This window comes from Rana temporaria, chromosome 4 (assembly GCF_905171775.1).
Source record: "Rana temporaria chromosome 4, aRanTem1.1, whole genome shotgun sequence".
Lineage (NCBI taxonomy): Eukaryota > Metazoa > Chordata > Amphibia > Anura > Ranidae > Rana > Rana temporaria.
In genome coordinates, this window is record NC_053492.1 from 228,894,605 (window position 1) to 229,038,783 (window position 144,179).

The 144,179-nt window shown below is 43.8% G+C and overlaps 1 protein-coding gene across 1 annotated transcript; it reads right to left on the minus strand.

Annotated features, from left to right (window-relative positions):
- Nucleotides 1-8,663: 8,663 nt before the first annotated feature.
- SLC17A5 (solute carrier family 17 member 5) lies at nt 8,664-110,528 on the minus strand. Its single transcript, XM_040349958.1, has 11 exons — nt 110,089-110,528; nt 75,177-75,373; nt 70,399-70,632; nt 55,948-56,035; nt 51,148-51,234; nt 50,932-51,050; nt 46,722-46,880; nt 44,626-44,758; nt 35,479-35,626; nt 35,175-35,265; nt 8,664-9,610 (listed from the first exon to the last, which is right to left on the minus strand). The coding sequence occupies exons 1-11, from the start codon at nt 110,189-110,191 to the stop codon at nt 9,473-9,475; spliced, it is 1,497 nt and encodes a 498-aa protein (XP_040205892.1). The 5' UTR covers nt 110,192-110,528; the 3' UTR covers nt 8,664-9,472.
- Between the last annotated feature and the right edge of the window lie 33,651 nt (nt 110,529-144,179).

Consider the following 144,179-nt stretch of genomic DNA (forward strand, 5'->3'; position numbering starts at 1 on the left):
AACTAGGCAGTGAGGTCTTGTACATCCACTGCTTTTTTTTTTTAAATACTCGTAGCATTATACACACATCCATCTAAGAAACCCCCAGGAGCCCAGTGGAATGTCACCAGGTTAATGGTGCACTGTACATACACCATTCCATAAAAAACACTGCCGTCCCTGTACTCTGCACAGGGCAACAGGATGTAAGTGTATGGTGCTCAGCCCAGATTTTTGGTTTACACAGTAAAACATTTTTTCCACAAGATATGGTCTAGTTCAGGGCTCAAAATTTCAAGTCCTGAGCTACTAGCCAGGCCTCAAGGGTTACTCGCCACCAGTTGTTCCACCCAGCCCGCCCCTAAACACACTCTCATAAAATGACACTTAAATGTATTATGCAGAATTTAGTTATTAAAATAAATATTAACAACAACTGTATCCGTGCCCACCAATGCAGGCTGCGTGTGTCCACCATGCAGCCTTGTGCCCACCAATGCAGCTGTGGCCACCAATGCAGCCTTGTGCCCACCAATGCAGTCTTGTGTCCACCATGCAGCCGTGTGCCCACCAATGCAGCCATGTGCCCACCAATGCAGTCTTGTGTCCACCATTCAGCCGTGTGCCCAGTGCCCAGCAATACAGCCGTGTGCCCACCAATGCAGTCTTGTGCCCAGTGCCCACCATGGAGCCTTGTGTCCACCTTGCAGCCCTGTACCCACCAATGCAGCCAAGTGCCCACCTTGGAGCCTTGTGTCCACCATGTAACTGTGTGCCCAGTGCCCACCATGGAGCCGTGTGCCCAGTGCCCACCATGGAGCCTTGTGTCCACCTTGCAGCGGTGTGCCCACCATGGAGCCTTGTGTCCACCTTGCAGCCGTGTGCCCAGTGCCCACCATGGAGCCTTGTGTCCACCATGCAGCCGTGTGCCCAGTGCCCACCATGGAGCCTTGTGCCCACCATGGAGCCTTGTGTCCACCTTGCAGCCGCGTGCCCACCATGCAGCCGTGTGCCCATCTTGCAGCTGTGTGCCCAGTGCCCACCTTGGAGCCGTGTGCCCACTATGGAGCCTTGTGTCGACCTTGCAGCTTACCTGTGGAGCTGAGGAACAGGAGAGCAGCCCAGGTGATGAGAGTGCAGCGGGGGAACACAGTGATAACCGCTTTCATTTCAATAGCCGTGTTCCCGCCGCCACCGCATACTAGCTCATTATGAAATACTTACCTAAGAACGAGGCATTGGTCACTCACCTGGTCCACACCGAGGTAGCTGACATGTTGCCTCGGCATGTCTTCCGGGTATCGCAGCTCCAGCGCTGTGAGTGGCTGGAGCCGCGATGTCGTCACTCACGTGCATGCGCATGGGAGACTTCTTTCCGGCAAGGTCCGGTGTCTGCCGGGCCTTTAGCCGAGAATCCCCTGTGCGCATGCGCCTCTGCAGTCAGCAGCACATTGCAAGGGGAATATCTCTTAAACCATAAAGGCTTACCTGTAGGTAAAAGTGTAAAAATTTACTATACAACCACTTTCAGCAACTGGTCTCCTTAGTTCCCAGATGTTTACAGAGTTGTGTTAAAAGAGAGGATGCTATGCTGTGGTAAACCTTGTCCTAACCCAACTTTTTTGGAATTGGGGCTGTACTTTGCCAGCTTTTTGTTGCCATGTCTATTTTGAGGCATATTGTTACCAACAATTTCAACAACCTTTATTTTTATTTATAATGGTACATTTTCTCAGTTTAAACAAACATTCGATATGTTTTCTATTGCGAATAAAGTATGGGTTTGAGATCTGCAAATCATTGTATTTGCGTTTTTACACACCATCCCAACTTTTTTGTAATTGGGGTGGTAGCGGATATTATACAAGGAAAAAAAAACCTCCAGGACTTCATGGTAGCCAAATATGTGACACACGCCTAAGCATTTAATCATGTGAACTCTCCTGAAGGCAAGATCAGAGTTCAGATTGGGTAATACACTTACACTAGTGATTACATGATCAAATGCCTTATACTAAATAAACCAAAGGAAGCCCTTGTCTTAATTAAAAAAAAATATATTTGATCCATTCTTGGTCATCGTTTGAGAGATTGTCTCACTTTCTGTTCTGGGGTAACAATAAAAATGGTGGCAAGTGTTCTAGCATTACCCCCTACTTAACCAAAAAAATAAAAGCATCCCTTCACTTTCTGTCTGTTAAAAATAGGAATAGAAAGGAGCAGAAATCTATGCTATGGAGCCCCGATTAGCAGTAAAAACTGACAGGAGTTCTACCCCCACTCTAATAAGCTAAAAAAAAAATTGTTGATACATTGTATGATATGATACATTGTATGACATCCTTGGACAGCTCTTTGGTCTTGGCCATGGTGGAGAGTTTGGAATCTGATTGATTGCTCCTGTGGACAGGTGTCTTTTACGCAGACCATATTCAAAGACAACACAGTACCCTAGTAACCATCCCCTGATGAAGTCACGTGATGTGACGAACACGCGTCGGGACACTAGAGTACTGATTGGGAGCAACATCTAACGGACGGCAGACGAGCGCGGTGCTCGTAGGAGATGCGACCGTTTTTACATTGCTCAATGTGAGTTTATTTATTCGTTTATTAAAAGTTTTGCTGTGCTGTGCAGTCTTACGCGATGTGCCCCCCCTCCTCCTTCTCCTCTCTGCTCCTTTACCCTGATATGAGCGGCCGCTCTCATGGATACCTGAGGAACAGAGTGCTGACAGTGAGAAGACCAGGATACGAGCTCGGTGCTCGTGGAGACAGGCACCTTTTCCTTGCACACAGTGTGAGTTGCGTAAGTGTACACTTACCCACTGTATTTCTGAGAAACCCTTCCTTCTTCCTTTGAGTGGCAGGAGGCCAAAGCTACAATATATATATATTTTTTTCCCTACATGTATGGTCAAACATTGCGATCTGTTAAGAAGATATTCATCTAACAGGAGGCTGAAGTACTAGCAATTTACTGTGTTTGTGAGTGATAACCAGGAGGTAAGCCGCCTAATTCACCTAATGGTGTGGGTTGCACGGTCCATGGATTGAATTGGGTTACACACCGTCACTTATTGGACTTTGGTACCAAACTTATTGTTCACCCAAGTCACTTCTGCACTTTGATCTGTGAGTTTCCCTTTTCTGGTTTCACTGATTTGGGTCCCCACTCACCGCAATTGTTTGTTTCATAGTTATTTGTAGCACACACTAGTTATTATATATATTTTATACATTTATTGTTTTTTTTGTGTTCACTGTCACTCAGTCCAGCTAGGATTGGATTTATTCACCATTCACCATTTTTTAGGTCACTTCCTTTTGCATCTGACCAGGTTTGATTTCCCTGATTCAAACACCACCTTCCACCCCCCCCTCCCCTCCCTTTTCATCACCACTTTTTTCCCGTTTATCCTTCATTAGTTTAATCACAGCGCAGACACTCACACCTATCGCATTGTATGACCAAGGCCTTATAGAAAAGGCATTGGGGTACATGACGCACAGATTGAGGGAGCCTGCCAGAGTGGGCAATAGGGTAAGCAGGGGTAGACTGGCCATTGGGACTACAGGGAGCTTCCCGGTGGGCTGATGGCTCAGTGGGCCGGCTTCAGTGACAGCAGCCTGCCACCCACCCCCCTCTGCTCCTCTGTCTCTCCCTCCCCGCATCGCTTACCTTGGGGGAGTTTCTCACTTCTACCTAATCTTGTCCCATAAGGGGGCACCAAACTGATTCTTTGCCCCGGGTGAAATAATGTCTAGCTTCCCCACTGGTACTGCCTATAAGAGTACCAGTACCAGCCGTTCTACTCTAATAAAGTAGAACGACTAGTGGCTAGTGAAGGGGGAGAGGGGGCTTGGGTGGCCCGGGGGGGTCCGTCCGCCGTGTGAGAGACCTGTCAAAGTGGGCCAATCTGGATGAAGTCCAGGGCCAAATTTCTGTCCCAGTCCAGCCCTGAGGGTAAGTATTACATTATTTTCCTAATTCCTGCAGTGGGGCTTCACAAATCTCTCAGGTGGTTTAGGCCTAAAGCTGGGTACACAAGGATTGAAAATCTAATGGTCAAAATCCAATCTGTGTGTAGCCCTCCCATATTTACAGGTCCTGTGGAATAAAAGTAAAAGGATCTCCTAGAGGGGGCGACACTCACCGCAACTCTTGGAAAGAGGGGTTTGGTGGATTTTCAACCTTCATAGCAGATTTCCTACAGGCTTGAACCACAAGTATAAAGCGGACCTTTTCCTGAAGTAGTTTCTAGGCATAGTTGTTTTTAAAATTCTGGTTTATTGCAATCTATTGCTTTTGTATAGTTGAGCTTGTATATGCCAAACACGTTCAATTTCAACATGTCCATATTACAAATATATATATATATTTTTTTTATTTGACAGCTGATATATTATTGTAATATATAATGTGTTTACAATATTTTGCAATATCGTGAACTTCACTTTACATCCAGGAGACTTCCTTTGTGAGAGCGCTGCAATCCCTTGTCTACATTCAGGTCCTATTGTGCGGTCCTACTAAAAAGAAAAAAAAAAAAACTTCTTCGATCAGCAACTTGCAGCCAATCGGCTACAGTGCTGATTAGTGTATTCTGGTGGGAAGTACTGTCAGAATACAATAGCACAGCAGGAATGATTCCTCCGTCCACTTCACTTGTGTGGATGCATTAATCCACACAGTTTTTTTTCTTTTTAGCCTGCTGGTTAAAAGAAAAAAGAAATAAAATGGGTTGTGTACCCTGCATTTCTGCTATAAGAAACCTTGTGTAGCAACACTACACTACACATTATTATTAAATCACTGTCTTTTTTGCCAGGTTTCTTAGCGATTGGTTCAAATTCTTTTAAGACACCATGAAAAATGAGTCAACAATTTATCTTAAAAATGTTTATTACATTTTAGTGTCATTCTGTAATTTTCTGCAAACATTTAAACAAATATAATTTGCAACTGTACAAATGAATCTGGAGATTTTTCGGAAACAAAATGACACCATTATGGAGCAGAACAGAAAGGTACTGTATGATTATACTGCCACCTTGTGGCAGAATTGCAGACCATGGCTTGGGTATAATAATTAATCTATAGATATCTTAGCACTTGCCCATATTACTCCACTAAACAAAGGCGCAAGCCCACAGAAAGTATTTAGTATTAGTTTAGTCAGAAAGGTATTATGCAGATAAATGTCATTTGACACACAGTAAAATGTACACTTTGGTTCACTCCTACAATGAAAATAGTATATTGTATTTTTAAACACATATTGCACAAAATAATTTATTTTTACTGGTGCATTATATTTTGTTCCATGTTATGGTATTAGTGTATGTTAGTAAATATTATATTTATATGATGAATTGCTATAAGCCAACAAATACTGAGACATTCTTCCGACAAGCCTTCACACAACAAATGTCAGTGGGAGCGACACATTCATGTACCTGTTGTAGACTGGTGCATGAATCTAAGGCAGGGGTCTTCAAACTACGGCCCTCCAGTTGTTAAGGAACTACAATTCCCATCATGCCTAGTCATGTCTGTGAATGTCAGTGCGTTACAATGCCTCATGGGATGTGTACTTCTACAACAGCTGGAGGGCCGTAGTTTGAGAATCCCTGATCTAAGGCATACACTATGTGCACAGGCGCATTGGAACTGGAGTGTCCATATGGACACTCCAGGCCCCAGGCAACTGCACTTTCTTCCCGCTGCTGCAGCTGTCACATGCAGAGAGCAGCGGCAGGGAGTTTCTGGAGGGGGGGGGGGGGGGGGGATTCAAGAACATTAGTTCCACATGAGGTCTGCTCATTCCGTGATTGACAGCAATCAGTGGGTGGATTCTTAGCCAATAAACAGCCTGCTATTGGCTACATAATCCACCCACTGCCTGCCATCATTTACAAGATGTGAAGGGCTGTGATGGGGATCAAGTGTCTCAGCTTCCCTGTCAGGCTCTGTCTACTGTAGCATTACTGGCTGTCTGGTGTGAAGCTGAAAGTGTCCTTAATGGATAAGTACACCATATCAGGCAGACTTTCTGTGTAGTTGTCTACCTATACATTGAATGCTGTTCTTTTGAATGGCAAGAACGCGGTGACGTCATCGACTACGACGAGCTGGCGCTCGTCACATTCAATGCCGTTGCCGCCATCTTGCTACACCCCACACTAACCTTGTATGCTACCGCACATGCGTCAAAGTCTTATCGAGCATGTGCGGGTTTACTTCGGACAGGTAAGCATACAGACGATCGTTTTTTTCCGGCAGGAAACACTGCCGGGAATCCCGAAGGTAAAATAGAAAGCAGGTTCTCTTTTTTTCCCCGGACAGTTTTCCTGTCGGGAAAACTGCTAGGGAGCATACACATGGCCGGGATTCCTGGCCAAATGCTCTCCTGGCAGTTTCCTGCCAGGAAAACCGGTCGTGTGTACGTGGCTTAAAGCGGGGGTTCTCCCTAAAAATTTTTTTTTTTTTTAGGGAGAACGTTTCAGACTCCCCGCAGGGAATGGGCGTTCCTATGCAGAGGGCTCGTGATTGACGGCCGGCTATGGCACGTCACGCTTCACGAAAATAGCCGAAATAGGAGTTTGCTCTTCACGGCGCCTGCGCAGTCAGCTCCGATGTCTGTGCGCAGGCGCCGTGAAGAGCCGAGACCTACTCCGGCTATTTTCGTGAAGCGTGACGCGCCATAGCCGGCCGTCAATCTTTACTACGCGATTAAACAGTGAGTTTGGCGCCCAAAAAAATATAAAGGCATACTGTAGCTCGCGCTACTATGCTGAATGACATGCTACAAACTTGTTTTTTAGGGTGAAACACCGCTTTAAGAGGTATTTTTTTTACTCATTTTGTTTGTAAATAAAGCACCAAATAAAACTGTTATTTTCACCAAGACTGAACATAACTTGGCCCAAATGGGGTGTCTGTTATTTCAGCGGTACTTCATATGCTTACAGGGTATTTTCCCATAGCCTTCATTGTCTGTTAAAATGTATACTTAAAAGTGTGTTTCAAGTAATGTACATAGTCTGACGAAAAATATTATATATATATATATATATATATATATATATATATATATATATATATATATATATATATATATATATATCTCTGGTATTTATTTAATGTCCTGAAAGAAAACCATATACAAATATCTGCAATACTAGCTAGCATATAAATATATGGATGTAAACCCAAGGTGTGCATTTCTTCCTTACTTTGCACATAACTTGTAGTCACACACACAATTATACAGCGTGTGAAAAAAGATAAAATCCTGTCTTAGCCATAGTTTGTCATGGTTGCTTTTATGGACACGCAACAGTGTTCACAAATGTGTGCGGATTATAAATAAAGCTTCAGCACATGAACAACTGTCGTGATATCAGGTTGCTTTTTATAGATGGTCATGAACTTTAACTACAGATAACGCATTCCCTTCACTCCACATAATGAATCATTCTAGAAGTCACTCATACTGGATGGATTGCACTATGAAAAAAGTCTCTAAGGCACTTAAGTAAGAAGCAAGCATGGCATATTTGGAACTGCTGTGCTTTGTAACAGGAAACTGCGCATGAACTTCCTGTACACATAAATATATAGGAAAATGCTGAGAAAGACAAACACTAGAGTGGAATGCTGATGTCCAGCAGAAATAACACATATTCCCTTATCATAAGTGTTTCCACACCTTTCACTGAAACCTGGTCTTCCTGAGACAGTTGCATTGCACATAGATGTATTAAAGGGAATGTATAGTAATTTCAAGGCTTTCCTAGATAAACATGTAGATTCTGATCATCATTGACTGGCAATTATCAATCAATTCATGTTAAATAACTAAAAGGCAAAACTTTTTTCTTTTGGATAGAGTGGAGAGGGATTAGAACACTTGTCAGTTGTTATTGATGTCCGTGTCCCCATTAAGGAGATTCATTCTCTCTATTTGTCCTGTTTATCATTATCAGTGACAGTAAAAGAAAACCCCACATTTTGGGAAAATAAATAGGGGGTTAATCTTCCACTAGGAACACTAGTTCTGGTGACCTGAGGGTGCCCAAGGCATTCCTTCCCTTAATTTGCAAGTATTTCCTCTCACTTCCTGTTTGGTAACGGGACAGGAAATTAAGGGACATCTCCTAAATGGGACAGAGATGACAAAAAATAAAAATCTGACAGGGGTTATAAACTTTCCTTGCTCTATCCAAAATAGAAAAGGGGGTTTTGCCTATAGTTCTACTTTGAGGCTCCATGCACACTGAAGCTGATAAAAGCTATAAAAAAACGCCAGTAGCTTTGCAGGGAGCCTTTCAACATTTTTAAGCGTTTTTTGCAAAGCTTTAATAAGCGTTTTTGAGTGTAGCTTTTTTTTTTTCTTCAATGGATCAGAAAAACACTGGCGCTAGCGTTTTTTAGCATTTTTTCCCACCGAAAAACGGCACTTTGAACGCAAATTTTGGGCGTTCAGAAAAAAGCCAATAAACTCCAAAGCTCATTAACACTAAAAAACGCCCAGGTGTGCATTGGCACATAGGCCAACATAGAGTTCAGTTTATGGGCTTTAAAAAAAAAAAGCCAAACACGCCAATAAACTGCAGTTTATCAGCTTCAGTGTGCGTGGAGCCTGAGATTTGTGTTTGTTTACATTATATAATATGTACATGAAACAGCCATATTTTCTAGTGACACACAGAGGTCCTGCTTTGAAGTGCTATAAAATGGTTTTGCTTTACTGCTGCTATTCATAAAGCAAATGCACAAGCCAACTCACTCATTGAAAATACATTTTTTGTTACTTTTGTAACAAATATACAAAAGCTAAAAAAAATGTCATAATGAAAAATTACTTCAAAGTGACACAAAAACATATCCTTATTTTTCAAAAAGAATCCATAAACATTCATGTAATCTATTTTTCATGAAATAGTTTCTCACTGTGGTTTTTCCATCTCCTTGTAACTTTCTCCATGAGCTCCTAAACCACTCCTTTTCCCCATTAACTTCCGTATGTTTGAAAAGGAGCCGTGCACATCAGTTGGGGACATGTGCACTGCTCTATGCACACTATAAATCCCATAGTTCAAAGTCCCTAGTCCATCTTGGGACAGTGAGGGTGGCTATGCTCTTACTTACAGTGGGAACATAGCCAGGAAGTCAGATCATGGCAGGAAGCAAAAAAAAAAAAAAAAAGGCATTAGGAAAAGACCGAGCAACAGCAAGTAGCTTTTGGAATTAAGAATACATACTCGAATAGGATATACTTTTAAAAGAAAAACAGATTCAGATTTTAGTGTTACTTAAAAGGTAAAACATGAGCGCCACTGAAAATACGCTATACCTTCCCTTTAATCCCATAAGGCTGCATCCTGAATTTCAAATATAATACAAAATATTGAAAATAAAGTACTAATGTCTATATGGAATGACATTTCAAGGCATCTTGTGTATATAAAGTGTCAGTGCTTGTTTTCAGCTTCTCTGAGCTTTATTAGTCCTCACAGCCCAATCTTGTACTGTACCGCTGGCAAATGCTGCAAAGAACAACGCTCCAAATAGATTAATGGCAGCAGCAATGTAGAAGACGAGCTGCCACTGCTCCACAGTGTTCTGTAGAAGAAAGGGGAAACACAAGCGATTACATTCAAAGAATACTACCAATGCTGACAATACACACACAGCAGTTTACAGGCAGTTTCAAGAAACTCTCAATCACAAAAACCAAGTAAGTCAAGGCAACCTGCCACAACTTTTTGAATGTGTGGATAGACTATTGGTAGTAGGTTGCATTTCTTCAGTTGTATAGAGTAGGTTGGGAAATGTAAATCACTATGTCACGCAATGGGTTTGGGCCTCTTTCCTGTATGTGTTTGCAGAAGGGTTGGTGCTGCATTGCACGTTACCTCCTACGTAATGCATGTAGAGATGCTGAAACTACATCTCTCAGTAGTCCTTCCTCTCACCATATGCGATATTTGCATAAAAAGGGCATGTATGCAGGACATCATTGCTATAGTCAGTGCAATAGAAATTAGATATAACTGTGCTCAAATCCCAATAGATCTACCTTCATATAATCCATTGGGTGCACACTGATATATACCCTTTCTAACAAACTTTGCAAGAAAAATAAATAAAGGATTTCTGGTTCACATACATTGCAATACATATTTAGGTTGGTAAAGTAATGTCTCATTGGCCAGTCCATAATCTAAAAAATGCAAATGCTCCATTTGATATGGTGCCTATATGGGGCAGATAGACAGAAATGTAGGAGAGCTACAATGTTCAGGTCTGGCCATTGACCTTAAATGAAATAGAAAGAAGATGTATACCTGTGGTCAAATCCCAATAGCTTAAAGGGGTTGTAAAGGTACAATTTTTTCCCCTAAATTGCTTCCTTTACCTTAGTACAGTCCTCCTCCACTTACCTCATCCTTCGATTTTGCTTTTAAATGTCCTTATTTCTTCTGAGAAATCCTCACTTCCTGTTCTTCTGTCTGTAACTCCACACAGTAATACGAGGCTTTCTCCCTGGTGTGGAGTGTCATGCTCGCCCCCTCCCTTGGACTACAGGAGAGTCAGGACGCTCTCTTCGTTGCAGATAGATAAAGGAGCTGTGTGTTAGTGGGCATCCTGGCTCTCCTGTAGTCCAAGGGAGGGGGCAAGCACGACACTCCACTCCACACCAGGGAGAAAGCCTCGCATTACAGTGTGGAGTTACAGACAGAAGAACAGGAAGTGAGGGTTTCTCAGAAGAAATAAGGACATTTAAAAGCAAAATGAAAGGATGAGGTAAGTGAAGGAGGACTGCACTAAGGTAAAGAAAGTGATTTAGGAAAAAAAAAATTGTACCTTTACAACCCCTTTAAAACATGTATTACAATATATGTGAACCAAATGTTCCTATTTTTTTTTTTTTTTTTTTACAAAGTTTGCTAGAAAGGGTGTATAGCAGTGTGCAGAGGGTTCATCCAGAACTTCTAGTGTTAACATGTGGTCACACCTTTTTAGCATCTGATGGATTATATACATGTAGAAGCTATTGGGATTTGCAGATCATTTATAGATCTTCTATAAGAAGCCAAGTAAAAACACAGGGTTAATAGAACTGTACATGTATGTCATATGTGCTTTGAACAGGCTATCCAGCGAGTCACTTGTTTTGGCACCACCTGCAGACTCCAGAAAGGAACTGTAAAGCTGCTTGTAGAATATATATATGAGAATAGGTTTTATTTTGGAGCACTGTTTGCATAATCACAAATAAATGTATAATGAAAAAGACACAAACATAAAATGCCAGTTGCTATTTAGAGATACTTATGAAAGGAGTGGTGTGGAATGATATTTATAGTTTCAATATAGTCCGATATTGTATAAGAAGCTAAAGACCGTTTATTCCATAGTGCAACTGTACATGTATTGAAGATTTGATCTTATTATACAACCTAGATATACTTGCCTCTGAAGTTTAATCGGCTTATATTTTGCCTTCACTGGTTAATTTTTCCCATACATCTCTGCTTTTCTATGCAATACAGGCAGATGTATGCATCAAGGCTGATGGAGAGGGACCAGCTCTACATAGTATCCTGAAAATATCACAGCACCCTACCTCAGTACTCTTAAAGAGCCCTCAGCCCTGATTATAGGCAGTGGGCTGGTGCTTGGGAGGAGTTATTCAAATATTCCTTGAGAGGTGGATGTCAGTCTGGGCATTCCTAGGTAGAACACATTTGCATAGACTGCCCTAGTAATGCCCACAAGTGATGCGGAGACCCATTAGTGAAATAAATTCGGTGAAAGTGATAGTATGAGGAGGCTGGGGAAGCAAGACCTAGATGATGTTGGATGTCCTCTGTACAGTGACACAGTAAGCAATTTTAGTACAGGAGAGAAACCTGTACAGCTGTGCAATACTGAAGGTAAAGCACCCCACATGAATGGACCCTTACTCTCCAGCAGGGCCGGTGCAAGGATTTTTGACACCCTAGGCGAAACCTAATTTTGACGCCCCCTCTGGGTCTGCCCCTGACTCCACCCCCATTGCCATTGTTAAAAGGTTTGATTGAACCCTCTAACTGCTACATCTGCAAGACAGTCTGTTCTTTTGAAAAACAATAGACTTACTGGCAGGATCACCAGGTGAATATAAAAGAGAAAACCTAAAAAACAAAACTAATGCAGCCACCCATCTATAATTTGGTAATCTGCAGTATAATAAATATTTTGCTTTGCTTTAATACCACTTAAAGAGGATAAAGTTAATCAAGTAATTATGTTATACATCAATGTATAGGCAGATGATGGTAAGGAAGGAGTTAAAACAAGAGATAAACAGACTGTATTAAAGCTACTTCCAGTGCTGACAAGGAAAGAGAGAGAGGGGGGGGTCAAAGAGAGAGAGAAGAGAGAGAGGGGGGCTGAGAGAGAGAAAAAAGAGAGCGGGCTGTCAGGGAGAGAGAGAGGGGGCTGAGAGAGAAAAGAGGGGGCTGTCAGAGAGAGAGAGAGAACGAGAGAGAGGGGGCTGTCAGGGAGAGAGAGAACGAGAGAGAGTGGGCTGTCAGGGAGAAAGAGAGAACGAGAGAGAGGAGGCTGTCAGGGAGAAAGAGAGAACGAGAGAGAGGGGGCTGTCAGGGAGAAAGAGAGAACGAGAGAGAGGGGGCTGTCAGGGAGAAAGAGAGAACGAGAGAGAGGGGGCTGTCAGGGAGAAAGAGAGAACGAGAGAGAGGGGGCTGTCAGGGAGAAAGAGAACGAGAGAGAGGGGGCTGTCAGGGAGAAAGAGAGAACGAGAGAGAGGAGGCTGTCAGGGAGAAAGAGAGAACGAGAGAGAGGGGGCTGTCAGGGAGAAAGAGAGAACGAGAGAGAGGGGGCTGTCAGGGAGAAAGAGAGAACGAGAGAGAGGGGGCTGTCAGGGAGAAAGAGAACGAGAGAGAGGGGGCTGTCAGGGAGAAGGAGAGAGGGCTGCTGTCAGGGGGAGAGAGTGAGAGAGGGCTGCTGTCAGGGAGAGAGAGAGGAGAGAGGGCTGCTGTCAGGGAGAGAGAGAGGAGAGAGGGCTGCTGTCAGGGAGAGAGAGAGAGAGGAGAGAGGGCTGCTGTCAGGGAGAGAGAGAGAGAGGAGAGAGGGCTGCTGTCAGGGAGAGAGAGGAGAGAGGGGGCTGCTGTCAGGGAGAGAGAGGAGAGAGGGGGCTGCTGTCAGGGAGAGAGAGGAGAGAGGGGGCTGCTGTCAGGGAGAGAGAGGAGAGAGGGGGCTGCTGTCAGGGAGAGAGGGGGCTGCTGTCAGGGAGAGAGGGGGCTGCTGTCAGGGAGAGAGGGGGTTGTCAGGGAGAGAGGGGGTTGTCAGGGAGAGAGGGGGTTGTCAGGGGGGGGAGAGAGAGAGAGAGAGAGAGAGAGAGAGAGAGAGAGGGGGGGCTGTCAGGGAGAAAGAGAGGAGAGAGGGCTGCTGTCAGGGGGAGAGAGAGAGAGAAGAGAGGGCTGCTGTCACGGAGAGAGAGAGGGGGCTGTCAGGGGGAGAGAGAGAGGGGGGGCTGTCAGGGAGAAAGAGAGATGAGAGGGCTGCTGTCAGGGAGAAAGAGAGATGAGAGGGCTGCTGTCAGGGAGAGAGAGAGGAGAGAGGGCTGCTGTCAGGGAGAGAGAGAGAGGAGAGAGGGCTGCTGTCAGGGAGAGAGAGGAGAGAGGGCTGCTGTCAGGGAGAGAGAGAGGAGAGAGGGCTGCTGTCAGGGAGAGAGAGAGGAGAGAGGGCTGCTGTCAGGGAGAGAGAGAGGAGAGAGGGCTGCTGTCAGGGAGAGAGAGAGAGAGGAGAGAGGGCTGCTGTCAGGGAGAGAGAGAGGAGAGAGGGCTGCTGTCAGGGAGAGAGAGAGAGAGAGAGAGGAGAGAGGGCTGCTGTCAGGGAGAGAGAGAGAGAGAGGAGAGAGGGCTGCTGTCAGGGAGAGAGAGAGGAGAGAGGGCTGCTGTCAGGGAGAGAGAGAGAGAGAGAGGAGAGAGGGCTGCTGTCAGGGAGAGAGAGAGAGAGGAGAGAGGGCTGCTGTCAGGGAGAGAGAGAGGAGAGAGGGCTGCTGTCAGGGAGAGAGAGAGAGGAGAGAGGGCTGCTGTCAGGGAGAGAGAGAGAGAGGAGAGAGGGCTGCTGTCAGGGAGAGAGAGAGAGAGAGGAGAGAGGGCTGCTGTCAGGGAGAGAGAGAGAGGAGAGAGGGCTGCTGTCAGGGAGAGAGAGAGGAGAGAGGGCTGCTGTCAGGGAGAGAGAGAGAGAGAGAGAGAGAGGAGAGAGGGCTGCTGTCAGGGAGAGAGAGAGAGGAGAGAGGGCTGCTGTCAGGGAGAGAGAGAGAGGAGAGAGGGCTGCTGTCAGGGAGAGAGAGAGAGAGGAGAGAGGGCTGCTGTCAGGGAGAGAGAGAGGAGAGAGGGCTGCTGTCAGAGAGAGAGAGAGAGAGAGAGAGAGAGGAGAGAGGGCTGCTGTCAGGGAGAGAGAGAGAGGAGAGAGGGCTGCTGTCAGGGAGAGAGAGAGAGGGCTGCTGTCAGGGAGAGAGAGAGAGAGAGAGAGAGAGGAGAGAGGGCTGCTGTCAGGGAGAGAGAGAGAGAGGAGAGAGGGCTGCTGTCAGGGAGAGAGAGAGGAGAGAGGGCTGCTGTCAGGGAGAGAGAGAGGAGAGAGGGCTGCTGTCAGGGAGAGAGAGAGGAGAGAGGGCTGCTGTCAGGGAGAGAGAGGAGAGAGGGCAGCTGTCGGAGAGAGAGAGAGAGAAGAGAGGGCTGCTGTCAGAGAGAGAGAGAGAGAGAGAGAGAGAGAGGAGAGAGGGCTGCTGTCAGAGAGAGGAGAGAGGGCTGCTGTCAGGGAGAGAGGAGAGAGGGCTGCTGTCAGGGAGAGAGAGAGAGAGGAGAGAGGGCTGCTGTCAGGGAGAGAGAGAGGAGAGAGGGCTGCTGTCAGGGAGAGAGAGAGAGGAGAGAGGGCTGCTGTCAGGGAGAGAGAGAGAGGAGAGAGGGCTGCTGTCAGGGAGAGAGAGAGAGAGAGAGAGAGAGGAGAGAGGGCTGCTGTCAGGGAGAGAGAGAGGAGAGAGGGCTGCTGTCAGGGAGAGAGAGAGGAGAGAGGGCTGCTGTCAGGGAGAGAGAGAGGAGAGAGGGCTGCTGTCAGGGAGAGAGGAGAGAGGGCTGCTGTCAGGGAGAGAGGGCTGCTGTCAGGGAGAGAGAGAGAGAGAGAGAGAGAGAGAGAGAGAGAGAGAGAGAGAGAGAGAGAGGGCTGCTGTCAGGGAGAGAGAGAGAGAGAGAGAGAGAGAGAGAGAGAGAGAGAGCGAGAGAGAGAGGAGAGAGGGCTGCTGTCAGGGAGAGAGAGAGGAGAGAGGGCTGCTGTCAGGGAGAGAGAGAGGAGAGAGGGCTGCTGTCAGGGAGAGAGAGAGGAGAGAGGGCTGCTGTCAGGGAGAGAGAGAGAGAGAGAGAGAGAGAGGAGAGAGGGCTGCTGTCAGGGAGAGAGAGAGAGAGGAGAGAGGGCTGCTGTCAGGGAGAGAGAGAGGAGAGAGGGCTGCTGTCAGGGAGAGAGAGAGAGGAGAGAGGGCTGCTGTCAGGGAGAGAGAGAGAGAGAGAGAGAGAGAGAGAGCTGCTGTCAGGGAGAGAGAGAGAGAGGAGAGAGGGCTGCTGTCAGGGAGAGAGAGAGAGAGAGAGAGGAGAGAGGGCTGCTGTCAGGGAGAGAGAGAGGAGAGAGGGCTGCTGTCAGGGAGAGAGAGAGGAGAGAGGGGGGGCTGTCAGGGAGAGAGAGAGGAGAGAGGGCTGCTGTCAGGGAGAGAGAGAGAGGAGAGAGGGCTGCTGTCAGGGAGAGAGAGAGAGGAGAGAGGGCTGCTGTCAGGGAGAGAGAGAGAGGAGAGAGGGCTGCTGTCAGGGAGAGAGAGAGAGAGAGAGCTGCTGTCAGGGAGAGAGAGAGAGAGAGAGAGAGGGCTGCTGTCAGGGAGAGAGAGAGAGAGAGAGAGGAGAGAGGGCTGCTGTCAGGGAGAGAGAGAGAGAGAGAGAGGAGAGAGGGCTGCTGTCAGGGAGAGAGAGAGGAGAGAGGGCTGCTGTCAGGGAGAGAGAGAGGAGAGAGGGCTGCTGTCAGGGAGAGAGAGAGGAGAGAGGGCTGCTGTCAGGGAGAGAGAGAGAGGAGAGAGGGCTGCTGTCAGGGAGAGAGAGAGAGGAGAGAGGGCTGCTGTCAGGGAGAGAGGGCTGCTGTCAGGGAGAGAGAGAGAGAGAGAGGAGAGAGGGCTGCTGTCAGGGAGAGAGAGAGAGGAGAGAGGGCTGCTGTCAGGGAGAGAGAGAGAGAGAGAGAGAGAGAGAGAGAGAGAGAGAGAGAGGGCTGCTGTCAGGGAGAGAGAGAGAGAGAGAGAGAGAGAGAGAGAGAGAGAGAGAGAGAGAGGAGAGAGGGCTGCTGTCAGGGAGAGAGAGAGGAGAGAGGGCTGCTGTCAGGGAGAGAGAGAGGACTGCTGTCAGGGAGAGAGAGAGAGAGAGAGAGAGAGAGAGAGAGAGAGAGAGAGGAGAGAGTATATAAATATATAATTAAAAAATGACATCATTAGTAATCAGTAGCTGGAACATTCAGGGTCTGAACGCTTCAGCCTTCGGATCCAAAGTAAATGATCCAGATTTCAAGCAAAGACTATATGAGACGGACATACAAATCCTCCTGGAAACATGGAGCAGGGCACAGGATGAACCATCAGTACCTACTGGCTATAGGGAATTCTCTGTCCCCGCACAGAAAGATAAAAACATCAAACAGGGCCGATGTTCAGGAGGAATACTAGTCTGGTACAAGGAGGAGCTACATGGGAACATCAATGCAATCAAAAAAGGAGAGAGCCACATCTGGCTAAGAATAAGCAGCTCCATCCTCACCTCCCAGTCTGACATCTACCTATGTGCAGCATACATTGCCCCAGCAGAGTCTCCATATTTCAGACCAGACACCTATGAGATCCTACAAAATGAGGTCATCCACTTCCAATCCCTGGGACAAGTGCTAATCTGCGGAGACCTCAATGCCAGGACAGGAAGGGAAAAGGACTATACAAGTTCTGATGGCAACACATACATACTGGGCCATGCAAATTACGACCAGGAGTCCATACAGAATCAAAGAAACAGCTATGACAGTACAACCAACAAAAACGGAAGAAAATTGCTGAATGTGTGTCGCAGTCTGGGCCTCTACATCCTCAACGGCCGTACCAAGGGAGACTCTCTAGGAAGGTACACATTTAGCTCCCATGTAGGCAGCAGTGTGGTAGACTATGCCATCACAGATATGAACCCCACACTCATCAATGGTTTTACAGTCACCCCACAAACACACCTATCAGACCACAACCAACTACTGCTATACATCAAATCTTCTAGCAAACCATCACCAAAACTCCACCGGGCGTCTCTCCGCAACCTGCCACCATCATTTAAATGGTCCAAACAGTCTACCACAAAATACAGAGAGGTAACTGACAGACCCGACATTAAAAAACAGCTTGAAAACTTCCAAAACGGGGGCGTGGTCTAGCCGGGACTGAAGATGGACGCTTAGCCTGATAGCTCCCGCTGCTACAGACCTAAATCAGCTGACTAACGCTCCGGTAAGCTGAATTTGCTATCACAGAGACTATACCGGGACTCCGGACATACCCGGGCACGTTTTGTGAAATTACCGACGAAAACCGGAGAGAATTGACTAAACGGTAGCCCCTTGTTGTTTTAACGCGGGGACACATAGACCGCAATGATGGAGAACTCGAAGGGATTGGTACATACTCTAAATACCCCCGAGGGTATTACACCACTTGTCGGTGCTGTCAACCCTGGGTCATCCACCGATCTGACACAAAGACCCAATCTGGGAGACCTCCACTTAATTGCAGCGGACATAAAAGCCACACTGACTGCTGCCATTACCGAGTTGAGCTTAGAGGTACGCGCAGTTACAATGCGGGTAGTGGAAGTGGAAAAAACAACTGCGCAACACGGCACAGTGATGCGTCATATAAACCGCAAAGTGGATAACCATACACTCCATCTACGGGACCTACACCGCCAAGTTGAAGACTTGGAGAACCGAAATCGGCGCCATAATTTGAGGGTTAGAGGTCTCCCTGAAACGGTGGACAATGATAACCTTACCCCAATTGTTACTGGTATATTTAACAACCTTTTGGGCCGACCGCCGATAACAGCGATCAAAATGGAGCGCATACATAGAGCCCTGAGACCTAAAGGCAGGGCTACTGACCCACCAAGAGATGTCATTTGTTGCCTATGTGATTTTCAACTCAAGGAAGAAATTTTAAGAAATGCAAAACTCCGATCTAAATGCATGTATGAGGGGACTTTAATTCAGATCTATCAGGATTTGTCATATATAACGCTACAACATAGAAGAGACCTGAGACCCCTGCTAGAAGCACTGCGCAGCAGGAATATCATATATCGTTGGAAGTTTCCTTTCGGTTTATTGGCGACTAATCAGGGTCATTCAGCACTGTTGAGGGTACCTGAAGACCTGCGCCCCTTTTGCAACGCAATGGATATCCCCTACATGGATGTACCAGACTGGTACGCGGACTTTAGATCCCAGTCCAACAGGAAAGAAAATACTCCTGAAGAAGCAATGGAAACAGTTTCAACCAGATTCAGAAGACGTCGCTCATTATCTGCAGACAAAACTTCTGCTTCTTCTAGGGATCAACACACCGATCTACGTTCACCAGGCTCTACGCGCAATAGAAAGTCCAGAAGAGAATACTGAAGACTTGCCGCTTATGATATTACCTTCATGATATGTTTGTCTATCTTTTTATTAATACGGTAGATATTGCTATGTTTTGAGCTCATGTTATCCACTTTTTTTTTAAATTCATTCTGAAGTTCGGATGCATGTTTTGTTACAAGTTTAAGACATGCTTTGTACACCCTGATTGGAAATTCATCCAATCGTAGTGTATTGAGCTCTACAGGATACATTTTTGATTTATATTGTCTATGCTGACATTATCCTGATAGCTTAATTTATTATAGCTATATTGGGAGCAAGTTCCTAGAAAATAGTGAAGTTACATCAGTCTCTCTCGTTCTTATTTTGTCTTTCTAAAGTTACTATATATGAGCATGTTATGTAATGCTCATTGGAATATACATGCAACTCAATAATCCCTGTTTGTTATTTTTGTGGCAAGAATGTATCTTTTCTGCTCCTTACATTCCATGTTTATATTTACTGGTTGAGTCTTTACAATGTAACAAATCTAATCGCTAGTTTCACTGTGCCATACCATTGCTGAATACTGTTATGCTTTATTCATAAAAGTTTAGGCTGGACAGTATTTGTCCCGGTATATTTCTCTATCTTTCTTTTCAAAGTATTTTTTTTTATTAAAGAATGCACGTATGCTGCAATGCAGGTCTGTAGCGGAGGGTAGTTTGACGTTCCTAGGGTCTGTCTTGGTCCAGATTCATTCCAACTCCCTCACAGCAGTACTCCTTGTCATCGCCTTAACCGGGTCTGTGGCAGGAAGAGTCTGCTTTATCTCTCTCATTTACACTTCCCTAAAGGGTAGTGTCTTGTTAGTTTTCTGTTACCCTATCCTGTTACATATTCATAATATTTACATTTTTTTGAATATTCTCAATTGGTGAGCTTCTCCAAGTTTCTTTCCCCCCCCTCCTATTCTTTTTTTTTTTTTTTTTTTTTTTTGGATATTATCATTCAGTGACTATCTGAATACTCTCCCCACTATAGTACTTTATTCTTTATTAACTTTGAACATCTGAGAAGATGGCTCTATCGGATAACATTTCTTCAACCCTAGTGCAGAAGGTTAAATTGTATTCCCTAAATGTGAAAGGCCTTAAGGTGCCCGAAAAAAGATCCAAATTAATGTTATTACTTCATAGATCAAAAGCAGAAATTATACTGCTCCAAGAGACCCATTTTAAGACGGATAACGTGCCAACATTTAAGGATAAAAGGTTCCCTACTATGTTTAACGCTACTAACCCAAACTCCAAAACTGGAGGAGTCTCTATTTTAATTTCTAAGCATTGTCCTTTCAAACTATTGGACTCTAGTGTTGACAGTGAAGGCAGATTTTTATTTCTTAGGGGCTCTCTATTCAATGTACCTATCACAATTGCAAATATTTACGCGCCCAACCAGTCACATGCCCCATTCTTTTTGAAAACATTAGAGACTCTTGAATCTTTTGCAACCGGCATGCTCATTGTTGGGGGGGACTTTAATTTAGCCCTTAACCCCCTACTAGACACTTCATCTGGTACTTCAAGAATCTCATACAGAGCTCTCGGGCTGATTAAAAAATCCTTACATAAATTGACACTACACGATACATGGCGCACTCTGCATCCTAATAGTAAGGATTTTACATTTTTCTCGGCTCCCCATAACTCATATTCCAGATTAGACTATCTTTTGATTGCTCAAAAAGGCTTAGATGCCCTTCTGGATGCCACAATAGAACTGATGATCATCTCGGACAATCCAATCACTATGTCCTTATCTTTCAAAAACAAACCTGCTCTCCCACCAATATGGAGACTTGATAATTCTTTACTTAATGACGCTGATAATGTCAAATTGCTACACTCAAACATAAACCACTACTTCACTGAGAACGATACTCCTGAAGTGCACCCTCTAAATGTGTGGTTAGCTCACAAATGCGTCATTAGGGGGGAATTGATTTCTCTGGCCGCTAGAAGGAATAAACTGAGACAAGCTTGCATTAAAGATCTTACGGATCGGATCAATAGGCTGGAAAAAATACACAAACAATCGCTAGCGAAAGACACTCTATCAGATCTTTTAATAGCCAGGGAAGACCTGCTCTTGTTGCTGGAAAAAAAAATAAAACGCAATTTAAATTTCTCACGAAAGGTGTTTTATGAATTTGGCAACAAAAGCAGTAAACTACTAGCTAACACTATTAATTCGAAAGCCCTGAAAAGACGTAATGATATTTATTCCATCTCTGATTCTGCTGGGAGATCATACAGCAATTCTACTGATATAGCAGACCAATTCCAAAAATTTTATTCAAACCTATATAATCTACCCTCCATAATGCCTCCTAAAAATTCTCCTAGTAGAATAGATCTAATTACTGATTTTCTGAAATCCTATAGTCCTAAACCAATTAGTATGGATGTAGCCAAAGGACTGGAAAAACCTATAGATCTACCTGAAACTTTATCCGCTCTTAAACAACTTAATATGGGGAAATGCCCAGGGCCTGATGGTATTACTGTAAATTACTACAAAACTTTCCAGGACATAATTATTCCCAACTTCTTAAAAGCATTCAATTGCATTCCTGCTACCCCAGATGTAAACAAAAATTTGTTAGAGGCGCATATAACTGTAATCCCCAAACATGATAAAGATGCAACATTGGTATCCAACTACAGGCCCATTTCGCTCCTCAATGTAGATGTAAAGTTATATGCAAAAGTCATTGCCAATCGTTTACTACCCCTGCTTCCTGACCTTATCTCTCTAGACCAGGTGGGATTCGTGCCTGGCAGGGAGGCGAGGGATAATACTACGAAAGCAATACTTATTCAGCATTGGCTACGAAACACTAAATCACCCGGTTTCTTGTTGTCCCTCGACGCAGAGAAAGCCTTCGACAGAATAGCCTGGGACTACATGCACGAAGCGTTGAAGGCTATAGGATTGCAAGAAAAATTACTTCAATTTATTCATTTTCTGTACTCGTCCCCTACGGCCAGAGTTAAGGTTAATGGCGGGCTGTCGGAGGCTTTCTCTGTGTCGAATGGCACGAGACAGGGGTGTCCACTGTCGCCTATTATTTTTGTATTGATATTAGAACCATTCCTGTGTAAATTGAGAGCGAATAGGGATATTAAAGGTATTGCTATTGATGATAAGATATATAAGCTAGCGGCTTTTGCTGATGACATCCTTTTGTTTTTGTCCAACCCTATCATTACGATCCCCAATTTGCTGAAGGACCTTTCCATGTTCCACGACATTTCTAATATGAAAATTAATTTCGCCAAGTCTGTTGCCCTGAATATATCCTTACCTGTCTCTACAATCTCACTTTGCAAACAAAACTTCCCTTTTCGATGGGAAGAGGAGTGCTTGACATATCTAGGAATTAATTTAACACCCGATGTAAAAGACTTATATAACAAAAACTTTTTACCCCTATTCAATACAGTCAAGAATGATCTCCTTAAATGGGGTTCAAATTTTTTTTCATGGTTCGGGAGAGCGGACATTATAAAAATGAACGTGCTCCCGAGGTTTTTGTATCTGTTGCAGACAATACCAGTCAGGATTCCGTGCACTTTTTTTAAGAATTTCAGGCGATTATGCCTGAAATTTATATGGAACGAGAGGCAGCCTAGAATACAGTGGGAAAAACTCATAACCCCTAAGCTATTGGGTGGAATAGGATTACCTGATTTGCAAAAATATTATTGGGCCTGTCATTTGACCCGTATCTCAGATTGGCATTTACATGGTCACATTAAGGACTGGGTAAATCTCGAAAATTCCTCACATACATGCCATATACCTTTAACACACCTACCATGGATTCATCCCGCCAAAATCACTCGAAAGGTCAACTCTCATCCTGTCACTGGTAATACACTGCGTATTTTTAAATGCCTCTGCAAAAAATATAATATTTCTTCTATATATGGCCCCATGACCCCTTTAATCTTTAACCCAGAAATAAAACTGGAGATGTATGATACCGCACTTGCTGATCCACATTTAACAGACTTATTGAGAATCAACACGCTTTTCAAACAAGGTACCATTATCTCCTATGACACATTCATCGCTGACTACCCGGATACTAACATGTCCCGGCCTGACTATGACATTATTACAAGTTTCGTGACTAAACCCAATTCAAGCTATAACTGGCACAGATCAAAAACCCCATTTGAAAACCTATGCTTTAGGAAATCTCCTCAGAAACATCTAATTTCAACGTTACACGCTATGTTTTTCTCTGATTTTGATTTAAAATCAGACTACACGAATCTGAAGTGGGAAAAAGAACTAAATATCTCGCTCTCAAAAGATCAATGGGGAACTGTCTTTCGCAGGTTACACAAGGGTTCCTTAAATGTACTTACCCAGGAAAATGGATACAAGTTATACTCAAGGTGGTACAGGACCCCCCATATTGTTAATAAATTCAACCCAACCGTATCCCCTTTGTGCTGGCGTTGTAAGTCTGCTGAAGGAACGCTACTCCATATATGGTGGGAATGTAGAGATATTACACCCTTCTGGGATAAGGTACATGACCTAATATGTAAAATCACGACTTATACTCCGGACCATTCTGCCCCACAATATTTACTACATCATTCATCCCTGCCAAACTCAGTTTACAAAGATTCAATAATCCTGCATCTCATCAATGCTGCTAAACTATGTATCCCTGCTAAATGGTTACAACCCTCACCCCCATCTATACCTGAGTGGCTACGGAAAGTCCAACATATAGCAAATATGGAAGATTTAATCCATCAATCTTCTGACACCTCAAACAAGTTTTACGGGAAATGGGCATGCTGGTTGCATTTTGCGAAATCTAATGAATTTGGGACTTTACTAAACAACTGATGTTAAATAGTTACCTTATCCATTTCTCTCTATTCAATTGATCTCTTAAGTTGAATGGAGAAGTTTTAATATAGTGATCTACTTCTGCAGGGAATCATCTTCTCAATCATTTAGTTCTTACTCTTCAAACCTTTTATGAAGGCATCATTTGTTATCATCCCCTTAATATCCAATCCCCTTTTTTTTTATTTATTTACTTTTCCAATGTCATCCCGGTTTGTTGTTCCCGATACTGTTGGGATTTTAGTTTTCCTATATGTATACATTGATTAGTAACTCACTGCTCATTGTAACTGTATATGGATGCGAATATAGAAATTGTTATATTGCACTGTATTTGTAAATTATAAAATCCAATAAAAAGATTTGAAAAAAAAGAAAACTTCCAAAACACCACCTATGAGATAAGCCCACCAGGTATGAACCAGGCAGCAAAGGACTTCCATAAAATACTACACACCATTGCAGAAACAGCCCAGCTGAGAAAAAACAACTACAGGAAACCATCCAACAAACAATCCAATAAATGGTTCGACAAAGAATGCAAAGCATTAAGGAACACCTTACGGACCGTCTCCAATAACAAACACAGAGACCCTGACAACGCTGACCTAAGGATAGCCCATAGCACCCTACAGAAAAAGTACAAACAAACCCTCAAAAAGAAAAAGCAAGACCTCATCTCCAAAAACCTGCAACAGCTGGAAGAGGCACATCAGGAAAATTCTTTTTGGGAAACATGGAAGAATATTGGCTCAGCACCCAGGAAAAACAACCTCCACATCCAAAATGGCGACATCTGGCTCAACTACTTTAAGGACCTCTACAAAAATATTCCAGAGGAGGCTCTAACTGTAGAACAAAAAGACATCATCAAAAGACTAAATGACATGGAGGAAAAAATTAAGGACTTCCAGAACCCCCTAGACGTGCCGATTACACCACAAGAAATTGGGGAGAAAATCCAAAACCTGCAAACCAAAAAATCCAGTGGGATGGATGGAATCCTGCCAGAGATGATTAAACACGGCTCCCCAGAGGTACATGCTGCAATGTGTAAACTGTTCAATCTGGTCCTGAGTGCTGGTTACTACCCTACAGTATGGAACCAAGGCCTCATAACACCCATCCATAAGAGTGGAGACCAGTATGATCCATCCAACTACAGGGGGATATGTGTCAGCAGCACACTAGGGAAACTATTCAACAGTATCCTCAACAAACGGATCCTCAACTTCCTGACACAACACAATGTCCTCAGCAGAAGTCAGGCGGGGTTCATGCCAAACCATCGCACTACAGACCACATCTACACCCTGCACAGCCTCATCAAGAACCATGTCCACCATACAAAACATGGGAAGATATTCGCCTGCTTTGTGGACTTTAAGAAGGCATTTGATTCAGTGTGGCACCCAGGCCTGTTCCTCAAACTATTGGAGAGCGGAATAGGAGGGAAAACATACGACGTCATCAAGAGTTCATACACTGAGAACAGCTGCAGCGTAAAGGTGAATGGGAAAAGAACTGAACACTTCCGACAGGCCCGAGGAGTCAGACAGGGCTGCAGCCTAAGTCCAACCCTCTTTAACATCTACATCAATGAACTGGCGGCAGCTCTAGAATCCTCCCCAGCACCAGGACTGACTCTACATGACACCGAGGTGAAGTTCCTATTGTATGCAGATGACCTCCTACTTCTGTCACCAACAGAGAAAGGCCTTCAAGACAGCCTGGAAGTTCTGGAGAAATACAGCGCCACATGGGCACTACCAATCAACTCGGGCAAAACAAAAACCATGGTGTTCCAAAAGAAAAATACAAAACAAACAAAGAGCCCTTCCTTCACAATAAACAACTGCAATGTGGATGAAACTAAGAGCTACACATACCTCGGCCTAGACATTACCCAATCAGGAAGCTTCAAGCCAGCAATAGAGGCACTAAAAGACAAGGCATGCAGAGCCTACTATGCCATCAGGAGACGGCTGTACCACCTAAAACCACCCGTGAGAGTCTGGCTTAGAATATTTGATGGCGTCATCGCCCCAATCCTTCTTTATGGCAGTGAAGTTTGGGGTCCTGTCACCTACCCAGACCAATCCAAATGGGACCCCAGCCCAACAGAAATATTCCATCTGAATTCTGCAAGCACCTCCTCCAAGTCCATCGGAGCACCTCCAACAGTGCTTGCCGGTCCGAGCTGGGCAGATTTCCCTTACTTTTTGCAGTACAGAAGAGGGCGCTATCATACTGGGACCACCTACAAAACAGCAGCCCCAACTCCTACCACCATCAAGCCTTACTGGACAGTAAGAACCAGTCCAAGCCGTGTGGCCTGCAACAACTTATCAACATCCTGTCTCCCCAAAACTCTCAACAATTCGGCCTGACAAAATCTCAAATAAAAATCACAACTTATAACTCCAAAGAAAAACATGTTGGAGAATGGAGACACGAAATAAAAAACTCCAAAAAACTAACAATTTACCAGTCACTGCAGAGAGAATACAAACTGGCCCCGTACCTGGAGGTGCTACAAGACCCCAAAGAAAGACAGACAATGAGCCTGTACAGACTGAGCGCCCACAGCCTGGAAATGGAATTAGGACGGCACAGACAGACCTACAAGCCCAGGGAGAGGAGACTGTGCCAGCAATGTGACCAGGGGGTCCCGGAGGATGAGGAACACTTTCTGCTACATTGCCCTAAGTATTCATCAGTGAGGGACACTCACTTCCAGAGACTCTCCGCTCTCATCCCGGACTTCAACTCTGCAGAAGAGAAGAGGAAACTCCAAATTCTACTGGGAGAAGAGGAGCCAATGGTGAAGATAGCTGCCCAATATGTGACAGCGTGTCACCGACTGAGAGGGACATGAGAAACCTGAGGACTTTCACAGACTTATGTCCATTCCCCTTTATATTACCCCCCTTCCCCTTTATATTACCCCCTTCCCCTTTATATTACCCCCTCCCCCTTTTCCTTGCTTTGGCAATGCTAACATGTATTTGGTCCTGCCAATAAAGCTTATTTGAATTGAATTGAATTGAATTGAGAGAGAGAGAGAGAGAGAGAGAGAGAGAGAGAGAGAGGAGAGAGGGCTGCTGTCAGGGAGAGAGAGAGAGAGGAGAGAGAGAGGAGAGAGGGCTGCTGTCAGGGAGAGAGAGAGAGAGAGAGAGAGGAGAGAGAGAGGAGAGAGGGCTGCTGTCAGGGAGAGAGAGAGAGGAGAGGAGAGAGGGCTGCTGTCAGGGAGAGAGAGAGAGAGGAGAGAGGGCTGCTGTCAGGGAGAGAGAGAGGAGAGAGAGAGAGAGAGAGAGAGAGAGGAGAGAGGGCTGCTGTCAGGGAGAGAGAGGAGAGAGGGCTGCTGTCAGGGAGAGAGAGGAGAGAGGGCTGCTGTCAGGGAGAGAGAGGAGAGAGGGCTGCTGTCAGGGAGAGAGAGGAGAGAGGGCTGCTGTCAGGGAGAGAGAGAGAGGAGAGAGGGCTGCTGTCAGGGAGAGAGAGAGAGGAGAGAGGGCTGCTGTCAGGGAGAGAGAGAGAGGAGAGAGGGCTGCTGTCAGGGAGAGAGAGAGAGGAGAGAGGGCTGCTGTCAGGGAGAGAGAGAGGAGAGAGGGCTGCTGTCAGGGAGAGAGAGAGGAGAGAGGGCTGCTGTCAGGGAGAGAGAGAGAGGAGAGAGGGCTGCTGTCAGGGAGAGAGAGAGAGGAGAGAGGGCTGCTGTCAGGGAGAGAGAGAGGAGAGAGGGCTGCTGTCAGGGAGAGAGAGAGGAGAGAGGGCTGCTGTCAGGGAGAGAGAGAGGAGAGAGGGCTGCTGTCAGGGAGAGAGAGAGAGAGAGAGAGAGAGAGAGAGAGAGAGAGAGAGAGAGGGCTGCTGTCAGGGAGAGAGAGCTGCTGTCAGGGAGAGAGAGAGAGGAGAGAGGGCTGCTGTCAGGGAGAGAGAGAGAGGAGAGAGGGCTGCTGTCAGGGAGAGAGAGAGAGAGGAGAGAGGGCTGCTGTCAGGGAGAGAGAGGGCTGCTGTCAGGGAGAGAGAGAGAGAGAGGAGAGAGGGCTGCTGTCAGGGAGAGAGAGAGAGGAGAGAGGGCTGCTGTCAGGGAGAGAGAGAGAGGAGAGAGGGCTGCTGTCAGGGAGAGAGAGAGAGGAGAGAGGGCTGCTGTCAGGGAGAGAGAGAGAGGAGAGAGGGCTGCTGTCAGGGAGAGAGAGAGAGGAGAGAGGGCTGCTGTCAGGGAGAGAGAGGAGAGGAGAGAGGGCTGCTGTCAGGGAGAGAGAGGAGAGGAGAGAGGGCTGCTGTCAGGGAGAGAGAGAGAGGAGAGAGGGCTGCTGTCAGGGAGAGAGAGAGAGGAGAGAGGGCTGCTGTCAGGGAGAGAGAGGGCTGCTGTCAGGGAGAGAGGGGGCTGTCAGGGAGAGAGGGGGCTGTCAGGGAGAGAGGGGGCTGTCAGGGAGAGAGGGGGCTGTCAGGGAGAGAGGGGGCTGTCAGGGAGAGAGAGAGAGAGAGAGAGAGAGAGAGAGAGAGAGAGAGAGAGAGGGGCTGTCAGGGAGAAAGAGAGGAGAGAGGGCTGCTGTCAGGGGGAGAGAGAGAGAGAGAGAGAGAGAGAGAGAGAGGGGGCTGTCAGGGAGAGAGAGAGAGAGGGGGGGCTGTCAGGGAGAAAGAGAGGAGAGGGGGCTGTCCGGGAGAGAGAGAGGGGTGGCTGTCAGGGAGAGAGAGAGAGGGGTGGCTGTCAGGGAGAGAGAGAGGGGTGGCTGTCAGGGAGAGAGAGAGGGGTGGCTGTCAGGGAGAGAGAGAGAGGGGGCTGTCAGGGAGAGAAAGAAAGAGAGGTCAGGGAGAGAGAGAGAAAGAAAGAGGTCAGGGAGAGAGAGAGAGAAAGAGAGGTCAGGGAGAGAGAGAGAGAGGTCAGGGAGAGAGAGAGAGAGGTCAGGGAGAGAGAGAGAGAAAGAGAGGTCAGGGAGAGAGAGAAAGAGAGGTCAGGGAGAGAGAGAGAGAGAGAGAGAGAGAGAGAGAGATGGGGGTCAGGGAGCGAGAGGGGGGTCAGGGAGAGAGAGGGGGTCAGGGAGAGAGAGCGCGAGAGGGGGGTCAGGGAGAGAGAGGGGGGTCAGGGAGAGAGAGAGCACGAGAGGGGGGTCAGGGAGAGAAAGAGCGCGAGAGGGGGGTCAGGGAGAGAGAGAGCGCGAGAGGGGGGTCAGGGAGAGAGAGAGCGCGAGAGGGGGGTCAGGGAGAGAGAGAGCGCGAGAGGGGGGTCAGGGAGAGAGAGAGCGCGAGGAGGGTCAGGGAGAGAGAGAGCGCGAGGAGGGTCAGGGAGAGAGAGAGCGCGAGGGGGGTCAGGGAGAGAGAGCGAGGGGGGGGGGGGCAGGGAGAGAGAGCGAGGGGGGGTCAAGGAGAGCGAGGGGGGGTCAGGGAGAGCGAGGGGGGATGAGGGAGAGAAATGGGGGTCAGGGAGAGAGAGGCGGGGTCAGGGATAGAGAGGTGGGGTCAGGGATAGAGAGGTGGGGTCAGGGATAGAGAGGTGGGGTCAGGGAGAGAGAGGCGGGGTCAGGGAGAGAGAGGCGGGGTCAGGGAGAGAGGGGGGGTCAGGGAGAGAGAGGGGGGATCAGGGAAAGAGTGGGGGGGCAGGGAAAGAGAGGGGGGAGAGAGAGAGAAGGGGGTCATGGAGAGAGAGAGAAGGGAGCAGAGTCTGGTTAGTGAAAGAGCTCACTCACTTGGAATGGGCTCTGGTTCATTCAGCAGGCAATGTTTCGTGTGGCTGCATGTTTTTAATCTTAGCCACCCACCTCCCCTTCTCAGACGGAGTGCACAGGAAGGACGGGATGGTCATATAGGAGAAGGCTGAAGCTGCTCAGGGCAGACATGGTGGATTGGACGGAGCACACTGCACACAGGAGGGGCGGGACTCGGGAGAAGTGTGTAGATCATGTGACATCGTGATCTCGGAGAGGGGGGATTTCTGCACAGTGCACACACCAGAGCGGAAGGCGCCCTGCTGGGGAAACTACATGATTGCTGGACACATGTTGTCAGAGGCGAGCAGAAAGTCCCGCGCGCGCCGGGGTGGGGGGGTGCGGGGGTGGCTCTGCTTGACACATGTCAGAGCGCCTGTTAGTTGTACAGACAGTGCCGGAGTAGAATAACCAGCAGCAGGGCGCCCTAGGCGGCCGGGCGCCCTAGGCGGTTGCTTAATCTGCCTAGTGGTAGCGCCAGCCCTGCTCTCCAGTAGCTGTCCATTCCGTGTGTACAGGCCCTTACACAAACTGGGGAATTAACCAAGCTTCCAGTGCCATTATAATGTTGCAAGAAACTGTCGGGAGTAGCATGCACCACATTAACTAAGCATACACACCTATTTCAGGTCTATCTGCACCATTTTCTATTTCAGATTTCCTACATAAAAAATTGACGCAGATTCCTGGCATACGGTATGTGTGCTGTCAGTCAGCTTGCAACACCCTCTCTGCCTGTGCAATAATGACACTATATAAGCAGAGCCTGTGGGGACAACAACCCTGCTCTTCCCTCCCACTAGAGGTAGAGGGGGACAAGCAGACAGAAATCAGACCATGCAGCTCCAGCTCTCCCGTTACATAGTGTGGTTAAAAAAAAAACACAAATCCATCTAGCATCAACCAGAATAAGGAAAAAAAAATACACAATCCTATACCCAGGGGCGTTGCTAGGTAGCAAAAAGACCAGGGGCTTCAGCCCGAAGCCCGAACCGGGGGGGGGGGTTACACGGTGCGACTCACCTGACCTACGCGCGCGTGTGTCAGTACACACACTGACGTGTGTATGTATGTCAGTTACACACTCCATGAGATCAGCATGTAAGAAAGCTCTTAGGCACACTAGCATGTCGTTCAGGGTTGTTTCTGACACATGATCTACATACACCACTGACCAGACCTACTGACACTGACCTGACCTGTCCTACATACACTGGCCTGTCCTGTCCTACATACACTGACCTGCCCAACACTAACACTGACCTGTCCTGTCCAACACTAACACTGACCTGTCCTGACCAACACTAACACTGACCTGTCCTGTCCAACACTAACACTGACCTGTCCTGACCAACACTAACACTGACCTGTCCTGTCCTACACTAACACTGACCTGTCCTACACTAACACTGACCTGTCCTGTCCAACACTAACACTGACCTGTCCTGACCATCACTAACACTGACCTGTCCTGACCATCACTAACACTGACCTGTCCTACACTAACACTGACCTGTCCTACACTAACACTGACCTGTCCTACACTAACACTGACCTGTCCTACACTAACACTAACACTAACACTGACCTGTCCTGTCCAACACTAACACTGACCTGTCCTGTCCAACACTAACACTGACCTGTCCTGTCCAACACTAACACCGACCTGTCCTGTCCAACACTAACACTGACCTGTCCTGACCAACACTAACACTGACCTGTCCTGACCAACACTAACACTGACCTGTCCTGTCCTGTCCAACACTAACACTGACCTGTCCTGACCAACACTAACACTGACCTGTCCTGACCAACACTAACACTGACCTGTCCTGACCAACACTAACACTGACCTGTCCTGACCAACACTAACACTGACCTGTCCTGACCAACACTAACACTGACCTGTCCTGACCATCACTAACACTGACCTGTCCTGACCAACACTAACACTGACCTGTCCTGTCCTACACTAACACTGACCTGTCCTACACTAACACTGACCTGTCCTGACCAACACTAACACTGACCTGTCCTGACCAACACTAACACTGACCTGTCCTGACCAACACTAACACTGACCTGTCCTGACCAACACTAACACTGACCTGTCCTGTCCTACACTAACACTGACCTGTCCTGTCCTACACTAACACTGACCTGTCCCACATACACTGACCTGTCCTGTCCCACATACACTGACCTGTCCCACATACACTGACCTGACCTGTCCCACATACACTGACCTGACCCGTCCCACATACACTGACCTGTCCCGTCCCACATACACTGACCTGTCCCGTCCCACATACACTGTCCTGTCCCACATACACTGTCCTGTCCCACATACACTGTCCTGTCCCACATACACTGTCCTGTCCCACATACACTGTCCTGTCCCACATACACTGTCCTGTCCCACATACACTGTCCTGTCCCACATACACTGTCCTGTCCCACATACACTGACCTGTCCTGTCCAACACTAACACTGACCTGTCCTGTCCAACACTAACACTGACCTGTCCTGTCCTACATACACTGACCTGTCCTGTCCTACATACACTGACCTGTCCTGTCCAACACATACACTGACCTGTCCTGTCCTACATACACTGACCTGTCCTGTCCTACATACACTGACCTGTCCTGTCCTACATACACTGACCTGTCCTGTCCTACATACACTGACCTGTCCTGACCATCACTAACACTGACCTGTCCTGACCAACACTAACACTGACCTGTCCTACACTAACACTGACCTGTCCTGACCAACACTAACACTGACCTGTCCTGTCCAACACTAACACTAACACTGACCTGTCCAACACTAACACTGACCTGTCCTGTCCAACACTAACACTGACCTGTCCTGTCCCACATACACTAACCTGTCCTGTCCCACATACACTGACCTGTCCCGTCCCACATACACTGACCTGTCCCGTCCCACATACACTGACCTGTCCCGTCCCACATACACTGACCTGTCCCGTCCCACATACACTGACCTGTCCCGTCCCACATACACTGACCTGTCCCGTCCCACATACACTGACCTGTCCCGTCCCACATACACTGACCTGTCCCGTCCCACATACACTGACCTGTCCCGTCCCACATACACTGACCTGTCCCGTCCCACATACACTGACCTGTCCCGTCCCACATACACTGACCTGTCCCGTCCCACATACACTGACCTGTCCCGTCCCACATACACTGACCTGTCCCGTCCCACATACACTGACCTGTCCCGTCCCACATACACTGACCTGTCCCACATACACTGACCTGTCCCGTCCCACATACACTGACCTGTCCCGTCCCACATACACTGACCTGTCCCACATACACTGACCTGTCCCACATACACTGACCTGTCCCACATACACTGACCTGTCCCACATACACTGACCTGTCCCACATACACTGACCTGTCCCACATACACTGACCTGTCCTGTCCTACATACACTGACCTGTCCCACATACACTGACCTGTCCTGTCCCACATACACCGACCTGTCCCACATACACCGACCTGTCCCACATACACTGACCTGTCCCACATACACTGACCTGTCCCACATACACTGACCTGTCCCACATACACTGACCTGTCCCACATACACTGACCTGTCCCACATACACTGACCTGTCCTACATACACTGACCTGTCCTGTCCAACATACACTGACCTGTCCCACATACACTGACCTGTCCCACATACACTGACCTGTCCCACATACACTGACCTGTCCTACATACACTGACCTGTCCTACATACACTGACCTGTCCTGTCCAACACTAACACTGACCTGGCCTACACTAACACTGACCTGTCCTGACCAACATACACTAACACTGACCTGTCCTGACCAACATACACTGACCTGTCCTGACCTGACCTGCATACACTACACTGACCTGCATACACTACACTGACCTGACCTCACTGACCTGACCTCACTGACCTGCATACACTACACTGACCTGACCACACTACACTGACCTGACTACACTACACCGACTACACTAACCTGACCTGCATTGCATACACTGACCTGACTACACTACACTGGCCTGACTACACTACTTTTGCCGCCCCCCCCCCCCCAGCATGCACACACAGCGCCGCATAGTGCCGCAAAAATGACAGTAAAGTGCTGCTAAAATAGCTGGACCCCTTTTACATTACACAGCACTGCACCTCTGGACCCCTTTTACATTACACAGCACTGCACCTCTGGACCCCTTTTACATTACACAGCACTCTGGACCCCTTTTACATTACACAGCACTCTGGACAACTTTTACATTACACAGACAGCACCGCACCTCTGGACACCTTTAGATTTACACAGACAGCACCGCACCTCTGGACACCTTTTACATTACACAGACAGCACCGCACCTCTGGACACCTTTTACATTACACAGACAGCACCGCACCTCTGGACTCCTTTTACATTACACAGACAGCACCGCACCTCTGGACACCTTTTACATTACACAGACAGCACCGCACCTCTGGACCCCTTTTACATTACACAGACAGCACCGCACCTCTGGACTCCTTTTACATTACACAGACAGCACCGCACCTCTGGACTCCTTTTACATTACACAGACAGCACCGCACCTCTGGACCCCTTTTACATTACACAGACAGCACCGCACCTCTGGACTCCTTTTACATTACACAGACAGCACCGCACCTCTGGACATCTTTTACATTAGACAGCAACACTCTGCACCACTAGACCCCTTTAGATTTACACAGACAGTCCCCCCCCAGCTCTGCCCTTTCCTACATTAACCATGCAGATGGAGAGAGACAGTGAGCAGCGCTGAACAGAGGGCAATCACCTGCTGGTTTACTTACTTTAGCAGCTCTCTACTCGGCACTGCTCACTGTCTCTCTCCCCTGCGGTACAGGAGAGAGTGATTTTTGCTTACCTTGGCTTGCTGCTTGGATTCTCCAGATGGAGAAAATCAAACTTGGCGCCGCCGCCGCGCTGTACACGTCATGGCATGATGGGTATCGTATCCCATACGGCCAATCAGCGCACCACAGAGGCACAGCGCCTCCCACTCCACCGCCCACCAATCGCTGCCTACTTCACTTGGGCTCCTGCGCCGTTATTCTGTTTTTTTCAGCCCTTCCGCCTGGTTGGCTGGTGTTCCCCGCCACTCCCACATCGAGGGAGACAGACAGTTCCACCAGCCAATCAGGCGGAAGGGCTGAAAAAAAAAACAGATAACAGCGCAGGAGCCCAAGTTAAGTGCCGTAAGATGTAAAAAAAATGTTCCCTGCTCGGCGGGACTCGGGGCTATGTGTGACATCCCTAATGGCCGAGACTCGGGGCTTTTCACAGACCCATTCGGGGCTCCAGCCTCCCCAGCCCAACCCTAACAACGCCCCTGCCTATACCTACAATTGATACAGGAGGACTGAAAAAACAAACAACCCAAGCCTGGGTTGAACCCTGAGGTAAACGCTGTTCTCTGTGCTAGGTCTGTCTTAGACCCCTTTCACACTGAGGAGTTTTTCAGGCGGTTTAGCGCTAAAAAAATACCACCTGAAAAACTCCTGCCCTGCAGTCTCAATGTGAAAGCCCAAGGGCAATTCCGACGGTATAGCGCCGCTATACCGTCAGCGCAGCTCCCACCCCCGTGAAAGGGGCCTTAGACACAGCAGAACAGAGAACCAATTGCCCCAAATTAACAAAGGAGCTTGCAACCCCTTCGTTAATTAGGAGCAGAATCTGCTCCATTTTCCATGTTTAAAAGAGTAGTGCCCCCCCCCCCATTATCTACACAATATTTCCCAATGACACTTACTTCATGTGTTAAAATTTTGGCAATGACTGGCCCAACCATGCCAGGAATTGTGGCAAATGTGTTTGTGATCCCAAGTAGCAGTCCTGCAAATCTGTAACACAGGACGTGCATTAGGTCAAATAATTTTAGCTGAATAGTTATCACATAACTGCATAAATTACTAATTAATATATCATACTGCAAGCCATGCAAGAGAGGCCAAGGCAGCGTCCATGGCTCTTCATAATATGCAAGTTACTAACACTCAGCAGCAAGTTAGGAAAGAAAATACATGCTTACAATAACAGCATTTTCATATACTTACGAAGGTGCAATATCCAAATGATTTATACTGTATCCTGCAATACTCATTCCCCCAAGTGTGGTTGATAGTGTAAGGAATACTACTGCCAGAGTGTAATTACATCCAGTGTAACCAGCTGCTAATAAAAAGCCTGCAGGTCCAATCATCCCTGGGAAACGAGAACAAAAATCTATATGTTACACACATATAAATGCATGTCTATACAGAAAATAAAACCAAAAAGCTCATCCAAGAAAAAAACTGTAAAAAACAAAAAAATGGCATAGGTGGGCAAAAGCCCAAGGGCTTGTGCACACTGGGACTTATGTCCTAAACGCAGAAGGTCCATCTTCGGGACATCGGCCCCATACACACGCATCCCTGTACTGCTTGGAACACCGAGTATTTTGGCCTGTCATTTTAATCAGGCTGCTTTGCACCTAATGCATACATAAATACACACGCAAAAGTTGTAAAGTACAAAAAGGTTCAACCACAATATCCGCACTGATGTGCACACCAGAAATTGTTACATATACAGGCAGTCCCCAGGTTACAAACAAGATAGGGTCTTTAGGTTTGTTCTGAAGTTGGAACAGGCACATTTTGTAAGTGTTTTGCTGTCTGTGTCCCTGTGCAGAAGATTTTACCTCATATTCTGTCCCAATGACAATTTTGCAAATTTTGGGTTGTTGTGAAAACAAGCCTTGGTGATGGAGCATCAGTGGAGACACCTTTTTCCCCATAAGAGCTCTTAGGCCTCGTACACACGACCGAGTTTCTCGGCAAAAACCAGCAAGAAACTTGCTGGGAGATATTTTTTTGCCGAGGAAATCGGTCGTGTGTACATTTTCGTCGAGGAAACTGTCGAGAAACTCGACGAGCCAAAAAGAGAGCAAGTTCTCAATTTCCTTGACGGGAATGGAGAAAATTGGCTTGTCGAGTTCCTCGACAGCCTAACAAAGAACTCGACGGTCGTGTGTACGGGGCTTTACAGGAGTGAATTTTCCTTCCTAGGGGTAGGTTTCCTCTCACTTCCTGTTGCCTCCCTCTGTTTGTAAGTAGGAGTCATTTGTAAGTCGGATGTTTGTAACTAGGGGACTGCCTGTAGTACAAATACAGACCAATATATAAAGTCTCTAGAATAACACACATAAATATACTAAACAACAAACATACCATATTTACCTCCACTTCTCTGGGGTCCTCGTTTTTTGGGGTCCCTCGGCGGCTGTCTCGGATCCTCCCTGCAAGAGCTAACCCCCTTCTGGGAAGTGATCTCCCAAGGGGGTTAGCTTGCGGCGCTCTCCCGTGTGATACAGTGGCGGCCATAGCCGCCAAGTGCATCACTCTGCCCTGTCCCCGGCTGCGCTGCTATCAATCTCCAATGAAGAGTCGCCTCAAGCTGGGGGAAAGCATCACGGGATCGCCCCCATGGAGTTTCGTGGCTCAGGTAAATAAAACGAGGGGGGGGGGGCTGGGGCATAGGAATGAATTAAGGTGAAAAAACACAAAGCTTTACAACCCCTTTAAGAGTGGACTAATTCATCTTCCATCACTGTCTCTTAAAATAAAACGTCCCACATGTGTAACTTCATCAACTTGCTGTGAATTTCAACAACAGGAGTAAAACACATCTAGGTGCCAAATCCTCCACCACGTCTGGATTTGAATTAAAGGCTTATCAGAGGGATGGAGCCCAGAATATTCTAAGACAATATCCGCCAGAGTTTTGTAGAATTCCCTTGTATTAATTGTGGTGTGCAACACCAGTGTCCAGAAGCTCCTCCCTCCACTGAATGTTAGACACAAGAATTGTCACATAATTGAGGGAGTGAAGTCCCCGTTCCTTCTGGTTGCAGACAAGGGGCCAGATCCACATACATTTAGATGGGCGCAGCGTATGTGAGATACGCTACGCCGCTGTAACTTACTTTTTAATTCTTTGAATCCACAAAGAATTTGCGCCGTAAGTTACGGCGGCGTAGTGCATCTCTCGGCGCGTAATTCAAATCGGCGAGTAGGGGGGTGTTTCATTTAAATGAAGCACGTCTCCGCGCCGAATGAACTGCGCATGCGCCGTCCCTAAATTTGGCGCCGTGCATTGCGCTAAATGACGTCGCAACAATGTAATTTTTTTTTAACTTAGACGTAAATTATGTCCATCCCTATTCACGGACGACTTACGCAAAAAAAAAATTCAAATTTCGACGCGGGAACAACGGCCATACTTAACATGGCAAGTCTAATTATACGCCGCAAAATACCAGCTTTAACTATACGCCGGAAAAAGCCGACTAGAGACGACGTAAGAAAATGCGACGGCCACGCATACCTTCGTGGATCGTCGGAAATAGCAAATTTGCATACCCGACGCGGAAAACGACGCAAACTCCACCCAGCGGACGCTGAAAGTATTGCATCTACGATCCGAAGGCGTACAAAGCCGTACGCCTGTCGGATCTTACCCAAATGCCGTCGTATCTTGGTTTGATGATTCAAACTAAAGATACGACGCTGGAAATTTGAAAGTACGCCGGAGTATCAGTAGGTACGCCGGCGTACTCTCTGTGGATCTGGCCCCAGGTTTGTATAAGGAGATTGGGGGGTGTTAGGCTGCATTCACACCTAGGCGTACAAAATCGCAGCGTTTTGTCCCGCGAATTGCGGCGACAAATTGCGGCGTTTTGTACCGCGATTTGCGGCGACAAAGCGCCGCGATTGTGAATGCAGCCTCACCCCCTCTATGGAGATGGTTCACATCTCCTATGGCGAACGCCGAAAGCCGCCTGAAAAAAAGGTCCGGGACTTTTTTTCAGGCGGCAGGCGTACGGCGTTCGGCGTGGAGATGTGAACCATCTCCATAGAGGGCAATGTGTTTTCATCCCTCCAGCGTCTCGGAGCTGCTGCGGCGTCACACTACAGGCGACAAAACGCCTAGGTGTGAATGGGGGCTAAAGGGGCAGGTCAAAGTGACAATGTTTCTTTTAGGGCTTGTTTAGGCTTTCAAGTGGGGGTCATTAACATGCAGTTGAGCTGTGTTTTTAGCACAGGCAGCGAATGGGGTGATCACATGTCACGGTTCGTGCCCTCAGCAAAAATGATCACTCCTGTTGCATTCTTTGGGCAATACTACTGCTGAATGCAACCCATTCAAGCAAATAGAGATGCGCCACAGACACCCAGCAACCGCGCGCAATGCAGGAGGATGCAGTGCATTGTTATGCCTTTTATGGAGTAAAAATAGGTGGCAAGGAGGCATTCTATTGCCTTCTCATCACCTCTCAAACCCAATCTGAATGTGTATCGCTTTTCAGAGACACAGCCATTTAGACGCAAGTCTAAACTTAGCCTAAGGCAAAATTTTATAGTACAAGGACTGCAACAGCTGTTTGCAACTGTCTACAAAAAATACGTGCATGTTGTAGTTATCAATGGCTCTTTAGGCCACACCCACTATTCAGTGCAATGTGGGCAGCTTTTCCATCAGTGTTACTATTACACCAGGATGGCAATATTGTATCTTCTCCCAAGCTCTATGTAACTAAGTGTAGATCAGAAGTTATTTCTGTATTTTGCTCCAAGATCTCCACTGTGTCCCTCTCCTTGACGCTTCTCCAAAACTTTCAGTCAGGGAGCGTCCACGGTGCACATCAGAGATTATACTGTATATGTGATTTCATGTGTGCATAGATCTAGCTAGGTCGATCCCACAGAAGAGAGCTGCTGCTAATCAAAGCCCTTGCAGGAAGAGCAAGTCATTGTGACTGCTGGACCTCCAGGGAGACCCTGCTGGCAGAAAATACCCTCAGTGCCAGTTCACACAGGGACAACCCGACTTACAGCGTGACTTAGCAAGGCGATTTGGAGGCAACTTCAGCTTGACTTTGAGCAACTTACAACGCGACTTAAAGTTGCCTCCAGGACAGGCGACTTTAGCTGTGGCCAATCACAGAATAATCAATTTTTTATCTCTTCTTTATATTTCTTTTTCTTTCTTCTTCATGTTCTCCTCCTCTCTTCAGCCTGCCTGCCATTGTTCATATTTACGGTACTACTGGTGATATCTATATGGTCCTGCCTGTCCGTAGATGTTGATGAGACTTATGGCTGGATCGAATGATGTATCTAAACCCCTTAGTGTTGTTACTCACAACACTCAGGAGTTGAATTCTCCTATTAAGAGGCGCAAAGCCTTTCAAGTATACAAGTCTCTCCGTGTAGATGTGGTTTTCCTTCAAGAAACCCACTTTCCTAAACGATATAACCCCTCCTTTTTGCATGCCCACTTTCCGTTATTTTATCTTGCTAAAGCAGAAAACAAAACTAAGGGTGTGGCCATTCTGTTTTCTAGGTATTGTAATTTTAACCTGATTAAAGAATTTGGAGATCCGGAAGGTAGGTTTTCTTTTGCTACAAGGTACCCTTGATGGAAGACTGTACACATTTCTTATTATGCTCCTAACAGAGGTCAGAAAAAGTTTTTCTCACAGATGCTTGATACCCTCCGTCCATATATGGAGGGGATCATTCTTATGGGTGGGGACTCTAATCTAGCTTTTGATGCAGGATTGGATAAGTCCAAACCTTCTATTAATGGAATCATCAGACCAACTAAAATTAGTTTACAAGTAGCACGCATTCTACATCAGTCTAGATTAACTGACATCTGGAGGGAGTTGAACCCCAACACTAAAGACTATACTCACTATTCTAACCCTCACCATTCTTATTCTCGTATAGATCATATATTGATCTCTAACCATCACATCCCAGCTGCCATTAAGTCTCATATAGTTGATGTTCCTTGGTCAGATCACTCGATGGTTCTTTTGTCACTGAGGAGAGAGGACACTTCTCCTAAAGTGTCTCATTGGACACTTAATAGGTCTATTTTGAAGGATACTGTCTTAATGAAGGATATTGAGCGATCTCTTCTAGAATACTTTGAGCATAATGATACAGATGATGTATCCCCTGAAACTTTGTGGGCTGCCCACAAGGCCTCTATCAGGGGCAAAATTATACAAGTGGCCGCTAACCTCAAGAAACAAAGGAACCTGGACATAAGGAGACTGGAAAACAACTATTTAGACCTCCGTAAACAACATAAATCTGATCCTCTTAACTTTCCAATTCAGGCACTTGATGCAGCTAGATCTGCCTTGAATTTGGTACTTACAACTAAAGCAGGGGAAGACTTGAAATGGACTGGTGCTAATTTCTATAAATTTTAAGATAAAATAGGCCCAATGCTAGCTCATAAATTGTCACCTAGATTTCAGTCACGGACTCTCCCTAAAATAAGAATGAGTGATGGTTCTTTTACCCTGAATCCTAGGAAGATAATGGAGGCCTTTCATGACTTTTTTTCTAAGCTTTATACATCCGCTGCTGATTTTTCTTCAGAGGGAATGGATGATTTTCTGGACAATTTGAAACTTCCTCAATTGACTGAAATACATAGAGAGGTGATGGAATCTCCCATATCCGCTGAAGAAGTATCGTTAGTGATTAAAAACCTAAAATTAGATAAAGCCCCGGGCCCTGATGGGTTTTCAAGTGCATATTATAAAACATATTCGAGCATTTTGACACCCTACATGGTTAGATTTTTCAACCACATGACCGGTGGAGTTCCCATAGACAGGCAACTTAATTTGGCCTATATATCGGTTATCCCTAAGCCAGAAAAGGATCATAGCCTGGTGGAAAACTATAGACCAATATCTCTTATTAATAACGATCTTAAGATACTCACTAAGATAATGGCCAATAGATTGTCCTCTTTCATCGGCCAGTATGTTAGTAAAGATCAAGTAGGCTTCATCGCTGGAAGGCAAGGTCCTGATCAGGTTAGGAGGGCTGTAGATCTGATTTCTATATTGAACTCGGGTTGGACTGGTGATACTAATCAAAGGGGAATGCTTCTTTCTATAGATCTTCAGAAAGCATTTGACTCAGTATCATGGCCATTCATGTTCGGAGTGATGGAACGTTGGGGGTTTGGCACGAAATTTCTTGGAGTATTATCTGCACTTTACTCTCACCCTAAAGCTAATATACGCTTTCAGGGTATTTTTTCGGAACCTATTGAGATTCATAGGGGTACTAGGCAGGGCTGCCCTTTATCTCCCCTGATATTTGCAATAGTTATGGAATCCCTGGCTATAGCTATTCGTGAAAACTCAAATATCAGGGGAGTTAGATGTGCCAAAATGGAGCATAAATGTGCCTTATTTGCAGATGACCTTTTACTGTTTTTGACCGATCCAGACACGTCCCTACCGGAAATATATTCTCTTTTAGACAAATTCTCTATGGTTTCAGGTCTAACTGTGAATGTGGCCAAGTCTAGGGCCCTCAATGTTTCTCTCTCTGAATCCACGGTTTCTTTACTAAAGAAAGATTATGGATTCAAATGGGACACCTCTTATATCAAATACCTGGGTATCTATTTGACCCCCAACATCCAAAATTTGTATTTGGCCAATTATCCCCCTATGTATAGAAAACTTGAGAAAGATTTGAAAGATTGGGGTACTCAGAATATAGGTTGGATTGGTAGAATTAACTCGGTTAAGATGACTCTTCTCCCTAGGCTTTTGTATCTTTTTAGATCATTACCCATACCGATAATTAAAAGTCATCTAAAATCTTTTCAAGGAAAGATTACCAAGTTTATTTGGAACAATAAGGGTCCACGCCTTTCATCTCGCACTCTCTATAACTTGCCTGAACAGGGTGGTCTGGGTGTACCCAACTTATTATGGTACTATCAATCAGCGAGATTGGCACAGTTATCGGAAACTTTTCTTAAACATGAACGCCCTGACTGGTTAGATATAGAAGAGCAGGCGACCCCGAATCGATAGAGGAGTTGATGTGGAGTCCTACCAAGAATAGGCCTTCTATATTATCTCCGACTCTCTCAAACCTTAGTTTTATGGGATTCACTTAAAAACAATCCCTCTCTAATTTCTAAAGGCAGGCCTTTATATCAAGTGTTTTTCTAGACCCACTCTTTGTTGCTAAAATTGATATAGATTCTTTCAAATGGTGGCATGATAAAGGGTTGTATCGTATAGGTCGTTTTTTTTCACGCTCGGGTCCACTTCCTGAACAACACTTCATTGCCAAGCTAGGTCTTCCTGTCTCAGAAAAACTAAGATTTTCTCAACTACATGATTATGCACAAAGCCTATGGGATAGTGACTCGATCTCTGGACTATTGACACCTTATGAAAGTAATTGTGATCAGGGTTTGATCAGGAAGGGAAATATTTCCATCATATATCAATCGCTTGCTAATAATTGTACCAAATTACCTCATATGCTGGCCTGGGAAAAGGAACTTAATAACACGTGGGATTTATCTGACTGGTGTAATAACTATACTAGATCCATTAAAGGATATGTGAATATATCCCTTGTAGAGGCTAATGTAAAAATTTATACTAGGTGGTATTTAGTTCCTGTTAAACTGGCTTCCATGTATCCGTCAACTTCGCCCCTATGCTTCAGAGGTTGTCAGGGATTGGGGTCTATGGTACATATATGGTGGGAATGTCCCAAAATACGGGGATACTGGAATAAGGTGTTTAACATAATAAGACGTGTCACAGGCTGTAACTTACATCAATCCCCCACTATTGCTTTACTTAACGGAATGTTACCCCAGACCTCCAAGGTTACTAGAAAACTCATCTTATACATTCTGACGGGTGCCAGGATCACAATAGCAGCTGCGTGGAAAAAGACTACTGTCTCCATCCGGTATATGAAACAAAAGGTTACATGGATTATGGAACAAGAAAAGAGGGTTTGTTCCATGTTGGATATGTCTACTCTTTTCCATGAAATATGGGAACCTTGGATGAAATTTATGGGAATATCTTTTACCCCGTGAAGGCTGTGATGACATTTATATCCTGAGGATGATGATGTTCATTGGCAGGCAGGCTGCCATATCTTTTTCTTTTTCTCTTCCTTTCTTTGATTTTTCTTTGATTATATCTTGTTGTCTTATCTATGAGGATGGAATCCTCGCTATTTCTCATTGTCAGTGTGTTATGTTTAGGAAAAAAAATAAAAAATATATTATAAACATTTGTATTTGCCTATGTTTAGGTTATTAAAGGATTACACCAAACTTTTGGGGATATTAGGTTTGATGAGGGTTTTGAGAATATATGATTACAGAAACCGGTGGGTTTTAGTAATAACTATTGGAGGGAGGGAGGGGGGATTGAAGGGGTTGCTTGACCTCTTGGACACAGACAGTTCCCGTTGGGGGTGTCGGAGGGGTTATTGTTCTCCAGAAATCCTATCCTTTTTTCGTTCCGTGAACTTAGGTCTAGTACACCCATGGGGGTTTTTTCTTATATATAATTTATTGTGTGGCAACGGTAGCCCTAAGGGATCCTATAGCATATTGAATTATTCTTTTATTTAATTATAAATTATTAGTTACACCTAATTTTTCTTCTTTGCTTATACAAACTGTTTTACTCTCACCGTATGGTGATGAACATAAGAAATGGATAGATATGATGGACAGTTACTACGACAAGAATGTCTAATATGTGGAGTAATGCACTTGCTTTATTGTTTTTTTTTTTGTATATTATTGACTTGTATACTGCTGTTATAGTACAAATGTATGTACTTTTATTGAAAATAAACTTAAAATTGAATGAAAAAAAAAGAATAATCAGCTCTGTGGGAGGGAGGGGTTTGCCTGAGTAAACTATTTTCTTTTCCTGTAAAGTTGCTTCAGTTAAGACAAAGATCTGACTTGGAGGCAACTTCCATTGAAATCTATGGGTACAAGTTGCCTAGAAGTCGCCTTGAAGTAGTACAGGAACCTTTTCTGAAGTCGGAGCGACTTCAGTACTGTACATTAAGATGGCTCCATTCACTTCAATGGAATTTCTCATGCCCAGCAACTTGGGGCAACTTGAGGTCTGACAAGTTGGATCCCAAGTCGCTGTAGTGTGAACCGGCACTAAAGGCAGAGTAGAATATACAGAACATTCAATGGCTTGTTATGCTGAAAAGACAGGCTGCATACGAAAAGAGGACAGTAAATAAGAAATTATAAAAAGTTAGATATTTTTTTCACCTCAAAAGGTTTAATAACACTTAAAAAAAAAAAGTTCCTTTTACCTAATGTATTAAAAGTTTTCCGCACTGCTACAGTTGAAAAGTTCAACCTCTCCCTCATGAAGTCTGCAAAATAACCGGTAAGGAGCATACAAAGCCAACAGCCAAAGTAAGGAAGTGCAGAGAGGAATCCATTCTGTAAATAGACATGTTTACCATGGTTAGTGATAGAAATGTTGGGGGTCATTTACATAGCAAGCACAACCAGACAATCCATGCATTGTATGTGTCACATTATATATTCTTGTGTGGGAGCAAAACTTCCTATACCCGATTTATACCTGCAAGTAACACTAATTACAATTTCCTGTAGTGTTTCATTGTAAATACGTTAGGGGGAGCTGCCCCAGCAATCCTTCAATGCTCATATCATTGCTGTATTTCTACAGTATATTGTAAAATTATCCTCTCACACACATATAGGTCCAGCCATGTGAAAAGCAAATGGCCAGTAAAGCTGGGTACTCACTCCGTTTTTATTTTTTTTTCATTCAACCCAGCAGGCTGAACAAAAAATAACCGACAAGCGATGTTGGTGTGCCGATCTCCCCCCGCTGTGCTATTGTATTCCGACAGGGGGACTGCACAACTCCCCCCTCAATGCCAGTAACTGTGAACATTGATTGGCTGCTGGTCAAATGCTGGTTTTCCAGCAGGACTGCTGCACTGTCTGAATGTCAGCCGATTCTGGCTGAACTGGTCAATATTCAGATTTTGCGTACTGACAGTATTAGACCTTCAAACCAGGACTTTACACATACAATTTACTCATCGCCCCCCATTATAAGTAAATCAGTAGATTTGTATGGAGACATCATTTAAAGCACGGATCCTCAAACTACGGCCCTCAAGCTGTTGTGGAACTACACTTCCCATGAGGCATTGTAAAACGGACATTCACAGACATGACTAGGCATGATGGGAATTGTAGTTCCTGAACAACTGCAAGGCCATAGTTTGAAGACCCCCAATTTAAAGCATCCTTTATGCAATGATATTCGAGAGGTAAAAACCCATATCTAGGAAAATTACCATGTCTGTTCATGCACCAACTCTTTTTTCTTTCAGTTTTTTGCTTCCTTTGGGAAATATGCATGATGGTTCATGCAACTTCAGTTTTTTTTTTCTTTGTCCTATACTTGGATATCTTTGGAGTTATTCCTACTACCATTCAGTACATATGCATATCTTTATCCTTTGGGGAAATTTTGTGTGCGTCTGCGCCGCATGTGGGTTTGACTATCTCAGACAATCCTAGCGGCCCCTGTCCTGAAATACCCATGTCATTGAATTCTAGCCCCATACACGTTGATGCATCCTCTCCTGAGGAAGTGGATTTTAACCACGAAACGCATCAAGCATTATAGGATGCAGCCATGTTTTTAATACACCATTATTGTTCATACAGATTACACCACATATTTCCTGCTATTATCATTAACTCCATAACACGGAACATTTAATATCCTACATATTCGGTAACTGGAATGTGCTGCTCCGTCATCTATGCGTGTATATATGAAATATATTCATGCTGTGTACCGTATATATATGAAATTGTTATTTTACATGTATCTATTGCAATGTGCTGTGTTAACTGTTTATGACAAATACATTTATACATTTTTTTTTTTACTCAATTGTCTGTCACTTGCCTCATATAAATTCTCAAACTTTCCCCCTTGAATTTCCTGATACAGGGATGGAGGCATACGATTACATATGCTTCATTTAAAGTCCCACTTACCTTTCCTTTTTTATATCTAGTAAAATAACCCTCAAAATAAAAGATATTCTCTATGCTTTCTGCGCTCGCTACATTATTAATAACCCCATTTTGAAATCAGACGCACAAACTTCTTATATAAACCAAATAAAATTATGCATAGGTAAAACAGCTGCTGAACTGACCTGAATAATCATTAATAAAAGTGTATTTGTGATACACGATAACCATGCAGATTAGAATTGCATATGAACACCACTGAATGGTGTTAGGACACCTAGTTCTCTGAGAACATCGGTTTATAAATAATCATGATTTTCAAATACGTATTCTAAAAAGTTAAAGGTTATGTTGTAACAAAATATTCACTTACTTCCTGTGTATTAAAACGCAGGATCTCCTTCATATATGTAGGTAATAAAGTAAGCAAAGTGTAAAAGGTCCAGTTATAAGAAAAATGAGCAACAATAATAGCCCACAGGGGTAATGATTTCAGCATTGCACAGACAGGAACATCTTTGTCATTGGAAAGCTGGAAGAAAAACAAAAGCCAGAAGAGATTAATACAAACACTGGTCATGTATGTGCACTACAATTACTATGCCACCTTTCAAACTGACACTATGCTCTAAAGTAAAGAATTCAGTCAATAAGGCTGCATTCACACCTAAGCGTTTTGTCGCCTGAAGCGCGACGCTAAAATACGCTAGAGGGGAAAAAATACATTATACCCTATGAAGATGGTTCACATCTGCACGCCGATACGCCTGAAGCGCAAACAAGTTCCGGACCCTTTTTTGTCGCGCATATCGGGCGGTTTGGGCGTATTTGAGCGTTTCCATTTCCCATAGAAAGTAATGGAAACGCTCGATTCAAGCGACTTGCGCGACAACGAGCGTTTGCTACGGGCGTTTCGTCGCTTTAATCAATAGAACTTTTCACCCAGGCAGAAGATTAAAAAAATCTACCAACATAGCAACAAGTGATGAAAAGATGATCATTTTTCCTATTGGCTAAAATAAAAAACGTCAAAGTACAAAAACGTCGGACGACGCTGTATGCAAACGCGCAAATAAGCATGAATGTTCAGATGTCTCCCCAAAATTAACAGGTGGTAAGACCTATGCAAACAACCAAATAATCAACACACAAATCAAAAAAAGAAGGAGCAAACTCGCACAGAGACGTTCCAAGATCTCCATGTTCCGATTTCTAAAATTACTCATGATCACATCCTTAGGTAGCACCACATGACTAATTTCTTAGAGCATGTTCTAAATTTTTAACTTCGAGAAAAATGCTCTGGAGCCTACACACGATCGTTTTTAACGACCAATTTAAAAAATTGCATTTTTCACATCATGAAAAAGGGTCGTGTGTATGCAGCATTATATTCACTCACAAGCCCTGCGCCTTTCAAACTGACCGCCTGTATAGAGGTACAGGCTGAAAGTTGAAAAGCTTGTTTGCAGAGGCCTGACACTGAACCCCTGATCATGAGTGCATTGCTTTCCAGGCTCCTGCATAAAAAAATAAATGCACATTGTTTTGCTGCAAAAATATGTACACTTATTTTTATCTAAAAACATGAACTTACCCTTTAAAAGGGGTTGTAAAGGTTCGTCTTTTATTTTCTAAATAGGTTCCTTTAAGCTAGTGCATTGTTGGTTCACTTACCTTTTCCTTCTAAATGTTTTTTTTCTTTGTTTGAATTTCTCACTTCCTGTTTCTCCTCAGTAAGCTTTCCACCATCATCCGAGCCGTGGAAAGTCATTTAGAACAGCTTACTGAGGAGGAACAGGAAGTGAGAAATTCAGACACAGAAAAAAAAACATTTAAAAAGGGAAATGGAAGGAAAAAGGTAAGTGAACCAACAATGCACTAGCTTAAAGGAACCTATTTAGAAAATAAAAAACAAACCTTTACAACCCCTTTAATGCTTACTAAAACAATTGTACAAATATATCAAATCAGACTTTATAATCTTACATCTAATTTTATCAGTTATGGGTGAAATACATTCCCCTTTACAATCCACAAAAACTGTTTGTATAGAAGAACAAGTCTTTATTATATTTATTCCCCATTTCTGTTTTTGCTTGCAGACCATTATTCTTCATTGACCTGACTTGCGTATAGAACACCTTCTTGCGTTATGTTTAAATAGTGTCGCATCTCTTGCCTGGTAGCATTAATGTGACACTGGACTGGGTTTGTCAATTTCACAGTAAGCACTTTTAAAAAAAAAAAGTTATGGACGAGCTTGCCTTCTAAATTCAATGTACATTTCCATTTAGAATAAGGCTTCCCGTTCTCTAAAACAGGAAGTCCTGAGTTTATAATGTACTGACAGACAAAGCAAGACCCTCAGCAATCAGAGAGCAAACACTGCTGACATTTCAGAAATGTTCACCTTTTGTGACAGGCGTGATAACAACGTTTCTGTGGTTGGGAGTGAAACGAACGCAAGCCTAAGTTTTTTAGCAATTTTAACCCTTTGTGCTCATACACCTACTGAAGGTTTTGTTATAAGGTTCTTTGCTCTTTCTGTGATATGCCACTAGCTAATGGGCATATCTTCTCTTCACCATTTACTATAAATAAATAAATAAATAAAATGTTTTCTTGGCTTGATATGGTCCCCCCTACATTGTCAGGCCTGATAACAGGTATTAACTCAGAGCTTGACCCCCAGATCCCATGTGATCTGTTTTTGTTGTCATTTGTGTATCATTTTTGGTGACTCAGGACGAACAGTTTGCGCTGTATGGTTTTCCATCCATGATATGGAGTGCTATATGTCTATGATCATCTTTGTTTTGTATGCAATTATGTTTGAATAAAGATTATACAAAAAAAAGAAGCAGGCAGGTATAGCATGTTTGTTATTTTGATTGAAAAAAGACCTAGGATTTACAATCACTTTAAGACTAATAGTAGACATGTGAAAAAGTTTTAACCACTTGCCGACCAGCCGCCATTATACTGCGGCAGATCGGCACGTTCCCGCGACCAGTCATAGCTGTACGTCAGTCCCTTTAAGTGGAGACAGCAGGCGGGGGCCCACTGCACTGCTGGGGTGCCGATGCGCTTGGCCGGCCCCATGAGAGAAAGAACAGGGACGTGTGTGTAAACACAAATCCCAGTTCTGTGAGGAGAGACAGATCGTCTGCTCCTACTAGCTAGGAACAACAATCTGTGATCTCGTCCAGTCAGTCCCATCCTCCTACAATTAGAACACACCTAGGGAACACAGTTAACCCCTTGATCGCCCCCTAGTGTTAATCCATTCCCTACCAGTGACATTTACACAGTAAGTCAGTGCAGTTTTATAGCTCTGATCGCTGTATAATTGCCAACGGTCCCAAAAATGTGTCAAAAGTGTCCGATGTGTCCGCCATGATGTCGCAGTCCCAAAAAAAACACTGCTGCCATTACTATTAAAAAATAAAAATAATTCCATAAATCTTTCCCCTATTTTGTAGACGCTATGGCCCAGATTCTCATACAATTACGTTGCTCCTGGGCAGCGTAACGTATGTGATTTACGTTACACCGCCGCAGGTTTACAGCGTTAGTGCCTGATTCTCAGAACACTTACATGTAAACTTGCGGCGGTGTATCGTAAAAGCGCTCGGCGCAAGCCCGCCCCATTCAAATGGGGCGGGCACCATTTAAATTAGGCGCGCTCCCGCGGGTAAATTACCCGACGTGCATTGCGCTAAATGACACCGCCCCGACGTCATTTGCTTAGACGTTAACGTAAATGGCATCCAGCACCATTCACGGACGTCTTACACAAACGACGTAATTTTTTTAAATTTCGACGCGGGAACGACGGCCATACTTAACATTGGTTGCCCCTCATAATAGCAGGGGCAACTTTACGCGTCGCTTAAGCTACGGAAACGTCGTAAATTCTCAGCGTCGAACGCGCGTATGTTCGTGAATCTCGCGTAATTACCTAATTTGCATAGACGACGGGGAAAACGACGATGCGACACCTAGTGGCGGGAAAAAAAAATTGCATTTAAGATCTGACAGCGTAAGAGCCTTACGCCTGTCAGATCTAATGGGTATCTATGCGTAACTGATTCTAAGAATCAGTCGCATAGATACCCGGGGCCAGATTAGGACATACGACGGCGCAAATGGTGTTGCGCCGTCGTAACGCCACTGAGAATCTGGGCCTATAACTTTTGCGCAAACCAATAAATATACGCCTATTGTGATTTGTATTACCAAAAATATGTAAAATAATACGTATCGGCCTAAACTATTTATTATAGCAAATAAGTACAAAATATTGTGTTTTTTTTTTTCAAAATTGTCGCTATTTTTTTGTTTATAGCGCATTTTGTGGGGAAAAAAGGACGTCAAATTTGTTTGGGTACTTCGTCGCACGACCGCGCATTTGTCAGTTAAAACAACGCAGTGCCGTATCGCAAAAAAAATCACCTGGTCATTGAGCAGCCAAATCTTCCGGGGGCTGAATTGGTTAATAAGAGAAAAATTATACCTGTAATTTACATGCACACCATTATATAAAAGTTACAATTGTTGTATACACATGTTATACATACTTCATTTTTGAGTGAAGAAAGGATATACTCCTTCTCGGGATCTGAGATCGAGCGATGCGTTTGTGGGTTATCGCTAACGAAAAGGTACCACAATATAAACCAAAAAACACCAAGTGTCCCTGCATGAAAAAAGTACCAAACGTAAACAAAAGCTTAAAAATTGTAGCAGAAATGGTCACTTTTAATATTCAAATTTACAAAACACACAATACCTACCAAAAATATAGAACACATAAACCCAATCCAGATAGTAACAGATTAACCCTGAGAGGGGAAGAGAAACAACTGTCCCAAGCTGTGCCCCTGAAAGACAAAGCATCAAATATAATACAAACGCTAATACTGTACATTATAATACAGTTTAGAATAATAGGACAAGTCAACAAACATACTCTAGTCTAGATGTTCACTGGTATGACTGCTACAACCTTGGCAGACAGCACCAGAAGACTTAACAGATATAGCCACACTCTTAAGTGTCTGTAGCATAGAAGTAAATCTCAGCAAGACTTTACCCAGTATACATTTTCCCTCCAAAGATACAAGTCCTGCCTCCACAATGACAAATACACCTATTTTATCACTCTTAATAGCACCCTCTCATCCAGTCCACATCAACTCATTTCTACCTTTAACTTGACTTCATCCTCCACTGCCTCCACCCACTAACTCATACACTGCCCAAGAGGTTGTCATTCACTTAAAAAAATAAGATCGATGCAATATGTGATGAGATCTCAACTCTACAGATACAGTTGTGCTCAAAAGTTTACAAAGCCTGGCAAAATTTGTGATTTCTTGGCCATTTTTCAGAGAATATGAATGATGACACAAAAACTTTTCTTTCACCAATGGGTAGTGTTTGGCTGAAGCCTTTTATTATCAATCAACTGTGTTTACTCTTCAAATCATAATAGCAACAGAAACTACCCAAATGACCCTGATCAAAAGTTTACATACCCTTGTGATTTTGGCCTGATAACATACACACAAGTTGACACAAATGGGTTTGAATGGCTATTAAAAAGGTATCCATCCTCACATGTGACCTGTTTGCTTGTAATTAGTGTGTGTGTGTGTGTGTGTGTGTATAAAAGGTCAATGAGTTTCTGGACTCCTGACAGACCCTTGCATCTTTCATCCAGTGCTGCACTGACGTTTCTGGATTCTGAGTCATGGGGAAAGCAAAATAATTGTCAAAGGATCTGCGGGAAAAGGTGGTTGAACTGTATAAAACAGGAAAGGGATAATGAAAAGATATCCAAGGAATTGAGAATGCCAATCAGCAGTGTTCAAACTCTAATCAAGAAGTGGAAAATGAGGGGTTCTGTTGAAACCAAATCACGGTCAGGTAGACCAACTAAAATTTCAGCCACAACTGCCAGGAAAAAATTGTCTGGGATGCAAAGAAAATCCCACAAATAACTTCAGGTGAAATACAGTACTCTCTGAAAACATGTGGAGTGGCCGTTTTAAGATGCACAATAAAGAGGCACTTGAAGAAAAGATGGGCTGCATGGTCCAGACACCAGAAGAAAGCCATTACTACGCAAATGCCACAAAGTATCCCGCTTACAATACGCCAAACAGCACAGAGACAAGCCTCAAACCTTCTGGCACAAAGTCATTTGGAGTGATGAGACCAAAAGTGAGCTTTTTGGCCTCAACTATAAACGCTACATTTGGAGAGGAGTCAACAAGGCCTATGATGAAAGGTACACCATTCCTACTGTGAAACACGGAGGTGGATCGCTGATGTTTTGGGGATGTATGAGCTACAAAGGCACAGGAAATTTGGTCAAAATTGTTGGCAAGATGAATGCAGTATGTTATCAAAAAATATTGGAGAAACATTTGCATTCATCAGCCAGGAAGCTGTGCATGGGATGTACTTGGACATTCCAACATGACAATTATCCAAAAACACAAGGCCAAGTCAACCTGTCATTGGCTACAGCAGAATAAACTGAAGGTTCTGGAGTGGCCATCTCAGTCTCCTGACCTCAATATCAGCTCTGGGGAGATCTCAAACGTGCCGTTCATGCAAGACAGCCCAAGAATTTACAGGAACTGGAGGCTTTTTTCCAAGAAGAATAGGCAGCTTTACCATCTGAGAAGATAAAGAACCTCATTGACAAATATACACAAAAGACTTCAAGCTGTCATTGATGTTAAAGGGGGCAATACAAGGTATTAAGTATTATTAAGTAGTATTAAGAACTGGGGTATGTAAACTTTTGATCAGGGTCATTTGGGTAGTTTTTGTTGTGATTATGATTTAAAAAGAGTAAACAGTTGATTGATAATAAATGGCTTCAGCCAAACACTAACCATGAGTGAAAGAAAAGTTTTTGTGTTCTCATTAATATTCTTTGAAAAAGGCCAAGAAATCATAAATTCTGCCAGGGTATGTAAACTTATGAGCACAAATGTATCTCCCCCCACCTAACATTCCATGTCCACTGGAACACTCATACTTCCCTCTTTTAACCCGGTTAACATAGCGGAGGCTGCAGAACTTTTTTCTCAATGACAATGATGAAAAATGTTTCTTGATCAGCCGATGGTCAGTAAGTATTCTTACAGTGGAGATTCCTCTGTCAGAATACAATGCCTCAGCAGAGGGGATTCCTCCATCCACCTTGCATGCGAGTATGGAGGAATCGGTTTGTTTTTGGCTGAAGGAAACAAAACAATACAAAAACAAAAAAATAATAAAAATAGGAGCCCCGTTGGGGGCCTTGATGAAATATCAGGGGTATAAAAAGACCTCTGATGTTTTACCTTTCAGATAGAGAAAAGAGATTGAGGACAGCTGCACAGAATGAATGGACAGGAAAAGCTCTGTACAGAGCTTCCCATTCATTCACAAACTGAATCATAGTAAATACAGTTTATGTTTCAGTTATGAATAGACAGTTAGTGATCAGTACGAATCACTGACCCTCCATTCAGAAAAGGCTTCATCCTGAGAGATCCCTTGCAGCAGCCGGTGGCAGAGGAGAGAACCCTGCAGAGCTGTGTGTGATGGGTAGGAAAAAGCACAGGAGGCCCGGAGAGCACACAGGAGCTTCTCCTCCTCTCCCTCCAGCAGGCATTTAGCCACTGCAGGAGGAAAATGGAGAGATTGGTTCCTCTATGCCAGTGTTTCTTAAATCTTTTACCAGTCAGGGCACCCTTGAAGTATACCCCTAGGTGAATGGGGTGGCACGCAGTTGCAACATAGTGATGATGCATTTAGGGGGTTAAAACAGGCGGCGAGGAGGCAACATGTTGCCTCTTTACCGCCTGTCAAATGGCTCTGAAAAGCGATCCGAGCATGGATCTCTTTTTAAGAAAAACTGCATTTTCTTGCTGGTACTTTGAAGTGGTAAAAAAAGATCAGTTCAGATTGTATACATTAAAAGTAATGTGCATACATACACACGCATGTAAACACACATACAGTACTTCTAAAAAAGGACAGTACTGTACCTCTATTCCTGCCGGGTACTACACCGTAGGGGGAGACAGAGCGCAGCACACACTGTGCTTTTACTTTAGGTGTAACCAGTGTGACCGAACTCCTGCAGTGGCGATTTACAGTTCGGCAGAGGATCAGGGAGCACGGTCTCAGCCGGCCTTGCTGCTCCTCCTATCCAGGTACACAGGGGGCCCAGTCGCAAAGGCAACTCCTGCAACCCCTGTATGTCCGCCCTTGACTCTGCACTTGTTTGTCTTTGGGCGTATCTGACTCTAGAAGCGAGCGGAGCTGTTTTAACCACAGGTTTAAAGTTAGTTGAACAGGCTTCCAATGCCTTTTTCAAGTAACCCTCGGTTTTTCTGTCCGTCGGCTCTTTTAATGAGCCTGTATCTTCAAAAGAAAGCTCCGCTCCCTTTGAGACTTTGGATAGGGAGACGTCTAACTTGGGACACTTCTCCCATAAATGAAAATAGTAAAAAAATCAGCGCAATATACAGGTAAAACACAATCAGCAGCTATGCACTAGGATTCAATTTATAAATTCCTTAAGAGTCAATGTAAAGTAGATAGTGCAGCGCTAGAGGAAAGCTGCACTATCTACTTTACACTTCTCCCATAGTCTTGTATCCTCTTCTTTGAAAGGGAATCTACATTTGAGGTTTTTGGGGAGAAAGATTATTTTTTATGGTACTTTCCATTCCTGCAACAGTTTCTTTAAAAGGGTTTGTAAAGGTTTATTTTTTTTTTAAATAACATACCATACTTGCCTCCACTGTGCAATTAGTTTTTCCCCCTGTGGGTGTACCAAGATGGCCACTGCATCCCTTCCTGCCTGTGCGCCGGAAGGGACGTCATTCGTCCACACAATGGATTGGGCCACACGAGGATGCCAGGCATGGAGACACCTCTACTGTGCTCCCCACGCTCCAGAACCAGCGGGGGACGACTCAGGAAAAGCAGACTACCCCCTGCCATGAGAGACCAGCCCCACTGTTGGCACACTACTACCAGGAAGGGACTCATCTGAGCACACAGCCTCCTGCAACCAAGAAGACACCTTACACCGAAGGTACATACAAACAGGTCCCTTCTTACTCATCCATGAGTTCCTAGCAAAGGGGCCCAGGATGACCCAAGCCAACCAGCTACCCAGAAGCACTGCCCCTGTTAGAGGGACCTGGCCTCCAAGAGGCCCCTGCTACCTAGCACGTAGGCCAGACAAAATAACAAACAACTTGCTTGAAGTTCCTGTCTGTTAGGAGGAAACACATAATACATAATACTGAGGAGCTATGGCCTATGGGCGGTCTTTTATAATGTGGATCATGTGTTTCATGTGCTAGATGGGAGGAGCCTCTCTCTCTCTCTCTCTCTGTAAGCCGTCCTGGAAAATGATGGGAAAAAAATTATCACGCACAGGTACCTTGTTTAGGTGTGCAAATGCAGTCATCTAGCTTTGGCCTTGCTTTAACTTGGTCCCTCCCAGTTTTAGCAATAATCAGGACACTTTTGGTCATTAAGATAAAAATATGGCTGAATCTTTATATACTGACCTGCATAAGAAAGACTTAACAATCTGTTGCGCTCAAGAGGTGGTGCCCAGGTGGCCCACATGGCATGCATGGCTGGGAAAGTCACACCCTGTGGGGACATTGGATTAGATCAATTGTTTACAAATAGTTATATATAAAAACACTGTATAATAAAAACAATTATACAAACATGTCCATAATAATGTCAAACGTTCCTCAAACATTCTTTTATATATAATTTTGGTTGGCACATATGGGCAGCAATATAGGGGCATACAACTATATGCACATATTCCTTTCAAGGTTTAATAATTAATTGAACACATTCTGTATACATTTTTTATTTTGTATAAATCAGAATTGCTGCCCTGTGGGTGGGGATATGAACAAATGGTAGCTGCCCCTTTAAGGTGATATCATCACCAAGGGCAGTAGTGAATAAATTGAAAGGATAAGGCGCTTAATCGTGTTGATGTATGTGACAACAAATGAAAAACCGTATGGTTTTTCATTTGTTGTCACATACATGGACATTTTATATTTTGTGGGAGATTGTCACTTGTAGCAATTGCACACCGTGAGGTATCTGGCACATTGTCTTCAGATTTTGCTTTACTTTAAAGCTGAAATATATAAGTCCTGCTGCCAGGGCCGCTGATAGGGCATTACAAGCAGCCCTGTTGTACCGGGCCTGGAGCCCATCAGCGCAACAGGGGGCCCGGGCAATAATTCCTGCATGAATAAATGCAGGAGGTGTCCGCATAGAAGGAACTCTTTTTCCTTTTTCAGGCGCAGGCAGACAGGACCGCGTTGCATATTGTGCTTACTCTGTCATAGTTCCGGCTGCGCTGCCCGCTGCTATGCCTTACCTGGCGGAGTGATTCTCTTGTACACCGCTCCCTCAGTAAGAGCCGCTGCCTGAGGGAAGACTGTTGTAAAGAGGACGGGAAGCTGTAAGAGCGCACCGCAGCATGCTTATTTCGATGGCTGATGGCAGTGCACAGCTTCAAGCAAGAATTGGCACACACCGTGACACTGACTGCTGTGGAAGGAAAGGTACATTCCCCAGGCTCTGTCCCCACTGTGTACCTAAGATTATCATTATGATCATAGTACCACGCACAGATGCTCTTTTGCTCTGCAAGTGTCAAAAGTGATCAGCGAGAGGGGACATGAACACAGAGAGCGGACCAGCAAGTCTTCAATCATTTTGTCTCCATAAAAGGTACAGCAAGTAGAAAAGCACCCCCTTCACAGCTATGCCATGTCCCTGTTGCCCATGATTGATACAGCTAAATTTGATCATCATCATTATCTTAAAAAGTCACACAGTGCAGGTGCATTGAACCACAGCACCTGTATTGTGTGATTATCATGAGGATAATAATAATAATGAAAGGACAGTGAAAAGCATCCTTTGACCTCATTTAAGGCCCATTCACACATGGCACTGCAGATATGCATCTCCTGTGCAGGGACGGTCTTTTACCAGAAGTGTTGCATGCCAGTTTCCCATTCATTTCTATTGGGACACAGCCACTGTATCAAATATATAATGTGGGTGTGCCTGGGTCTCTGAATGCATACGAGTCAGTGAGTGGGGAAAGGGGGCATGGTCAGTGGTGTGGGCGGGGTTAAGGGGGCCCCATCAGATAGAAATCATGGGGCCCCCTACAGCCTAACAGTGGCCCTGCCTGCTGCAAAGATCAATTTCTCATTGACATCTAGGGAGTGTGGGTAAAGCAGTTTTATTGGAAATGCGAAAAACAGTGCGCTTACCCAAAAATACAAATAAACAGCAGCAAACTCAAAAATGTTATACCAACAAATAGCAATAGTAAAAAGGTGGAGTTGCGCTAAACCATGATAGATATGCCTTGATAGGTCATATAGACACAAGAAAAAATGTACAGAATAAGTTGAATAAAGAGTCCAAAAATTCTGACAAAATTAAGTGAAACAATTTGAATGAAGTCCAACAATCAGAAAGATAGTGTAGTAGCGCGCTGCTACTCGGGTGGAACAAATTCTGGAGACGTAGCTATCTGATAAAGCTGACCCTTACCGAGATGTAGGATCCCAATGTATCAACACGAGCAAGAAGCCAAACACCTGGGCTACACAGGGGATCGGAGTCTTGATATAATCCTCCCGAGAGCTCATCAGCAAAGCGACCAGAAAAACAAAAAAGCTAAAATAGTGCAATACTGTGGGATAATAGATAGGACACAAGACAGCCCCCAGTGATAGGCAACAGACAGTGTGACATGAAACCTCAACCAATGGACACACTGACCCTTACCAGAGCCCTGGATCCCTTCAAGGATCGGATAAAGCAGAGGAGATATGAATAACACAGAGCAGTAGATCCTCTCACAGACGTGATCCTCTTAAGCACCAAACGGTCAGACAGTCCTCATATGCACCAAGCAGTCAGGTAGACATAGGGAAGAAAGCTCACCATAGCATGATATCGTTTAGAAAAATTTAATAAAGAAATATAGTAGCACACTTACAATGTTGTAGAAAAAACACAGCATGTAATAAAGGCCGGCCGGTAACAGGACAGATTCGTCCTCGCTTGCGGTGACGTCAGCACGTCTCCTCCTTCGAGAGGAGACGTGCTGACGTCACCGCAAGTGAGGACGAATCTGTCCTGTTACCGGCCGGCCTTTATTACATGCTGTGTTTTTTCTACAACATTGTAAGTGTGCTACTATATTTTTTTATTAAAATTTTCTAAACGATATCATGCTATGGTGAGTTTTCTTCCCTATGTCTACCTGACCGTTTGGTGCTTAAGAGGATCACGTCTGTGAGAGGATCTACTGCTCTGTGTTATTCATATCTCCTCTGCTTTATCCGATCCTTGAAGGGATCCAGGGCTCTGGTAAGGGTCAGTGTGTCCATTGGTGGAGGTTTCATGTCACACTGTCTGTTGCCTATCACTGGGGGCTGTCTTGTGTCCTATCTATTATCCCACAGTATTACACTATTTTAGCTTTTTTGTTTTTCTGGTCACTTTGCTGATGAGCTCTCGGGAGGATTATATCAAGACTCCGATCCCCTGTGTAGCCCAGGTGTTTGGCTTCTTGCTCGTTTTGATCCATTAGGATCCTACATCTCGGTAAGGGTCAGCATTATCAGATAGCTACGTCTCCAGAATTTGTTCCACCCGAGTAGCAGTGCGCTACCACACTATCTTTCTGATTGTTGGACTTCATTCAAATTGTTTCACTTAATTTTGTCAGAATTTTTGGACTCTTTATTCAACTTATTCTGTACATTTTTTCTTGTGTCTATATGACCTATCAAGGCATATCTATCATGGTTTAGCGCAACTCTACCTTTTTACTAAAGCAGTGTTATTACCCAATTCTTTGCTCCCACAGGCTCCACCATGCTGCCTGACTGGTCCCCACAGCCTCTTCTTCCCTGCACTCTGGTGGTTGGATGCCCCTGACCTCAAGACTGATGCCGTGGGCATGGCCCTGCTCTGGATGTGAGGAGACTGCCTTTAGCTGAACAGAGGTTTGGGCAATTTAAAGTGTTTTTACAATCCCCTAGACATAAACGAGCAGGTAAACCTTTGCAATGGGGTTTTTAATGTTCCTGAAGTTGGGCTTTACAAAGTACATAATTATGATTATTCCCCAATTCCTCAACACACACAAAGACATACATGAGTATAGCATGCAAAATGTTTTAGATCTCTTTGCATTAAAAATGTGGTTTGGTGTTTACCGACAGATACAAAATTTGTGACCAAACAAAACTGCAATTCATACGCAGTCTTGCACAACCAACACAATGGGCTAAGCTACAACAGCCTGATATTTCTAGCATAAAATCCAGGACCGAATAACTGTTCTACCACTATATAGTAAGCACTGAGTGGAAACTATTGTAGCAGACCACACCAGCTAATGCCTTGTACATACGAGATTATCGGATAAACGATCATGCTTTCTTTTTTTTTTGCATGCTTATCTCAGATCGAACCTGAAGAGTTTACTAAAGTCACGAAAATTCTCGTGCGACAGAATTTAAATTCAGAAGTGATGTGATGTGTTCTAATGTATTTGTATTGCATTTTCGAACAACTGTACTGATTAAAACAAAAATCGCATGATCTGGCATCCTACGAAAAAATTGGCGCATGTCCAATCGGATAATAAATCGCATGAACTGTCATGATCGGCTCTCGAAAGCTCTGTATCAACGATCCGATTATCGTACGATCGCTTCAAAAGCAGTATTTTTCATATGATTTTCTGATCGTATGTACGGGCTTAAGCCTCCAGGAAAAACTACAGGCCTGTTTGTCATCCCTTCCTGTATTCACAAAGGGGTTCATTACGCTAATATTCTGCCTTTCACAAGTGGGAAAATATTTTCAGATTTTACCTGAAGCTTCATTGCTAGTGACATTTGATTCTGGAGGTACAACCCTAACATACAAATGATACCACAAACCAATGCATTGTAAGGGTTTGTTAGACTGCGTACATACTTGTGTTTTTTCTTACAACAAAAAACACTGATTATCTTTCTTTCCTAATTTTTTTTTTTTTTTTTTTTTTGCCACTTCAGACTTCACCACAGCGAGAGACTTGCTCATGATTTTATTCATAATTCCGTCTCTACATCAGGTTTAGCATCATTTGTGGTGCATTTCTTTTGCAATTTTTTATACTTGTTATTTTTATTTTATTTATTTGTTTATTTTTATATTTTCATTTTTTTTTTTTTCACCGTTTAGGACTCACTCTTTTATAGTAAGTACGGAACTATTTAAAAGGTTTTATCTGCGTGACAAAGAAATACCCGGCACCCCATCTCCCCCCTCCCCAACTAAATCCCCCCTCCCCCCCCTACCCACCCCCTCCCTTGACCATCCCACGACTCCACTGTAAGAATTCCTTCCCTTAATTGAAAAAATGCGTTCCTATTCCTCTCTCAGGTTTTCTGCGAACCTCCAGGACTTTTTAAATTCCATCCAGGGTACCCATATATCCTTTTCCCCTACTTTGTGTTTATAGCTCCCGTATTTTAATTTCTCTCTCCTATAAGTGTCCTCTACGGAGTCGATCCACTCCCACATTTGCGGACTTTTCGCGTCTCTCCATTTAAGGGGAATCAATCGTTTCGCTGCGTTCAATAAATGAGGGATCAGTGAATCCTTGTACTCCTTCTCTGGAGTCTCCCCCCCATGAAAGAGCACTACCCATGGGTTATCTTCCAATTCTTTTTTTGTTATTACCTTTATCAGGGCCAAGATTTTTTTCCAATAAGCTTTAATTTTCAGGCAGTCCCACCATAGGTGTGCCATTGTTCCCCTTGACTCACAACCTCTCCAGCATTTCTCTGACTCTCCCCCTCTGAATTTTGCCATTTTATCTGGGGTGGCGTACCACCTCGTCAAACATTTGAAGTTCATCTCGGCAGTTCTTACATCTACTGCCGAGGTGTGAGTCATTTTCAGGATTCTTCCTATGGTCGTTTTCCCCCTTGGGACCCCTAAGTCCGTTTCCCAATTTTGGATGTATTTTAGCGTGTCCGACTCTTCCATTTTCTGCAAGTAATTATAGATTTTAGATATATTTCCTTTTGAGCTTTCGGTGCTACACAATTGTTCCAATAAGGTGTAATCCTCTTGTGACCTCAAAGGGTGTGGTAGGCGCTTGACGAATGACACTAACTGCAAGTATCTCCACTCGTCGAGCGCCCTAATTCCAATCCTATGTTTAATATCGTGAAGTGTCCTAATTTTACCATCTAGTGTTATATCTTTTAACTGTGTTCTATTTGTGATCCAATTTCCCCCTACTTCTTTTGTCCCTGGAATAAAATATTCGTTTTCTTTTAAATCAATAAAGGGTGAGTTGAATTCTGTTTTTAATTGTTTGTGGAGTCTATCCCAGATCCTCCATGCATTATGAGTAATTGTGTGTGTTGAAGTGTGTAAGGATCTGTGTTGTGGTGGATTCCAAATTAATCTCCCTAACTGTGCCCTTGCTAATGTGCATTCAATATTTATCCATCTTTTGTCCTGGGATTCTTTAGCCCATTCTATAACCCGTGAGAGAACCGAAGCATTATAATACAATCTGATGTCAGGTACAGCTAAGCCTCCCTTTTTCTTGGCCCGTTTTAGAATTTGAGCAGACACCCTGTGTTTTTTATTATTCCAAATATAGTTCATTATGAGGGAGTTAATTATTTTAATGAATGACGGTGGTAGGTATATTGGGACCATTTGAAACTTGTATAGGATTTTTGGGATGAGAACCATTTTTACTACATTTATCCTCCCGAACCACGAAATAGGTCTATTGAATATGTTTTTAATTTCCCTTTTTATTTCGTTGAGCAGGGGGATAAAATTTATTCTATATATTTTCTTGATGGAATTTGCCAGTTTTATTCCCAAGTATTTTATTTCTTTTTGCCATTTAAAATTATATTTCTTCCGTAGATATTGTTCTTCATCTTTAAGAATATTGATATTTAAGATCTCCGTCTTTTCTGTATTCACTTTGAAGTTTGACACCTCACCATATTGTTTTAAAGTAGCTATTAACTTCGGGAGAGTGACTCTTGGGCTACTTATATAAAATAAAATGTCGTCTGCAAAGGCGGATAATTTGTGCTCATCTTCTCCAACCTCTATTCCATATATTTCTGGATTTTGTCGGACCATTGCCAGCAGGGGTTCCAATGATAAAACAAAAAGAAGAGGGGACAGCCCTGCCTGGTTCCATTTCTCATCTCGAAGGGTGCGGATAAAGATCCATTGATCTTGATCCTAGCGCAAGGGTGAAAATAGAGCGTTTTGATCCACTTGATCATCCTTGGGCCAATTCCTATACATTCGAGTGTTTGTATCAGGAACCCCCAGTCTACCCTGTCAAACGCTTTCTCAGCGTCTACTGACAGGAATAGACCGGGGGTCCCTCTTTCTTTGATCTGCTCCATAAGAAGGAGTGCCCTGACCCCATTGTCCTTTCCCTCCCTCCCAGGTATGAAACCAACCTGGTCTGGGTGGACAATGGCAGTCATCGCCCCCTTCATTCGTTCGGCCAAAATTTTTGCATACAGTTTGGTATCTGCGTTCAGGAGTGAGATAGGTCGGAACCCTGAACAATTCGTATTGTCCTTTCCCTCTTTTTTAATGACAGTGATCGTAGCTGTTAATGCCTCTCTGCTCATCTCATAGTCTCGCCCCAACCCATTGAAATATTGACATAGTCTAGGGACTAAGATAGTACTAAACCTTTGTATATAGGCCGACGTGAAGCCATCTGGTCCCGGGCTTTTCCCATTGGGAGTATTTTTTAGGACCTCACTTATCTCCTGTTCAGTAATACTTTCCTCCATTCTTTCTATCTCATACTCTTCTATCTTTGGTAAATTAGTTTGCCGTAATACTTTCCTGATCTTATCCTTTTTTTCGGCAGGGTCCCTAATCTTCTGTTGGACATTGTATAGTTTTTCATAATAGCTTCTAAAAGATTCTGCTATTTTATTTGTCGCATATACTAAGTCCCCATCCCCATTCCTGATTTTTTCGATAAAATTTCTGGTTTTCTTTTTTCTTACCATTCTGGCCAAGTTTTTACTAGGTTTATTTCCCCAGACATATCTTTCACTCTCTACCCTGTTTATGAAATTCTTGGTTTCTTGCCCGGCAAGGGCTTTATATTCATCCCTTGTTAAAGTTAACTTACGGAGTGTTTCCCTCTTTTGGCCCTGTAATTTATGTTCCTGTTCCAGCCTATATATCTCCTCTTTTAGTGTTTTTAATTTACTCCTTCTCATTTTATTTTTCTTTACCCCTTCTGCTATAAAAATCCCTCTTATATACGCTTTGTGGGCGTCCCACAGGGTTGCTCCTGTGATTCCCTCCTTGTCATTCTCCTGAAAATACCATTCCAATTCTTTCTGTACTCTCTCGACCACCACCTCGTCCCTCAACAGACTTTCATCCAGTCTCCATTCAGGTAGAATGCATTTTTGTATGGATGTGCTTATTTTCATGGTAATGGGGGCGTGGTCTGATAGCGTTATGATCTCACATCTTGCTTCAACCACCCTCTCCAAAAGTCTATGGTCTACGAGGACGTAGTCGATCCTCGAGTACGTCCCATGCACAGGGGAAAAAAACGTATAGTCTCGTGTCTTGGGGTTAAGGATTCGCCAGACATCCACCATTTGATTTTGTGTCATTTGTTTTTTCAGTAACTTAAGATGCTCTCCGTTATTCCCCTGAGCATGGGTCGTACTATCGAGGCTCGGGCACATGCAGAAGTTAAAGTCCCCCATCAACACCACATGTCCCTCTTCAAAATTTTTTAATTTTCTGAGAATTTTACTAATATATTTAGCCGAATTCACATTGGGTGCATACACATTTGCCAGAGTGTAGTCCTCCTGTCCTAGTTTTATTTTCAAGAACAAGAATCTCCCCTCCGGATCATTCAGTCTGTCCACCAATGTGTATCTAACTCCTCTTGCAAATCCTATGGCAACCCCCCGAGATCTCGATGAGACTGTATCTCCATAATACCAGACGGGATATTCAGATGAAAACAGCTTTATATTAGACTCTAAGGTAATGTGGGTCTCTTGTAGGTAGGCAATGTCTACTTTATACTGCGTAAGTTCAGCAAGAATTTTATGTCTCTTAATATGGGAGTTTAAACCTTTTACATTATATGATAGGAACTTAATATCTGTCATTTATCTCTTTTTTTTTTTTTTCCCCTTTTCCTTTTTTGAGTTTGAAAAGAATTCCTGTGGAGTCGTTCAGATGGTCCCCCTCCCATTTCCCCCCCCCCCTCCCTGGCCCACTACCCTCCCTCCCACTTTCCCCCCTCCCCCCCCTCGCTCCCCAGTCCCCCCTCCCTCCCTCCCCCACCCCGGCCCACTCTTGGCCTGGGAGCCACTGGTAGAAGTCTCCTCGCCTTCATCCTTGGCTCCTCTTTTGTGGTGGTGTTGAGGGCTCCCCCTTGACTCCCCCCACCCCTCCCCCCCCTCCCCGTCCAGCATCTCAAAATTCCATACTAAGCATCCCCCCGCTAATCCACCCAATCAGGAAGTTCAGGGATTACTAAGTCCATTTTAGAGCAAAAATCATTCAGTTCCTCCGGGTACCTAAGTCGTGCTGTTTTACCCCCCTTTATACCCATGAGGCAAGCCGGAAATCCCCATTGGTACCTAATATTTTGAGCCCGCATGAGTTCCAAGAGGGGTTTCAAGCATCTCCTCCTTGCCAGTGTTTCTTTAGCAAGATCGGAGAATATTTGTATCTCGGTGTCTCTATATCTCAGGGGGGGTTTCCCCCTAAGCCTGCTCCATATTTCTGCTTTGTCAACATAATTCCTGAACCTTACGACCACATCTCTTGGGCCGTATCTTTCTATTTGTTGGGGGTTCCCCACTCGGTGTACTCTTTCAATCTTAAGGGGCTTGGATTCTACTGATCTCTCTAGCAGGGGGTTAAAAATTGTATTCATGATGTCTTTTAGGTCTTCCTCCTTGTCTTCTAATAGCCCTCACCAGCATTGCGTTCATCTCTGCCTTTGTAGGGGGCTGTGTATCTTGGGATAGCTCCTCTGCATTATTTTGCTCTTGCTCGCTTTCTAGTGTCGTTTCACCTCTAGAACTCTCCCCACTACTTATTCCTACTCCTTTTTTTTTATCGAACTTCTTCTTATCAGTTTTTTTTGCGAGTCCTGGACTTTTTAGACTCCCTTCCTGCGTCATATATTGTTGTATGGAGCTGTTCCCCGAGTTATTCTTAGTTGGTTTTGTAGTGCCACCCCTCGTAGACCTATTCATTTTGTTGGAGGGTCTGATTCTCTTCCCCAGTTTGGAGATGGATTTTTTTTTTTTTTTTTTTTTTTTGTTGAAAGGGAACGAGAGAAGCCCACGACTTTCCTCCTAATGTGAGCCTTTATCTTCCCTATATACTACTCCTGTCCTGAAAAAATAATTATTTCAATAAAGAGAGGGCCACAGGAAAGCAAGAGCCCTGCACTAAAACACGGAGGGAAGGGGCTGATCAGCAGGGGAGAGGACGATTACTGCTATTAATCAGAATCACCTGGGCTCCCGGACTCACTTCTAGAAGGAAAATACCTTCGATGTTTTTTTTTTTTTTTTTTGAGAGTCGTCTCCTATGCTACATCAGTCCAGAGCGTCCTCACCGTTCCGGAGACAGGGAGAGACGCCTTAAATCCGGGGGGGGGGGGGGGGGCCTAAATGATCTTTCCCTGTCCCCCAATCTTCACACACTAGAATTTTTAACCAGCTTCTCACGGTCACGTCACGATCAGAATTTATATTGTCCCAGATTTCTCTCCTGTCTGACTCCGCAGGCCATCCAGAACCATTCAGCAAGGGCTGGGACCGTACACTCAAATATGCCCCACAGAGAACAGGCAATGTAAAGATCCTGCACCAGGTGGTGAGTTCAAATGAACCAGCTATCAAACTCTATCCCAGTGTAGGTTATTCATTCAATTGTATGTTCACTTATATTTCACTTTGCATTTTGTGTTCCCATCATTTACAGTTCTCACAGGTATCTAACCCAATAGACGGTTAACATCTAATTATTTTCCATTTTTACACAATAAGACTCCTTATGATGTGCTGGTGTACTGATGTATGGTAATTCCAAGGGACCCAATAGACGGTTAACATCTAATTATTTCCATTTTTACATAATAAGACTCCTTATGATGTGCTGGTGTACTGGTGTATGGTAATTCCGGGGGACAGTATTATAACCGACGGGAGGGGGGGTCACGGGGGGGGGACCCGCTCGGAATCGGCTCAACTGAGCGCCTCACCAGACCCTTTACTTTTCCTCCTGCTCCACTGCCCGGCTACGTGCCTCCGATGGGTTTCTGACAGCCCCTGAAGCGCATATCCCCACACAGGCTGCTGACATCAGTGCTGAGAGCGCAGCAGCTTCAGTTTCTCCGGCGCTGCGTGTCCAGCGGGGGCTCGTTCACTGGCGGTTTCCAGGTTGGTATTCCCGGTCCCAGGCGGGGATGCGGCGGGGTTGCGGCACCCGCTTGCTTCTCACAAAACGCACGCTGTGGTCTGCGAGGTCACGAGCGGTGCCGACGGAGTCTCAGAGCGGCGTGTGTCTCCTGCCGCCATCGAGCCGTCCTACACCTCCCACCTCACTCGCGCTACGTCACGTCCTCATCGCCCTCCGGCACATTCCTTGTTATTTAATCATCTCAGATCTAGTAGATCCCTCCTGTCTGCTAATTTTTGTTTTTAACTTTTTGGAGCGACATGCTATGATTTTGTGAGAAAAACAATCAGAGCCACAATGTTAATAAATTACTCCTATAATGACGTGAAAAAAAAATCAAATATACCCCTCTGAGTGTCTACACACCTGCTGAACACTTATAGTGATACACCACACCTACTGCAATATTAATTTTGTGAAAATAGTGCAGCGTTGCGTATCTATAAATCTTATATAAACAAATAATTATACATTCCATAAAACAATTTATGGAAAAAAAACACAAAAAAAAAAAACAACAGTTCATATGTAGGTTTCCAAAGCTGTCACCGCTGTGTAAAATCCTATTTAAATGGATCCAATATCCAGCGCACACCACCACCTGCTGAGGATGAGTATAAAACTCATAGACAGATCACTCCTTGTGTCCACCTCGATCAATCCACTTGGCCTCTCAGTCTACTGATGAAGGCCAATGAGAGGCCGACACGTGTTTAGAGGGGAGGAGTCAGGCGAAGCACCGTGAGTCTAGATCTGCAGTGAATGAGCTGGTGATTTGATACATGCTGTTTTTATTGTTATTTCTAGTAAGTGTAACTTTTTAGGGGGGCTTTTTTAATAAATTTAAAAGCAGAGAACATTATGGTACTTGTGTTTTTTGTTTCATGTCCTTAATCCCTGGAAATATAAGTGGAATTGATTATTAAAAAGCGAATGGAGGAAGGTGGTGTTTGGAGACAATTCAAACGTTGATTACCCACACAGAGGTGCAGTCTGGAGACTGTAGGAATTACTACCATTGGTAAAGTGGATTGATCGTGGTGGACACAAGGAGTGATCTGTCTGAGTTTTATACTCATCCTTGAGGTGAGCAGGCATTTTAGCAGGTGGTGGTGTGCACTGAATATTGGATCCATTTAAATAGGATTTTACACATCGATTACAGCTTTAGAAACCTACACATGAACTGTTTATTTTTTTTCATAAATTGTTTTATGGAATGTATAATTATTTGTTTATATAAGATTTATAGATACACAGTGCTGCACTATTTTCACAAAATTAATCATGCTATGATATGGACACATAGAAAACAATTGGTTTCTCTGTGCCCTTTGCGTGGATCTATGCAGCTCAACATAGATGGAGTTACAAGGGAGCTCTAATCGCCAGAAGTTATTTTGTGTTACTACAGGAAGGCGGGGGATTTTATTAATGTATTGTGCCAAAATTATGAAGCATTTGGTTCTGACAGCGACTCGTGCGCCAAATACAAGCAGTTCTAAAATGCAACACGTTTACATTGTATCACTAAGATCAACTCTAATTTTGACCTACAGAGGTGTAAAACTCGCTCAGGCAGATTATCTTTTATGTGTCTCGTGCATTCTATAAGTGGCACAGCACGAGCCAAGTTCAAGTTTTAGACAGGTAGATGAATTTGGCACATTCTTCACCACTTTTAGAATGCATGAGACACACTTTCGCAAAATCTGCTTATTACAGTCTTTATGAATTCCAGGGACTAAATTCTCTCTAAATCTAGGGACTAGTTTGCTTCTCAAATTGAGAAAAACAAAAATATCTGCGCTAATATTGGTAAATATCAAAATACAATTATGTGATATAACTATGTAACCGACAAACAAATATTCTGATTGTGACACAATGCATAAAGAACGATGTATAGAGTATATAAATTATAAATGAATAGGACAGCAGAATTCACTGATATAAATATATATACAAATATATTCACTAAAACAAAATTAAACAGGATGTTTCACTGTCCCCTAGAAGAACCAAGTATATAATATTGTGCAAACTGAAAAAAAAGTGACAAAAAACAAACAAAACAAAAATAGAAAACATTTATAGAAATGTAAAATACAGATCTTCACATCAAATATGTTTCCTTCTTCCACCACACAAGTGTTAGGCCCTTTTTACATAAATGGACCGATTGGGTTCACCCGTCAGTCCTCTATGGAGCGGCATATGTGAACGAACACCCGCTGGAATCCAGTTTGATCCAATAAAAAAAAACGGACAGATGGGGGATCCCCAACCATCTAGCGAATCAGACGGCAGCCGGGTGTAAACGGACAGGCGGTCTGTTTACATCCGACCGCTCCATAGAAGAGACCAGACACGGGGGGAATCCTGGCAGTCTGTCACGCATGAAAGGGGCCTAACACAGTAGCTTACCACAAAATCAGACCCCGATGACAAGGAGGTCTGAATGTACTAAATGCAACCAATGAAGGATCTCTGTCTACTCAGGCGGTATTGCATGTCCAAAAGGCAAATTACACAAACTCCAAGCCCACAATTGTAAGCGTTGGAGAGAAACAGACAGAAAACTCCATGGTGTAGTACCAAAATACTTGCATTTATTGCATTAAATAGAAATGTACTCACAAGAAGCAAAGACAGAACAGTCCTTCCCTCTAGCTGATGTGTGGAAACGTGACAAGGCAGAGCTACAGCGCTGATGTTTTAAAGTGGAAGTAAACCCACTCTCATCCTTTCTAAACTACTGCCATAGTGCTGATCTATAAGGATATAGATGCCTCCTGCATGTATCCTTACCTGTCAAATGTCTCCCCTCTGTCTGTTATAAGAACTGAAAAACTGCAGATTCTGTGGGTGGATCTGTTGTCTGGAGCTCGGTGGGTGGAGTCGTGATGTCAGTAGACTCCCCGCCCACCTCTACACCCCCCTTACACGAAATTCTGCTATGATCACTAACATCCAGTCAAAATACAGAAAAATAACCACATGACCTCAGAGAAGGAGTGGGGGTGGGAATTAAAAAAGTATGCCTGTCTCCAGGCTAGAGCATGAGATATGTAAATAACCTGTCACTCACAGCAAGGGGGCGGAACAAACTAAGGATTTTCTCTGCAAGTCCGTTTTATTTCACTGAACAATAAAAGAGGATTGCTTAGAGCTGGATTAACTCTGTGTGGCAAGACTGGGCACAGATAATAGGAAATCTTACATTCTACATTGTGACAGCAAAGAAAAAAAAAAAGAAAAATCGGGTTTACATCCACTTTAATGCTCGCTCATCAGCCAGAGCAAAGCACTGTTCCGCTTGCTTTTTCTTCTTCATTTACTATACTTATATACTTGGGTCTTCTAGTGGACAATGCAACACCCTGTTTCATTTGTTTCAACAGACTCAAAATTACCTCTCCCAGTCCTTCAAGGGCTCGAACCGCTATAAGGTAACCTGCTCCCAAATTTGCAGCCACGGGTGTTAACAGAGTAAATACTGCGGTGCCTAGTATGCCGAATCCCATCAACAGCTTGCCACCAAATTTTCCAGCTATGTATCCACCTGGGATCTGGGTAATGATGTAACCATAGAAGAAAGAGCCAAGTATCCAGCCTTGGGTATCTGCATCCCAGTTATACGTCTTGCCCTTGAAAATGTAAAGAATAGACAGGTTATCAGCAAATCATTTATTTTATGGTATTCTGCAGACCTCCCCTATTAAATATAATTTAGAACACTGGCATCCATGTCACACAACATTTTAAAGTATATGCAAACCCTAAGAATGTCCCTTGTTTGCTCCCTTTGGTCTGTTAAATCTACCATTGAAAGTGCCGCCACACAGGAACCAGATGTTGATGTAAGTGGATAAGCAGTTTTTTTTTTTAACTAGATAGACCAAACGTCTTGCATTTATTCGGGTTAATTGTTGGAGCTATTGTATGTAGTGAACAAGTTTTAATAAATACTACACTGTGATGCCTGTTGGCTGTGAGCTTTCCACGGTGACCAGTGGGCACCGCTGCCCCTAGTGGATGAGAAGAGAATCTTCATGTCCTGGAGTGAATGAGAAAGAGCCTCGCTTATAATGAATGCGGTTTGCTGCTTAATCTTTGGCAGCATCTGGTTCTGGTGAGTTTGTACTTCTGTTCACAGGAGGAGGATAACTTCTTGCACGGTGGTGGAAGATTTTTCAGGACTGTTGCTTAGGATCATTTAGAGGATGATTTAGTGGACCGTCCGTGGCGATTATACACACTGATAATATTTAAGCATCATTTATTGTTTTTTGCTATTTAATATTGTGCTGCAATCAACACAGTACAGGTTCACATATATGCATGTGCATTTAGCAGGTTACCTGTAGTTTAACTGCAAATGTGGAGGGAAGATGGACTCACTGATACCTACCTAATGAGCATAAATGTTTTTTTAAATCAAATGGCTTAATATACCCGATTGGTCACACACTACCGTGTCTGCAGGGCTTAAACTTTTTGGTTCACAGATATTATTGTAGAAAATGTACTAGAACATCACTGAAGAACTGAAAAAAGCCCCAACGAAATCCATGAGTAAAGAAAATGATATTGGCACTTGGCAGCATAAGGCTTACAGAATAAAGGCGAGGTGCAAGTAGTAAATAAGCTCCCTCCAGGATCTTTCTGTGCTAATATATTAAATGTATCAGCCTTGTGATGAAGTATCAGCCTGGGGCCGTCTACATTGTCACTTGCTGCAAGCACATGGGAATAAAATTATGGGATACAGCATATTTAAGAAGACATTCCAGAAAACCAAAAAAAACTAAAGCTGGGACTTAAAGAGGACTGCAATCTGCTCACATAATTTGTAATAAAAATATATTTGCCATTCTGAAGCTTCCCTCCAACCACTTTGCATATTATTTTATATTTACTGTGATTCTACAATTGCCAAAAGAGCTACAGAAATCTCCCTCCACCGAGTCTGGCTGCATCCATTTTAACTGTGGGCAGCTGAAGATGCTGCCTGTTCACTTCCTGGATTTACACAGGCACACAACTCTGCAGCTCTCATTGGCCCACTCATGACTCATTCCTCCTCCCTTTCTGACAAACTTTCATGAGAGTTAGTGAGAGTTGTGCATGATGTCATAAGCCTAGACTTTTTACCAGACAGGAAACAGGAAGTGGGATGTATAAGGTATTTATATCCTTGATGACGCCCTAGAGGAGAGGCGAAGCGCGTTTGACGCATTTCCGGTTTCACTAACCAGTGACAACTTCCGTTATCCGTGGAATGCACGCCGTACATCGGCGAACCAGGAACTTACTGATGCCTGTTTTACAGAGCCTTTTTGTGAGTGGTGTTTGTTTGATTGTGCATTGAATCAGTACCAGCAGTACTTCACTATTGGCTTTTTTATCTTTTGTTTTCCACATTATGAATGATCTTCCTCGGTCCATCCACATGAATATCTGCATGGAAGCTTCTCTGAGAGTCCATGTTTTATACATCAGATCTTTTAGATCACAGCCCTATTGACCCCTAGACTGCAAAGCTGAGTGTCCATTAAATCTGGTGAGTGGGGTCGCAAGAGGGGAGTGTGACAATTGAAAATCCTATCTTGAACCACAAATCACTTTTGGAGCACTTAGCATTATATGTATAGAATTTGGTAAATTATGAGCAGGCAGCAAAAGGTATATTAAAGGGTCACTAAAGGAAACATTTTTTTTTGCTGAAATGACTGACTGTTTACAGGGTATAGAGACATAAAAGTTAACCGATTCCTTTTAAAAATGATTAAAAATAGATTAAATTCAATCATATAATGTACCTGCAGTTTCACTTTCGTTTTTAAACTGGTTTCATGTTTCTGTGAAGTAAAGAGACCCACAGAACAAAAACAAACAAATCCAGGGCAGTGTTTTGTTTTTAAAATGAATCGGATTGGTTCTGATGAGTTTTAGACACACAGTAATGACAGCTTGGACCACAGTGAAAAGCTGCCATGAGATTTTTCATAAGGAGCCAGACAAGCAGGAAGTGTGGAGATCACAGAAGAATTACAGCAACTTCAAAGCAAAAACGAACAATGAGGACATGAAACCAGGACTGCAGTAAGGTAAAGGAAGCTATTTAGCTTAAAAAAAAATCCTTTAGTGATCCTTTAACTTATATATTTCAGGTGGTTTTGTTATTATTTCGTGGGCTGTGTGCGAGGTCTGCAATCTCATACTGTTACCATTCATTAAATGCTACGACTTATCGTGTACAGTGCCTTCAAAAAGTATTCATACCCCTTGAAATTTTACACATTTTGTCATGTTACACCCAAAAACATAAAATGTATTTTATTGGAATTTCATGTGATAGACCAACACAAAATGGCACATAATTGTGAAGTGGACGGAAAATGATAAATGGTTTTCAAATAAATATGTGAAAAGTGTGGCGTGCATTTGTATTCAGCCCCCTTTACTCTGATACGCCTAACTCAGGGCTTGACAAACCCGGGGCGCCAGGTCGCAATTGTGGCTAGAATTAGTGACCTGGCGCGGCACAGCTGGGGTACCCTGTCTTCGTGCACACCCCCCGCGATGGCTGGTAATTGAGGCTGCGGCTTTGCAGCCTTCTGCAGGCCTAGGCTTCTTTCTAGAATCTGGCGCCCTCTTGTGGTGGCCGTTGGTATGACAAGACAACCAGCAATGCTAATGGAGCTTCCCTGCCTGTTTTTCATTGCCCACCCATCTCTTTCCCTTAGAACCCCCAAACATTATATATATTTTTTATTCTAACACCCTAGAGAATAAAATGGCGGCCGTTGCAATACTTTCTGTCACACCGTATTTGCGCAGCGGTCTTACAAGCGCACTATTTGGGGAAAAAAATAGGATTTTTGTACTCACCGTAAAATCCATTTCTCTGAGTTCATAGACGGACACAGCCTTCATTTGACATTAGGGTTATATTAAATCTCCTGGTAGGAAGAAGCATAACCCCCAATGTCAATGAACGAAAGAGAAAAAAGGATTTTTGTACTCACCGTAAAATCCATTTCTCTGAGTTCATAGACGGACACAGCCTTCATTGACCTTAGGGGTTATGCTTCTTCCTACCAGGAGATTTAATATAACCCTAATGTCAAATGAAGGCTGTGTCCGTCTATGAACGGAAGAGAAATACATTTTTTTTAATTAAAAAAATAAGACAACAGTAAAGTTAGCCCAATTTTTTTTATATTGCGAAAGATAATGTTACGCCAAGTAAATTGATACCCAACATGTCACACTTCAAAATTGCGTCCGCTCGTGGAATGGCGACAAACTTTTACCCTTTAAAATCTCCATAGGTGACGTTTAAAAAATTCTACAGGTTGCATGTTTTAAGTTACAGAGGAGGTCTAGGGCTAGAATTATTGCTCTCACTCTACCAATCGCAGCGATACCTCACATGTGTAGTTTGAACACCGCTTTCATATACGGGCGCTACTCATGTATGTGTTTGCTTCTGCACGCAAGCTTGGCTGGACGGAGCACGTTCCCGACTCCTAACTTTCTTAGCTGGTTCTTAGATTCCAAGCAAACTTGTCAAACCCTGGCCTAACTAAAATTTGTAAAACCATTCAAAAACCATTCATCATTTCCCTTTAACTTCACAATTATGTGCCACTTTGTGTTTGTCTAACACAGGGGTCTCCATACTTTCTAAACAAAGGGCCGGTTTATCGTCCTTCAGACTATAGGAGGGCCAGAACGATGGCCAGCGGCAGTGGAAATTTTTCTGGCATCAGTAGGAGTGAACATCACTAGATTTGGTATTAGGTTGGGAGGAATAGTGCCCGATCTTTGGTAATATAGGGAGTAATTGTGCTCCATTATTGGTGTCAGTAGAAGAAATGGTGCCCCATTGTTGGTGTTAGATGTCAGAATAGTGTCTCATATCAGTGAGAGGATTAGTGCCCCAAGGGCCGGATAAAGGCAAGAAAAGGGCCGCATCCGGCCACCCGGGCCGCAGTTTGGAGACCCCTGGTCTAACACATAAAATCCCAATAAAATACATTTACGTTTTTGGTTGTACAAAATGTCAAGGGGTATGAATACTTTAAAGGCACTGTACATTCTGTAATAAAGACTGCTACACCTATCCCTACAATTCACTACAGAAAAAAAAAAATGGTGTAAGATACAGGTCTTTAAAGCTTACCGTAGAATTGTGAGGCGTGCTTGGGTGAGCCGTGTGGTCGGGACAAACATTGGCACTCCTGTTTTCTTGCTCATGGGAAGTTGAATTTATCATGCCTACCAACGCCACACTCAAATTGACTCGTAGTGCATATACCATAAAGAATCCAAGTAATGCCAACACTGCCAAGTTGTAACGAGCAGAGCAACACGCGGGCACTGAAATACAGAGAGACATTTTATGTGCACGGTCTCCAGGAGACTAACAGGCTGAGCATTATGAATACCCAATGCAAGAAGAGTGTCACCTTTGCCAGGCATGACCTTTTTATTGTGTTTACTTAGTATAATGATTGCTTTATGCGATTGTGTAGTCTCTACTCCTCTCTGCAGCAACAGGATGTAGCTGAACACAGTGTCACAGCTAAAGGACTGCACTTGAGCATCAGGTTTACAAACTATTTTAACCACTTGAAGACCAGGCCTTTTCTGACATTTGAGTAATTTCTGTTTTCTTAAAGCGGTTGTAAACCCGCATGAAATGTTTTTATTTTTTTTCCTCCTGTAAGGGAAAAGTCATAATGAGCTAATATGCACCGCATATTAGCTCATTATGAAATACTTACCTCGGAACGAGGTGCGTAGCACTTACCTGGTTCACGCCGAGCGAGATTTCATCTTGTCTCGGCGGGTCTTCCGGGTATCGCCGCTCCAGCGCTGTGATCGGCTGGAGCGGCGATGACGTCACTCCCGCACGTGAGATTTAAAACTCGGCAAGGTCCGGCGGCTGCCGGTCCTTTCGCCGTAGATCCCTCCTGCGCATGCGCAGCGGCGCATTGCGAGGGGAATATCTCCTAAACCGTGCAGGTTTAGGAGATATTCTCCTTACCTACAGGTAAGCCTTGTTATAGGCTTACCTGTAGGTAAAAGTACAAAAAGTGGGTTTACAACCACTTTAAGTTTTAAAAAAGGAGTAAACACAGTTGATCGGTAATAAATGGCTTCAGCCAAAAACTAACCATGAGTGAAAGAAAATTTTTTGTGTTATCATTCATATTCTCTGAAAAATATCCAAAAAAATCATAAATTCTGACAGGGTATGTAGACTTATGAGCACAACTGTATATACCCAGACCAGCACATGCACAAACCACACTCAACAGAATGATATATCTGCACACATACAAAAGGCATACCAACATATGAATGTACACATACAGTACATGCAAGGGAGGATAAAATTACTACTTGGTGAGGGTTACTGATATTACTGTAGATCGGTCTCTGATTTTTGGAATGGAAAGCATATAGTATTTATGTTGTTATTCTAAAGTGGCATTGATACCCGCAGTGTCAGCTCTTTTGCAGGCAAGTGCTGCAAGACTGTATTCACTGGGAGAGGAGCACAAATGCATTTCATTTGCACACCTCAATTCTGCTGGCTATTCATCACCCTGAAAATATAATGGAGTTGATTTACTAAAACTGGAGAGTGCAAAATCTGGTGCAGCTCTACATAAAAATCAGCTTCCATTTTTTTTTTTGTGAAACCTTAAATTACCGTATTTATTGGGGTATTGCACGCACCCCCAACCTAGAAGGCAAATACAAATAAAAATAATACTTACAGTTTGAATGCCCCTCGTTGGTGTCTTGCCCGGCGTCCATCGGCGGCCTTGTCCGGTTCGGCCTCCGTCTGTGGCCTCGGTGGTGTCCTCCCGCGCTGTCTCTCAGGCGAATCCCCGCTTCCCGCGCTGAGTTTGAACTGCGCCGCCGACATATACCGAGCGCAGTACACTCGGGCACGTTCGGCCGCGCTTGGCTTCTCACGCATAAAGGCTAGGAGGCGTCACAGAGCGTGACCGCGAGCGAAGCCGAGCCTGGCCGAATGTACCGCACTCGGTATATGTCGGCGGCGCAGTTCAAACTCAGCGCGGGAAGCGGGTATCGGCGTATATCGCGCACCCACGATTTTGCACTGATTTTAAAGGGCAAAAAAGTGCGCGGTATACGCTGATAAATACGGTAATTGAACAAGCTAAAGTTAGAAAGCGCATTGGCTACCATGCAGAGATGCGCCAGATGCACTCTCCAGTTTTAATAAATCAATCCCATTGTATCTATTAAATTGTATATATTTTCATAAAAAGGCATTTTATTATTCAGAGGAGCCAACAGTTTTTCTTTTACCACTGTCCACAATATTTTTTTGTTCATAAGTTGAATGGACTAGACTTAGAGGAAGACTCCCATGATCTAGAAATCACTATCCTAGCAATATAAAAGAGATCCATGCCTCCTCAATTTTTTTTGACCTATGACCTAAACAGGCTTTCTAGGGGGATTCAAAGAGTAAATAAAATGATATACCATGTCCACCCTAAGTGATTTTCCATGCCCTTCTGTCCACATCCCCTGAACTTAGTGGAGGCACTTGGGACATAAGAAGACATTTTTGGAGGCACCATGTACCATCTTAAAGGCACGTTATAATTGGCTTAAATAATGAAGGTGTTAATATAAGAGGCCATTTGTTTCCACTCATTAAGATCCAAGGGCTCATGTATACTGTAGCTCAAAGAAGTGGCACCTACAGGATTTTGAGCTCTTATTTTCCATGCACCATTTTTGTCCATGCACACTATGGCTTTTTCAGAAGTTTACAGGTGTGTTTTCCTACAGGCAAAAAAATAAATAAAAACTTACCAACCTCGCATTTTTGAGAGAAGCTATGGAGCATAAAAGAGCCCAAAAAACGCACAAAAAAGCATGAAAGAGCATGAAAAGGCTCAAGGAAGCTTGAAAACACACACACTAAAAATAAATGAGAAATAAACTCAGGGAAAGGTTTGTGAAAAAAACACTTACGCTCAAAAAATCTCAATAAAAACATGGAAAAGAACCCAAAAAAGTACAAGCTTCTTCAAGCTGAAACAAAAGCTCAAATGCCCGTAAAATCAACTTTTTTTCTTGAGCTGCAGTGTGCCCCAATGTCTTAGCCTAAATCCACTCCTACTTTACTATCTATGTATGTTAGTTCATCAGGTTCCGGATAAAAGTATATTTTTTTGAAATGTGGCCTGGAATCTTGTTGATGTTTTTGCATAAATGCTCCAGACTAAAATCTTTCCATAAGATTATATGTGCATGTAACATTTTATTCATCGGTAAAAGCCTGCCTTGTGTAGACATTCAAAGCCCCGAGACTGCTACTGAGAGCCACAATGTTAGAAGGGATTTCTTTCAACTGACACTAGTATTTCTCTTCGCTCTATTGCAACAATAAAAGTTGTGTAAGGAAGTGAGGGATGGGATCCCCATATACACTGCCTATACAAAGCTTTAGAGACCTTCGTATGTATGCAAACATAGGGAGGCAAGATTAATATGCACCCAAACACAGCCCAATATACTAAACACGTTAAATTGTCCCAACCACACAATTTACCAGGCTGTGGATGTAAATTAAACAGGATAACTTCAATAAAAAGCCTGTCATACAACTACTATAATAGCTTCCATTTACCACCACATTTACTCAGTCACTAAACGCGGTCTCACCCATTTACCACTCTGTGTGCACACCATACTAGCCCGAAAATGAACATATGTAATTAGTACATACCATACCAGTCAAGTGGCCACATATTACCACACCAGTTTATGCCCACACAATGTACAAGATGGGGAAATCATCAACCGCTGCTGCTGCTGCTAAGACAGTCTGCACTGGAAGGTTTTAGCTCTGACAGTTGCATAGTGACAGTTAATGATAACACAATTATGGTGGGCTGGATAAAAACAGCAAACGGGAAGAGATCAGGATACTAAATTAGATAGTAAGCAGCAGTGTAACTGAATAGATATTTCTGGTTTATGTATTCCACAGCTTGAAAAAAAAAATGCACATTTTCTGAAACATGCTTACAAAAGCACTGTGCTGCAGGTTATACCATATACAGAATGGAAATAATATTTCCCATTATACGAGGATGTGGCAGGAACAGGCTTTCTCACTGTACACACACACACAAATACATATAGTAAGATCATCAAACAAATTTTAATATTACACAAAGATAACCTGAGTAAATACTGTATTTTCCGATCTATAAGATGCACCTGACCATAAGACGCACCTAGGTTTTAGAGGAGGAAAACAAGAAAAAAAAATTCTGAACCAAATGGTGTACTAAAATATTTTCCAGTTCCCATGAAATGCAGCCTGACCAGTGCCATAAATGCAGAGTGACCATTGCCATGAATGCAGGGTGACACGCAGAGTGACCATTGCCATAAATGCAGGGTGACACGCAGAGACCATTGCCATAAATACAGGGTGACACGCAGAGACCATTGCCATAAATACAGGGTGACACGCATAGTGACCATTGTCATAAATGCAGTGACCTCATGTTATCTCACCTGCCTAACAAAAGACAGAGCAGCCGAATGCTCTGTCTTCTGTCTCTAGCACAGTGTCATGCCCAGTCAGGAGATCACCTGGCGCCCAGAGGGGGGTATGGATGTCTGTCCCTGCGCTCTCCTGCCTCTCTTCCGGCGGTGATCATTGCCGTTGGCGGCAGGGGGTGGAGCCAGCGGCAGGCAGAGCAGGAGGCGGAGACTGACGTATATTTGCACCATAAGACGCAGAGACATTTTCCCCTATATTTCTGGGGGAAAAAGTGCATCTTATGGTGTGGAAAATACGGTACTAAAAACTGCTTTTATTAAGGAAAAACAAAAAACAAAGGTTCGTTCCAATTTTTCATTTGTGGATAATGGTTCTCAATGTGGTTCGCTGGAGTCCCAATGCCTTACAAATGGCCTTGTAACTCATTCCAGACTGATATATGTCAATTACTTTGGTTGGTATGATGTGTTTCTTTTTTAGATCTTTTAGCATGCTTCACTTTGTCAGACAGCTTCTATTTAACCACTTCAGCCCCGGACCATATTGCTGGTCAATGACCGGGCCACTTTTTGCGATTCGGCACTGCGTCGCTTTAACGGACAATTGCGCAGTTCTGCGACGTGGCTCCCAAACAAAATTGGCGTCCTTTTTTTCCCCACAAATAGAGCTTTCTTTTGGTGGTATTTGATCACCTCTGCGGTTTTTCGATTTTGCGCTATAAACAAAAATAGAGTGACAATTTTTTACTTTTTGCTGTAATAAATATCCCCAAAAATATATTAAAAAAACGATTTTCCCTCAATTTAGGCCGATACGTATTCTTCTACATATTTTTCGTAAAAAAAATCATAATAAGCATTTATTGATTGGTTTGCGCAAAAGTTATAGCGTCTAGAAAATAGGGCATAGTTTTATAGCATTTTTATTAGTTTTTTTTTTGACTAGTAATGGCGGCGATCAGCAATTTTTATCGGTACTGCGACCTTATGGCGGACACTTCGGACACTTTTGACACATTTTTGGGACCATTGGCATTTTTATAGCGATCAGTGCTATGAAATTGCATTGGTTACTATAAAAATGTCACTGGCAGGTAAGGAGTTAACACTAGGGGGCGAGGAAGGGGTTAAGTATGTTCCCTGGGTGTGTTCTAACTGAAGGGGGGGTGGGACTGACTTGGGAAAATGACTGATCGCTGTTCATACATTGTATAAACAGACGAACAGTCATTTCTCCCCCTGACAGGACGGGGGGCTGTGTGTTTACACACACAGCTCCCGGTTCTCGCTCTGTAACGAGCGATCACGGGTGTCCGACGGTGATCGCGACCGCCGGGCACGCACGCTCCCCTATTGGCTGCATAGCGAGACGACGTATAGCTACGACATGCCGATGTATAACTGCGGTGGCTGGTTGGCAAGCAGTTAAGTGGTTTCTTGATTCAACAGGTCTGTCAGTAATCCAGCCTGGGTGTAGCAAGTGGAATTTAACTCTGCTTTCCAAAAAACGTGGTTAATCACAGTTCATGATTTAGTAAAGGGGGGGGGGGGCAATTTTTCACATAGGACCAGGCAGGTTTGAACAGCTGTTTTACCTTAATAAATTAAATCATCATTTAAAAACTGCATTTTGTATTTACTCGGTTTATCTTTGTGTAATATTAACATTTAATCATTTAGGCGTGACAAATAGTAAAAATAAAAATAAAAATAAAACACACACACACACACACACACACACACACACAGGAAAAAAAAAAAGGGGCAAATACTTTTTCACAACACTGTATATATTATTCACCAATATTTTTTTTCAATAACTACAACATCCTAAACTGCATCTCAAACCCAATACTTTTTTTTCTTGTTTTTAGATATTTGGTGCAACATGCTAGAGTGCTAGAGTCACATCTAACATTTTATGTACCCGTATTTTTAGGTGCGTTTTGGTGCTACACACATAGAGCAGAACACTAATTTCAATGGGCTGTCCTACGCACACCAAAGTAGCTCATGTACTTTTTTTGGCATTGAACTTTGTGTGAGTTTAGTGTGCGTCTGATGCTTGCCACATTTGGGGTGTCATTAGCAACGAATGGCACAGCAAGTGCGACAAGCGTTTCGCACGTGTTCACAAAATGCTCAGGTGTAAATGCATTTACTCTCAAGCCGTGTACACACGACCATTTTTCACGTCATGGGTTTTTCTCGACGTGATTCTTGTCACACCTGCCTTGCATACACACAATCGTGAAAAAAATGCTTGAGCAAAGCGCAGTGACGTACAACGCGTATGATGGAACTATAAAGGGGAAGTTCCATTCGAATGGCGCCACCCTTTGGGCTGCTTTTGCTGATTTTGTGTTAGTAAAAGTTTGGCGAGAGACAATTCAAGCTTTTCAGTCTTTGTGCTTTTCAGTCTGTTACAGCGTGACAAATGTGCTATCTCCATTACAAACGCTAGTTTTACCACAACGAGCGCTCCCGCCTCATAACTTGCTTCTGAGCATGCACGTTTTTTCCTGTCGTTAAAGCCTACACACGACCGTTTTTCAAAACGTGAAAAACAACGAGAAAAATTAGAGCATGTTCTAAATTTATAATGCCCATTTTTCACTTTAAAAAAAAAATGCTCTGGAGCCTACACACGATCGTTTTTAATGACCAAATTTTAAAAATTGCATTTTTCACGTCATGAAAAAACGGTCGTGTGTACGCGGCATCACTTCTAGTTCTGCTAGTTTCCTTTTAAAAAGCAAAATTCATTTTTGGTTCAATAGACTTAAATGGAGAAGCTGCAGACATGCTTGTAGTGCATTTTTGCCACGTTTTGCATTTTTAAATTCACCCAACAACAAATTGGGCAATAAAAAAAAAAAAAAAAAAAGGGTGAAAAATGCATCAAACACACGTGTTCAAAAAGCACAAACAGATCAAAAGTAAACTGCATAGGTGTGAACCAGGCCTTACAGAGTGCTAGAGTAAGTGAGAAAAACCAAAACATCTTTTCTCTGTCTATCCAAAATGTGGATGTGGTGTATGTGGTTAGACTCAGGCCCCATACACACCATAGAATCTATCCGCAGATAAATCCCATCAAATGGGTTTCTGCGGATAGATTCTATGGTGTGTACACTCCGTCGGATATTTATCCGCAGAGAAATCTCCCCTGGGATGGATTCCAGCAGATCGAATATTTGCTGACATGCTCAACAAATCCATCTGCTGGAATCCATTCCAACGGATGGATCCGCTCGTCTGTACAGACTTACCGGATCCATCCGTCCAAAGGGATTCCCCGCACGCGTCGTAATGATTTGACGCATGCGTGGAATTCCTTATATGACAGCGTCGCGCCCGTCGCCGCGTCATAATAGCGGCGACGGCGCGACACGTCATCGCCAGAGGATTTCAGCGCGGATTTCAATGCGATGGTGTGTACACGCCATCGCATAGAAATCTTCTGAAATCCTCGAGAGGATTTATCCGCGGATACGGTCCGCTGGACCGTATCTGCGGATAAATCCTCTCGTGTGTATGGGGCCTTACAGTAAATCACAGCCGAGACAATATATTGAAGGAGAAAAAGAAAGACTTTCACATAAATATATAAAATATTTCCAGATTAATCCCATCATATAAAAGTTTAAAACCATCACATACATTGCACTACAATATATATTTTTTAACACACTACAAAGACCACTTATATTTAATCCAAGTGCTTCATTTCACAGGTAAGGCCTTGTACACACGGGCCAGAATCTCGTCAGGGAAAAAAAAAAGTTTTTTCCTGACGAGATTCTTGGCAAGAATCTCTTGCCGCCCGAGTGTACACACACTCCTTTCAAAAGAACCGCGGTTCTTTTGAAAGGCAAGAACGCAGTGACGTCATCGCGTATGACAAGCATGCGCTCGTCACATTCGATGCCGTCCCCGCCATCTTGCTTCACCCTACCTATGCCGTGGAAGCTACCGCACATGCGTCAAAGTAATTTCGAGCATGCGCGGGTTTCCACGGCGACAGGTAAGTATACAGACGCTCGGGTTTCTCTTCTCGACGAGAAAATAGAGAGCAGGATCTCCATTTTTCTCGTCGAGATTCTGGGCAGATTTCCAGGCGAGAAACCTGAAAGCCTCATACACATGAGCGCGTGTACGAGGCTTAACAGATTGAGTCAACACACTGACCATTAAACTAATGTACCGTGGGTTGTAGATATAATCAGTTTTTGCAGGTGTTCCCTGAGACCGGAAAGTTATTCCAAGGGTTCCTCTGTGTTCAAAGGGTTAAGAAAGGCTGACATAGAATGTAGCCAATATGGGATCCTGTTAAAGTGGTTATAAAAAGGCAGAAGATCTTAATGCAGGGCTCGACAAACCCCTGGCGCCAGGTCGCAATTGCGACTAGAATTAGTGACCTGGCGCCAGGGGCGGCACAGCTGGGGTACCCTGTCTCCGTGCGCACCCCCCCTCGCGATTGCGTCAGGCTGTGCCAGCCGGAAATTGAGGCCGCGGCGATTTTGCAGCCTTCTGCAGTCCTATGGTTCCTTCTGGAATCTGGCGCCCTCTTGTGGTGGCCGTTGGTATGACAAGACAACCAGCAATGCTAATGGAGCTTCGCTGCCCGTTTCCTTTACTTAGAAGTTAAAACCCCCAAACATACATACACTATATATATATATATACACACACACATTATATATATATATATATATATTTTTTTTATTCTAACACCCTAGAGAATAAAATGGTGGTCGTTGCAATACTTTCTATCACACCGTATTTGCGTAGCGGTCTTACAAGCGGACTTTTTTGGGAAAAAAATACACTTATTTTTAATTAAAAATAAGACAACAGTAAAGTTGGCCCAATTTATTTTATATTGTGAAAGATAATGTTACGCCAATTAAATTGATACCCAACATGTCACGCTTCAAAATTGCGTCCGCTCGTGGAATGGCGACAAACTTTTACCTTTTAAAATCTCCATAGGTGACATTTAAAAAAAATCTACAGGTTGCATGTTTTGAGTTACAGAAGAGGTCTAGGGCTAGAATTATTGCTCTTGGTCTACCAATCTTGGCGATACCTCACACCGCTTTCATATGTGGGCGCTACTCACGTATGCGTTCGCTTCTGCACACAAGCTCGGCGGGACGGGGTGCGTTCCTGGCTCCTAACTTTTTTAGCTGGCTCCTAGATTCCAAGCAAATTTGTCAAGCCCTGTCTTAATGCATTCTATGCATTAAGATAAAAAGCCATCTGTGTGCAGCAGCCCCCCTCAACCCCCTCCAATACTTACCTGAGGTCCATCTAGATCCAGTGACTCCCCTCCTCATTGGCTGAGACAGCAGCATGGCGCTATTGGCTCCTGCTGCTGTCAAAGTCAGTGAGCCAATGAGGAGAGAAAGGGGGCAGGGCCAGACCACATCTCTGTGTCTGAATGGACACAGGGAGCTGTGGCTCAGCTCAGGTGCCCCCATAGCAAGCTGCTGGCTGTGGGGGCACTCAACGGGAGGGGAGGGACCAGGAGCACTGAAGAGGGACCCGAGAAGAGGAGAATCAGGACTGCTCTGTGCAAATCCACTACACAGGGCAGGGAAGTGTGAAATGTTTGTTATTGTTAATGAAAATAACAAACAAAAAAAAGACTTTAGTATCACTTTAAGCTTTTATATGATGTGAATAAAAAGCGTGTCCTGTGTCCTGATTGGATAGATTGATAGCAGCGCAGCCATTGGCTCCCTCTGCTGTCAATCAAATACAATGATGCAGGCTCTGGGGGGCAGGGGAGAGATTCTTTGATGGAGCACATGAGAAGAGGAGGAGCCAGGAGCACTGCTGAGGGACCCCAGAAGAGGAGGATCGGGGCCATTCTGTGCAAAACCAACTGCACAGCAGAGATAAGTATGACATTTTTTATTTAATTTTTTTTAAAGTCTAGTATCATCCTGCCTCTCTCCCCTTTAAAAAAAAATTTTTATGAAAAAAAGAAAAGCAGACAACCTAATTCTTTTCATGACGCACAAGCCAATGACCTCTCCACAGTATATCCGACAGTTTCCTAATGCAATTATGAACACACGCATGAACTGACTCATTCATAGGAAATACAAATACCCATCAGGTGGCAGTGGAATACAAAAAAGGAGTATATTAGTAATTCGAGGTCTCTATACATTCCTTTTATTACAACGCTTTCATGGAAGGAATATAGATAAAACTGCCAATGGACTTCGTTCACAAAAGAAATAAAAAACAAATAAATGAGGAATAGCTGGTAATGGTCAACAGATAACCACATCCTGGTTAGGCCACTTTTTTGCTATACGGCACTGCATTACTTTAACTGACAATTGCATCGTCGTGTGACACTGTACCCAAATAAAATGCATGTCGTCCCCCCACAAAAATAGAGATTTTTTGCTCTATAAACAAAAAGTTACCAACAAATTAAAATAACTAAAAATAAAAAACAATAATTTTTTACCTTCTGCTCTAAAACCCATCCAATTAAAAGAAAAAATATCAAGTTTCTTCATCAACACTGGTCTATAGAACCGTATATCTCTGCACCTGGAAGTGACAGGTGCTTGTGTATAGTCACCTTTACAGAGACAGCCCTGGACACAAATTGTCTACATTCACAGGTATACATCCATCTACAGTCTCTCACTGATCTGAACAGGCAAGTTGTATGCAAACAACTGTGACCCCCCAAGTCCTAGAGGGCTCTGGAGCACCTGCATAAATGCTTTGTGTGCCCCTGGATGGATGTTTTTGATCATTATAAAGTTTGGTGTGTGGATGCAATAATTTCACAGCAGAAACGCTGTTGCATCATAACTAGAATTTCAGCAATCTCAGCAGGAAAACTGCAGCACAATGTTCTCTTGTATAGGCAGACTTTATTTCCTTCAGTAAACAACCTGAGAGAAATATTCACGTTCCACTGAGCAGGAAGTTGGCTAAAATGGATACGCTCTCACCAGCAAGGACATATATACACATATATATATATATATATATATATATATATATATATATATATAAATTATAATCTTTGCTGGTGAGAACGTATCCATTTTAGCCAACTTCCTGCTCAGTGGAACATGAATATTTCTCTCAGAATGTTTACTGAAGGAAATCTTAAAAAATTGTGATCTCAATTCAAAGCACTTTACGATCCTCATTAGCCATTTTGCGAATTATATGTAAACAGTGCAGAGCCGAGCTGTCCAAATAAAAAAAGACAAATGTTTGCCAACAATCCTCAGTGAGATAAAGAAGAGAAGAGATCCAATGTATCTTAGTTCCTTTTAGATCAAAAGGAATGAACTTTGGTCCGTTCCGTTTTTCAGGCGGATCCGAGTAGGCCACCCATTGACTTGTATGGGCCAGTGGATGTCAGCGGAAATGCGTCAGCTGACACCCGCCTGCCATCCGATAAAATCCGCTGAAAACAGATATACGTTCGCCATCTGTCCAGCTGATCGGATCGGATAAAAACTGACATGCTGTCCATTTCGATCTTCCCATAGATAAATAGCGGGGCTTTGACAGGTCCATCCCTACACAGTGAGCAAAGACGGACCTGTCATCTGCCTGATCAGTGGGGATTAACGGAGCAATCCCCTGCTGAGCTAGCAGAGTCCGCCCTGTGTGAAAGGAGCCTAAATGAGGTCAGCTTAACCACTTAAAGACTAATGCCGCGTACACACCATCACTTTATGTGATGAAAAAAATAACGACGTTTTGAAAAACGTCAATTAAAGCAGATGTGCCACGGGAAAATAATATTAAAAGCCAGCAGCTACAAATACTGCAGCTGCCGACTTTTAATATTAGGACACTTACCTGTCCTGGAGTCCAGCGCTGATCGCAGCAGAGCACGAGTGATCGCTCGTCTCTCTGCTGCTCCCCCCGCCATCCACGCTGAGGGAACCAGGAAGTGAAGCGCTGCGGCTTCACTGCCCGGTTCCCTACGGCGCATGCGCGAGTCGCGCTGCGCCCGCCGATTGGCTCACACGCTGTATGCTGGGAGCCGAGTGTTCCCAGCACACAACGGACGACAGACGGGAAGTCAGAAAAACCCGTCTTTCGCCCGTAGCGTGTGGCCGGAAGTGGGTGCAAATACCTGTCTTTAGACAGGTATCTGCACCCCCCTCCCCCCTGAAAGGTGTCAAATGTGACACCGGAGGGGGGGAGGGTTCCGATCAGCGGGACTCCACTTTAGGGTGGAGAACCGCTTTAAAATGACCGTGTGTGGGGGAAAACGTTGTTTTATGTCTTCAATTTTTTGTGTCGTTTTTCAAAGCGTTGTTTTTTGTGTCAATTAAAATGATAGTGTGTGGGCAAAACGACGTTTAAAACAACGTTTTTAAACCTGCGCATGCTCAGAAGCAAGTTATGAAGCTAGCTTCAATGGAAAAGAGTGCTGAACGTAACCTCGCTTTGCTAGAGCATTTTGAAAAAACAATGGTGTGTAGGCAACGTCGTTTTTGAAAATGAAGTTTCAAAAACATCGTTTTATTTCATGATTTAAAACATCGTTTTTTTTCATCACATAAAGTGATGGTGTGTACGCGGCATAAGGGTCAGTTCACACCAGACGCAGTTCCGTTTAGTTCCGTGTGCTTTTTTTCTGCACAAAATGCATCCACAGTGTTTTCCAATGGCTCTTGTTGGCTCTAGTTCACACCATGCAGTCAGATTCCAGTCAGTTTCTGCACCGGAAACTGACTGCATGGTGTGAACTAGAGCCATTGGAATACATGGAAATCACTGTGCATGCATTTTGTGCAGAAAAAAAAAGCACATGGAACTGAACAGAACTGCGTCTGGTGTGAACTTGCCCTTAGTCTTTTTAAGTGGTTAAGCTGACCTCAATTAGGCTCCTTTTACACAGGGCAGGGCGGACTCCGTTATTCCCCACTGAGTAGGCAGATGACAGGTCCGTCTTTGCTCACTGTTTCCGGGATAGAACTGTCAGAGCCCCACCATTCTCTATGGGAAGATCGAAACGGACAGCATGTCCAGCATTGGAATACATGGAAAACACTGTGCATGCATTTTTAGTGCAGAAAAAATGTGCACAAAACTGTACGGAACTGCGTCTGGTGTGAACTGGCCCTAAACCTTTTTTCACACTTGTTGCTTACAAGTTAAAAAATCTGCATTTTTTGCTAGAAAATTACTTAGAACCCCCAAACATTATATATATTTTTAGCAGAAGCCCCAGAGAATAAAATGGCGGTTGTTGCAATATTTTGTCACACTGTATTAGCGCAGCGGTCTTTAAAACACATTTTTTGGGGGAAAAAATGCACTTCAATGAATTAAAAAAAAAAAACGGTAAAGTTAGACAAATTTTTTGGTATAATGTGAAAAACATTCTAAAACCCAAAAAATGAGTGTAATAAAATATAAGCAGCGCTGTAAACAATGTAAGATGAAATATCCGTTTTTACAGGTATTCAAAAATAATGCTAATGTCCATAAACATCACCATGTGACAAAAGTGAATATGTGCACAAATTTAAAAAAAAATATATAAATGTCTTTAAATATAAGTCCATAAAACACATCAAGTAGGTTTGTGAAAAAATAATAATAATAGCTTCCAATTTTCCACCACACCCGGTGTCAGTGAATCCTCTCCCTTGTGAGGGACGTGGCTGTGTGGCAACCATCTGAAGTGAATGTGTGACGTATCAAGGCCGATCAAGGAAGCAGAGATCCAGGAAGGAACAGCGGGGAGGTGGTGAGCGATCAGTTGACACATTGGGTCTGCTGTGACCAATATACTCGGTTTTCGGTTCATCTCTGAACGAGTGTTTGCTGTGCAGTGTATTGCTCTATTTTTTGAGATTCATGCGAGTGCTATATTTGAAGATTTAAGTGTGGTATTAAACTGATTTTACGGTATCACGCTATTTTGAGCACTTCTTTTATTTACATGCGGAGCTTTCTGGCAGTGAATTGGTTGGAACTGGAATTATCTGCTATACCTACCAGTGAGGTCTGTTTGTACACGTTTACACGCCAAACACGAGAGTGTAAGGCAATTTGAGTTGGTGAGTTTTGCATCTGACGGGAGAGGATTCACTGACACCGGGTGTGGTGGAAGATTGGAAGCTATTATCATTTTTTTCACAAACCTACTTGATGTGTTTTATGGACTTATATTTAATTAATATTTAAAGACATTTATATATTTTTTTAAATTTGTGCATATATTCAATGTTGTCACATGGTGATGTTTATGGACATTAGCATTATTTTTGAATACCTGTGAAAACGGATATTTCATCTTACATTGTTTACAGCGCTGCTTATATTTTATTACACTATTTTTGGGGGTTTTAGAATATGTTTTTCACAGTTTGATTTCTTTTAACCACTTCCATACAGGGCACTTACGCACCTTCCCGCCCAAGCCAATTTTCAGCTTTCAGCCATGTCGCACTTTGAATGGCAATTGCGTGGTCATGCTACACTGTACCCAAACAAAATTGGCGTCCTTTTTCCCCCACAAATAGAGCTTTCTTTTGGTGGTATTTGATCACCTATGCGATTTTTTTTTTTTGCGCAACAACTAAAAAAAGACTGAAAATTTTGAAAAAAAAATACGTTTTTATTTTTTTCTGTAATTTTTTTTGTAAATAAGTACGTTTTCTCTTTCAATTACGGGCACCGATATGGTGGCACTGATGGGCACAGATGAGATGGCACTGATGGACATCGATGAGGTAGTACTGACGGGCACAGATGAGGTGGCACTGATTGGCGGCGCTGGTATGCGGCACTGATGGGCACTCATGGGCAGCACTGATGGACACTCATGGGCGGCACTGGGCACTCATAGGCGGCACAGATGGGCACTCATGGGCGGCACTTATGGGTGGCACAGATGGGCACTGTGGGGTGGCACTTATGGGTGGCACAGATGGGCACCGTGGGGTGGCACTGATGGGCACTGTGGGGTGGCACCGATGGACACTGTGGGGCGGCACTGATTTACGTATGTTGCCAGTCAGTGCCCATTTGTGGGCACTGATTGGCATCTTTTTTTTTTTTTTTTCAGACTTTTTTTTTTTTAGACTTTTTTTTTGGCATCTTTTTTGGGGTTTGCCCTTCCCTGGTGGTCCAGGGTGGGCTTCCCTGGTGGTCCATGTGGCGATCCGAGGGGGGGCTGCGCTGATAAACAATCAGCGCGAACCCCCCCTGTCAGGAGAGCCGCAGATCGGCTCTCCTCTACTCGCGTCTGTCAGACGCGAGTGAGGAAGAGCCATCAACGGCTCTTCCTGTTTACATCGTGATCAGCCGTGGTTGAACACGGCTGATCACGTGGTAAAGAGTCTCCGTGAGAGACTTTACCGAGATCGGTGTTGCGGGGTGTCAGACTGACACCCTGCAACAACGATCGCCGCGATGCGCGCCCAGCGGCTTAGAATCCTGAGGGCGTCATATGACGTCCAGTCAGGATTCTACAACCACTTTGCCGACGTCAATCTGTCATTGGCGGGCGGCAAGTGGTTAAAGTAGCTGCTTCACTCTTTTGCCAATTTGATTAACATTATATGTTCATAAGCGCAGTGGTGGGAACACAGAAAGGGCAGATTCATCTTTGTTACCATTATTTACATAATGTGAAAAATGATGTTACGCCGCAATTGCAAGAGAATCGGGGTCTTTATTCTAAGTAACAAAAAATCAAGATTCTGATTTTATCCAGAATCTTGCAGCTCTAATATACTGTGTACTAGAATATATAGGATTTTAACACGCGGGTTGGATGTTTCAAGAGGGGGGCCCCAAACGATTGTAGTAACTCCTAAATCATCAGCCAGACACTGCACTTTTCTATTCATTGTCCAAGTAGAGTTAGTGTCAGTAACAGAAGACAAAATATCTGCATCTTACCTGTCCCAAGAGGGGTTTGGAATGTCCCTACTGTCTTCAACTGCTTGGGACATATACAGGGACACAAAAAATAACTGTATAATGTTATACTCTCAGCACAGGGCATTTTAACCCTTGCTACAGCAAAAAAAAAAAGACGCCCACATTTATTATGGTTTTGTGTAGCCTGTATGCATTACAGGAATATTTTAAAGCTTCAATTGGGCCTTAAAGGGGTTGTAAAGACAAAAATATTTTCCTCTTAAAGTCTGACAGTAGCTGATAAAGTAAAAAGTAATGTTTTGCATTATAACTAGTTTGATACCTGTTGAAATCAAGGTGTTTTATTCACCTCCGTCACTCCTGAATCATTATTCTCACTGACTTCCTGGTTTGCGGTGCACATTTATTCTTGCTACATCACGGCCTAATGGGAACTACAGTTCCCATTAGGCTTAGCCTCCCTGCCTGTGAGGGATAAGAGAGCATCTTCACGCAGGGATGTAGTCATAGGGAGGGGGTGAGCACATTCTGCTTTCCACCATGCAAAACGGCTCAGATGCTGGTGGAAAGCAAGAAGAAGAGTGACAGGAAATGGCATTTTCAAACCTGGATTACTGTATTTTGGAGGTCAAAAGGAAAAACAAGGTAAGTGATATTTAAATGCTCTTGCTTACAGCAATCAATTGATCTAATAAAAAAAACGAACCTTGAGTGTTCCTTTAATTTGTTAAGAAATGCTGTAATATTCATGCAAAAGCATTGAGAGGGTTCTTCATGAAGCATCTCTAATGCAGAAAAGTTCAGTTGCACATCTTTGATGTACTTTGAGAGGAAGACCCTTTTTTAGGCCCTCCTCTGAAAGACATACAGGTCAATAGAAACCCATTAATGCCTAAAATAATCTTAAAGTGGATATAAACCCTCTCCTATACCCAGTGAAGTGAACAGCCTCAGAAAATACATAGGGATGAAAAAAAATCCCCCTACATACCTTTTACATGTATATCTATTGTCTTCCCCTTCTACATTCTTTAGAAAGTGTACATTGTGTTAGAAATCTTGTCAGGGTTAAATCAAACAGGCTAGAGAGATGAGGACGTGATGTACGTGAAGGTGGGAGGTGCCGGAGCGCTCCATGGCTTGTGGTAGCGGGAGCGTGGAGCGGAGATCCGACGAAACCAGCTGCGGACCGGTGGATGCCAGAGTGAGAGGCTGACACCCCGGAGATCGAGTCGGAGACTCTGCCCTGCCCTGTTTGGCACAACGCAGGATTCGAAGCATAGACGGGACCTCGAAGGAAACCACGTGACCCGGAAAGGAAGCCAAGTGATTTCCCAGCATCGCGCTGGGTGCAGTCGGGAACCGGTGGAGTAATGCAGCAACGGCAGCGGTAGCAACAGGATGACGAGGAGGTCCTGAGGTTGGGTGAGACGCTCAGTGGAGCCGAGCAGGGTCGGGTGCCGTCCCGCCGCCCCCCCCCCTCCCCGAAGTACCCCCCCCCTACCCCCCCTGGTCTTGTAAGTTGAAGCTCAGGCTTTCTGTTGGACACACAGCACAGGAGGGAAAAAGAAAGAAAAGTGCAACGAGTCAGTGTTAATCACGCTAGAGCTAAGTCATTGTTATAGTCCCATACTATGGAGGAGCAGGATCATTTCCATTTATGTGATGTCATTTGTATTTACCAGTAACCACTAGCCCTGGATATGTGTGTGATTAGATGGTTGTTAAGTCAAGGGCTAAAACTCTGGGCAGTATCGCTGAAAAATTACGCTGTAGTACTGGCACGTGTGTAAGGAGTAGGACTTGGTATTATGCTACTTGGCGTAAGGTGACATATGCACCCAAAGTTTTGAGACTGGAGATGTCCTAAACCCAGGGAAGAGACTCCGGGCAGAAAACTCATATGCTGGGGAACAGGCCCCATCCTACCTATCTCATCTGTCAGGTGATCATTGTTAAATAATTGCCTGGGACTTGAGTGGTATTCAGCCCTGGGAAGAAATTCTGTCTCAAAGCCTCATCTAGTCAAGAAGCAGGACTCCTCATACATAAATATACGGAGATCACACATATATAATATTACGCGAAGTAGCAGGACCCCTTTTATATGTGTGAGGACCACATATATTTAACAACGTGGGACATACAGGACGACCAGTACGGGGAAGCCAGTCAGGGCCGAGGTACCAGCTGGTTTAGGGACCTGAGCGGAGACATAGGGTTATCTGCCCTCAAGAGACACTAAAATCTCATCAGATCAAGGAGCAGGGTAACTCCTATGGGTAAGGTGGCCGTATAAATACAACACACATACACCGGGCTAAATACAGTGCATAGTCTAGCGAAGAAAATCAAAGCCTAAACAGATTAAGGAGCTGTAAAATCCCCATTCACAATGTGGACACGGATATAAAAACTCACTGGATATCCGTGGAGTTCAACCCTGGGAAGAGACTCTGGGCTTGGAAGTGGGAGAGAACACGTTACTGTCGGCTCGGAAGCACTAAGGGATAGAGGGATAGAAATCTATCCATGTGAAACATGCTTATAAGTTCACAACCTGGCAGGATACATCTGTTGTAAAAAAAAACAAAAAAAAAAACAAAAGGCGACTGGTTTATGCAAGTAAATGGTCGGAGCACATGACTAGGAGGGTTGCGAAAGGGAATAATTAGTCCTTACTGATTGAATACATCTTCCGTGCGTCACCTGATTATCAGTTAGTTAATCACAGTAGTAATCTAATTGGGTATTGGTCGCACAATAGATAAGATTCAACGGGGAAACAGAGTGGAGAGGCCGCAGGGGTACCCCCATTCTGGATTTTCCCTCTTTTTGGCGTCTCCTCCTTTTTTTTTTTTTTTGAGCTCCTCTTCTCTTTGCTCTTTCTCCTGTTCTTTCTTGACCCCCTCTGCTCCTCATTCCCCCCCCCCCCCAGATAGACCAGCATATTTTGGCCGTTGAGAGGTTAAACACCCAAGATAGAGTACACGGCAATTACAAAACGGCTGGACCTCTGGGAGCGAAGGGAAGGGGGGAGAGTGAGGAGGAAGGGAGGGGAGAGAATAGTGAGAGGGAAATAGATATCTCCGCGTGTAGGGACCCAGGCAAGGCTGAGAATAGATAAATCGCAGAGCGTAAAAATCCTTTTTTCAAACTGGGGAAGAGAATCAGACCCTCTAACAAAATGAATAGATCGACGAGAGGTGTCACCATAAAACCAACTAAGAATAATTCGGGGAATAGCTCCATACAGCAATATATGACTCAAGAAGGGAGCCTTAAAAGCCCAGGACTTGCAAAAAAGACTGAAAAGAAGAAGAACGAGACAAAAAAAGGAGCAAGTAGTGTGGAGAGCTCTAAAAGTGAAACGGCAATAGAAAGCGAGCAAGATCAAAATAGTGCTGAAGAGCATGCCCAAGACATTCAGGACACACAACCCCCCACAAAGGCAGAGATGAACACAATGCTCCTGAGGATGGAGAATGTCATAAGGACTGAGATCAACAAGGTGAGAGCAGACCTTGGAGGGCTCCGCAAAAGAGTTGTAGAGACGGAAAGGAGATTAGAGGAACAGGACCAGGAAATAAACTTCCTGAAAGGGCAGGTAAAGGCCCTGACCGAAAGCCAAAGAGTGGTGGCTTATAGGATAGAGGACCAGGAGAATCGTAACAGGCGACAGAACCTTAGAATCAGAGCGATAGTAGAAGAAAAGGATGAAAACCTCAGGGATATCATGAACATAATTTTTAACCCCTTACTTGAGAGATCAGCAGAATCGAAGCCCCTCAAGATCGAGAGAGTGCATCGAGTGGGGAACCCCCAACAGACAGATAGATACGGACCAAGGGATGTGGTCATTCGTTTCAGGAATTATGTCGATAAAGCAGAAATCTGGGGAAGGCTTAGGGGGAAACCCCCCCTGAGATATAGAGAGACTGAGCTACAAATATTTTCCGATCTGTCTAAAGAAACGCTTGCAAGGAGAAGACACCTGAAACCCCTCCTAGAGCTGATGCGGTCACAAAATATTAAGTATCAATGGGGATTCCCGGCATGCCTTATAGGCATAAAGGGAGGGAAAACAGCACGATTAAGGTACCCGGAGGAACTGAACGATTTCTGCTCAAAAATGCATCTAACAACCCCTGACCTGCCGGATTGGGTAGATTAGTTGGGTTTTGGGTCGCCCAGAATTACGAGAGATTTGATGGGGTGGAGGGGGGGGGGGAAGGGGAGGGGGGGAGTTAATGGAGTGCCTCGAGTACCACTTCGAAAGAGGAGCTGAGGGTGAAGGCGAGGAATCGCCTAACAGAGGCTCCCAGGCCAAGAATAGGTCAGGTCAGGGCAGGGGAGGGAGGGAGGGGAGTAGGGGGGGGGGACAACTAGGGGAGGGGGGGGAAGGGGACCATCTGTACGACTCCACAAGAAACTTTCTTAAACGCTTAGAAAAAAAAAAAAAAAAAAAAGTTATATGACAGATATTAAGCTTCTCTCATATAATGTAAAAGGGTTAAACATATCAAGAGACATAACATTCTCTGCGAATTAACACAATATAAAACAGATATTGCCTACCTTCAAGAGACCCACATTACCCTGGAGTCCAATATAAAATTGTACTCACCTGAATACCCTACCTGGTATTATGGGGATACAATTTCATCGAGATCTCGTGGGGTCGCTATAGGATTCGCAAGCAGGGTCCGATTCACATTGTTGGACAGACAGACTGATCCCGAGGGGAGATTCCTGTTTTTGAAAATAAAACTAGGGGGGGAGGTTTATACCCTGGCAAATGTCTATGCCCCCAATGTGAATTCAGTTAAATACATTAGCAAAATTCTAAGAAAATTAAAAGAATTTGAAGAGGGTCATGTAGTGTTGATGGGGGATTTCAATTTCTGCATGAACCCGAGCCTCGACAGTACGTCCTGTGTACAGGGGACTAATCGTGAGCATCTTAAGATACTGATAAGACAAATGTTACAAAATCAAATGGTGGATGTATGGCGAATCTTCAATCCCAAGACCCGTGACTACACGTTTTTTTCACCTGTGCATGGGACGTACTCGAGGATCGACTACATCCTCGTGGACCACAGACTTTTGGAGAACGTGGTCGAAGTAAGTTGTGAGATCATGACGATATCCGACCACGCCCCTATTACCATGAAAATAAGTACTGCTATACAAAAAGCTAATCCACCAGAATGGAGATTGGACGAGAGTCTGTTGGAGGACGAGGAGGTAGCCGAGAGGGTACAGAAAGAACTGGAACTCTACTTTCAGGAGAATGATAAGGAGGGTATCTCAAGAGCTTCCCTTTGGGACGCTCATAAAGCTTATATAAGAGGGATTTTTATTGTAGAAGGGGCAAAAAAAAAAAAAAATAAGAACGAGCAAATTAAAAACATTAAGAGAGGAGATGTACAGGTTGGAACAGGAACATAAATTACAGGGACAAAAGAGGGAAACACTTCATAAGCTAACTATAATAAGAGACGAATACAGAGCCCTGGCTGAGCAGGAAACTAAGAAATATATTGATAGGACAGAGAGAGAAAGATATGTCTGGGGAAACAAACCTAGTAAATACTTGGCCAGAATGGTAAGAAAAAAGAAAACCAGGAATTTTATTGAGAAAATCAGGGATGGGAATGGTGACCTAGTATACGCGACAAATAAAATAGCAGAATCCTTTAGAAGCTATTATGAAGAATTATACGGCGTTCAACAAAAGATCAGGGACCCAGGTGAAAAAATGGATAAGATCAGAGAAGTATTACAGCAAGCCAACCTCCCGAACTTAGAAGAGCACGATATATTAGGAATGGAGGATTCTATAACGGAGCAGGAAATAAGCGAGGTCTTAAAAAACATTCCTAAGGGGAAAAGTCCCGGGCCAGATGGTTTTTCGTCTGCTTATATACAAAGGTTTAGCACCATCTTAATTCCTAGACTGTGTCAATATTTTAATGGTCTGGGAGTAGACTATGAGATGAGTAGAGAGGCATTAACAGCAACGATCACAGTGATTAAAAAAGAGGGAAAAGATAATACGATTTGCTCAGGCTTCAGACCAATCTCGCTCCTGAATGCAGACACTAAACTGTATGCAAAAATACTGGCCGAACAAATGAAAGGAGTAATGACAGCAATTGTCCACCCTGACCAGGTCGGCTTTATACCTGGGAGGGAGGGAAAGGACAATGGGGTTAGGGCGCTCCTCCTACTTGAGCAGATTAAAGAAAAAGGGATCCCCGGTCTATTCCTGTCGGTCGATGCTGAGAAAGCCTTCGACAGGGTAGACTGGGGGTTCCTGATACAAACATTAGAATCTATAGGAATAGGTCCAAGGATGATCAAGCGTATTAAAACCTTATATTTCCATCCCTGCGCCAGGATTAAAATTAACGGATCTTTATCTGCACCCTTTGAGATGAAGAATGGGACTAGGCAGGGATGTCCCCTGTCACCCCTCCTCTTTGTCCTCTCATTGGAACCCCTTTTGGCAATGGTTAGACAAAATCCAGAAATATACGGAGTAGAAGTAGGTGAAGATGAGCACAAATTGTCAGCTTTCGCCGACGATATTTTATTTTATATAAGCAGTCCAAGAGTTACTCTCCCGAAGTTAATAGCTACCTTAAAACAATATGGTGAGGTCTCAAACTTCAAAATGAATACAGCAAAAACAGAGATCCTGAACATTAATATTCATAAAGATGAAGAACTATATTTGCGGAAGAAATTTAACTTCTCTTGGCAAAGAGAGATAAAGTACCTGGGTATAAAACTGGCAAATACTCTCAAGAAATTATATAGAATAAACTTTATCCCCCTTCTCGACGAAATGAAAAGAGAAATTAAAACTATATATAATAGACCAATCTCGTGGTTTGGGAGGATAAATGTGGTAAAAATGGTCCTTATCCCTAAAATCTTATATAAATTCCAAATGGTCCCAATCTATCTGCCACCGTCTTACATCAAAATAATTAACTCCCTTATAATGAAATACATCTGGAATAATAAAAAACACAGAGTCTCTGCGCAAATTTTAAAACGGACCAAGAAAAAGGGGGGTTTGGCTGTACCCGATATCAGATTGTATTACAATGCGTCGGTCCTCTCAAGGGTTATAGAATGGGCTAAAGAGTCCCAGGACAAAAGATGGATAAGTATCGAATGCACATTAGCGAGGGCACAGTTAGGGAGAGTAATTTGGAACCCACCACATTATAGAACCTTACATACGTCAACACATGCAATTACACATAATGCTTTGAGGATTTGGGATAGTTTACACAAACAATTAAAAACTAAATTTAATTCACCCCTTATAGACTTAAAAGAAAATGAATATTTCGCACCAGGGACAAAAGAGGTAGGTGGTAATTGGATTAAAAATAGAACACAGTTAAAAGATATAACACTAAAGGGTAAAATTATGACCCTTCACGAAATTAAACCTAGGATTGAAACTGGGGCGCTCGACGAGTGGAGATATCTGCAGTTGGTGTCATTCGTCAAGCGCCTCCCACACCCTTTGCGGTCACAAGAGGAGTACACTATTTTGGAACAAATGTGTAGTACCGAAAGCTCAAAAGGTAACGTTTCTAAAGTATACAAATATTTGCAGAAAACGGATGAACCGGACAAGCTAAACTATATCCAAAAATGGGAGAGAGATTTAGGTGTCCCAAGGGGGAAAACGACCATAGGAAGAATTCTTAACTTGACCCACACTTCGGCGGTTGATGCAAGAACCGCCGAGATGAATTTCAAATGTCTGACGGGCTGGTACGCTACCCCAGATAAAATTGGTAAATTCAGAGTAGGGGAGTCGGAGGAATGTTGGAGAGGATGTGCGGCAAGAGGAACGATGGCCCATCTGTGGTGGGACTGCATAAAAATCAAAACTTACTGGGGAAAAGTCCGGGCCCTGATAAAAGAGATAACAAAAAAAGAAGTAAAAGACAACCCATGGGTAGTCCTCTTTCATGGGGGGGAAGCTCCAGTGAACGAATATAAGGGATCACTGACCCCGCACTTGCTGAATTCAGCGAAACGATTGATACCCCTAAAATGGAAAAACTTGGAAAGTCCGCAAATATGGGAGTGGATTGACTCCGTTGAGGGTACATATAGGAGGGAGAAATTAAAAACACGGTGTAGATAAGAATAAGCCAGGGAACAAGGATATTTGGGAACCATGGATTGAATTTAAAAAGTCTTGGAGTTTCGCAGAAAATCTTAAGAGTGGAATCGTGAGATGGTCAAGGGGGGGATGGGTTGATGGGGGGGGGGGGGGGGGTAAGGAAAAAAAAAAAAAAAAATCTTGTTTCCTCATCCAGCAGCGGGAGTGGAGTCTGGGCATACAATGTGTGACAGCCGATTGGAGGAAAGGCACACACCCTCACTCCACATAGGCAGAGGAACAAAGAAACTCGCAGAGCTGTAGTCTGAATAGACAAGCTCTCTGCTATCTCTATGTTCCCTTTTGGTGCAGATGCAATGCAATTTGAGCCACACAATATGCATGGCTTAAATCGTGTCGCAAAGACATTGCATGTGATGTACACAGGAATGCTGTGCGAACACATGTGGTGTTTTTCTCCCACCAGTGTGAACCTAGGCTGACACTTCTATTTCTGAAAGCATTCTTTATTTACAGCATTTTTACACACCTGATGTAGGCTGGGTTTCCCCCTATCCAATTTGCATGTCAGGAGATTGTGATCAGCTCTCTATGGAGCCGGTTCTCAGATCTCTGACGGCTCTGGAGCGGCTTGCACAGGAGTCCTGTGTATCTTTGGCTCATTTTCAAGGCCGAATTCAGGCAAAAATTTGGCCCCGAAACAGAGAACAGGGACGCACCGGAGCCATGCTGCGAGTCGCATCCGGCTTCGATGTGAACCTGAGCACAGAACTTTACACACCAAAGCATCCCTTTAAGATATGTTTGAGACATTGATAAGCATAGCTATACGACTGCAATGAGGATATTGAACAAGGTTAAATGCAGTATTTCTTGCCTCATCTCCTGCCCATTCCACAATGAAAAATACCATGTTTAAGACATACTGTACATACCATTCATTGTAGATTTAAAGCGCTCAGAAGGAACAGTCACAGTCAGTCACAGTCTAAATTATGAACTGAAGCATATTATAAAGTGTCCTTCACGCTACTGTGAGCAATAAAATGTATCAAAACAAAAAAGTGTAAACACAGCAAAACCTATTGGTGTTTACAATACACACACACACACACACACACACACACACACACACACACACACACACACAAGTGAAATAATATGCAAAATTTACCATGGTCACTTATTTATGTTATTATGACTGATGCGTGTATAGTTCATGCGCGAAACCCCCTCTTTTGCATATGAACTGAAGCAGTGTCTGCTGGTATTCTTACCACACTGAGATAACATCCTTCTCTGTGAGCATGTGATATCACATCAGGATTTTATTTACAGATTTATTTATTTTTGAACCTCCACTATGCAGCTAAAAGATGCTCACATGTACTAAATGGCACGGGGCCTGGCTGGGATCACTATACCTATGCTCAGGCCCGGGCATTTAAGACTGAGCAGCCCATTTTTCCCCAGGAACAAGGGGGGGGGGGGGGAGGTTTGGTTTCGGTAGGCATTCACGGGGGGTTTCTGGTGTCCGCCACACTGTAATGTGCAGGGAAATTGTGATATAATGGGGACAGCACTGTAGAGTGGCACTGTAATGATTACAGGTAGGCCCCTTTATATTACAATGCCCTTGCAATTATTCCCCCTTTTCTCTGTAATCACAGTGCCCCCTTTTACTCTCTGCTCACTGTGCACTTCTCCAGCTCCTCCTGCCCCCGTACATCAGAGTCCGCACAGACCCACCCTTACATCAGAGCCCCCTTACATCAGAGCCCCCTTACATCAGGGTCTGTACCCACCCCCTCTTTACATCAGAGCCTGCACAGACCCCCCTTTACATCAGAGTCCACACAGACCCCCCTTACATCAGAGTCCGCACAGACAACCCTTAGAGTCTGCAGAATTTCCACTTACTGTAAGCTGCAAATCCACTGCGGGTTTCCGCATCGCACCCGACTTGCACGGCAGTTCACACTGCCATATGTGAACTGCTCGGAAGTGTCATACTACTTTAACGGCGCCTCCATTTCAGCTTGCATATCGTACTGCGAACTGACAGTTCGGACATGAACCGGATCACATAGGTGTGAACACCCATGCGATCCCATTCTGGTGCGGACCAAAAAAGTGTCCTGTGCGTGTTTGGTCTGAATGCGGTGCGATTTCAGCCATAGTATCTGTATGGCTGAAATCGCAATGCACGGACATTGCATGTGATTTGCATTGCGAATCACATGCGATATTGCACAGCACACTAGTATGAACCGTGCCTTAAGGGGGGATCTCATGTAAAGTGGTGTTCTGAGAACCCTGATTTGGGCCAGGTTCACACTAGTGCGCTATGCGATATCGCATGTGATTTGCACTGCAGTGCAAATCACATGCAATGTCTTTGCAATGCAATTTCAGCCAGATACTATGGCTGATATTGCATCGCATTTGGACCAAACACGCACAGGACACTTTTTTTGGTCCGCACCGGAATCGGCTCGCATGGGTGTTCACACCTATGTGATCCGATTCATGTCCGAACTGTCAGTTTGCAGTGCGATATGCGAGCTGAAATGCGGGCGTCGTTAATGTAGTATGACACTCCGCAATCAAGCAATAATACAAAACAGTCAATAAGTTCCTAGAGAAAGTGAATAGCTCTATGCCTCTCAATGTTTGCCCACAATAAGCCCCATGACTTCCTAGCAGCTACTGAAAGCCTCCCTCCTATTTGTGAGCTCTTCTGTCTTTAATAGTCTGGTTTAGGGGGAAGTACCTGCCCTCCCAAATTAACCCCTTATTAGCCATGTTCCAGACTGACTCTACAACTGCTATAAGCATCGAATTCTTTTTGTGACAGTGCCCCACAGAGACCAATTATGAATGTCATTAATATCAGAATGACAGAATGTGATAGTAAGCAGACCCCAATCTAACATGTTGGGAGACATGTCTCATTATCTAACCACTGAACGATTTTTGTGAGCACTAGAGATAAGCAAACCTGTCAGGATTCACTTTGAGCCAGGTGGGAACTCAGAACCCTGAGCTTAGTGCCAAACCCCTGTGAAGGCTAAAGGGAGAGAAAATACCTGTTTTTCTGGCCTGTTTCAGGATTTTGTTGGAAAAAAAAAACATGAGTAGCTGGGCACTGAACTGAAGCAGACAAACTAGCAAAAAAAATTCTCTCAGCAGAGAGCAGTTTTTTTTCACGTGTCACAAATGGCAACATTAAAAATACACACATTTAAATAACATGCCTTGGAGGTGTATTAAATTACTGGGAGACAGGATAGAGGGTGATCTTAAGCACCCCAGGAAAGGAGGCACATGCTGTCTGCTTCTTTCACTTCTCCCCGAGTGTGTGGGCGTGGCAGACACAGAAGCAGAGGGGCGAGAGGAGGAGGAGCAGGCCATCTGAGTGGAGACTGGAGAGCAGAGAGCAGAACTGTTCCTGTCGGCTCTGAGGCTGACCTGTGTGTGAGCGAGACCCACAGCTCAGCCCATTCACCGGAGAAGATACAGGCATCGCCGCCGCACAGCAGTAGGTGAGCGGCGGCCGCAGGCCTGTGTTAGCCCTGTCCAGGCCGCGGTCGCCGCTTACCTCCTGCTGTGCGGCATTAACAAGACACGGAGCGGGAGGCCGCGGCCCAAGCCATAGCAGCCCATCGGGCATATGCCCGGTCTGCCCTATGGCCAGTCCGGGCCTGCCTATGCTGAAGGGGTGATGGACAACACACACCTTTGATGCTCACCTATCAGAGGGAAGACCACAAGTGACTGGACAGCTGTCATGAGTATAGGTACCGTTACACAGAAAACTAAGAGGACCAAAGTGGGAATTTACAGTTTCTAAACTGAGGCCCCGTACACACGACAGAGGAACTCGACGTGCTTGGCACGTCGAGTTCCTCGTCGAGTTTTGGGATGAAGCCGCCGAGGAGCTCGGCGGGCCGGCTTCTCCCATAGAAGAACGAGGACAACGAGAAAATAGAGAACATGTTCTCTATTTTCTCGTCGAGTTCCTCGGCGGCTCCATCGAGCCAAAACTGTACAGACGACAGAGTTTCTCGGCAGAATCCGGGTTTTGACCGAGTTTCTCGGTGAATTCTGCCGAGAAACTCTGTCGTGTGTACGAGGCCTCAAACGTTATTTCTGTCAAAGGTAGCTTGTACAAAGTAAATTCTCCATCAAAACATTAAAGTGGTTGTAAAGGCTCAAGGTTTTTTACTATCATACATTGTATGCATGAAGGTAAAAACTCTTCTGTGTGCTGCAGCCCTCCCTAAAACTTACCCAAGCCCCATATCTTGATCTAGTCATTTACGTGAGAGCCTCGGCTCTCCTGGGGGTCTCCCCTACTCATTGGCTGAGACAGCAGTGATAGCCACTGGCTCCAGCTACTGTCAATCACAGCCAGTGAGCCAATGAGGAGAGAGAGCGTGAGCCGAGCCACGCTGTGTGTGAATGGACACACAGAGCAGTGGCTCGGGAGCGAGCCTGCTTGGGTGCCACCATAGCAAGCTGCTTGCTGTGGGGGGGGATGATGATACATCGATGATGATACATCGAGGAAATAGATACCTCACGTCACGCTTTAAAACTGCGCACACTTGTGGTATGGTGTCAAACTTCAGTCCTTAAAAATCTCCATAGGTGACACTTTAATTTTTTTTTTTTACAGGTTACAGGTTTAGAGTTACACAGAGGAGGTCTAGTGCTAGAATTATTGCTCTTGCTCCAACGTTCGCAGTGATAACTCACATGTGTGCTTTAAAAAAAATTTATATATGTGGGCGTGACCTACGTATGTATACGTTTGCTTCTGCATGCAAGCTCACGGGGGAGCTTTCATTTTTTATTTTTATTGTTTCTTTTATTTGAATTTTTCATACTTTCCCTTTAAAAAAAAAACATTTTTGATCACTTTTGTTCCTTTAAGACCCATTTTACACTGAGGGCGTATTGCAGGCGCTATAGCGTTAAAAATAGCGCCTGCAATCCGCGATTAAAAAGCTGCTCCATTGACTCCAGTGTGAAAGCCAGAGGGCTTTCACACTGGAGCGTTGCGCTAGCAGGACTGTAAAAAAAAGTCCTGCAAGCCGCATCTTTGGAGCGGTGTGTATACCGCTCCTCCACCGCTAATGCCCATTGAAATCAATTGGACAGCGTGGCTATACCGCCTGCAATGCGCTGCTTCAGCAGCGCATTGCGGGCGGTTTAAGGCCGTAATCACACTTGTGCGGTGCGAATTTCAGCTCTCTTATCTCTGCAGAGAGATAAGAGAAGTGCTCAGCAGATCCATTGCGTTTTAGCTGCAGATTACCTGCGAATTTGGAGACCTGGGAGAGGGGGGGAAGTGTATTGAGCTGAATGAGACAAATCCTGAAGAGAAATGAACACATCTGCGATTCAGCAGAGTACCCATAGAAGATAATGGGACTGAATTTGCACCTGAACCGCACCGCAATGCCTAAAAAATGCACACGGTTTTCCGGCAATGCGCAGTGCGAATGCATCGCACATATGTGAACCAGCCTTGTTGAAAACAATGTATTTTGAAATGTTCTGCGAATTGGATGCGGTTTAAGCCGCAGTCTATTCGCATAGGTATAAAGGGGGGAACTAATGCGCAAAACCAGACTAACCATGGGCAACTACACCAAGTATTATAAAATAACAATAATGAACTATAAAAGCAGCAGCCACTACCAAAACAGAGCTCACGAAAGCTCTATTTGTGGGAAAAAAAAGGACGCCAATTTTGTTTGGGAGCCACGTCGCACAACCGTGCAATTGTCAGTTAAAGCGACGCAGTGCCAAATCGCAAAAAGGCGCCTGGTCCTTTACCTGCATATTGGTCCGGGTCTAAAGTGGTTAAGACAAGAAAGTGCAGCATCCACAGAGGAAGAATATGACATCACGTATTCCTTGGTGACTGGTATGGATCCCGCCTGTGTGAAGGGACCCTTATAAAAATGAGATGCAAAGTTATCCCGTACTCATCAGGGATTTCACATCAGTGTCTTGGATGAAGGAGTGGAGGAGGATTGGAGCAATCTGAGCTGTCCCAGGATTCCTATTGCTGCTGGGTTTTACCCACATCTAACAGGCTGGTTTAACCTGTTTTGAGGTGAGAGGCTAACAATTCCTTTGTCTGGGGTCTGCACAGCTACACTGGAGGATCGTGCGGTGGATTGCAGTACCATCTTCGGTTTAAAGCACTTTTGCACTCTTTGGGAGAAATCAAGCACCTTATTAACTATATACTTGTACACATTTTTTTGCACTTTTTAATTTTTAAGCGCTGGAATTTCCTTTGAACACTATTATCTACCTGAACATTATTAATTTATTTATTTATCACAGTTTATCAAGCGCTGGAACTTACCTTGAACATCATTATTTATTCAAATTTTTATTTATTTATGCTTGAACAGTGGCCCAGATTCAAGAAGCGGTTGCGCGGCGCAATAGCTGTTTTGCTCCCGCGTAACGAATGCCCCCGATTCAGGAACATCGCTACGCGGACTGCAGCCTAGGATATGACAGACATAAGCCTCCTTATGCCTTCATATCTCAGGCTGCATTCTTGCGTTGGCCGCTAGGGGGCACGGCCATTGTGATCGGCGTATAGTATGCAAATTGCATACTACCACCGATTCACAAAAGTTGCGCGGGCCCTGCGCACGCAAGGTACGGAGTTTCCGTACGGCGACTTTAGCGTAAGGCTGCTCCTACTCATAGTAGGAGCAGCCAATGCTAAAGTATAGCCGCCCTTCCCGCTCGTGAAATTTAAATTTCACGTCGTTTACGTAAGTGATTCGTGAATGGCGCTGGACGCCATTCACGTTCACTTAGAAGCAAATGACGTCCTTGCGACGTCATCTGCCGCAATGCACGTCGGGAAAGTTTCCCGACGGAGCATGCGCTGTTCGCTCGGCGCGTGAGCGCGCCTAATTTAAATGATTCCCGCCCCCGGCGGGATCATTTACATTAGGCGCCCTTACGCAGGGCTAATTAGCATAGCGCCCGCGCAATTTACAGAGCTACTGCTCCGTGAATCGCGGGCAAATCGAAATATTTGCGTGGGCGCAGAGAAAAATCTTTGCTCTTTGCCCACGCAAATATTGCGCGGATCTACCTGAATCTGGGCCATTATCATTATCTGTATTCACTTTGCACAATTTTTGTTGCACATTTTTGTGATTTTTAAACACATCCAGGTTTTTCCGGATATTTTATGATCATTATTATTCACTGTTATCACATTTTTTATATTCGGTGAAGGCACTGGAGTTTATTATGTATTGAAATCTTTATAACAGCTTATGACCCATTGTCAGTTCAGTCTTCAAGATATTTCATTAATCTCACCATTTCCTCCCTTCACATCCTAGTTGTGGATGTTGTGAAGGGTCTCTGAGGAAACCAGGAGTGGAACATATTTTACTGGATTCTTTGGTCAATATCCATACGTTGCTGTGCGGTATTTGATATTTATCATATTTTAGTTTTCCACTGGCAAGCGCCATTACACTCCCCCCCTTTTATATGCTATTCGCATAGGTGTGAACCCGGCCTTACCCCTTTCTCTGCCGCTAGCGGGGGTTAAATGCGCCCCCGCTAGTGGCCGAAATGTGCCACAAATCCGCCCATAGCGTCGGCGGTAAAAATAGCAGTGTTTTACTGCTGACGCTATGGGCGGCTCAGTGTGAAAGGGGTCTTACAAGGAATTCAAACATCCTTGTAATGGTGTGTGACAGGTCCTCTTTATGAAGAGATGTGGGGTCTACAAGAAGGAAGGAAAGGCTGACATTAACCTCTTGCCGACCGCGCTATAGCAAAAATACTGCTACAGCGCGGTCGAGTTACTGTGACAGGACGTCCCTGGGACGTCCTCGTGCACTTCCGCGTTTGCGCGTCCCCTGGGGCGCGCTCGCGGAAGTGTCCGTGCTCGCCGGGTCTAGAAGACCCGGCGCATCACGGATCACGGTAAATTGCCGCGAATCGCGGCTGTTTACCACGTGATCGCTCCGTCAAATGACGGAGCGATCACTTGTAAACAAACCGGCGTCATTTGATGACGCCGGTTCCTCCCTCTCCTCTCTGTACCGTTCGGTACAGTGCGAGAGGAGAGGAGAGAGGGGGGGGGGGAGCGCGGGGTGTCAGCAGTGCTGTGGCTGGATCTGTGACAACTGCAGTCACAGATCCAGCCATCCCTCCCTGCACAATACTCTGCCATGCCCAAATACTCTGCCATGCCCAAATACTCTGCCATGCCCAAATACTCTGCCATGCCAAAATACTCTGCCATGCCCAAATACTCTGCCATGCCCAAATACTCTGCCATGCCCAAATACTCCGCCATACCCCAATACTCCGCCATACCCAAATACTCCGCCATACCCAAATACTCCGCCATACCCCAATACTCCGCCATACCCCAATACTCCGCCATACCCCAATACTCCGCCATACCCCAATACTCCGCCATACCCCAATACTCCGCCATACCCCAATACTCCGCCATACCCCAATACTCCGCCATACCCCAATACTCCGCCATACCCAAATACTCCGCCATACCCAAATACTCCGCCATACCCAAATACTCCGCCATACCCAAATACTCCGCCATACCCAAATACTCCGCCATACCCAAATACGCCGCATATATAATGTTTTGGGGTTCTATGTAATTTTCTAGCAAATAAATTGTGATTTTTCCATGTAGGAGAGAAATGTCAGAATTGGCCTGGGTGCTCCAGAACGCCTGATGGCGCTCCCTGCATGTTGGGCCTCTGTATGTGGCCACGCCGTGTAAAAGTTGCACACATGGGGTATCGCCATACTCGGGAGGAATAGCAGAATGTGTTTTGGGGTGTCATTCGTGGTATGCATATGCTGTGTGTGAGAAATAACCTGCGAATATGACAGAAACAAGTTTTTTTTTTTTGTTTTTTACAGAATTTTCGGTCGTTTTTCTTTTATAGCGCAAAAAATAAAAAACCCAGAGGTGATCTAATACCACCAAAAGAAAGCTCTATTTGTGTGAAAAAAAGGACACAAATTTCAAATGGGTACAATGTTGTATGACGGAGTAATTGTCATTCAAATTGTGAGAGCACCGAAAGCTGAAAATTGGTCTGGTCAGGAAGGGGGTTTAAGTGCCCAGTGGTCAAGAGGTTAACAAAAAATTCACGATCCCAGCCTTTTCTGCCGAGTCCCGGGCTTTGTTTACTTCCGCCCGGGCCTCCGAGTGTCAGATTGTCGGGGACCATCTGTCCCTTGGAAATCTCTATGACTAACTTCCGCCGGCGGTGGATTCCTTCTCTGGTTCGTTGATCATACGGGCAACCCAGAAGAAGCACCGGAAGGCGACGTCCCCTCTCACTGCCTGTAAGAACGATTAAGCGTCTGAACAGCCGCTTTGATTGTTCTTACGGTAAGCCTAGGTTCACACTGCTGCGAATTCAAAATCGCGGTAAAATGCGCGATTTTACCGCGATTTCGGCCGCAATTTAATGTAAATACTTTTTGAAATCGCAGATGCGGCGTCGCACTGATTAGGACAGTGCCATTGCCGACAATTGCCGCCGATTTGAGATGCGATTTGACATGTCAAATCGCATCTCAAATTGTACCCAGTGTGAACCAGGGCTAAAGGGAATCGCCGGGGGGAAAATAATTAAAAAATTATAGCTGAATGATGCCTGCAGGTGCAAGCATCATTCAGATATCCCCACTGAAAGCCCAGGACATCGTTTGGCAGCCGGTTAAGTTATATGACCAACATGCACTGGGAACACTATATAACCTGTGTATATAGATATATACACATTAGGGAAGAGCTCAGGTGTGTTTGGTTCCCAGCCTTGCCAGGAAGATGTCACAGTACTGGGCCAGGCATTCCTTGTCCTGCATGGTATCCATGGTTATATTATACTTGTGACTGTGGGGCTGGTAATGTCCGGCCACAGATGATTGGCCCAGTACAATGACATCTAGATTAGGACTAGGATTTGAACACATAAAACAAATGTACACACTCCATACAGGACACAAGCACTGGGAGAACATACAAACACCAGGTAGGTAGTTGTGGGTTTTCCTTCCACACTAGCTGGTTCATGTCTAAACTGACCCTACTGTGTGTATGTGAGAGTAGGGGACCTTAGATTGTAAGCTCCTTGGGGGGCTTACTGATGTGACTGTACAATACGTAGAGCAGTGTGTAAAATGACAGCACTATAATCGGTAAGTGGCTGTAATAAACAGACAGTGAGTGACTACAGAGGGATGTGAGATCTCAGCTCTTCCTGTACAGGTGTTAGCGCTTTGTGATGGAACGAGCGGTCACATGATCAGCCAGCCGGCTCCTCCCCCTATGGCTGTATACACTGCCGTTGTAGTGCTGGACACAGCTGTCTGTTCTATAGGTCGGTACCTTTATCATGGGGGGCATTCTGGATATTGCCATGGACCGCATCCTGCTCAGCCAGCAGAGGGCTCCGGTCCTCCTCCTCGCTGTCACTTCCCCAGCTCCTCATGGTGGACTGTGAGCGCTGTGTACAACCAAGAATTAGCCGGGTCCCGTGCTAGGAAGTCCCATCCCTGAGTCACACACCGCAGACTCCTCCCAGAGTGTGAGGAGCCCTTCCCTTCCCTTCCCTCCTGTGTGCGCCTTCTTCCGGTATACTTCCTCCTCACACAGCTTCATGCTTCACTATGGCGACAGGGCGACCCCTACCAATAGAACCGAGCTGTACAGCAAACCACCGCCGTGTATTTTCCGGAATCTAGGCTCTTTCTTCTAGTGGAGACACTGCGCTCAGTGCGCTACTTCTATACAGGCACGCCCTCTAGTGGAGACACTGCACTCACACCACTTCTTCTATACAGGCACGCCCTTTAGTGGAGACACTGCGCTCACACCACTTCTTCTATACAGGCACGCCCTCTAGTGGAGACACTGCGCTCACACTGCTTCTATACAGGCATGACTTCTAGTGGCGACACTGCGCTCACACTACTTCTATACAGGCACGCCCTCTAGTGGAGACACTGCGCTCACACTACTTCTATACAGGCACGCCCTCTAGTGGAGACACTGCGCTCACACTGCTTCTATACAGGCATGACTTCTAGTGGAGACACTGCGCTCACGCTACTTCTATACAGGCACGCCCTCTAGTGGAGACACTGCGCTCACGCTACTTCTATACAGGCACGCCCTCTAGTGGAGACACTGCGCTCACACTGCTTCTATACAGGCATGACTTCTAGTGGAGACACTGCGCTCACGCTACTTCTATACAGGCACGCCCTCTAGTGGAGACACTGCGCTCACGCTACTTCTATACAGGCACGCCCTCTAGTGGAGACACTGCGCTCACACTGCTTCTATACAGGCATGACTTCTAGTGGAGACACTGCGCTCACGCTACTTCTATACAGGCACGCCCTCTAGTGGAGACACTGTGCTCACGCTACTTCTATACAGGCACGCCCTCTAGTGGAGACACTGCGCTCACGCTACTTCTATACAGGCACGCCCTCTAGTGGAGACACTGCGCTAATACTACTTCTATACAGGCACGCCCTCTAGTGGAGACACTGCGCTCACACCACTTCTATACAGGCACGCCCTCTAGTGGAGACACTGCGCTCACACTACTTGCTTGCTGCTTCAATACAGCCATGCCCTCTAGTAAAGTCACTGTGCTAATACTACTTCCATACAGACGCGCCCTCTAGTGGAAATACTGTGCTAATATTACTTGCTTACAGCTTCGATGCAGACGTTCTCTCTAGTAGAGCTGCACAATTCTGGTCAAAATGAGAATCGCGATTCTTTTGCTTAGACTAAAGATCACGATTCTCTCACGATTCTCAAAAATTGATTGCCAGAACCCCCCCCCCCCCCACAATAAATACGCATGTGATTTATTTGAAAATACAAATATATAAAAAACAGACCAGTGATATGTCTATAATGTTAAAGACCATATAACTCCTTTGAAAAAAGCAGAATCAAACTTTGATTCTGCTTTTTTCATAGGAGTTATATGGTCTTTAACAATATAGACATATCACTGGTCTGTTTTTTATACATCAGAAGCATTACCGCCGGCAACCACTGGGTGGCGCATGGATACACACAATTGTACAGAACTGTGAGAAAGATAAATACATCAGAAGCAGTACCGCCGGCAACCACTCGGTGGCGCATGGATACACACTAGAGTTGTATTGAACTGTGAGAGAAGCCCAGGCTGCTGACGTCTGTTCCGATATCGGCGGCATTTGCGTTCCACGCTGGTTACGTGGAATGGCGGTGACACATAAGAATCGCGGGCCATCCCGCGGGGAGAATCGAGATCGCGATTCTCTCCGCGATTAATCGTGCAGCTCTGCTCTCTAGTCTCTGACTAGACTCTGGAGTCTTAGCACTTTTTTACAGACGCACCATCTAGTGGAGACACTGCGCTAACAACCCTACTTGCTTGCTGCTTCAATACAGCCGTGCCCTCTGGTGGAGACACTTGCGCTGATGTTTCTTAGAAATATTTTAGGTCAGGTTTCTAGTGAAAGGTAGCTGACAGCTCAGGTAAATTCCTAAATCCCCCTTGTCCAGTACTCTTTTTGTAGTCAGTATGAAAAAACACTAAACAGGAAAAAAGACTACTAAAACAGGATACCTATATAACTGTATTCTAATGCAGGGATAAGTTAGGATCAAGTCACTCTTATTTCTGTGAGGCTGGGTTCACACCTATGCAAATTGTATGTAGGCTTCTCCGCATCCAATTAGCACGGTAGGAGATTGTGACTGGCTCTCTATGGAGCTGGTTCACACATCTCCGCTGCGAATTTGCGCAGAGGTCCTGTGCGTTGTGAATGGGGACGCACCGGACCCCTGTTGTGAGCCGCATTGCGGCAATAGTGTGAACCTAAGCCTAAAACTTGTTAGCTATTTGATTTTTTCAGGAACCTATGCCTGGTGAAAGGGTTCTGAGAGGCTCCAAAATGTTGCTTCTGTAAATATGACGTGATCGCTGAATAAAGCTTTGTACCTGTTTTGGAGATCCCTGGTGTGCTGGTGACATATTTTCCACTTTGAATGTCGATATCTTCCTTTGTAATAAGGTGCACATGGAAGGGCAACACACTTCACAAACAGACAAATTGTGCTGTTGCTGGGAGTCCAATGTGTCCCTTTTCCTTTGGAGGAGTGGGCTCTCTCCAGGCAAACCTGCCCTTCATTTATCCCTTGCTATATATGCTCCAACTTGGAGACTCTCAAAATGAATAGAGTTCGGACCGCAGTATACAGAGGAGCCTTGATGGAGGGCACTGCGGATTCCACATATATTTGCAAATGTGTGCAACGAAACCCTAGCACGTAATGCAGGGGAGCTTCTCACCCACTGCAGGTTTGTTGCCTTTTTTTGCATCTATAAAGCCTTGTGTAACAGAATGTAAATACTAAGAAGGTTCTCACAGCCTCCAGTTAGGTTCAAACTCATTTTGGAAGTTTAAAATGTAATTGATGCAGGAAACAGAGAAAAAAAAGATGCGTATCACAGAAAACATTAAACCCCCAGGGAACCTGTGAGGTTTTGTGTGAATTCTTGCTGCAGAGAATTACAGAGAATTACAATTATGATAAATTGTGTGAAGAAGATGTTGAAGAGCATTTATAGCTAACTGACTGGTTTCACTTGTTGTCTAAAATTACTCTTAACCGCCTCAGCCCTGGACCATTACGCTGGTCAAAGACCAGGCCACTTTTTGTGATTCGGCACTGCGTCGCTTTAACTGACAATTGCACGGTCGTGCGACGTGGCTCCCAAACAAAATTGACGTCCTTTTTTTCCCACAAATAGAGCTTTCTTTTGGTGGTATTTGATCACCTTTGCAATTTTTTTTTTTTTGCGTTTTAAACAAAAAAAGAGCGACAATAATAAATATCCCCAAAAGATATATAAAAAAACGTTTTTTTCCCTCAATTTAGGCCGATACGTATTCTACTACCTATTTTTGGTTAAAAAATATTGCAATAAGCGATTTATTGATCGTTTTGCACAAAAGTTAAAGCATCTAAAAAATAGGGGATAGTTTTATGGCATTTTTATTATTATTTTACTAGTAATGGCGGCGATCAGCAATTTTTATCATGACTGCGACATTATGGCGGACACATCGGACACTTTTGACACATTTTTGGGACCATTGTCATTTTTACAGCGATCAGTGCTATAAAAATGCACTGATTACTGTGAAAATGACATGGGCAGTGAAGGGGTTAACCACTAGGTGGCGCTCTCAGGGTTAAGTGTTCCCTAGGGAGTGATTATTACTCTAAGGGGGCGTGGCTACACGTGAAACGTCACTAATGACCATTCCAGATCACGGAGAACAGCCATCAGTAATAGTGTCACTAGGCAGAATAGGGGAATGCCAATCTGCCTGCTCGTGCCATTCTGTCGAAGCGTTTTAAGGTGCGTGTTATAGCCTTTGATGAACTCCAGCATAAGGAGCAGTAGAGAAGGAATAGCTTCTGGTTTCTCTTGTAAAACTTATCTTTAATAAATTGCAAAAACACAAAAATATACCAGCTAGTTACTTGGGGCCAGATTCACGTAGAACTGCGGCGGCGTAACGTATCGTAGATACGTTACACCGCCGCAAGTTTTCATCGCAAGTGCCTGATTCACAAAGCACTTGCAATGAAAACCTACGCTGGCGGTTTCCGGCGTAAGCCCGCGTAATTTAAAGGGGCGTGTGCCATTTAAATTAGGCGCGCTCCACGCCGGACCTACTGCACATGCTCCGTTTCGAAATTCTCGCCGTGCTTTGCGCGAAGTGACGTCATTTTTTTGAACGGCGCCGTGCGTAGCGTACTTCCGTATTCCCGGACGTCTTACGCAAACAACGTGAATTTTCAAATTTCGAACGCGGGAACGGCGGCCATACTTTATACAGCACATACGTGTGCTGTGTAAAGTTAGGGCACCCAAACGACGACTAACTTTTCGACGGGAAACTAGACTAGCGGCGACGTAGTGAACGCGAAAAACCGTCGTGGATCGCCGTAACTCCTAATTTGCATACCCGACGCTGGTTTATGACGCAAACTCCCCCCAGCGGCGGCCGCGGTACTGCATCCTAAGATCCGACAGTGTAAAACAATTATACCTGTCGGATCTTAGGTGTATGTGTAACTGATTCTATGAATCAGTCGCATAGATACTCTGAGAGATAACGACGGAGTATCTAAGATCACCGTCGTATCTCCGCTGTGATCTGGCCCCTAGTTACATAGTTAAACTGGTTGAATAAAAATACAAAATTCCATCCAGTTCAACCAACATAAAAAAAAAACACACACACACAATTAGAAAACCTCAATATATACAATCCTATAGCCTCAGTTGATCAAGAGAAAGGCAAAAAAAAACCTCCCGCATAAAGCATTATCAGTTTGCCTCCAACAGGCAATAAGATATTCCCTGGATCATTTTTACCTCTAAATATTAGTATTCAGTTATATTAAGTGCATTTAGGAAAAAATCCAGGCCTTTTTCAAAGCAATCTATTGAGCAGACCAGAACCAGCTCTCGAGGGAGTCTATTTTCAGTTCTTACTGTGAAGAGGTCTTTCCGTATTTAGAGATTAAAGTGTTACTAAACCCACAACAGTAAAATCTGTCTGTATATGCAGTAAAGCATGCTTGTTATACCCACTGTGGAACCTAAGGGGCTAATCCTCCACATTGTGTAAAAAGGCTGTTTGAGCCTTTCTTCTCAGTTTTTTCCCATTTTTCCACAGTCCCCAATCCATGTCCTGATAGTAAAGAGCCCTAGGAGTCACTCTGCACATGCTCAGTTTAGTGTGTATTGCTAGAGAGTTTTTTTTTTTTGAGGGTGCATGTGATTAGTATAGGGCCAGACAGAGGGTCAGGGGTCATGCAACCTCATAGGACAGTCAGAGGAGAATGAAACTAATAGAAGTTACAAGACTGCTATATACTGCTGATGAGAAAAGGTATTTAGCAGGTTATGGTTACTAAAATAACTGCATTTCCACGTTCTGTGTACTACTACTGAGGGAGACTAAATATAGTGAATGCAGGATCCTGATTTTAGTAATACTTTAAATATCTTTTTCCCCAAGATGTAGAGTGCCCCTTCTCCTCTGTGATTATCTTAAAGGGTCACTAAAGGAATTATTTCTTTATCTAAATAGCTTCCTTTACCTTACTGCAGTCCTGTTTTCATGTCATCATTGTTTGTTTTTGCTATGATGTTGCTGTAATCCTTCTCTGTTCTGAACAGTCTGTTTCCTGATGAAAAAAGGCATGGGAGCTTTCTCTCTGTGGCACTAATCAAGGAGGTGTGATTACTGTGTGTCTTAAACCCCTCAGAACCAATCACTTTCGTTTTACAAACCATCACTGCCCTATATTGGCTCTGTGTCTCTGTACTTTACAGATGCATGAAACTAGATGCATAAACAAAATTGAAACTACAGGTACATTATATTATTGATTTTTATCTATTTTTAATAATTTTTTAAAGGAATCAGTTAACTATTATGTCTCTATACCCTGTAAACAGTCATTTCAGCAAAAACATTTTTTTCCTTTACAACTCCTTTAAGGTAAATAACTCTACACCAAGTTCATTATATGGACCACTTATGTATTTATAAATGTTGATCGTATCTCCCCTTAATCTCCTCTTCTCAAGAGTGAATAAATTCAGTTCCTCTAATCTTTCCTCATAGCTGAGCTCCTCCATGCCTCTTATCAGTTTGGTTGCCCTTCTCTGCACTTTCTCCAGTTCCCCGATGTCCTTTGTGAACTGGAGCCCAAAACTGAACTGCATATTATAGATGAGGTCTTACTAATGATTTGTACAGGGGGAAAATGATTGCTAGCAATAGTAGCCTCTCCAGTTTCACTAATTGTATCTGCTTTGTCAACGGTGTATCACTAAGAATACATAACGTGATTGTAAAGTTATTGTGGCTCCGGCGCTGTGACTGGCCGGAGCCGCGATAACGTCACTTCCGTGCATGTGCGCAGGAGCCACCAGTCACAGCACAGCCTCCTTTAGGAACGGCACAATTGCTGTTGCTAAAGTGCGCCTGGGTCGTTGTCTATGGCGCCTGTGATTTTTGTAAATATCTCCTAAACCGTGGAGGTTTAAGGAGATATTTCAAGCACCTACAGGTAAGCCTTAATCTAGGCTTCGCTGTAGGTAACAGTGGTTGTAAAGGGTTTGCAACAACTTTAAAGTGTGTTATACAGCACAGTGCTTGTGTAATTAAATGTATCACCTGAAATACATAGATGATCCTGCCTGGATATCCCCTCACCCCTGTAAACTAACCACGTTTTATCACTGCTGCTGAGGCCTGACCCCGTGGTCAGTTTACGTGCCTCTGTCACCCGCAGGCAGCCCTGCTCTCCGCTCTCCTGTCCCTTCCCTCCTTTCCTCCCTGCCTGTCAGCGCGTACTAGTGGCCTCCCCTTCCTGTGCCCCATTGTATGTGTTTTGTAAAAAATCCACTGACAAATACCTTATTTTATAGTGCAGCTCAGGAGTCACATGACCGGCCATCTCTCTCCTCCTCCCGACTGATGTCAGTGGGCGTTTCTCGGCTCCGACCACTTTGCTGTCAGACCTGAAGCAGAGAGAGATGTTCGGTCACATGCATGCTATAAAATAAGGTATTTATCGGCTGATTTTTTACAAAATGCATACAATGGGGCACAGCATTTATTATAACAGCGAGGATTGTAGCAACAATACTAAGTGGGTTAACAACCACTTTAAATGTTACTGAAGATGGCCGCACACTTGTAGATTTCCATGCTTCAAAATGTTGTGTTCTTTAACATTTGATATTTGAATGAATGGAGTTTCCCAAATGAAAAATCATACACTGTTAGAAATGAGTTTGTTGGAGAAAATTTTTGCCTCTTACTTCTTAAAATGTTCTCATCACTAGGGTACAAAATAATCATTGTTTTGATCATACTAACAATTCGAAAATCAAAAGAACGTTCCAAAAAGTGAGAATTTAACACAAGGTTCTACTAGTGCAAGGCTAGCTTTGGCGATAACAATAAAGACACAGCTACGTCTCAGGTTAAGACCCCCTTCGCCCATTCCCCCTCTTTCCCGATAGCCAATGGGACGCACCAGGGATGTCCACTCTCGCCACTTTTGTTTGCATTATGCGTGGAACCCCTGGCGGCGTCTATTCGCAGGAACCTGGACGTTCGGGGAGTTCCAGTGCGGGGTAGGGAATTCAAGATGGCGCTTTTTGCGGACGACGTTATACTAACCCTGACCCAACCCAGAACTTCACTACCTTATCTGCATGCAGAACTTGATCTATATAGATCCCTTTCGGGTTATAAGATAAACACGGCTAAGTCGGTAGCTCTCCCCATTAACATTCCTGATGAGGAGGTCCGACACCTAAAACAGTGCTTCCCCTACCATTGGGCAACAGCGGGTCTGAAATACCTGGGGGTGCAGATCACCCCGTCTTTTGATACTTTATATAAGGCTAATTTCCCCCCCCTCTTTCGCTCCATAAGAGAAGGTAGGGTGGCCTATGTTAAGATGGTCATCCTCCCCAAACTCCTCTACCTCTTCCAGAGATAGAGGAGTTGTCCATTCCAGTGCCATATGCAGATCTGCGTAAGCTCCAGGCAGACTTGGTGCGCTTTGTCTGGAATTATGGGAGGCACAGGCTACCTCGAATGGTTCTGACAGCATCCCGCATCGACAGGGAATTGGGGTTCCCCAACCTGCTTAAGTATTACCAGGCAGCCCAATTGCACGCTGTTACCTCTTGGTTCCCCCAGCGCTCCTATAACAAATGGATAGAAATTAAGAAAATATGGCTGGCCCCCACGCACCCGAATAGCCTGCTGTGGAACGCGAGTGTGGAGGTGGACCCGGGCCGACTTTTAGGACCCATGCTTCACCTCTGGACACTTTGGCGCAGACTGTCCCGGGCACATAGCCTGAGCTCGGAGCGGTCTCTTCTGACCTCTTTCCTGTTCAACCCCAGGATGCCCGATGGTCTGACCCACCAGATGTCGTCACCTTGGGCGACGCGTGACCTCTTCCACTTTGGCCACTTGGTGGACCCTATAACCCGTAAACTGCTCTCATTCTCTGATTTGCAAAAGAAATTCAACTTGCCTCGCCAGGTGTTCTATGGGTATCTGCAGATAAGACACTATGCATAATCATTTGCCCCAAAGCTCCAATTTTCAGCGCCAGCGCCTTTAGAAAAACTGGTACTGGAGGGATCTGCTCGCCGCGGGCTGATCAGATATGTATCAACTGTTAAACTCTCGTTCCTTCCCCACCCAGGGTAAGCATGCATACATGCTTCGCTGAGAGATGGGGCTCAGGGAGGAGATCCCGGAGGCGACATGGCAGACGATCTGGTCTCAGGCAGCTAAAAGCTCTCTCTGTACGCTGTATAAGGAGAATGCCTATAAAATACTGTACTTTTGGTATATGACACCAGATGTTCTCCACGCTATCTATCCATCCAGCTCAGACAGGTGTTGGCGTTGCCAGGGAGCCAAGGGGACCCTGTACCACATATATTGGACCTGCCCCAAGATAGTACCGTTTTGGACGAAATCTCAGCAGCTGCTGTCTCGCCTCCTTGGAGTGCTGGTTCCCTGGTCCCCAAAACGATTTTTCTAGGGGTATCGTCCCTGAAAATCCCCAAGTCCTCCAATAAATTGATGAGGCATATATTGACGGCCGCGAGGTGCCTGGTTGCTCTCCATTGGAAGTGACTGTCCCCCCCACTCAAGATGACCTGTACGCTAGGATTAAGGATGTTGAGCTGATGGAAAAAATGACAGCCAGGCTGCAGGATAGACTGGAAATGCATGACGTGATCTGGGAGGAGTGGCATCGTCATGAGAACCCGCCCTGAGTCATGAGTCGAGCCTCCCCTTACCCTCCCCCCACCTCTTCTTTCCCTATTTCCCTGCATCTGCAGTCCCCCCTCCCTGTTTTTTCTTCATTTCCCTTCTGATTCCTTCCTTTTGTTTTTTCTTTGTTATTCAAGATTTTCCTTTAAGTGTGCTATGATTCGACCTCTGGCAGAATGTGTTTGTGGTTTAGATGCTAGCGTGAGGGGCCGCCAAGCTCCCCCTGATATCTGCCTTTTAATGGGCTGCAATATGATATGCACTGTTTTTGCTACTGTTCTGCTGAAGTTTTTGTACTGTTATCTCTGTGACACAGGGGTTAGCCTGTGTCTAATAAAAACTGTTATTTGAAAAAAAAAAAAGAAAACAATAAAGACACAGAATAGAAAACACTTTGGCCTAGAATAGATGATACAAAAAATATTTAGTTAATAACTGGGAGGTGCTGTAATCAGTATCGGTGTCTGTTTTCAAACATAATAATCAGTACAGTTCCCAATTATAAAACTGAATTTGGAATTTGCATGTATACCTGGTCTCTGGAATAACCTTCCCCTCCAGCCACGAACCTAGAGAATTCGCCAACATATAATAATATTAATGTTTTCTCTCCTCCCACTGATAACATTGTAGAATCAAACATGTATGTAACCCACAATCACTGCAGTATGACAAATCACTGTAGTAAGAGTAAACATATTTTTTACTACATAAATGGTAATCACCCTCATCTCCATCTCTCCCTTTTTATTTCTTGTTTCCTTTCCTCTACACGTCCTAATCTCTCTCCTCATTTAAGCTAACTTCTAATTTTTCTACCCCGTCATCTTGCTTGATAAAGTATTTATATGAACAAGTATGCTTATCTGATATGATCATGTGTCTATGTCTAGTGTTCTTTTTATAAATAAAAAAATAAAAAAATAGAAAAAAGGTTTTATTACATTTTTTATTTATTCTAGGCTAGTTAAAAAAAATACATACCTACTCACTTTCTCTTGATAAATGTTACTGACTTTGTTAGAACACAGTACACTGGGCCTGGCAAGATAATTAGGGATGCACCGATTCCACTTTTTTTATCAACGAGTACCGATACCAATTACCGATACCTATTTCCAGCATTCAGGGAGATCAAGATGAGAACGGGCGGGGGTCGCCATCATCTATCAGTGTGCTGTGAAATATTACCATGTGGATGAGACCAAGTGATGAAGAATCACAGCGCTCAAAGCACTGTTGGTCCCACAACTACGAGGACATGCCGTCATCCTAGGTCCTCCACCTCCTCTAATCCTGCTGACAACTGAGCCAGAAGGTATCGGTTTTTAGTATTGGTGCATTTTCACGAGTACCGATATTTGTTGCCTAGTATTGTCACCGATACTGATACCAGTATTGGTGAAACCCTAAAGATAATACATACATATGTAAATAGATGGAAATGACCACGCCAAGATAGTCGTTGTCATCCTGGAGGGGTTGTATTAGTACTGTTGAAGGCCACTGAGCCATGCACATGCTCCTACTATAATAGTGTAACAACTATCCTGGATTTGCCTGGACAGTCCTGAATCTTGGAACCAAGTCCTGATGATGCTGTGTCCTGAGCATGCACATTAAGGCATTTGTTTCAGTGATTGGGGGCTGTGAGTGGGTGATCCCTATATAATTAATGGTAGATTTTGGGCAGGCAACTCAAGTAAATTAGTGGAGTCTGAGTAGGACAACCTGGTCACTGGACAGGCCTGGGCAGACTATGGCAGGGTTAACTGTGTCCCAGGGACCATGACTGAAATGTTGGTAAGTATATAATAAAATTAGATAAAACCGAAAAAAAACCGAAAGGGTTCACATATGGTTCAATAAATTCATACAAACTGCACTAGGCTGCATGAAATTGTCTTTTGACATTTGTTTTATTAGATCTGACTAGATTGTAGGGCATAGCATACATTTTACAATCTATCCCTTTATTAGTTTATCTTATGTTTTGAGTGTGATATACTGTATTTTAATATGAATTGGCCTAAGCTTAGTAAATCATATGACCAGATGGTATCATGTTGGACCAGCTTCATGTGTAGTAGTACATTACAAGTTATTGATACAAGGTTTCACTTAACACGTTGCCTACCTCAAGTGTATAAGGATTTTAGAGGAAGAACCATGAAGCTGTGGCAAATTAACCAGAATACAAGGCCTTTACATTTCTGAAATATTTCTCCCAACAAAACGTATCACCCATGTATGCATATTAACTTGAAAGAACAGCATTAACACCTTTATGTTACTGCATCTGTTCTCTGTTCTGTTGAATGCAGGCAGATGCATGCATGCAGATATACTTAAAGCAGGAATGGCTGAGGCTGCACCCGACAGCCGATCCGAAGATCTGCTGGGGTGCTGGCATTGGGGGCTCCCTGGACAGCTAAGGCCCCATGCACACGAGAAGCAATTACAAACACCTCTAAACTCACGTTTTCAAAGGCAAAAACCTGCAGCGAATTGCCCAGCGTTTTGCAGCGATTAGCGGCGTTTTACCGCGTTTGCGGCTGTCAGCGCTTATCTCAAAGACATTGTAGACCCTCCCAAAGTTTAAAACGCAAAAATAAAATGCTTCCGAACCCAAAATTTTGCGTCTGAAAAAACGGACATAAACCCAACTGCTTTAAAACGCCAAAAAACGTGATTGTGTGCATGGACACATAGGATAACATTAAATGTGTTCAGGGGCAGTTGAAAAAAATGCCCAAATGCCTCTGAACTCGAATTTAGCAGCGTCTCGTGTGCATGGGGCCTAAGTGTCCATATCAAAAGTCAGCAGCTGCAGTTTATGTAGCTGCTGACGTTTAACTTTTCTCTTTAATGAATATTTAATATAATAATTGATCAATGAGCTGTCTATAGTGGAGAAAAATGTCAGTGCTTATTGTAACATTGTTAACTGTTGTATGCACATCAGGAAATGCATGCCGTTTAACCACTTTAGCCTCTTTTTGAGATTTTGAGGTTACAAGTTCAAATAATTTGTTATTGTTATACAATTGCAATTTTATTGGAAAAATACACTTTTTTGAATAAAAAAAAAAAGACAACAGTAATGTAAGCCCAATTGTTTTTTATATTGTGAAAGTTAATAATGTTACGCCAAGTAAATTGATACCCAACATGTCATGCTTCAAAATTGCGTCCACTCATGGAATGGCGACAAACGTTGACCCTTAAAAATCCATAGGCGACGTATAACAATTTCTACAGGTTACCAGTTTTGAGTTATAGAGGAGTTCTAGTGCTAGAACTATTTCTCTTGCTCTAGCGATCGCATTGATACCTCACATGTGTGGTTTGAACACCATTCTCATAATCGGGCACGACTTACGTATGTGTTCACTTCTGCGCGTGAGCTCGGCAAGACGGGGCGCTCTAAAAAAAAAAAAAAAATTATTTATTTTACTTTTTATTTTTACAGTGTCTTTTTTAAAAATAAAAATTTGGGTCACTTTTATTCCTATTAACATCCATTGTAATAGAAAAAAAGCATGAAAGGGCCTCTTTAATTTGAGATCTGGAGTCAAAAAGACCTCCAATCTAAAATGCAATGAAAAATAAATACATGTAAAAAATGTTTTTTTTTACAAAAAAATAAAATCATTTCCCCTTTAAGACCATTGGGCAGAAGTGACATTTGATGTCGCTTCTGCCATCCAATGGTGTGGAGCCAAGCTGGGGCCATCTTTCCCTCACTCGACATCCAGCCTGTGAGGGAAGAGGACCCGATCGTATTCACCGCTACCATTGGCTCTGATAAGTGGCGGAGATGACCGAAGCGCGGCGGGAGGGCCGCCCGCTGAGAATCTACTGCTGAGATCACTTTTATCTGAAAGCCGACCGCCCGCTCTTGGAGAAGATACCGGGGTTATGACAGCTAGCTGCAGCCATAACAATGGTGTTCCCCTTCAAACAGCCCCTGTATAATGGTGGCGGGGGATCAGCAAGTGGTTAAGGTGAATGTCTGGACAGGAACAAAAATACTTGTCCAGCAATCTGATTGTCCACAAATGTTCATTTAACCAAGATGCTAGTGAGGTAGCCACTGCCTTTATAATTTATTGACTCAACAGAGATTAAACATACAGGTGGTCTCCGACTTACGAACGCCCAAGTTACAAACTTCTCCTATTTACGAACCGGGCACTGCGGGGATCCTCTGCCATTTTGGGTGGACCGTCTGCTGTTCTGAGCATGCGCAGCCACACGGAGCCTCAGGAAATGTTAGAAATGTCCGTAATTGGCAGCGCATGCACAGAACGTCATTCGGCGGAACATCGGAAAACATCGGAAATGTCCGTAATTGCCGGTCTGCGCATGCTCGGCTGACTTTCGAACATTTCCGATTTAAAAACAGGAGGAAAGTCCCTAACGGGTTCGTAACCCTGGAACCCCCTGTAATTTATTATCTTCAGTTACTTTTTTGAGTCCATCATCCCCAATGCAGACACCAAGCTAACACTATTTTTCTTAAAATGCTTTCCCTGCAGTTTACCTTTTGAAATCCAACAACATGTTCATAGTGCAGCCACTTGTTTCTGTTTCAATCGTTTTTTTTAAGTTTTCCTTTTCAAGATATAAAAAGAAATACAAAATATAGCAACAATGGTAATTTGCTAATGTTACATGCACAGCAACATTGGTACGCTGGTTCACACAGGGGCAACCCGACTTACAGAGCGACTTTGCAAGGCGACTTCAGCCCGACTTCAGCGTGACAACGTGCCTACAGGACAGACGACTTTGACTGTGGCCAATCACAGAATAATGAGCTCTCTGGGAGGGAGGAGTAGATAGTTTAAAAATTGCGCCAACCTTCAAAACGTGTGAAATAGCTGCCAACACAACAAAAAGACTAATTTGTAAAGCAAAAAAAAATAATAATAAAAGTGTGGCGCTTCTACTGTGACTGAAAAAATAATTTGCCTATAAAGTTTATTTGCCTGTATTGTTGCTTCAGTTAAGACAGTGATCCGACTTTGATCCGACTTTGGAGGCAACTTCCATTAAAATTAATCGGTACAAGTTGCCTAGAAGTCGCCTTGAAGTAGTACAGGAACCTTTTCTGAAGTCGGAGCGACTTCAGTAGTGTAAATTAGGACGGCTCCCATTCACTTCAATGGAATTTCTCATGTTGTGAGACTTGGGGCGACACAAGTCGGATCTAAAGTCGCTGAAGTGTGAACCGGCACTAAGGCAACAAGTAACAAAGTTGGACTGCCTATTATTTTGATAAAGAGTCCAGGTAGTTGTTGTAGGCCCACTCACACCAGTTCTATGATGTGGAGGACCCAATTTGGAAGGGAAACTTTGTGTTTCCAAGTAGAAAATATAAAAGCCCTTAAAACCTAGGGCGCCATTAGTACTAAACATCAATGAAAAGCTCTATATAACAGCAATACTTCCATCTTATAACCAGTAACATCCTAGGGCCAGATCGTACAGCCAGGTTTTTGTTGCTACCCAGTATCTATGGCCAGGGAGAGTACCTGTCTTAGATTTTCCTTTCACATTTAAAATGAATCCACGTTTCCATGCAGTGGCATTATACACTGAAAGCATTGGAAAACTGTCAGTAAATACATTAGTCATCATAGCATCAAAGCAGGCTTGTGTTCTTTTTTATCCCACAATAAGGAGTGTCACCCACTGAGGTCTTTAAAAATAGCCATAATTAGCTTCTGAAAAAGGAAGGTCATGGTGTACTTACCAATGTTAATTTAGTCGACTAAAACATTTTAGTCGACCAACTTAATATCATTTTAGTCAACTAAAATACGACTAAAACTAAAACAATTGAGATGACTAAAATATGACTAAAACTAAAATGGCATTTTAGTCAAAAGACTAAAATGGGACTAAAACTAAAATGCCATTTTAGTCAAAAGACTCTAGCCCCGTGTACACGATCGGAATTTCCGATGGAAAAAGTCAGACGGACCCAATGAATTCCGTCTGAGTTTAGATAGAGAACATGTTCTCTTTTACTCCGATGGAATTCCGCCCGAAATTCCGATGTGAGTTTGGCCCGGGCATAAGACTAAAACTGAATTGAAATTTGACGTCAAAATTAACACTGGTCTGTAGTGCATGTTCATACCTCAATAAAATAAATAATATATTAGATTTTTCACTCCAGCAGTATATAATGAGTTTGGAAATTGTAGAGACATGCTTAAATAATGCAATACAATTTAATTCAATTTAATTAAACCCATTCGAGTTTAGATGACTAAAATTAGTTTTAGTAGACTAAAATGATTTTAGTCAACTACAATGTACTGGAGATTTTAGTCGACTAAAATGTCCTGGAGATTTAGTCAACTGAATACGACTAAAACAATTGCAGAAGACTAAAATGGGACTAAAATGCAATTTTAGTCAAAAGACAAAGACTAAAACTAAATTGAAATTTGACGTCAAAATTAACACTGGTACTTACACTACTTTAAGTCTTAAAATATCTACACTTCATTCCAAGAAAAGACTGGTTTTACAAACTGAACCACTGGTTGAGTATGCCCAGTTTACGTGTTTCCCTGGTATCCAATGTCCTGTTAAAATGCATCGCAGAACTAGCCATAGAGATGAACATTATTCAAAATTAATCAGTCCTTGCTAATCTACAGTTTTGAGCCACCTCTAAGTCTGGTTTTACACTTAAGGGATGCGAATGGGTGTGATTCTCATGCAGATTTTTGTTGGAGCTCAGTGCAATTTTGTGTTGCAATTTGTGCTAAAGACAGTCTGGTTATAATGCAAATGTATGCTTTTCGGATACGATTGGGTGCAACTGCGAGTTCTGTGAGGGCGGAAATATGTAAAAAGCTACACAGAAAAAGCGGTATTCGCACACATCTGAATACAAGATGCGATTTCATGTCGGTTTCCATTTATGGCTATGGAGAGGAAAATCGCACTGCAACGCAGTAAACTCGCACAGGACCCTTTTTTTTGCTGCATCGCATTCGCATAGCAATCGCAACACATAGATTTGAATGACCATCATTGAAAACAATGTGTGGATGACATGCGAATCTAGGCTTTTTGTAACACATCAAATTCGCAGATCAGTGTGATCTGGCACTAATACTGAATAGATAGATTGCCAGCACTGCCACTGTCATAACTAGTTTCTTCTATTACCCTATCACTGATATGCTTGCCACAGGCTCCCACATTATAACGCGATCCAAAATAAAGGCGACTGGTAAAACATTACTAATTTAGCAATATTTTTTGCTACTAAATGGTGAAATGTAGCAACTTTATTATGATCTGTGAATAAAAAAAAAGTTACAGATTTTCCTTCTGCTGGCTTCTAGACCCCCTTAACACTCACAGCGCAACCGCTTGAGCGGTAAAGCGCCGCCAGTTTGAGCCGCGCTTTACCCTCATTTTAGCTGTGCTTTTCGAACCACTAGCGTGACACTTTTAAGCCCCGCTAGCAGCCGAAGAAAGGGTTAAATGCACCTGAAAAGCGTTGCTGCCAAAGTGATTTGCAGACGCTTCAGCAGTGGTGCCCATTCATTTCAATGGGCAGGGGCGGTGGAGGAGCGGCATATACACCACTCCTAAACCAGTCCAAAGATGCTACTTGCAGGACTTTTTCTAATATCCTGCAAGCGCACCCTTCCCAGTGTGAAAGCACGCAGGCTTTCACACTGGGGCTGCATTTTTCAGGTTCTTTACAGGCACTATTTTTTCAGTCCATTAGCACCTGAAAAATGCCTCCAGTGTGAAAGGGGTCTTACAGAGATAACAAAAAAATCTCTATAAAAGCCAACAGATGGAAAATCTGTAATTTATATAGCAAATTCAAAGTTAACTGACCTTTCTGATAACCTTCTAGTTGTTTCACACACTAGGGCCCAGATTCACAACCGTGATACGCCATCGTATCTCTGCGTTGTGCCGTCGTATCTATGCGCCTGATTCTTAGAATCAGTTACGCATAGATAGCTGTTAGATCCGACAGGCGTAAGTCTCTTACGCCGTCAGATCGTAACTGCATTTTTACGCTGGCCGCTAGGTGGCGCTTCCGTCTAATTCCGCGTCGAGTATGCAAATTAGGTAGATACGCAAATTCCTAACTGTACGCTCAGCCGACGCAGTAAAGTTACGCCGTTTACGTTAGGCTTTTCCCGGCGTATAGTTGCCCCTGCTATATGGTGGCATAAGTGCGGCGTAACAATGTTAAGTATGGCCGTCGTTCCCGCGTCGAAATGTGAAAATTTTGCATCGTTTGCGTAACTCGTCCGTGAATGGGGCTGGACGTAATTTACGTCCACGTCAAAACCAATACGTCCTTGCGGCGTATTAGGAGCAATGCACACTGGGAGATTTCCACGGATAGCGCATGCACCGTTCGTAAAAAACGTCAATCACGTCGGGTCACAGTACATTTACATAAAACACGCCCCCCTGATCCAAATTTGAATTAGGCGGGCTTACGTCGGCCGATTTACGTTACGCCGCCGCAACTTACGGAGCAAGTGCTTTAAGAATACAGCACTTGCCTGTCTAAGTTGCGGCGGCGTAACGTAAATCGGATACGTTACGCCGCCGCAGAACTACGAGAATCTGGAAAGGGAGTCACGGCTCCAGGTGGATCTTTAGCAGACAATTGGAGGAACCTCCCAGGAGTCCAAGGTGCTGGCAATGCACTAGGCAAACATGGAAAACATGGAAATCGATGGACAGCATGTTTACGAGAATCTGGCCCTTGATGTTTTTGTATTAAGCCTAACAACATACACTGAGTGCAGGAGAAACTCACTGTCTCTTTAAGGTTGCCGGACACACACAGCACCAATTAAATCTTGTCAGCTATAGGGGCAGGTTTATGACAAAGAAGGATTGTTCCTTTGAAATGCGTTACTGCCCCCCTCAGTATCATGTAGGGATTGCCACGAGCCAGTGGATAGCACTGTAGAATGTCGGGCATTGGCGGTTTTTTGACAGCTGTCAAATCTGGTTCCCTTGGGAAGCAAAAGCTATCAATGTGTCAGGGCTGGGCTCAGCCCTTCCTTCTCTGAGCTGGCCGCTCAGCTGTCGACTAATTTCCAGCTCCTATCTCTCCACAGTGATCCTGCTCATCAGTCGCCGTCCAGCTCAGATGATCTCTGCCTTCGCCTTGGTCAACATCACAGAGACGATCTCCTGCGTTCCTGTTGAAGACTTGCTTGGCTGACATTCCTTCTGGCTCCAGATCCTGCTTGCTGTTCTACTACATGTATCTCTGGCTCTCTGACATTTGGCTTGGCTGACTATCCGATCCAGTTCCTGAACTCTGGCTATGTTTTTCCTACGCTTACTCTGTTTATCTTTTTATTATTATTATTATTATTATTATTATTAAACAAGTGTGATTTAACTGTACTTCTGTCTTGGTCTGATTCATGATTTCTGACACAATGCACATTAATAACAGCTTTGCGATGTGCACATCCAATCCTTATACTGAATGTCAAGAATACTACATGTAAGTGTGTTATTTTAATTGTTCAATAAATGTTTCTTACTATGCTAATGAGGATTCTGCGCTACTATTCTTTTGTTGCCAAAGCAAGGCCTGTGCATAGACACATATCGACCACATCCCCGCTTCATCTGCACAGGATTTGACTGACAGCCCACTCCTTCATAGGATTTGACTGAGAGCTGTTCCTTCTTCACAGGATTTGACTGACAGTGACATCCCACTCCCTCTTCACAGGATTTGACTGAGAGCCCCATCGTTCTTCACAGGATTTTACTGAGAGCCCGATTCCTCTTCACAGGATTTTACTGAGAGCCCGATTCCTCTTCACAGGATTTTACTGAGAGCCCGATTCCTCTTCACAGGATTTTACTGAGAGCTCGATCCCTCTTCACAGGATTTGACTGATGGGCCGCTCCTTCTTCACAGGATTTGACTGACAGTGACAGCCCACTCCCTCTTCACAGGATTTGACTGAGAGCCCACTCCCTCTTCACAGGATTTTACTGAGAGCCCGATCCCTCTTCACAGGATTTGACTAACAGCCCGCTCCTTCTTCACAGGATTTGACTGAGAGCTGTTCCTTCTTCACAGGATTTGACTGAGAGCCCACTCCCTCTTCACAGGATTTTACTGAGAGCCCGATCCCTCTTCACAGGATTTGACTAACAGCCCGCTCCTTCTTCACAGGATTTGACTGAGAGCTGTTCCTTCTTCACAGGATTTGACTGACAGTGACAGCCCACTCCCTCTTCACAGGATTTGACTGAGAGCCCGATCCCTCTTCACAGGATTTGACTGACAGGCCACTCCTTCTTCACAGGATTTGACTGATAGTGACAGCCCACTCCCTCTTCACAGGATTTGACTGAGAACCCGATCCCTCTTCACAGGATTTTACTGAGAGCCCGATCCCTCTTCACAGGATTTTACTGAGAGCCCACTCCCTCTTCACAGGATTTGACTGACAGCCCGATCCCTCTTCACAGGATTTGACTGACAGCCCGATCCCTCTTCACAGGATTTGACTGAGAGCCCACTCTTCACAGGATTTGACTGACAGCCCGCTCCTTCTTCACAGGATTTGACTGACAGCCCTCTCCCTCTTCACAGGATTTGACTGGCAGCCCGCTCCTTCTTCACAGGATTTGACTGGCAGCCCGCTCCTTCTTCACAGGATTTGACTGACAGCCCATCCTTCTTCACAGGATTTTACTGACAGCTGGCTCTTTCTTCACAGGATTTGACTGAAAGCCCGCTCGCTCTTCACAGGATTTGACTGACAGCATCGAATGCCAATGGCTCCTGCTGCTGTCTGACTCTACTGTGAGACCAAGAAATTAAGCGAGAAGAGATGCATCCGGGCACAGAGCCGGATAGTGAGTGGAGGCAGTTAAGTGTTTATGGCCTCAGGCGATACACAGAGATGAAACAAATCATCCTACATACATTGCACATGTTTATCTACAGTCCTCTCTTCTCTACATTTGTCTAGAATTTAAACAGCTTGTTTGCGATGTCAGAAAAAAAAGGGGTGGAGAGCTGAATTACACTCTGCAGAGCTGTTTGAATGGAAGGGACACAGGCTGTCAATAGGCTGGATGTCCCTACCCTGTCAACTTTTTTCTCTTGGTGTCAGGAAAACTTGTCAGAAGTGATTTATGCTAATAGCAGAGAAAGGAAGCAGAAATGTGTTCCTAGCGCTGAACCCTGTGAAGATATGAATCATTTCTGACAAGTTCTGACAACCCTTTACATTGCTCAATAACCAATCAGATACAGCTGTCAAGGAATGGCAACAGTAACATACAAGAAGGACAGCGCTCACTGAATTGGTATGCTGTAAACAGGATCATCAATATATTCCAAGGTGAGCCAAGTGTGGAAGGTAAATTATCAATGGTTTTATTGTTCTTGTTAAAAGATAAAAGTCATTAAAAACCTGTACAATACCATGCCAGTGTGGGTGGGATAATCTCCGCTGGGTGCTGTTCAACCCGTAACTTGACAAAGCGCATTAAACGCGTCATCATGGCAACACATCCTGTTTGCACTTCATGATGGTTTGAATGGTGTCCATCCTTGGTTTCCGGACATTCCGACTTTGTAGCCTCCGTGACGTCATTGGACAGTGCCGACGGATCCTGGTCAGGCTCTCGAACGACTGTGTCCTGCTACAAGACACCGTTCTGTCCTCTGGCACAGGATCCAGGGGAGATTAGCCCACACCGGCATGGTATTGTACAGGTTTTTAATTACTTTTATCTTTTAACAAAAACAAAAAAAACATTGATTATTTAGCTTCCACACTTGGTCCAACAGAGAAATGAAGTAGCAGACAGAAATTACACTTATTGCTCTGGATTGAGACAAGTACACACTATAGAGGTATATGCATTGTTCAGATTTCATGTCTGAGGTTTACAACCACTTTAAGGTAAAAAAGATAGCCTTTAGAGCCACTTTAACAACCTGTCCTTTATTAGGAGTGTTTAAAAGCTTTAGGGAAGTAAGGACAGACCAGAACGATTTGTATAAGTAATTTCAAGTTTTAATTATGTAGATGTTCACTTCCTGTAGGGAATTTGGTAATTGTTAGATGTCATGACCTCATTAAAAAGTTGTTTCTCACCCCACCCAAAAGAGTAGAACAATTAACTTTGTTCTTAGTGATTCAGGCATTCATCTGTGACTGATCCTACTTATCATTCGAAATGACTGAAACATGAATGCTGTCCGCTTTGGATATTATTTCATAACTACAGTTTAGGTGGCTGATTCACTATAAAGAACAACAGAATAAAAACATAGAAACTAAAAAGGGAAGGGGCGTGGCCTGCATGCATCGTGATGGATGCCTGAGCTAACAGCTCTGACTGGCATCTGGGGATTTCTCGGCCAATCCATCAAAATATCGCTCTGTGAATCGCCTGAGACTGATATTCTGTGAGGGGAGACCACACTCGATGCAGTCACGCAAGCGGATTAAAGAAACTCGCTTTAGAAAGCTGACTGACGACTAGAGAGAGGAACAAGAAGCTACCTTCGAGACGCCATTTTGTGGCCTTTAAGACACCACTGTCTATATTGTGACACAGCACCTATAGGAGGCTCTGAGTTGGATGCCAGGCCCTATATTATTTATGTTCCCTGGTTTTGAATGCTTAAAGACAGACCCAATATCCGCCAGAGGAGTATTGTGTGAAGAAAATGCTATATGTACAAGAGGTAAGAGTCAGCATCTGCAATGTTCCTTAGGCCCTCTGGCTGTGATGATTATTCACCTCACAGCTGATTATTTTACCTCACAATTCGTGCTGCTGGGATGAAGGCTTGTTAAAAGGGGACTTGCCTTACCACTGACCTCTGTCATGGGATGAAATCATACTGACTTTTTATAATACAAAGATACTAGAGTGATATACATAAGAATTGAACATTACCATATTACCATTCTGTGGTAGATATATCCAGAGACTGGTACATGCCTGTTAAATCATATAGGAATAAGAAAAAGGGCAAAGTAAACAATAAGCAAGCTGCTGTTGCAAGGGATCCTTCTAAGATGTCAACAGTACCTCTAACGTATGCTCAATGCACAGCAAATGTGAATTCATCACATATGGATCCTATTCCCTCTATAATACACCACACTTTACCTCAGGAACCGATCCCTGGGAAATCTAATCAACTGTCGTCTATGTTGATTCCCTCATGTGAAACAGTAAATGCTACAACAAATAGTAAACAGGCTCTTGATGTTACCTTTAATGTGTCTGAACTGTATGCTAGAATATCTGAAATGCTGGAAAGAGGATTGGCACAAACTGCTGAAAGGATAACTGGAGAAATTAGAGCTGATTTTCAAAATCTAGGTTCAAGAATTGAAACTATTGAACATAATTTGGATGTTAATGTTGCTAGGTCAACTCAAAATGCCGATCACCTACAATACATGCAGGATCAGCTGGATTTAGCACAAGCCAGGATCGATGAACTTGAAAATAGATCTCGGAGAGGGAATTTTAGGATCAGAGGCCTTCCTGAATCTGTTCTTGATATTGACTCTGCAGTACAGGATATTATCAAAATGTTGTTGCCGCACATTCCAGCCCACAAGTTGGACTTAGACCGCGCTCATAGGTCACTGGGACCTATACGGAAAGATGGCTTGCCAAGAGATATAGTGATTAAACCTCATTATTTTTCTACTAAGGAGGAGATAATGAAATGTTCGCGTCAAAGGGAACAACTAACCTATCAAGGAGCCAATATTCAAATCTTTTCCGATATCTCTCCTTATACGATACAGAAGAGAAGATCGATGAAACCTCTGTTATCAGCCCTTCTACAGAAAGAGATAAGATATAAATGGGCTTTTCCTTTTGCTCTGAAATTTTCTTATAAAGGCAACCACTATGCAGTCCACAACTTTCAAGAAGGTGAACGTCTACTGATGAGTCTCAATATAATATCTACTGTTCCTGATATGGACACTTCTCCGATCCAGCAGGGCTCGACTAAAAGACAGACCCCTATAAGTCCGACATCATCTACATGGACAAAAGTCAAGTACAGGAAGGTTAAAGATGACTCTGTTACCTGAATGAGGATGGAAGGGGAATTTTTTCATTTTCCTTCTTTCCTTTGTTTATTTATTTATTTTATCTATTTACCTATTTATTTTTTTTGGGTCATTTGCTGGTAACTATGTCTCTACTCTAGAGTATGAGTATATATAAGTATTTTGGATGTGTTAGTCTATGGGGAGTGGGAGAGAGGGAGAGAGAAGATAATTTTCATTTGTTTTCTTTCTCTTCCTCTCCACTCATATACGGAGAACATGCATTTAATGCCATCCCCGATTGATGTGTGAATTATATAGAAGTTGTATTTTTCATTTTTTTCTTCCCCTTTTTTTAAAGGGATTACAATGTTTTATATATCATTAGTCAATAATAGCAGGTCAGTGGTGAGTCGCTAGGCCTCAACTCACTCCTTAGATTGACGTTTGGTCGTCCTGGGGTGTGAGTTTGTAGCCCTCTTTATGGGCTATTCTAAATTTCTGTTTTTGAGTGAAGGGAGGGGGACATTGCCTTCCCTTTACTCAGGGCCATCGTTAGGCCCTATAATGTTCTGGTTAATCCTGATAAATTTATTTTTATATTCTTTTCCTTTGACCTTTTCTGTTTTCCTTGATCTTTCTTCCTCTATAGCCTACCTGCCAATTTATGCTCATATTGGGATGAGGTTAATGATGCGGTTTTATGGCTCATCAAATACTTATTTCTCTTACGGTCTTGATTATGAAACCATCACACCCCTGTTAGACTCAATGCTTGGGATCCATACTATTTTAATACATGGCTGGTTCAGTTAGTTCTCCATCTTCCCTTAGTGTTATTTCTCATAACACACAGGGGTTGAACTCTCCAATCAAAAGGAGAAAAGCATTGCAATACTATAAGACCATTCATGTTGATGTAGTACTTCTTCAAGAAACTCACTTTCCAAGGCGGTACACCCCCTCGTTCTTACATGAAAACTTCCCTACATTTTATTTATCCAAAGCTGAAAATAAAACCAAAGGTGTAGCTGTATTGTTCTCCAAACACTGCAATTTTACCTTGTCTAAAGAGTATGTTGATCCGGAAGGCAGGTTTGTCCTGGTTAAGGGCACGATTGATGGAAACTTATACACTTTCATTTCCTACTATGCCCCAAACAAGGGACAAAAATCTTTTTTTGACAATTTGTTTGGGACACTTCAGTCTTTAATGGAGGGAATCATAATTATGGGTGGTGATTCCAATTTGGCCTTTGATACAGGGCTAGATAAATCTGGTCCATCAAAGACTAAATTGATCAGACCAACCAAGGCCAGCACACAAATAGCTCGCTTAATTCACCAATCCGGATTGTCGGATATATGGAGGGAACTAAATCCGTCAGCGAAAGATTATACGCACTACTCTAATCCCCACCGGTCGTTTTCGCGGATAGATCATATCTTTTTATCTACTCATTATATCCCTAGCGCTATACGTTCATCTATAATAGATGTCCCATGGTCTGATCATTCCATGGTCGTATTGACATTGAAAAGGGTACACGCTAAGCAGAAGGTTTCTCATTGGACCCTTAATCAATCACTTTTGAAAAACCCCAATATAGCTAATGAAATTGAACAGGCCATAAAAGATTACTTTGAGGTTAATGATACTAACGAGATCTCCCCAGAAATATTGTGGGCAGCTCACAAGGTAACGATCAGGGGCAAACTAATACAGATAGCGGCCAGACAAAAAAGGATGAAAAAAATGGAAATAGAGAAGCTAGAACGTGAATTTAATACTTTAATCTCGCAACATAAAAGGGACCCTATCGGTTTTCCTACTTCTGCTTTAGACGCAGCCAGAACTGCTCTTAATCTTGCACTTACGGTTAGAACGGATGAAGCCATTAAGTGGTCCGGGACTAAATTCTATCAATTGAGAGATAGAATTGGCCCGATGTTGGCCAATAAACTTTCTCCCAGGTTTAGATCTAGGATCATTCCTAAGATTAAACATAACGATGGCTCCCTTACTCTAAACCCTCAAAAGGTGATGGAGTCCTTTCAAAATTTTTACTCGAGGCTTTATCATTCCGATGGTGGTTGTGACTCTAGCAGAATTGCAGAATTCCTTGACGGCCTAGATCTCCCAAAATTATCGGATTTACATAGTAGCGAAATGGAAGCTCCTATAACGGTTGAGGAAATTATAGGGGTTATTAAAGGGTTGAAGACTAACAAAGCACCAGGCCCTGATGGATTTTCGTCTCCTTATTACAAGAAGTTTTCGATCCTCTTAGCACCCTATCTTGCACAGTTTTTCAATGGTTTGTCCGAAGGTAATCCAATAGGCAGTGAACTTAATATGGCATACATTTCTGTAATCCCTAAACCTGACAAAGATCCCAGCTTAGTTGAGAATTATAGACCAATATCTTTGATTAACAATGACCTAAAAATAATGACTAAAATAATGGCTAATAGACTCTCGAACTTCATAGGTCTATATATACATAAAGATCAGGTAGGTTTTATTCCTAATAGACAAGCCCCGGATCAGATCAGGAGGGCGGTGGACTTAATTTCAATATTGCAAACTGGCTGGATTAGGAAAGACAAACAGGAAGGTATGCTTTTGTCAATAGATTTACAGAAAGCTTTTGATTCGGTTTCCTGGTCGTATATGTTCTTGATTTTGCAAAGGTGGGGTTTTGGTCCCAGGACTTTGGGTTTTCTAGCTGCTCTATATTCTTCGCCTGAGGCCAAGATCCGACTGCTGGGATTATTTTCGGAGACTATCAAAATTAAAAGGGGTACTCGCCAGGGCTGTCCCCTATCCCCTCTGTTGTTCGCTGTTGTAATAGAGTCCCTAGCTATAGCACTCAGGAATGACCCGAATATCAAGGGGATTAACTGTAACCGGAATGAACATAAATGCGCTTTATTCGCAGATGAACTTCTGTTGTTTGTCACCTCCCCAGGCTCTTCTTTACCTGCTATATATAAACTATTAGATGACTTCTCTGAAGTTTCAGGTCTTACAGTCAACATTGCTAAATCCAGGGCCCTTAATGTGTCACTCTCTGATTCTATAGTTTCCCTCATTCGGAAAAATTATGCTTTTTGCTGGAATACATCGTCCATTAAATATTTAGGTATTAATTTGACTTCGAAATTCGAAGATCTTTATCAGGCCAATTACCCTCCCATGTACAAAAAACTTGAAACTGATCTAGAAGAGTGGAATACACATAACATAGGTTGGATAGGACGGATAAGTTCCATTAAAATGACTCTCCTACCTAGGATCTTATACCTGTTCCGTTCACTCCCTATACCAATAAAGACAAACCATTTGAAAGCCTTCCAGAGCAAAATTACTAAATTTGTTTGGAAGAAGAAGAATCCGCGTGTTTCTTCGCGATCTCTTTTTAATCTGCCTGAACAGGGTGGTTTCGGCCTTCCAAATTTAATGTGGTATTACAAGGCCGCTAGATTGGCCCAACTTTCGGATGTATACGTCCGAGGGGATAGACCAGATTGGGTATGTTTGGAGGAACAGGCTACTCCCTCTTACACATTAGAAGATTTATTGTGGGTTACTCCCAAAAGTAGACCTCCTATTATGTCACCAGCTCTCTCTCAAGCCATGGTACTATGGGACTCCCTTAAAAAAGATCCTTCTTTGATTACCAAGGGTCATCCTTTAGCCAATCTATTTAGAGAACCTGACTTCATCTCTAAGTTAGAAGGGGAATCCTTCAAATGGTGGCTTGACAAGGGGGTGTACCGCATTGGACGTTTCTTTTCTCATTCAGGTCCCCATACCGAACAATATTTTGTGAAAAACCTAGGTCTTCCTCACTCTGAAACAACGGGATTTTCTCATATTTATAAGTATGCTACAAAGCTTTGGTTGGATGAAGCCGTTTCGGGCTCTATGACAGCTTATGAAATTAGATGTGACCAAGCCATAGGAAGAAGAGGGGGGATTTCTCTTATTTATAGATCACTAGCTGATAATAGTCAAAAATTACCACATATGATAGCCTGGGAGAGGGATCTTCAGATTGATTGGGATATAAAGGACTGGTATTCTAATTTTGAAAGATCTATAAAAGGGATTACTAATGTGTCACTTATAGAAGCAAATTTAAAGATTTTCACTAGATGGTACTTAGTGCCCTTGAGATTAGCAAATATTTATCCTTCTCAATCTCCTCTATGTTTTAGAGGATGTGGTGGGGTTGGTTCTATGATTCATATATGGTGGGAGTGCCCGAAAATACGTAAATTCTGGAATATGGTCTTTCACATTATTAGAAGGATAACTGGTTGTAATATTCATCAATCTCCATCGATTGCTTTGTTAAATGGACTTATACCGCAAGCTCACAAGTCTACCAGGAAATTGATATTGTTTATACTTGTAGGAGCTCGAATTTCTATAGCTGCTGCCTGGAAAAGGACGTCTGTTTCGATATTGTATATGAAGAGAAAGGTGACTTGGATAATGGAGCAAGAGAAGAGGATAGGCTTGATGTTAGATTCTGAAGACCAGTTCAATGAAATTTGGGGACCATGGTTACAATACATGGGTATCATAAACAACTTATAGTTTCATAAGACGATTTACTGCTTTTTGTGATGTGGAATTGGCAGGTAGGCTCCCTTTTCTTATCTCTCTCTTTTCTAAATTTCCATTCTATTTTTCCTTTTTTGGTTTTCTATATCTTTTTCTTATGATTGGAGTTCTTTACTCTATTTTTTATTTTATTTGCTATCGTAAAGTACATTCATTACATAATAGTGTTGTTTGAGGATTTAATCCTCTATATTCCTATATTTTTTACTTAGTCCATTCTGATTGAACCTTTTGTCGCCATGAGTATTTTGAGATTTCCGGACTTGCCATATTTTTTTTTGAGTTATCGGGATCCATAGACTTAATCTTAAAAATGGTGTCAATTCCTCAAACATTTTGTTACTTTAAATGTTTAGTGATGCTTTAAGGTATCGTAAGGTTATTACACTGATCCGGAATTAACGAGTTGTCGGTCATAATATTAATCTTCTCAATTTAAAAAAATTTTCATTGATCTACTTCTAATTCACAAAGTGAATTTGCTCTACAATAAGTAAGTAGGGGGAAAAAGAGAGAAGACGGTGGGAGTATTAGGACAGAAGGTGGGGTCCTACTCTTAGTGAAATGATTGGATTCTTACTAAGGTAAGGGGGTTATATGAGGGTCATTTAAGAATGAACTCTATTTTATTGACTAATATCACATGTGTTATGGTATCACAAGTATCAACTTTTACGTTGCACTTGAATATCTCTCAGGGGAACCTTATATAGGAAAATTTAGGGTAAATACTATATTTCCGTTATAACGGTTTGTGGACACATGATCTTTTTATTTCTTCCAAATCTGTTTATTTTTGAATAAAGATCGTTTATTCGATTGTGACCTAAGTATAGTTAGGAATATGTGATGTCGAAATGTATCTTCCTGTAATGCATTGTGATGTTATCCTTGATGTATGAACTCGATTGTACTGTTTATATTTTCAAAATAAACTTAAACTTGATTGAAAAAAAAAAAGAAACTAAAAAGGAAGAAAGACAGGTTATCAGCTTAGGAAAAAGTGATTGTTTCATTACATAGACAGTTGAGGCTTTCAAGCACTGCAGTTAGATATTGGCCAAATAATGCAGTTACATTGGAAAATAAAGCCCAATTCCAGTTTGGGCTTTTGAACAAAAACTGGATCATTTGGCAGCATCTGAACACAAAAAAATGAATTCACCAAATCTCTGGCACTGCCCTTCATTCCAGGTTCACACTGGCAGCAGGAATGAAATTGTGCGAGTTCAGCTGCATGACAGTCCCGACTTCGCGGCGATTTCCGAGTTTCGATTGGTGGGTTGCTGCACAGATGTCTATGGAAATTGCCCCCCCGAAGTTGCCAAAAGTAGTACTGAAACTACTTTTGGGAATTAATGCCGCGCTGCGAATGCAGCACCGCACTGATTCGGACAGTGCCATTGCCGACAAATCAAATTGCATGCCAAATCTCTCCAATGTGATTCTAGGCTCAAACTCACCGATCCTTTTCTTCCAGGTTGAAGAAAATGCAAATGCATTTGAGTACAATGTTGCATGACCGAGTCATTTTCGTGTGTGGCAGCACTGAAAACTAAAACTAAAAAATGGCCTGGGCAGGAAGGGGTGAAAGTGTCCAGTTTTGAGGTGGCTAAGATTCCGTTCCTGGTATTGACATTCTGAAAGATCAAGCTGAATACACAAACCCAAAGTATTGCAAGAAATCACCGATAGCAGTACTGAATACCCAACACAAATGTGGTTTCAAAGTATACATGCACCAAGTCAGAAGAAACAAACTTAATGGAGTTGTAAAGGAAAAACATTTTTTTGCCTAAAATTAATGTCTGCAAGGTAGACAGACAGAATAGTGTAATGATTCTTTTAAAAAACGAGTAAATACCTATTAAATTCCTTCATTTATATCATCTCCGGCGTTCTAGTTTCTGTTCTCTCGTTCACTTCCTGGTTTGCATCGCTCGTTCATGTAAGAACTAAATTTCCCAGTATGAATTGCGGCACGTCCAGTACCGTATTTTCCGGCGTATAAGACGACTCGGCGTATAAGACGACTCAGCGTATAAGATGACCCCCTAATTTTCCAGGAAAAAATTTGATTTTGGGATATACTCACTGTATAAGACTACCCCCTTCCTTCTAGTCTTTCTGGAAGCTGAGGGGGAGCCAGAACCGCTGACAGAAACAGGCTTTTTCAAATCTCACTGTGCCATTACATTCCTCACTGTGCCATTACATTACATGCCCAGACTGTGCCATTACATTACATGCCCAGACTGTGCCATTACATTACATGCCCAGACTGTGCCACTGTGCCATTACATGCCCCCACATTGCCACTGTGCCATTACATGCCCCCACATTGCCACTGTGCCATTACATGCCCCCACATTGCCACTGTGCCATTACATGCCCCCACATTGCCACTGTGCCATTACATGCCCCACATTGCCACTGTGCCATTACATGCCCCCACATTGCCATTGTGCCATTACATGCCCCCACATTGCCATTGTGCCATTACATGCCCCCACATTGCCACTGTGCCATTACATGCCTGAACTTGTTGCCCCCCCCCCAGTGCAATAACACTCACTTTTTTTTCTCCCAGCGGTGACAGTCTCCATACGGCGAGCGCGAGCGTGAATGATTTCAAAGCCGCGCCTTCACTTCAGAGTGTTCTGTGATAGGCGGCACACAAATCTTCCCAGCAGCGCCTCTGTTCTGTTTCCGCCTATCACGGACGTCTTCTCATCTCGTCCGAGGATGAGAAGGCATCTGTGATAGGAGGAACACAGAACAGAGGCGCTGCTGGGAAGATTTTTGTTCCTCCTATCACAGAACACTCTGAAGAGAAGGCGCGGCTTTGAAATCATTCACGCTCGCGCTCGCCGTATGGAGACTGTCACCGCTGGGAAAAAAAAAGTTAGTACTGAGACCGTACCCGGCGTATAAGATGACCCCCGACTTTGGATGCATGTTTTTGCATCCAGAAAGTCGTCTTATACGCCGGAAAATACGGTAATTCACACCTCCTTGAAGTCTCTAAGGCCCCATACTCACGACCAAACATGTCTGCTGAAACTGGTCCGCAGGCCAGTTTCAGCAGACATGTTTGGTCGTGTGTGGGCGCGAGCGGGCCGAATTCCAGCAAACATTTGCCCGCCGGGCCTTTTCCCAGCAGACAAATATTCCTGGACTTGTTTTAAAACAGTCCGCTGGAATCCTGCCCGCTCGGACATGTATGGTCGTCAGTACAGACCTACCGTACATGTCCAGGCGCCCGCCGTCCCTCGCATGCGTCGAATGACTTCGACGCATGCGTGGAAGCATTTTAAAGGTGGCCCGCCCACGTCGCTGCGTCATTGTCGCGGCGACACCGCGTCATCGACGCGGCGACACCGCGGACACGCCCCGCGTATTGTTTACGCGCGGACTTCTGTACGATGGTGTGTACAACCATCGTACAGAAGCCCTCTGGCAGACATGTATGGTGAAAACGGTCCGACGGACCGCTTTCACCATACATGTTTGTTCGTGTGTACCCGGCCTAACACGTAGAGCGTCCTGCCGCACAGATGTAGTTCCCAGGAGGGGGTGAGCACGTTACTGACCACCGCAGTAAAGCCTCCCATCACGGTGGTCAGTAAAATCAGACAAGCAGGAAGTGAACAGAACAGAGAAGAAATAGAGCAACTTCTGAGCAAAAACGAACAATGAGGAAGTGAAAAGAGGAATGTCTGCAGGTAAAGGATGCTTATTATGAAAAAATTTTTTTTCCTTTACAACCCCTTTAATATATTGCCATACGATAAAGTAAACAATAAGCATGCAAAGATAAAGAGATGAAATGAGCAATGATAGCAATAATACACTTTGGTATGCAAGATAATTAGCAAAAAGAAACAAAGAGTGGGATGAAACTTGCTGTTCATATCAGCATAGAGTAGATTAGATGCAGGTCAGAAACAGTGACAATTTGGTAGAACCGCAGTATAGGGTTAGTATAGGTGCCATATATAGGTCTGGTGGAGGTGCTGTGTAAGGCTAGTGTAGATGTCACGTGATGCGCGTACACACAATCGTTTTTCATGACGAGAAAAATGCAATTTTTTAAAATTTGTCAGTAAAAACGATCGTGTCTACGCTCCAGAGCATTTTTATTGACGAGAAAAATGGCTATTCAAAATTTAGAACCTGCTCTATTTTTTCTCTACGTTTTTCACGTCGTCGTTTTTCTTGTGAAAAATGGTCATGTGTAGGCTTTAACGACGGCGGAAAAAATACACATGCTCAGAAGCAAGTTATGAGAAGGGAAATTTGCATAATTACACCCAAAGGGTGGCGCCATTCAAATGGAACTTCCCCTTTATAGTGCCGTCGTACGTGTTATAAAAACAAAACAAAAAAACAATATCAAATTAATTTGCGTACAGTGTTGCATGACCCTGCAATTGGCAGTTAAAGTAAGCCCGCAGCCGTCGGCTCCTTAACCCCTTCCATACAGGGCATTTTCACCCCCTTCCTGCCCAGACCAATTTTTAGTTTTCAGCGCTGTTGCAACAAATTTTGCGGTCATGCAACATTGTACCCAAATAAAATCTTTATGTTCCCCCCCCCACAAATAGAGCTTTTGTTTGGTGGTATTTGATCATCTCTGTGGTTTTTATTTTTTTGCGCTATAAACAAAAGAAGAGCGACAATTTAAAAACATTTTTTTTTTTACTTTTTGATTTACTAAATATCACAATTAAAAAAAAAAAAAACATTTTCCTCAGTTTAGACCGATACATATTCTTCTACATATTTTTGGTAAAAAAATCACAATAAGCGTATATTGATTGGTTTGCGCAAAAGTTATAGCTTGGGCGCAGCGTAACGTAACCCGTTTACGTTACACCGCCGCAAGTTTTCAGATTTAGTGCCCGATCCACAAAGCACTTACCTGGAAATTTGCGGCGGTGTATCGTAAACACGTCCGGCGCAAGGCGGCCCAATTCAAATGGGGCGGGTACCATTTAAATAAGGCGCGCTCCCGTCGCAAATTTCCCGACGTGCTTTGCGCGAAATTACAACGCGCCGATGTTTTGAGAATTGCGACGTCAACAAAGCACTTACGCCGGGAAAAATAAAAAATAAAAAATAAATTCAAAAGCGACGCGGGAATAACGGGCATACTTTAACATGGTGGAGTACTTTTCCACCATGTTAAAGGTGCACTATCTTTGCGACGGAAATCTAACACTTGCGACGACGTAATGACGGGAAAAACCTTTGTGGATCGCCGTAACTCCTAATTTGCATACCCGACGCTGGTTTACGATGCAAACTCCCCCCAGCGGCGGCTGCGGTATTGCATCCTAAGATCCGACAGTGTAAAACAATTACACCTGTCGGATCTAAGGGATATCTATGCGTAACTGATTCTATGAATCAGTCGCATAGATACTCTGAGAGATACGACGGAGTATCTGAGATACTCCGTCGTATCTCTTTTGTGAGTCTGGCCCATAGCGTCTACAAAATAGGTGATAGATTTATGGAATTTTTATTTATTATTTTTATAAAAAAAAATATTGTGACCGTGACATTGCAGCGGACACATCGGACACTTTAGACAAGTTTTTTTGACAAGTAAATGTGACTGGCAGGGAAGGGGTTAACACTAGGGAGCGCTGAAGGGGTTAATATGTTCCCTAAAGTGTGTTCTAACTGTAGGGGGGAGGGGGCTCACAAGGGGAGGAGACCGATCTGTGTTCCTCTGTACTGGGAACACACATCGGTCTCCTCACCTCTGACAGGAGGTGGATCTGTGTGTTTACACACACAGATCCACACTCC

Coding starts and splice junctions, on each gene's coding strand:
- SLC17A5 (XM_040349958.1), bottom strand. CDS start 110,191: ATGAGGAGCTGGGGAAGTGACAGCGAGGAGGAGGACCGGAGCCCTCTG. Junction 75,374..110,088: donor GAATGCCCCCCATGATAAAG/GTACCGACCTAT, acceptor TCTGTATTTCAG/TGCCCGCGTGTTGCTCTGCT. Junction 35,266..35,478: donor CATTTGGATATTGCACCTTC/GTAAGTATATGA, acceptor CCTGTGTTACAG/ATTTGCAGGACTGCTACTTG.